Below are 121,896 nucleotides of genomic sequence, written 5' to 3' on the forward strand. Positions count from 1 at the left end.
GCATGTCACCATGGCGATGTCCGTAACAGATCAATTTATTGTTAACAATCACTGTTTTGGTATAGCGTACTTCAGCAAATGGAGTAAAGAAAACACAGATTAAAATAAGGTCTAGCTAACAATTGCAATAAAAAGAAATAAATAGAAAATAATCCAATTAAGGTCTAGTAATTCCATGTTCATATGAATACATAACATCTACAGTATAAGTTAATAAATTGAAGCTACTGTATAAATACATCACCAGCATGCACAATATTGTATTATGGAGAATATTGGAGCAGTTATCATCTTACACTGAAGAAACAGTATAATAGGCAAGTGCATTTTCTTGACCAAGAAACTGAAGACAAAGTAAATTCACAAACCTCAAATCTGCTTTTACAGCTTCCACTTTAACATTGCATGTGCTCTGTCCACAAATTAGAATCAGGTCTGTGGTTCCAGGTGCCGTTTTAAGAGATCTTACCGATTTGTGATGAAGGTGGCGTTAGCTGGAGAATAAGGGTGGACTCGATTTCAATCACCACATCTTTAGAATTTCATTTTATTTTTGGATCAAATTGTTTCCCACAACCAATAGAAGTTGTTACAGTAACGACAATACTGACAATAAGAATTAGGTGTCCAAAAACAGTTAATTTATTTAATAAAGCACATCAGCACATGAGAGGGACAAGCTGCACTAAGTTTACTTGATGACTTTGTATTTTTAGTTACAGTATGACTGTGTGACTGAGCTGGACACATACCTGACACAAAGCAAACAAAAACATGTTTTTTTTTTTCCCATGTTATCTTCAATAACAGAGACAACCTGCTTTTCACTCGACGATCATGGGCGCGGTGCAACTAAAGATGTCGGCACATGTGAAGTTTTTACGCGATGAAGTTCGACAGCTCTAAAAGCCCGTCTTCATCTCCGCAACCCGTCTGCTCTCTCACTCACTCTCTCTCTCTCTCTCTCTCTCTCTCTCTCTGTCGGTTGGTCTGTCTCTCTCTCTCTCTCTCTCTCTAAGGCCATGACATTCAAGGTTACTCTAATATTCTTGCTGCTCAAGCATTGAAACTGAATTTCTGAATGCTCCACCCCTCACCGAATACAATAAGACAGCTCAGCTTCATTTGCGCGATAAGACCAGTCTCTGCCAGTGTGAAGGTATCGTTACCCAATAGTCACACTGCGATGAATGACATACCTCTTGCTTCTAAAGTGGTATTTTGGCAAATGCTGCGGAGGCTATCAAGGAGGGCTTTCATTCTGTTGTTTATGTTTTTTAATCGTAGGTTATTTCTCAAACTAAAATCTTCCCTCCTACTTTTTTTTCACTTTTAATTTGTGGAAAAATAAAGAACAGCAGCCGATGCGGCCATCGACTAAATTGGCCGCCGATGTTCCACCGCCCCCATCCCACCCTCCCTTTTTTTTTTGTATTTCTAAGAACTTTTGAACTATTATTGTTATTTTGTCATCATTTGTGAGCGCGCGTATTGTGTTGTTTTGGCAGAATGAGGTTTGACTCTTTAGTTGTTGCCCTCTCCTCCCTCGTCGTCCTGCTGGTCGCTCGTCCACAGCGTCAAGTTGTCTCGTAGCAGCTGCATGATGAGAGTGGAGTCTTTGTAGGAGTCCTCGTTGAGGGTGTCCAGCTCGGCGATGGCATCGTCAAACGCGGTCTTGGCCAGGTGGCACGCCTGCTCCGGGGCATTCTGGATCTCGTAGTAGAAGACGGAGTAGTTGAGAGCCAGGCCCAGGCGGATGGGGTGGGTGGGCTGCATGTGCTCCTTGCTGATCTCGTGGGCCTCGCTGTAGGACTTCTCGGAGGACTCCACCACCGAGGCTCTCTTCTCCCCCGTGGCCACCTCGGCCAGGTAGCGGTAGTAGTCGCCCTTCATCTTCAGGTAGAACACCTTGCTCTCGTGCTGCGTTTCGTTGCAGTTCTTGATCAGGAAGTTGTCGAGGAGGTTGAGCACGTCCTGGCAGACGGTCTCTAGCTCCTTCTCGATCTTTTCCCGGTAGGCCCTCACCATCTCGATCTTCTTCTCGTTACCGTCGGCCGACGTCTTCTGCTCAATGCTGGAGATGACGCGCCAGGATGAACGCCTCGCCCCAACCACGTTCTTATAGGCCACCGAGAGGAGGTTCCTCTCCTCGTTGGATAGCGCCTCATTGAGCTCTGTGACCTACAAAAAACCGGGAAAGAAAGAATTTGCAGGCATTAGTCTTATCTCACTTCAGATTAAATATGTGAAGATACGTCTCACTAACTTTCACCAGCTGACATTTATAAGTTATAAAACACGCTATAAAGTATAATTATACACAAAAGAAAATGACTGAATTATCCGTGCACGTCAAACAAAATGCTGGAGAACATGAACAAAGAAACAAAAACCAGCTCAAATGCAGCTCCGGACGAACTCAACCAGACCCAAGACAACAGTCACTGCATCCAGCAGAGCAAGCCACACCTCCGGCCCGCTGACATCATCCTCTGAGCTGAATGCCGATTGGCCGTCCACAGCTCTGAAAGCAGGTTTTGTTTTGTTTTGACAGGCCTGTGTCTGGCTGGAGGATTTAATCCTTTATACCCCACTGGGACTGTGCAGCAGAGGCATCTTTACAGACCTTTTCTGAGTATAAAGCCTGTTGTTACTTTCTTTTTCAGCACACAGTTCAGTTCCATGAGCAAAGCAAAGCAGGGGGCCCCAGCCAATCACGTGGAACAGCTCTTCACAATGCCTTTACTGAAGGCTATACTGGTCAACATAAAATAATACATTAAAACTAAGGTGATTGGGAGGAATTCCTCATATGTATACATATATTTATGTGTGAAGCACTTGAATTACCTTGTTGTTGAAATGTGCTATACAAATAAACTTGCCTATATTTAGGAAAACTAAAGCTGCTTTTTACTTTATATCTCTGAAAAACACGAAACTATAAATTGGCTTTTGAAAAAAAAAGTTAGAGAAAGCCCAGATAAGACTTGCTTTAGTTCACAAGACACCTGCAGAGGTCTGATCCATACTGGGAAATTGGTGATACTGGGATAGTACCTTCAGTTAATACCAATAAATTCAGTGACTGTGCTATGACCTAATCTATAACAAAGTGCTTTGCTATTGTAACAACACAACAACTAGCGTCTACAGTAAGCTAGGAGCGCCATAAGTCCATAAGCATAGGAGTGCTAACATGCTAAGAAAGTACGTTAACCATGTTCACAATCTTAGTTTATTGCCATGCTAACATTTGCTAATTACAGTTAAAGCTGATGGGAATGTCAGTAGTTCTGCAGGTACTCGACCATAAAACAAAATATTGCACCAAGTAACATTTTGACCCGCTGATGGCTCAAGATAAAAAAAAATTTGGATCATCAAAGTAATAATTCATCTTAAGTGGAACATGAATGGGTGTACCAAATTTTATGACAATCCATCTTATGGCTTTAGAAACATTTAGCACAAATCCACAGGTCACCCTCATTTTGGTGCTAGAGGAAAAGTCCGAGGGTTCTTAGGATTCATCAACTGGGGACCATGAATGTACACAACTTTTAGATGTTGAAATATATCATAGGTTAAGTGAACACTTAAACCTGCTTGATGAAATGTCAGAGGCTCACCGATGTTAGTTGGATTCATCCTATGGGGACCATGAAAGTCTGTCCCAACTCTTATGGTAATCCATGCAGAAGCACCTATAATACATAATGTAAACCTCATGTTTGTTATAAAGTATGGCTGGGCCATATTTTCATATTGTAAAATGAGACTAGATTTTGGGATATCATAATATTGTGATATGGCACAATTGTTGTCTTTTACAGGTTTTAAAGGCTGTATTACAGAAAAAGTAATGTCATTTCCTGAACTTACTGTACTGTGCCAACTATTTTATTATTAACCTTAACCCAATTACTGATGATTTTTTTTTTTTTTAATCAAAAATCTCATTCCTTTAATATTATGTGAAAGCACCAATAGTCATTTATACATTACTGTCACAATATTGAGGTATTTGGTAAAAAAAAAAGTTATCTTTATATAATTTTCTCCATATCGCCCAGCCCTATGTAAAGGTCAAAGTTCATTCATCAAGCATCAAACAATGTCAACAGGATTCATCCTCTGGGGATCATGACAGTCTGTAGAAAATTGTATGGCAATCCACGCACTAGTGGTCAAGATATTTCTGTCTGAACAAAAGGGGTGAACTGACTCGCGAACAGATCTATGATGCCATCCTTAAAAAAAAAAAAAAAAAGATTTTTCTTTTTTTCTTGTTTCATCACTGGTAAATTTGTTTGATATGTGTCTTCTTCTGACCACCGCAGTGGGGCTGCACACCCCCTGCCAGTGTTAGAAATACACTAATATGTCAGTGTGGAGGATTTTTGATCGCATACTAAGACAACTATTCTCCAGAGGTTGCATCGTCTGATAGTGTACATGCAGCATCCTCAACACATGGTGGAGATTCAGTGTCTTGTTCAAGGACGCAGACACAGTGGGGAGAATAAACCTGTGACCTTCGAGGTGCATCACTGCCAGCCAGCAGCTGTGTCATTCCGCTTTGGTTTGACTGCAGAAACCCACAGTAGCTGCTAATCCCTGTTCCACTTGTTACTACAGTCTGTACTGAAACCAATGTATGACTAATCATGTGTTCATCTGGCATAAACCCTCAAATGCATTCACACCAAATCTTTCACTGTTATTCATTGCACTCAGTACATAAAGTAGCAGTCAGTGCAGGTCATACTTTAACTGTAAAAGGGAGGGAGTGGAGGGCAAAGAGCAATCTGTGATGCAATCTCCAGTTTCCATGGCGACTGCAAAATCTGCTTTGTTTGGGCGAGCCTTTTCTCAGTATCTCAGTCGGAGATACTGGACACAAACTGCTCGTGGTGAGGATGCCGACATGGCTGATGATATGGTCAGAGCTGCAGCATGGTGGGTGGGGATGAGTGAAAACAGAAAAACCACAGGCGACCTTTTCACTTCAATCACTGCCTCGCAAGTAGCATGTACGGTCTGATGATGGTGACTTGGTTGATTTCCCCAGGTTACTGGAACATATTGATGCTGCCCACAGGATTAACCCTGGGCATTTTGAATATTCCATGAGGCTTACTCTTCAACATCAGGTCAAATTAATAATTGCTCAATTTCTTTTTTTTTTTAAAGGCCACAAGATGTTGGATACTGATGTCGTTTTACTGGTCAGTTCATCGATTTGGGCCAAATTTCTCAACAACTGTCGGACGGATTGCCATGAAATTTGGTCCAGACATTTATGGTCCCTGTGCGTGAAGACTTTGCTGATGCGGCCAACAGGTTAACTTATTTGAGTCTCAGTAAAATATGTCCATACATTTTCCATACATTTGGTAGAGACAGTCTATGGTCCCCACAGGATGAATCCCATTGACTGTGGTGATATCCTACCTTTTCCTCTAGTGCCATGTTTGGTTGCGAGTTAAATATATTAACAACTACTGGTTAGACAATTGAGAGATTTTCTACAGATATTCATGGTCCCTGGAAGATAAATTCTTCTGACTTTGGTGATTCCTTAAATATTTATCTCTTGCCATTATAAGGTCAAAATTCCAGTTCATCTGATTCCTGTTTTTTTGGCCAAATCCCTGCAAAACTAATGTCGTTCCCATCAGCCTGAGCTGCACTTTGTTTGTGTGCTAATTAGTGAATGTTACCATGCTTAACTAAGATGGTAAACCTGGTGACCGAGATACTTGAGTGTTTGTCAGCCTGTTTCAGTCATTTCATAGCCATTTTCCTCTGCTGCCATTGCAAGACCAAATCATTAACTTGGTCCAAAAGATATTTAGTGGCCAGATTACCATGAAATTTAAATAGGATTTATGGCTTGTCTGAGCATCACATCGGGTACCATTAACTTTATGAAACCAACAATCCAACATTCACGCTTATTTCACACCATGATTTCACACCTGTGCAGAGGTGAGAGAGGAGTAAGGCCTCTTTAATGCGAACTGACCAACACCTAACTATCAATGTCTTCTTGGAGACATGGTCTGAAAATATGTGCTGTTTTCCCTTTTATGGCTGTCTTTTTACTCGGCCTCCCAGTGTAGCCATTGGCAATGACTGTGAACAGATTTCACACATCTTCAGTAAGAGCTCACAGACTCCATAACTCGGCCCTCCAGTGGATCTCTGGAGAAGGCAGACCTTTAAATTCAGTAATCTCACATCCTGTTCGGACCTAGAGGTAAAGCTTGACCTTTTTTTGACACAGCTACACCATCGGTATCCTTCCTTCCTTACTAATGAACAAGGCAGCCTCTACATGGCCACTAGCAGAGCTTTATAGGTTTAAGCTTGTTCACTAAGGAGTGTTCCTACACAAGATGTTGTAAAAATTACGACTGTCATAAATGAAATGACCTCTGTACTGGAAGAGTTTGAAGACAGGCAAACAATAAAATGACATCCACTAAATTACAAGTCCAGGAGAAAGCCCCCCCCCCCCTCTCTCCCACCAGTCCTTCCCGAAGCACTCAGCAGTCTATGCTTCACCCCATTAAATTACAATTAGTGTAAACGAGTATCTGACCTACAGCAACTGGAACCAGCAAGAGTGGGTCAGCGCTGGAGCAACCGAGTGGTCAGAAAAACAAGGCCCAAAGAACCCATCTGTACAAACATGGCTGCCTTTGTTTCAGAGGGCTGCAGGCTGAGCAGAAAGCCCTGACGGAAGCTGGGTGCGGGGATGACAATAGAGCTCTGTCTACCCATAAAGCTCATCAATCGCGCCTGCTCTCTCGTGACTCATCCTTACACAAGGCAGTCAAACTTCCAAACAACTGAGTGTTAATACAAACAAAGGCCAGGCAGTGCAATCAATAACTTCCTCTTTGACAGCTCTCTGCATGGCCGTTAATATCCCAGCAAGTGTTGCAGGGCTGGGGGACTGTTGGGCCGGAGTACGGGCCGGGTTAGAACTCAATGCCGGCCGCCTTACAGTTCCATTGAAAGGTTACAATCCACATAATGGAGGTTTGCCACGGTCCTTCACTTCCCCCCTTTTTTTTCTTCCTGTTCCACGCTTTCCTTCTGTCTTTCCCTTGCTCATTTGCTCTTGCACCACAGTCTCTCCTAACCTGATGTGACAACCCCCCTGCCGACCCTCTTTGAGGCAGCAGAGCACAAAGACGCTGCGGACTACCTGACGTCACTGCCGCCGTGAATAGGGTTAGCTGGTTTAGCCACAAAGAGCCTGGTGCTAAGAAGTGGGGGTATGTGTGGGTCTCAGAAATGATGGTGGCGAGGGGGCTTCGAGCATCTCTTTGTTGCTATGTTACCACATATTACAGCTGATGATGGTATCCAAACATAAGGCACATAAAGGGTCGGACTGAGAAACCGATTTAGGCTACTGGACTTAAATAGAAAGGCCAAACACTAGTTAATGTCAGCCTGGCATCTCTGTTAGTTCAACAAGTATGAGGTACATACACTGTGACCAAAAGTGACAGTAAACCGTTACTTCTATTACATGCTGTTACGTGTCAGATATTACCGAGTAGGTGGAGGCTTATCAACAAATATAATGGGTGTACAAGTACGAGGTGTTCGGCACACATATTTTCCTGCTTAGCTGTCGGAGGCAGATGTGTTTTGCATCAGAGGTCAAAGGTAAGCTCTGAATTCACTTCTATGACAGCATAAAAAACACAGATCTGACTCATCATGATACTTTTTCGCTGACAGTCCCATCAGGTGAATAAAAACCAATGATGATGTTGGGTTTTCTTTAAACTCCTCATTTCCAGATTACAGTGTGACGTCACTGCAGACTCACGACATGCTGAGTAATAGCATTACTAACAATGACAATTCTGAGACTATTTGGAATTGCGTGACCAGTTCATGGTCATAGACTCCCAGGGACACAGGCTGACGTTTCAGTTATATTTTCCAGGAACCCAGCTCTTGCCAAAACGTTCCCACTTTCCAGGTCTGTAATAAACCTGTAAACTCATTTAGGGGCATGAAATCCCCAACAAATAACCTGCATCAGAGTGCCAAAGCAATAAAGCAAGAACTTCAACAAACATGAAATGTGGTGTGACTGATAATACGTAACACAATAAACACTTCACCAAAATTAAAACAGGGAAGGAATTTGGAAGCATAATTTGGAAGCAAGAACTACCTACAGATGTGGTTTTCAGTAAATCCCAAAAGTCACTCTGAAAAGGTTAAAGCAGGGTCCTGACCGCACCCGTTTTACCTAGAAAACATTACCATGCTTTGGTCATTGTGTCATTGTCACACCGATTAACAAGCAATTGGATGTACATATGAAATCAGTTCCAAAATATTTAACATCTGCAGACACTGGACATGACCAGAAACTGCTGCCACTTCTTTTTCTCTCATTATCTCATACATGGTATGTGTGATGGTGTTATTGGAGGCGTGTCGCTTCAGGTAGAGGTGAGATGATGAAATATGATACTGGTGGTCGTCTAGTCTGTGTAACAGGTTAATATGTATCAAGTCTTATCAGACATAAAGAGGACGGTTTTACAACTCTGGAAAGTCATCACAGAAACAATTGCTTTCTCTATTGTTGAGCAAGGTTGAACTTTCCCCGGATGACCATGCGTTTTACTGCCAGCAGCCCTGTTGGAGCGTTTCTGGAGTGGCCACATTTACAGTTTCACCCAGCAGCTGCATCACCCAAAGGTGACCTGTGGAGTTTTTGACGAGGGTTGGGTTTAAAAAAAAAATCTATTTTCCGATTTAAATCGATCTTCACTTGAATAATCTAATATTGATTCTTAAAATTGCGAGACTGATCTTTTAATATGTGCATTTTACAGTCTGCAGCCTTAAACCGTGGATGCACAAAGCTTTAACCATGTTGATCTTGAGTGACCAGCCGCCTCGTGCAACAAGATCTGAGAGATAACGAAAATGGCGAACGCTGTTCCACCAAATGTACCATCAAGTTTAAATGCTGAATGTTTGGATGCATTTTGAATATAAAAACGCTGAATACAGTAAAGAACAAAAAAAAAAAGCCGTGTGTAATACCCATAACATTCAGACGGCTCGCTGTTGGAGTTTTAACGGCATTACTTGCGACTTACTTGTCTACAGTGCTAAATTCATGTGTATACTCATGAGATGTCTGTGGAAAGCTAAGACTTGTGATTTGAATGGTATAAACCATTTTGAGATACAAATACCCCAGCTAGTACAAAAAAATAGAGCCTGTCGCAACGTTCAGATGCAAAGATATATGCCCTGTTCTTAATGTAAACATTCATATTTTTAATAGTGCACTATGTTAAAGGTTTCCTTGTACAATTTACAGAATCAGTTCTCTGAGATTATGTTTCATATCTAAGTAAAACTGGTTTTGTAACTGAAATATCTTTGACAGAATCGATATGGAGTTGAATCGAATTGGATCGGGACCTTGTGAATCCGAATTGAATTGATTTGGGAAATCAGTGGCAAAACCTAGCCCTATTTTTGGAATACTGCAATTGAACAATATAGTAACAGGTGGCAGTAGTGTAGCAGCAAAGGTAAAGAAAAGGTCTGCTGACAAGTAACCAAAGCATGAGATAAGTTTTTGATTAAATTGAACTTTGCAAATGTGTCATGAGACGGAAAATGTATACACAATATTTGAACATTTTGGTGAATAACACTTTCATGTGTTCACAAGGAAACTCCACTGGCCGTCGTTAATGACATCTTGCCGGTGAGCTGGATTTTAACATGATGTAATAGTATTGCATAGTCACAGCAGGTGCTCCAGAGGTTCCAAGTGAAATGCTCTAAAATATGATGTAAAACCGTAGGTGGGTGGGGTGATACCGGGTCAGTAATTATCTACTCAGGAATGGTATAAGTGTTTTTTTTTTTTTTTTTTCATCAGAGAAAACGGGAACATAGTAAAAGCAGGCTGTTCATTTTAAGGGGATGCTTCACACATGACATTAAAAAGCAGCTCCACGGATACTCTCTACTTACATATTCCTATTTAATCTGAACACTACAAATGCAGGTCTGGGTAGATGTGTCGATGAGATTCTTTGCAGCGCCGCGAGCGTTAATGTCCTTACGCTCAGTGACGGTGTGCAAGATAAGGTGCTGTGGAATGGCCCATAGTGCTGCAGATGTAAGTAAGGCTCTCAGATGCTGTGAAATGAACCTGATTATAGCGTATGGAGGCGGGAACTGTGGGCGTTTTTTGTAGCGACTTTGTGACTCACCACTGAGTCAAAACTCATTTTGGGCCATCCTGAAAACGTCTCGAGATGACAACAGCTGCATTCATAATTGATCTGAGGTTTAGGAGTACCTGCTTACCTTCCCATTCCACCCCCACCCCGGGAAAAAAACTGCAAAAAGAGGAAGAACTGGAAAACAGGAAGTGGTGACAGACAGAAGACGGACATTTTCTGGGGCTATCACCCTGTTTCCTCGTTCAGCACACTGATTGTAGCTGTGAAATGAAGCTTGCCGTAGGTGTCTAAGAAACAAAAGTCTGGATACATTTTGAGACTATGAATCCCATTGGATCGTGACGATAAGAGTATCTGCTGCGAGATGCACCATCCCACTCCCCCGCAGCCTGGTGGAGCTCTCAACCACTCCCACTTACAACAGCTTTTTCTGTTAACAATATATCCTGAAGCAAAATATAAGAAAAGGAATATAAGAAAAGGACAGCACGAGGATTTGAGGACTGATAATGGGGTAAAAAATATAATGGATCAAGTCCCTGCCTGCCAACGTACAATATGTTGTTTCCCATAGCAACAGACGAATCAGCTGCTGGAGTGTCAGTCGTCAGAGTGGCAGTGACTACACATCAGCTTTTGGATGATTTTATCACATTACTGCCATTTGAGTGAACTTTATGTAACCATCTCCATGTTTGGTTTATTTCAGTATGTGGTGCGATCCAGTCATTGCATTTACGCTGTATGGATAGTTTCATAACAACAACCTGTCAAAGCCCACAATGAACGATGCTGACCACTCAGTCCCACTCGCACTACAGGAAGTAGATGCTGCACCCACAACATTTGTGTTGAGTCTGCAGGATCCCTCACTGCAGCTACAGATATAGAATGTATTGCTTACAATATAGCTATGATTAAACGTGAGAAAGCAAATGGTCTAACAAATAAACATCTGTTTTTGCTGCTTTATGGCCTCATTTGGTCTGATAATTAGCTGCTCTATTGCGTAGGCTTTGTTCTAATGATGTGAAACATCATTTTTTTGATTGGACAGTAAAAACCTTTATAAGCGTTACACATTAAACATATATATATATATATACACACACACACACACACACACACACATATACATATATATACATACACATAAGTGTATGGAGCAGTAGATCTGCTAATGCATGAAATGGACTTCCGTGGGAGAATAATGCGTTCACTTCATTAAGTCTGATGGAAGCGTTGGCTCTCTGTGCCATGCACTTCCCAAGACAAAGAAGAAAGCTCTCAAACATGGTGTGTGTGTGTGTGTGTGTGTGTGTGTGTGTGTGTGTGTGTGTGTGTGTGTGTGCGTGTGTGTTCGTGCATTGCATGTGTGTGTGCCCCAAGCACTTAATTCAAACTAATGGATTTAAATCAGCAAATTGTACAGTACTGGCTGTGGTAACTTGGTTAAATGTATGTTTATGAAAGTGGAACAGTTCTACAGACCCTGATTGCACAACACTGGCGAACACATACTGTACGAGAGTTGATCAAAAGGTTCAGAGACTGCTGCTATTGCATGCTAACGGAAAGCAGCACCGTGACGTGCACGAAGCACTAACAGTCACGAGTATGTAATCCAAGTTTCAACACAGGCACCAGAGTTACACGTGTTTTTGTGAGCACTAGTACGTCCGCATTTGCAATTTCACTGTTGACCTGAAACTTGAGCAGAGAGTGTACATCAAACTTTGTGTCAAACTCAGGAAATCGGCAACAGAGAGCTTTGAGATGCTTCAGAACGCCTCTGGAGATGAAGCAATGAGCTGGATGAGGTCTTCTGAGGGGAGTTTGCACTTCAAAAAGGACAAAACTTCACTTTCCAAGACTGAAAGAGGCGCATGTGGTTTACTTTGACATTCGCAGTGTTGTGCACCATGGATTCATCTCGCAGGGTCAGCCCGTCAACACTAAGTTCTACTGTGACGCTCTGAGTATGAGAGAAAACTGTGGCGCGACGGCAGGTCGGTTCTCTAACACGACGACGCCCCTCACACTGTTGGAAAACCACAATTTACTCACCCACAACAACGCAATCGTAGCTCCCGACCACCCCGTACTCACCGGATTTGGCTCCCTGCGATTTTTTTTTTGTTGCCCAAAAATGTGGACACCAAATGAGATGTGCGCTCTTTGCTAAAGTCCGTGGTGAAATCGCAAATATGCACGTACCAGTGGTCACAAACACATGTAACTCAGGTGCTGATGTTCAACAAGCGGTGTAACTGCATGTGCCTCAATGTATTAAAGTGCATCAGATGAACATTTTCAGGACCAAAACTTGAGTTGGACACTTCCCACTTTTGGTGAAATGAATGGAACCTGGTTGGTTGAGAAAAAAAAATTGAAAGTAAAAAGGAGACAGAGACAAAGAGAGTGACTAAAAAAAAAGGAACTGAAAGCTAACCATCGTTGTATAGTTCCTTTATGTAACCTAATTCAGCGTAACTGTGTGGTTTAGCCGTCATTGTATGCAGGTACAGTTGCAGACTGAGGTCTGTGTGAACAGTGACACTCAGGGATTAACCAAGTGAAAGCGGTCCCATACGAATCAGGGCGAACCCAGAGTTGGACACACGTTCGATAAAAAAAACATCATACCCGGGTTTGTCTGACGTTTAGCTTACAAACAGGCTGCGTTTGATTTTGCAGTTTCAAAAGCTTTAAAGAATAACTTGATGGTAGACAGTTGACAAAACGACAAGCTGGGTTTGTCATTATTGACAGAAAGTTCCAAGCTAAGCAACGGAAAGAGGGAAAGAGAGCCTTCAGCTACATGAGAGATGAAAAGAATGATCACTATTAAAGGTCCCAGATTGTACACTTTTCTGGTGTTTTATTTACAGTCTTGATATTCAAAAAAAGTATTGTATCTCAATATAGTTTTACATCTCCTTTCTCAGGAGCGCTACCATGAACAGGCTGTTTTGCGTCTGTGTCTTTAAGGCACATTGAAATCAACGAGCCTCTCTTCTGATTGGCTGCAGCGCGCCCTGGTCAATCACAGGTTTCCTTTGGTCTTGTAGCTTGCTAGCTCCACGACAGAGTGACTGCTCCGTGTTTTCTTCCACATAACAGGTTGGACAGTGGACCATGCTGATGGCAGACATATGACATAAGTGTGAGTTTGTGACATCACAACTCAAAGTCACAGTTGTTGAATACGAGCAGTGCATTTCTCCATATTCTGAGGATTTTGACATATTAACAGCATTTTTATAACACCTAGACCTGCAATTTCATCAAAACAGAAATAAATAGAATTCAGAATTTATACAATATGGGACCTTTAAAACACAAATGTGTCAAATAAGGTCTAATACATTTTATTTCATCTGCTCTGTTAAAACAATATTTCTGTTTTGCCTTTACGCATTGATTTTAATGATGATGAAAGTGAAAAGATCTCGATATTTGTTCATCTCCTCATGACAATGTCCATTAATGTGTATGTGAATAAATTACAACATGCAAATATACTGGGAAGCTCTTTTCAGAGAATCTGGTGAAAAACATTCCTCTGACACTAAAAGCATTTTCTCCATTCAAACTGGTTAGACCCGCCTCTTACGAATGACTACGGAGTGTATCAAAGGGCTGCCGCTCTGCGCCCATGTGGATACTATGATGTAATAGTTTCATTAGATATGCATACTGTAGTACAGAGAGCTTTTATACATGAATATTCGATATGCTGTCAAAACGTCCTCAGCAATGATAAACTTAAATACATACACTTCACTGCAGCCGGTATTACTGCATATCATATTGCTATAATTAACAATATCAGCATGATCATATTGTCTGCAGTTCAGGTCTATATAATACATGATCACCCATGAGGACTAGCACGAGAACTAGAACCCATAACTGGGACTGTACAGTGGTGTCTGGTCCTTTTAGCATTTAGAGAATCGGTGAGTTAAAGAGGGAGTATGTCGATTGTGTGGCAGTTACTAGAACACTTTACCGCTTTACAGGTAGGCTATATTTGGTAGTCGGATGTTTCGATTTTCTGCTATCATCTTAATTCTAATCTTAGAAAGGCGGTGGTGAAAACTGAGCTACCAGCAGGACATCCTTCTTTTTTTGCCGGGCCTGGTTCCTCCCGTCTGAAGCCTCGCTGTCCTCCAGGAGGACGGGTGCAGCGCCACGCTCTGCCATCCTGGTTATTTGGTTTGCGTTGCCACTGGGGCGGTTGCCATGTCTGCAGTGGCAAGGGATTCCCCTCAAATGATGGGCGAGGCAGCAGACACACCCCGCTGCCCAGTGCTGCAGAGACACTGGCTGGGTGAGGGGCAGCTCTCCCTCTCTCTCTCTCTCTCTGACTAGGCATAAATGGGAAGGGGTGGAGCCAGGGCCCCTTCTGCTATTACCACTACAGGCCTGTCTTAGGGAGCAGCCAGCAGGGCCTCCAAACACTGACAGCTTACTTGTTGACTCTTGGGAGCTGAAGCCGACAACGGGGAAGTAACTGCTACTAATCTTGCTTTCTCTACTATTAAAGGGACTGGCCTTGTTAATGAAAGCATAAAGATATTAACCTAAGAACAAGGAAAAGTAGAGAAATATAACCACAAAGCTATACGTCACTTAATATAACAGTAAAACAGAGAGTAAAGGCGACTAGAAATTCTCCTATTTTCACAAAGAAGTCCCTCTCTGAGCCTCTTCAAGGATAGGATGGCCATTCCTTTCAATAAAGTAGCACAGGCCCTGTCGCACAGCGAAGCATCCCCTGACTTCTGCTGTCCATCTGTCCACTCCTCTGTGATCTCACTGTCCGGACAGTCCTGATCCGGAGAGCTGCAGCCTTTGTGAAGCTGTGCTGAAAGGCTGCCTGTGAAATGGTGCACTACGGGTGGGCCTGTGCTGCATCTTGGCAGATGCTGCGGCACGCCTCTGTGTGGGAACCTGCTGGAAGAGGTCGAGGACGCAGGGATGCGGTTTCTACACAGCATTGATTAACACAGTCGCTCCGTCGTGCTCATGGCTGTACAGTCAACACACACACACAAAAAAAAAAAATCACAAAAAAAAAAAAAAAGGCAAACGGAGCATTTGCTGCAATATGACAGCTCCGGAGATGATTCTGGAAAGCTGTCCGTCCACCAACACCCACGTCTGGAAGGTGAACGGCTCGGATTTTGTGCGCTGCTTCTGCGCAAATCGATTGCGAGCAACCTTCAGCCAACATTGCTCCTTTTTCTTCTCCAATGCGCCAAATGTGCAGCGATGAGAGGCAACAGCGCCTGTCTGTTCCTGCACATCACGCTAAAGAAAAGTGGCTTTTCACACTGAATCCATGGCTCATTATTTCGTGCAAACCGGAACACGACCATCAGCAGAGCCTACGATGTCACTCCCATCATCATGGTACCACTTAGAGCTCGTCCTCTGCTCCAACACTATGCGCATCTTTCCGTGGAATCCTTTTTCATCATGTTTCACGGTTAAACTACAATTTGCTCCGCACAGACGATGATTCATCACCTCTTATCGTGATTCTGAGCCTCATTTCCCCTCTCGGTTCTTTTACAACCACAGCAGCCTGGCGGTTTACGAAGGAGCCAGGCGAAAGGCACCGCCCCAAGATCAAACAGTCCGCATTTCACACAGCCACAATCCACCGCAGCAACCCGACGACAAAACCCTCGGATCTACTATAAATCAGTCATCAGAACCGGGCCTCACTAAATCAGCTCCATGTCACCGATACCTCTCATATGTACGGCTGAAATGGGAACATAGGCTGCAGGGGCCTTACAGTCCGGATTCTAAATGATGTAGCCCAAATCTTATCAGAGCAGACCCCGATTACGACCACGGTTGTGTCTTTCTCATAAATGAAGTCTTTAATCATAACTTTCATACACCAATTTTGTGTGTTTTGTCTGCTGGAGTCAAAATGTGCTCGCACACACACACACACACACACACACACACACACACACAGTCCCCAGTCTGCGTATTACCGCCCCAAAGCTAGGTTAACTAGCTGTTACACGTTTCTCACACACATATATACACACATACACGTCGATGAGGCTATTAGTAATAATAAGACACGAGAAGGAAAAGAGAAAGGTCACCACAGGGGAAGCCTACTTACCGACTTCATGGCAGCTGCCATATCATCATACCTCTCCGCCTGCTCGGCCAGCCGGGCTTTCTGCACCAGTTGCTCGCGGTCGACCATTTTCGAAGTCGTGTGTGTGTGTTGCTGTCCTGCGTGTTTCAGGAGCTGAGAATTAGTAATGTGACTGTTTGACTGCAGAGTTACGATACCGGGTCCGGTCGCTGCAGCTGCTGCCTGCTGTCTGTGTGCCTGCCTGCCTGCCTGCCGACGGGACACCCCTCCCCCTCCGAGCACTTTCCATCGGTTGTGTCACCACCCAAAAAGGCGTGTCCTCACCGAGTGATGCAACGAGGCAGGCAGCCCAGGCACACTGACAGTGCAGCCCAATGCCCTCCACTCAGCCTCTCATACAGTGGAGACATTCAGAGCTGTATGGATCCTTCTATCTCTCTGTTCAAGTACATCTGCAGCTCATCCCACATACTGAGCTGCAAACATGCCAACTGCACGGGGGCCAACCCGTGCACCGAGGGCCCCTCTGAAGCACCAGCTGACATGATGAGGGCCGACCTGGTCTTGTGGCTCTTGTATCATAATCTGGTTTATTAGCTTGTTTGGGGAGACAATGCTAAGAAACAGGAAGTGGTGGAAGAAGTATTCAGATCCCTTATAAATGCACCATTACAGCAATGTAAAAGCGCCCCATTACAAGTAAAAGTCCTGTTTGACTATAATGTTAAAGTACAGAAGTATTTGCAGTAAAATGTTGTTGTTTTTTTTTTGCCCCTCTGACTGATACATTAGTACATATGACATCATCCATCATCCACCCCCACTTTATCCTGTACAGTCACAGCGAGCTGCAGCCTATAGTTGACTTCAGCCGAAGGTGCATCACAGGGCAGACACAGAAAGAGACACAACCGTTCACACTCACAGTCACACCTGCAAACAATTTCGTAAACAGTCCATTGCTGTAAAGTGCAGCTTGTGCAAGACAGACCTGTTTTTGTCTTGTAGTCATCATTACAGCCACAGTAAAGTAAAAAAGAATTAAGGTAATAACAACCACCGGATTTACACCTACTGCCAATTTATAATCACTGACTAACCTAACACACTGGACCTGTGGGAGGAAGTAACCAGCTCAGGCACAGGAAGAACATGTAGCCTGCACATAGAAAGGCCCCAGCTGACCAGCTGGTTCAATCCACTAACCCTCCTGCTGCTGACCACTGTACCAACATGCCCTCCTTTACTACAACATGAGATTACTAATACTGAAGCATCAGTGTGTCAGCAGCATGTCACTGGTGTAGCTGCAGCAGGTGTAGCTCGTCTCAACTACTTTATATCCAGTTTTATTAACAGGGATAGCAGATCGTCAGCGGTCGTCGGGTCATTACTGGGAGAAGAAAAAAATTTAAAACAAAAGTTCTGATACATAAATCTGTTTCAGTTTTTCGACTTTTTCTCGAATCTTAAATTTGTAGTAAGATAATGGATCATTTGAACATTTATTGAAATGAAACCATGTGAGAAGTTTCGGGGAAAACATCCCTATTTGACAGCTGAAATCTGTCCGGACGACACACTGCTTTTTGGAAGCGGTCAGGAGCCAAATAGGTTGGAAATCACTGGTTTAATCTTTATGTGTTGTATTTTAAAAGCTTGTTCTATTGTCCGTTGTATCAAATCTTCAACTTTAAAGGAACTAAAGCTGTCAAGTAATGCTGTGGTGAAGAAAGTACAATATTTTCCTCTGAAATGTAATGGAGTGGAAGTATATAGAAGCATCAAATTGAAATACTCAAGCAAAGTACCTCAAAAATGTACTTAGTTACTTCAGTGAATGTACTTAGTTACTCTCCACCACTGGAAACAGGGAAACAAAAAGGGGGTTCAGTTCATGTCTGTGCAGGAGCCTCCTGCTTCTGGTCCCAGTCAACATGGCAACCTCACAAGAAGCCCAACCTGCACTTAAATAAGAACATACAGTATGGCACAGTGTAATGTTCTCATAATATAGACATCTTTCTTCCACAAGTTCCTGTAACTGCATTTTATTTGTTGTTGTTTGTAAAATCTGATACAATAAAAACGCCATCTTTTTTTGTTTGTTTTTATTACATGATTATGATCTCTATAGATACATTATATTTTTACCAATTATAAAAGTTAAATTTACAATTTCTTTCATTCAAATCAGAATACATGCTTTATGTATAATTTTTAGGCAAAGAAAAATATTTACTGTCCTCGGGTCTGATTGGCTGAGTCCCCCTTAAAGCCGGTGTAGCTGATAAAGTAGACCAAAAATAAAACAACGTTGCAGTTATGCATTAGAGCAACATTGTTTTTTTTCTTTGCAACATTGTTGCTTGGCAGAGGAGAATCACAGCAGCAGGACTATTGACATTTACAGGCTAATGATATGCAATTCGTGACATCACTTTTTACTTTTAGTTAAAAATAACAAAACTAAATCATTTTAGAAGTACCTGGTTTGTTTGCATACAGTTATGAACTGTTTATGAGACCCCTTTGATAACTACAGATATGCCATTTCCTAATGTTTCTGCTGATTGCAGTGAATACAAGGCAGGATCATAACAGTGATATGCTGAGTCATTTTATCATGACTCACCGAACACACCCTCCTATCAGGCCATCCTGCTTCCCGGTCTTTTTTTCCCCACTGGATGTTTTTATGAAATCGATCAGACAGCTCAAACTTTGCTCTTGAGCCATCCAGACTGTCACAAGTCATTTAACTTCTGTTTTCATACACAGTGCAGATATTTGTAATTGATGTATGAGTCAACATACCAAACTTAAAACATCCTTTCTCTGATGGTATCTTATTTATGAAAATGTTTGTTTAAGGTGCTGAATGACATCTTCAGTTACAAATACCGACAGTTCAGATCTGACTATTATATTAACGTGAAATATGTGCTAAATATCTTGATTTGAATGAGGCCTAAAATAGCTCAGATGTTTCTACATCTTAATTTGACTGAAATATATGCTTAATTCCAGTTATTTTAAGAGATATTTCTTTATTCTTGATGGCAAAAGTAAAATGGAGGATACTTTTTCCAGTCTGTGTGCATTAACTACTGAGTAAGTCGTGGGTATTTTCAAATCAAACCAGTTTTGGCGTTTTTAAAATGCTTTAAGATGATCCAGATTGTTGTAATTATCAAACTTAAAAATACATATAAGAGAAAAGTTGAATTCTTTAGCAATAAAAAGCACCCTGGCTCATTCAATACACACAGGAGTGTTGCTGCTATACCTGGTCAGTCTGACCGTTAGCTTTATGTGACCAATATTGGCTAACATGAGCAAAAAAATGATATTTCTGTGTGACTGACTTTCTTGAGTTGCTGACTCTATTCGCTACTTTTTCTACTGTTACAGTACTTTTTTACTATTATTTTGTGATTGATAATTGTAGTCACACACATGTCAATATTCTACAAGGTGCAGTCGATGAGCTCAACCCTCTAGTGCAGGACTTTTACTTTCAGTATAAATTCATGTTCCTTACATCCCTTGGCCAGTGAGTTCACACAGTAGTGATTAAACCTTTCAGATTGTTCAGAGTTTTTCTATCTGGTGTGCGGTGGGACTGGATGAATGAATACTGAGGACGCTCTACGGGCACAGCAGATGCACCAGACGTCTACTGGCTGAGCTCGGTTTCACTCCTTTGCTAACTTGAATGAGGATCAAATGTTTCAATCCAGCGGCTCTTCAAGTTTCCAAATGTTATCGAACCTCATGGACCAAATTCTGATTGGGAAATGAATCATTTTGCAATACTAACAACAGCAGTGATGGAGCAGGCTGCAGCCCAGATTATGACATAAGGTGTAAACTGTGTTTTTGTAATTACTCTTTCTGGTGGATGTCAGGAAAAGTTCTGCACTTTAATTTTATTATAAACCGATGAGCTCATTTAATTTTAGAGTTTCATATCAACTAAATGATATTAGTTATATTGTTGTTGTTGTTTTTTTTCCTAGTTGGACTTGACTAAGCTAACATTACACATTATCCGTTAGCTTGTTTGTATTGGCTAAACATGTTAAATATATAATTGGAGGGAAATTGGTCAGCTTGAAAAGTAACAGAAAGCAGAAAAAGCTGCTGTAAATCACATTTCAGTCTGACTCACCCCCGTAAATGCTTTTGTCTCCTTTGAACAAATTCAGATGTTGAAGTCACCATATTTGTATTAAGTATGTGCAATCAAGGAAAAATACAAATCAAACTCGTACACCTGTTTTAGAGAATAACAAATGCAGATTCACTAATGTTAACATCTCTCGTCTTACACCAAAAATATATTATATACAAAAAAATAGGAACATTTATTTCATCACATACAAATGATTATTAGGTAGTTACATTTATTTATATGGGGTTTTACAGAACACAAGGAGCACATCATTTATTTCAGATATTCACAAGATATAACATTAATTCATGACTGTTTCTGTTTCCTTGCATTCTCATGGTTTTCAGTGTACAGTACAATTTTTCCCATTTCTATTTCTATTTGTTTTATCATACATATTTGTAAATTGTGGCACTAAAGTTCTCCTGTTAAAAGATGTTTACTTTCCTCCTCATACTTACTAATTGATGGGCTTCCTCTAGTATATTCCTTATTAATCATCAAAGTATAACATGTACAGTAAATATTTTAACAAAGAAGGAGAGACAGACAGTTACAAGCTTTGTTTTTCTTTGTTTATCAAATAAAAAATGTGTACATTGTATTTTATATCATATATTTATAAAGTGCTTAATAGTCATAGATAGTTATAGTATGTAATCATATATTGACATATTAGTTGTTTTGTATGTTGTTGATGGTGGAATTCAGCAATGTGAAAGCTGTTATTTACAAAATGTATACAAGTCCTAGGCTGGTACACCCACATGGTGGAGGTGGGCATGTGCTTCTGCTGAAATCATGACAGTGAGCAGGTGACGCCAGCATCTTCAGAGTGGTCACAATTGTGCACATTCCAGGATATATGCGAGCACTCCTGCAGGGAGGCCTCCACACCGCTGCACTTGAGATTGTCCAGCAGGATCGTTCCCATGCCGGGCCCGAAGTAAGATTCTGCCCAAGCTATCATGGCATCTCCACAGCCCAGCTGACGACACACGACCTGGGCGTCAGGGAGGTCCCAGGCATCATCGCACACCGTGCCCCATCCAGAATTTGAGTACATCTCCACTCGACCCTCACACCGGTGCTGGCCATCCACCAGTCTCACCATTCCTGCAGAAAAACAGAGTCTTGTAAACTCAGTCTTTGTTATTTCTGAGACCGAACTAGAGGACAATGACATGATCTGACTGTGACCTACCTTCAGAGGGTTCTGTGGTGGTGGTGATCTTTTCTGTTACTCTTAAGTCACGCCCAATTGAAGTGTAGAAGTCCATCGCTAGGGGAAGCAGAGGAAAGCAGAGAAAACAGAGTGAAGCTCCTGCTCAGGAAATATCAGGTCACAAAAGCATTAGCAAGGCTCTCTTCTAATTACTCTATGGATCAATATTGTGAGCCTATTGGCTTCCTTGGTTCCTTTGAGGTAATAATACAAGACTCACACTTAGCAGAAGCAATTTCAACAACTGCAATAATGTGTTTTCATAATGATTTTGATGCTTAAAACCCTCATTTGAATGAATAAACAATGTCCCCTTTTCCTCTTGTAATTACCTACTGAAGGCAGAATTATTCAAGTGATAAAAAAAAAACTGCTGCCTTTAGAAAACAAATGTATAATCTTGTTACCCTATCAATCTCAAAACAAAGATTTTCTGCAGAAGTAGAGGAGAATCTATGTGTGCTTTTGATTTAGCCTTAAAGAAGTCAAATTTAGCCTGCAGGCATGCAGTGACGCTGATGTGCCTTGACTCATTCGCTGTATTTTTTTATGCTCTCTGGACTGTCTCCTCCTCAGAGTACTACAGTCATGCATTGCAACTGGACAGCTCAGCAGGGCAGGCACTGGATAAGTAGGGAGTCTGAGTTTTCAGTGGAACTGCTAGATGTTTATATGACTATAGATACGGACACTCCCGGACACATTCAGTATAATGATATAAATGTATGTGTGCCTACTGTAGCCTGGTTTAGCACCACATGACGCCACATCAGGTCTTACGTGCACAGATGACTCCAGCATCCTCATGGTGGCCACAGTTGTGCTGGCCCCAGCCCAGATGGAAGCACTGGGACAGCGACAGCTCAAAGCCGTTACACTCCACGTTGTCCAGCAAGATCGCACCCGAACCGTAGCCGAAGTACGCCTGGGTTTTGGCCGCAATAGCCGGACCACAGCCGAGCTGTCTACACACCACTTTGGCGTTGGGCATGTCCCAGTCGTCGTCACACACCGTCCCCCACACGTTTTTGTACAGGACCTCTAAACGACCCTGGCAGCTACTGTTACCGTTCATCACACGAATGGCTGGTTTGCCTGCACAGGAATAAACAGACAGGTACATCATTGCAGTCTTAGAATAGAAATGCCTTTTCTTATGTAATCTATATGGCTGATATTTGCATGAAAGGCAACAATATTTCGTGCAGTGTCCAATATTACAACATATTGTATCTGTGTTTACCAAGCAGACATCAGTTCAATATTACCTTTAGTCTGGGAAATGGTGGTAACAGTTGTTGTACTCGGTGAGTCAGTGACTGGAACTTCAGCTGTAGCTGGAGAGAAATTGAACAAACAAAATGATTGAGTGGGTCGAGACCAGACTGCTTGTTTAAACCGATGATGGTGGAGTTAGTCTGGTGAGGACTTTGACCATCATGTTCTGTGGCACTGTGGTGCAGCACATCTTTAAGACAACAGGGGAGAAATGGCTCTCCCTGTTGGTCATCTGGCAAAGGTGCACATTTCATTTCTGCTGTGGCAAAAAATGAAATTCTAGCACAATAAATTGGATGTGCTGGTGCAAAAGAGTAATATTCAGTTTGTGCTTGTTTATAAAAATAGTCTGTGGTGTTTAGTATGTTTTTACCTATAGTGTTCAGGGTTCCAATGAAGCGCCTCTGGTTTTCTGTTGCTGCAGGCGGCAAAGTGGTGGATCCTGAGGTGGTTAGGAAACAGAAATTAATCAATAAATCAAACTTTATTTATATAATATTTTTAATACAGTTTAAAGTGCTTAACAACTGAAATTAATCAATCAATCAAACTTTATGTATATAGCAGTTTTCATACAGTTTGCTGCAGTTCAAAGTGCTTAACAACTCAATAATAAGACAGACACTTGTAGACCAGAACGTTTTTATAATTGAACTAGCTTTTAAATGTACTCCTGATGGTTATTAAGATTGGAATATATACTATATTGTTATGTAGCTCATCAGCAATAATAACTGGCTTTTTGGTTTTGAGAGAGTTTGATAGCTGGTCATGAACAACATGCTCACAATAACAATGTTTGCAAAATAATTAGCATTCAGCTTAGAGCACCACTGTTTTCAACCTGACAGAACTGCTGGCATGGTAGTAGACCTTTAGTCTGTAGTTCCTTGTTTGAATAATAATTTCATCTTTGTGTTAATGTAGATAACATGACTGAGAGCAGCGTACCGGAGCAGGTTACCCCGGCATCCTCGTGGTGGCCACAGTTGTGTTTTCCCCAGCCCAGACTTTTGCACTTGGACAGGTCCTGCTCAGCGCCGTGGCAGTTGACGTTGTCCAGGAGAATCAGGCCGGTGCCGTAGCCGAAGTAGGAGTTGGTGTGTGCGGCGACGGCAACGCCGCAGCCGATCTGTTGGCACACCACCCAGGCATTGTTGAGGTCCCAGTCGTCATCGCACACTGTCCCCCACCTTCCCTGGTAGTAGATCTCCACCCGGCCCTGGCAGGTGTTCTGTCCGCTCACCAGACGGATGGCGCCGTCTCCTGAACCAAGAGGGAGAGGGAAAGATTTGTTGGGACTGATGTTGAACACTCTCTACAAGACATATTTTTAGATCGGTAGGTTTTTATTAGAAACTCTATTCATGTCACATTGGGGGTATCAAAGGAAATGGTAACTGCCAGGATTTGAATCTGTGTGTTGAGGACAGAGGAAATGACACTGATACAGAGAAAGGTGTGGGCAAAACAATACATGCTGAGGGCCCAGAAAAAAAGCTGAGTGAATCCGATATTGCACTAAGCACAGATGTTGTCACCTTGTGCCTTTTCTTAGATAAAAACGCTCAGACAATAGACATTCTCAGGTGTCCGTCATTTCAGAGAGCCATGAATTTGGAAGATTTCCCTGCGTTCCCAGCGGGCACCATGAAGACCACCGGAGAGTCAGCTATATACGTCATTTGTTAACTAAATTGGATTCTGCTTTGGTCTTCTCGTGATCCTCTTGAGAATTAAAGGAAAAAAACAACAGAGCGACCACAACAAAGGCAAAAGCAGCGAACAATAAGGGTGGCCTGGAATTCAAGAGCCCTTCAGGGAGTGTGGTATAGTTGCCTTGAACTAGATAGTTTGCACTGAACAGACAAGTCTTTGATGTTGTCTAAAAGTTGCAAACTGAAATAATATATCTCTTCAATTCAGCATATTTTTTAATTTTTTTTATAAATCTGTTCATCTCATGAGGATTCCTGCATTTTGAACCTCAGACAATGACAAAATAAGCCATCATTCATTATTTAATTAAACCTGCCCTCACACTTTATGGTAACATCTGGCATGCCACCTGTCTGCCAGATTTGTGTATATTTGATTTGGATACTAGAGCATAAAAATCCATCTCATCACACACAGAGAAAAACACTGGCCTGAAGTTTAATTCCTCTCAATGTACAACACATTTTCACATTATCCAGCAGTCTTTATTTTGCCTTGTATTGTAAAATATATCATCCTTAAAATTGGCATTGGAATGGGATGAGCACATGAACAGTCTGATTTATTTATTTAGTGGAGAGACAAAGCAGCTTCTGTCTTTAAAGCTTGATGCAAATCAGCCTGATGGCAGGATTCCAGTTTTGGAGGTGGCCGACTAATTTCATCAGCTGTGTTCACTGAAGGTTAATTCCACGTACAGGTGTGCTTTGTATTTCAAAGTCAGACGCTTTGACAGGCAATATCAGATTAGTTTGGCCACATGAGGGCAGTGGGAACAGGCTTAGAAAAACACTGACATATTCTTGTGGCTAATATGCGAACAAACAGCTACCAATATACATATCCAACACAAACGGAGCGACATTTGCTTTTATTTTGAAAAAAGATGGGTTATATGGGCTGTCTCTTTTACTGCTAACCTGTATGACCCATTTTGAGGGGAAAAAATAAATGGCAGATTTTCTTTGCAATTCAAAAATAAAGTCTAAATGTTGAGAGTAAAGTCAAACTTTTGAGACTAGATCAAACTACCACAGTAACTTTAGCTCATATGCTTTGGATATGCGATTCTTAAAATGGTGTTTCAACTTTATTCTCAAAAAGCAAAGTAAAAAAGTCCCCCTTCTGTTATTTATTTTCCTTAATGTGGCCCTATTATTCAGTTGTAAACCAGTTACTTGCTAACTACAGTATATTATTTGGTGCTGAGCAGCTGTTGTGCAGTGTTTCTTTTTTTAGGTTGCTGTGACCAAACATGGTGACATGAGATGATATCAGTAGTAAGAGTGAACATAAACAGAGTCTCAACAAAGCTTCAAAGAGCTGAGAGAATTTTCTGTTTTGGAGAAGCGGCATCTTCTGCAGCTGAAATATGAAGCTAACGCCAAAGTGTCAAAAACTGCAGTTTCTCAAATGGCCACTTGAGGTTGAATCCCCATCGATTGGTCACATTAAAATGTCCAACTTTGCAGCAGAAAAAAAACATGTTTGCAGCCTGGTACAGAAAAGAGTTTTGGTCTCTACAGCTAATTTTCCCTGTTTATGACAACTTTACCGGAGTAAAGTTTTACCTCGCAGATAGCGACGGGCCGGAGCTTCAAAACCACTTTTCGGGAAACATATGTGTGACATCACAGAGGCTACGTCCATGTTTATATACGGCCTATGGTTTTGAATGTCATTTTTCTCCAGGCTTATCATTACTGTGATACTTGGGGCCAGGGGCTTTATGATTCATTCTTTTATAAGAACATAAATTGGTTCAGCTTTGAATTTGTACAGGAACAAAGTTTCAGAGGTCAAAGTGGAACACGACTAAGTTTATTAAAGGCATACTGTGGTTTTACCGCCTGGGGTTCTTGTTTGCGTGTGTAATGTGTATGTGAATTTTGTCCATTTGCCTTTCTGCCTTTTTTATAAAGACCAAATCATCCCACTCACATTTCAGTTTGGCAGAAAACCAGTCTCATTGTGATCAAAGCAGAGGACACTTACGTAAACCAGCATTCTCCCGGGGTGGTGTGGTGCGATCCTCATAGCCTCTAAACCCCACCAAAGCTGGTTCTGGCAGCCAAATGAAAAGAAAGCAACGATTTTAGTCACTATATTTTTGTATCTGGGGTTATACATGAGAAGCTTAAAAAGTGTATAAAGGCTTTACCTCTGCAGGTAACACCCACATCCTCATAGTGGTAACAGTTGTGGACGCCCCAGCCCAGACTGCGGCACTGGCTGAGGTCAGTTTCACTTCCTCTGCAGTCCACGTTGTCCAACACGATGTGCCCCGTGCCTCTTCCAAACTGGGAGCGGCTTCCCTGAGCCACGGCCACTCCGCATCCCAGCTGCTGACACACCACGTTGGAGTCCACCATGTCCCAGTCGTCGTCACACACCGTGCCCCACGTGTCATTGTAGTGCACCTCCACTCGGCCCTCACACCTGTTACGTCCGTTCACCAGTCGCACTTTGGAGAGACAAGCAGACGATATCTGTGAGGAGTTTCTCTCCGTCACATTCATTTTGTTTGACTGAAGCTCCATCCTCTGTCTCGGAGTGAGTCGGCGACGTTCAAACTATTTGGTTATGATTTTGCCACCTCACTGAAAAATCTGAGACTCATAAAAGCTCCACTCTCTGAGGGACATTTTGACAACATGTGTTTCTGTTTGCAAAAAAAAAAAAAAAAGATATAACAAAGACAGACTCATGTAATGACAGTTAATAGGAAGAAATTCTGGAATAAGTCTAATCCTACCAAGTTAAGGCACACGATAAGCCACATGACTCCTTGGAAGTGAGTGAGGTGGATGCAGGAGGGTGGGAGGTTACATAGCAAATAAGTAGGGATTAGGGAAATGGAGAGCTGGGAAAGTGACCTTGTTTAAAAAGCCCCAGGCACTGTTCTACCTGCTGTGCTCTCTTTCACCGACACACAGCCAGACACTGACAGGTTTTCATGGCGTGACTTGAATGCAGACATGTTTTGAACTGAAGTTGAATGTTTCGTGCGGGTGAGGACGTGGAGGTGTCTGTATATAGTTCACGCTTACCTTGATACTGCGTCTTCTCTGGGCTCTGCACGCCATTGGCTGAAGAAGGAGGGAGGAGGGGACACGGGAGAGAAAGCGAGAGAGTATGGTCAAATTATTTGTTGAAAGGCGGTTCTTGGCCTTCCATAGTTAGTGTACTCTATATCTACTATATCTATTTTCCTGTAACACTAGACCCAGACTGAAACCACAACAGGAGGCCTGTTCAGACTGTACCAGCTTCAACAGAAATATGTTAGCCTGCTGCTTGAATTTGGGTTTTTAGCCATGTTAGCAACATGGAACAAAAGAGAAAGTCAAAAACTACGAGATGGGTTTCCATCCAGTTTTATACAGACAGTCATGGACCTCATTAATTCCACACTTTTCCTCTATAGTGCAGAGGTTCCCCAACTTTTCAAACTGTATATAATCAAACTCACCACTTCCAACTACAGATACCAACAACATTTTATAACAAAATAAAATATGCTGATTTAACTATGCAATATCCCCAGGAGGTAAAAATAATAACAACAATATAAGACTACTGCTTCAAAATTAAAGAATACATATTCTTGCTTTAAAAAAAATAAATTAAAAAAAAAGGCACCACTTGGCGGTTCAACTGATGACTAAACTTCCCCTCAGCTATTAAAGGTTCACTTCAGGTCCAGCGTTCTCCAGGTTGTTGTTTTTTTACCCTGTGACCATTTCAAAGCTCCACTCACTCGCTTGTTAAAATAAGTGACAGAGGAATCAGAACCCAAGCTACCGCTCCAGTTGTGCTATGTGGGACATGACATCACCGTACTAAGCACTGGCAAATTTTTATTTCTAAAATATTTAAAAGAATTAACAACAAATATTTTTCAATTTATATGTAAATGTTATAGCTGTCATCTTAATCAAAATGAAATTAAAAGACAATTTATATGGACTAGGGCCAGTTGGAACACAGGTTTTAGACATGTCAGCAGCCTGTGTGCCCCCAGTGGTACACTGACCACAGTTTGATCATCATTGCTCTAATGACATCATGAGGCAGACATTTGTGGTGAACTTATCTCAAAAGTTACAGGATAGTTTGCCCTTAACTTTGGTTCAAACATTCCTGTCCCCCAGGAGATAAACCGTTTCCTGTACCGTCCACTTCTTTAGTTTATGACCAAAGAGGCTACCAGCAACACAAATGGCATTCCCATGAGCCTCAGCTACACATTGTGTAGTGAAATAACGAATTTACACACTCCACTAAGATGGTGAACATTACTAAACAGGAGTATGCTGGCATTGTCATTGTGAGCCTGTTAGCATATCAATATTAGCATGTAGCTTAAAGCATTACAAGTCTCACAGAGCTGTTAGCATAGTCAGTGACTTAATCTTGTCACGTTGAAGGTGAGAGACGAGTATTATAAACTCTTATCCACGACATCCAATAAAGATTATCTCTCTATCGCAGCAACTTTAATTAATGCTTTAACTTTGACGTGAGCCAAATCAACAGATCAAAACAGTTCAGAGATATTTTTCATAAATAACAGAGAGGGTCGATGTGCAATCCTCAGATGTGATGAGTTTCGATGCAACACGTGTTGTCCTGAGAGTCCCGCTGGAAGATGGAGGGCATTCTAATACCTGAAGCCTAAAATCTCAGATTTCACCACCTCACAAAGACACCAAAGACACTTTTTTTTAACCATTACACCCAATGTGGGTCAATTCACAGGCTTCTCCCATTTGTTTGTGACATTGAAACATGACCAGTATATTCATTAAGACAAAATGCTTGAGCTTCAGGGGCTATTAATAGGCTCCGAGTTATATTGTGGGATGCAGTTCTTATTCTAAGGAGGATCAGAAAAGTAAACTGTGATGAACTTGAGTGTTACTTACTGGATACAGCCCGTCTGTTTATTTTCATGTCTCCTGAAATTAGAATACAAAAAAGAAAGGTCAGTAAAGCACATATTTGGACATCTGTCGTCTCTATGATGCTCTTAAAAAAAAAAAGCAATAAGCTGGTGTCAGCACATTTAAATGAATTGCTCCCTCCATGTGTTCATCCAGTGAGGGGAATTGATCGTGGCTCGCTTTAAGCCAGCCATCACAGGGCAGACGGTAACAGTGGACACAAAAGCACTCATCTACAGGGATGTTCACCCGGTTCTCGATCATTATTAATGCCTCAAACATGTTTTAAAGCACTGACATGCAAGAAATCCTCTCAGGTGTCAAACCCTGTCTCAGTTTTGGCTGTAGCAAAACCTTATAGAGGAACCGCAAAGGGAATTTGGACAAACTGTGAAAGGCTCCTATTTAAAAACTACTGATTGAAATATTTAAGACTTGTTGTTTTGTTTAGTATATAATACAGTAGTTGGTAAAACATCCAGATAAATCTTGGGAATCAGGTTCAGTCTTCATACAACCAAATCGGGTCCATGGCCAGCACATTAAAAGGGCGCATGTTTGAAATTATATACTTTGATAAGTGGTTGCATCTAGCAAATGAGAATGTGAAAGAAGAGCACGAAATTTGTATGTTTCACATTGTTCCCTTTAACAATGATAATGCATGACAAATATCAGTCACAAATTGCCCTTTAATGATACGTTGTGCTATTACTTCATAAGGTCAAATGAAAATACAAATAAAAATAGGAACAAAATGGCTTTTCAGCCTGCCGTTACTTTCTGCTTTCTCAAAAAATTAACACCATTTTTTTTTAATCAATATTCAACATACACCACCGGTCCCCAACACACACACATACACACACACACACACACACACACACACACACACTCACCAAGTCGCAGCAGCAGGCTGAGGGCCACCAAGACGAGGGATCCCAGCAGGGACACCAGGAGCCACACCGCCGGGTTCCAGCACCTGCACTCGCTCTCCACCACACGCTGGCCTCGCATGGCTGCCTGACTGACCATTTGCCTGCAACACACACACATCCACACGCTCTCAGTGTTTCCCGAGCTGGATGTCAAACTGTATGTAACAGAGTGGCGCGTAGTAAACACTTTTCTACCACAGAAACGATCGCTACTTTTTCTGTCCCAGTTCAGAGCAGCCTAATTCTAGTATTGGATTGTTTTCTCTGATGGAGCCTGCAGCTGTTGTTATTGGGCTGTAGTAGAGTATTGATGGTTGTCTGAGGTCAGGCCTGGGTGGGTAGTAACTCCAAAAACAATCGTTTCCAGAGATCACATGATGCCCATGACTCCCTGTGGACATTAGAGAGCTGTAAGGAAGTTCTTATGGCTTAGAAACGGTCACCACAGTTTTCCAGATATGATCAAGTGCCACCAACTACCAATGCTGTCTGCCAATAAAACACCAGGAACAGGGTGTTGAGTTACATTGCTGTTTTGTAAGCACAAAATGGCCGCCGTGCTGGCAGCAGCTTGGGGTGTGTTAGCAGCAGCTGGGGAAGGCTTGAGTTACAGACAGAGGCAGGCACCTGTGTTACTGTTTTCCAGGGGATTTTCCTTCAGACAGAGAGTATTGGGATTCACTGATGATCACTCAGTAATCAGAGTTTGATAGTAATGTGGCCAGTCCCTGAATATCCTGCATTCTTCTGAACTGACAAACTGGGATGAATGACATTTATCTAACACTGAGAGGGGATTGAAATAATTCAGGAAAATGCTCCATGTAAGAGTGTAGTGAGGACGTAATTTAAAAAACATGTTTAAAAAGTGAAATTTTAAACAACACAGTCAAAACAAATGCAATACAGGGAAAAACAATTCCATGCACTGTAAAATTCAATTAAAAAATAGGAGATAAAGGCCTGCCTTAAAATTTGAGGCAAGTCTTTTGACACCACCAAATGTTATCTTGATTGTTTGTTTGGTGGACTTCAACTCGTCTTCATTTTTACTGAACTGCTATTTCAGCTCAATTAAAATAGTCTAATGTATAATAGTTAACCGTGTTTATGTGATTTAAATACATTCATTTATTTAACTTCTTTAGTAGAGTAGGTCATCATGATTATTAGATAGATCATCCTTTTAAAATAATAGCTAATGTGGCCTGAAGTGTAAAGCCTGTTTTCATGAAATTTTTCAGTTTGCAGAGTTGATTCTTCATTCAACAGGAAGAAGTTGCAGCTGCTTAATACCAAATTTCACGTATTCTTTTAAAGCAAACGTCTCAGAGGTGAATTGCGGAGTGTTGTTCGAAGTATGTGCTTGTTTGTCTCTTCGCTCACGCAGAATTCCCCCCTGACCTTACACAGGAATGTGTATTAGGGGATGATGAGGGGAGAATTTGATATTGGCCCCTCGAGATAGTGGACATTCCGGGCCCCGGGGGCACAAAAAGACATTTCTGCTTTCTGTGGTCCCCATCGTCAGGCATAAACGCTGCTTCCTGCAATCTGTCACTAGAACCCTCCAAAACGCTTAGGCACCTGATGACACTGCAGGGGCGCCTCTCGTCTCCTTGGAGAGCCAGAGACAAGGGGAGAAAGGAGGGCAATGTCAAAATGTTAAGCTATTGTACTGTATAGATACAGTAGTCTGCAGCACACAACCTTTGTGGGGCCATTAGTGATGAGAAAACACTTAACAGCAGCCATAGAAACATTCTGGACAGTTTTCATGCGGGTCAAATCCATCTGCATGGTCTCAAAAGGAGCTGTGCGAAGGCCAGAAGCCCACAGAGAAATCTTTGTGCGTCCAATTGGGAGGTGGGTATTTTAACACCAGCACAGAGCTCCAGAACCATGGCTGTCTCATTTGCTGACTGTACCAACAAACCACTCGAAACTCTGGGACAAATGGCTCAGTTATGAGGGATGAAAAATAATCTAGTCCCCAATGTTATGTTTTTCAATACTCCATTCATAGTAGGATGTAGCGCAGATCCGCTGGGGAATAATGTTGCCTTTTGTGTCAGCTCTGCTTCCCCTCCCTTCTCACTTCCCTGCGCTGAGAAATAGCTGAAAGATCTCGGCCCCACAAAAATACTCCTTAATGTCTGAGATAAACCAGAGAATAACGCTGTCAGTCCTTTAAACGGACCGGACTTTGTGCAATTTAAACAGACAATCAATGCATTTGTCAGCCTGTAATCTGACCATAGTCCTTATATTCCTTATATTCTTTTTGTTTTCTGTGATAAAGTATACAAAAGATTGGGAAAGAGATTGGAAATCTTGTTCAATAATAGTGGGAACATTTTAGGTAGAACCAAAAGAAACCTGAACATTATGTAATTTATTTAAATAAATGTGCAGTATAAACATTATACTGCACATTAATTTTCACATCATTATGATTGCAGAATTATAAAGATAACAACTACAGTGACAGAGAGATGATAGATTTTACCATCCATTGATTTGTCATGGAGCCAGGTTCATGTTAGAAATGATCATGATGTCCAAATACTGCACTTAAATAAAGCAAAATAAAATTAGTATTTCATAAAAAATCATACATACCTGTTGTAAAAGTTTAGACCCAAAATAAAAAAATAAATAAAAAATAAATAAGTTTCCTCCCTTCAAAAAAAAAAAACTTTTAAAAATGTCCTCAGAGCTCAAATAGCAGACAGCTTAATTCCACAAGTCGCACAGAAAATACAGAAACTTTGTGCAGAAATGGAGGCAGGAAGCTGCAACGTGTTTTAGGTCTTTCATCTCCTTAACCCTGCATGACTATAAGTACCTGGCATAAGTGACAGCGATTACATAAAGCAATAAATACCGGAGCATTGTATGTTAATATTCTAACGCCCTGTTACCTGTCTATGCTTAAAAGAAGCAGGAGGGGCAAAAAAAAAAAAAAAAAAAAAAAAGGACAAAGACAATGAAAGCTAACCCGTTACTGGTACCCCTGCATCTCCAGTTTCAGGTAGCGCTCTCAGAAGGTGCGGTCCTGCTCATCCCTGCACACACTTGCAGAGAGAGACAAGGCTGTGGCTTAGCTCATCTATGTGTGTGTGTGTGTGCTGGTGTATAGGACTCTCCCACACAGAAGTGCTCTAAAGCAGAGGACAGTGTGATCATGAGAATGATGAATCAGAAAGTCAGACATAGTACACAGTTTTGAATGTTCTCTAAATCTTCCAGTCCTCATTTAGTTCCACAGAAAATTTATGACAGATAGTTAAAACTGGATTAATTGCCTTGACAAGATAAGGCAAAACTAACTTCCACCAACTAGTCAAGTTGCAGGTTACATGCATGTCTGTCCAGACGCACAAAACATATGTAGGGAAGACTTGAAAGAATAAAGCTGATTCTGATAGAACACAAAGCCATGACAGTAGACAGACCTACAAATACGGAGGTTGCTGCAAAAAATATAAAACTTCTGAAACACTGATGTTTCACACACATCTTCAACCCGACAGCAAAGAAGATTTATACGATCAGCACCGTTTCACAGTTCACACCCAGGATTAACGTCATTGATTAGCCTGACTATCTGACCAAATGTGAAATGTCCTCATAATCTTCCCTTCTGTTTCTGAGTTATGGTGTTGGAAAATGACCCACAGTGTTTTTGCACAATGCCACAAAAGAATTGACCTTTGACCCTTTGGATATAAAATGTCATCACTTCATAGTTTTATCCGATTAGACATTTGTGTACGCTTTTGTACGATACTAATAACATACGTACGAATTCTTGAGATGTGACCACAAATGAGTTTTGACGACCAAAATATGATCAGTTCATCCGTGAGCCCAACTTAAAGTTTGTGCCAAATTTTAAGAAATTTCCTCAAGATATGCTGAGATATCATGTTGTTTATAATGGGACAGACGTATAATAAGACAAACAAACAGAAAACATTTAGCCTCCGGCCACGACTGTCACTCGTGGCCCAATTATTGGAGTCAACATGTTGCACTTCCTACAGAACTTCCAAAATCATTTAAAATGGGTTTATATTAACCAGGTTTGTTTGAGGTTTGTTCAAACTTGTTTTGTGATCACCACGTGCTTCCTCTGAAAACATATTCAAACTCCTTCCTCCAGAGATGACTACTTCCACAGTGTCAACTCCAACGTATTCAACTCAGTGGCTCTAAGTGTTGATGTAGTTACATTTCAGACGTACATGATATTTTGTAGCTCTTTCAGCTGTATGACTCCTGACAAGGAGAAGCCCGGGGCCTCTCGGACTCAATTGCTTCCAAACACTAATCCTTCCTGAGCCGTGGAGAAACGTGCAGGCTGTTCATGGCCATTGTCTGCATTTTCAAGAACCAATTCAGGGCTCCTTCTTACGGTGTCACCGAATCAGTGGCTGAGCCAAAATATCGGGATTCTGTTACACTAAACTGATTTTTCTGGACCTCCAGGACAGGATTGCGAAAACACAACACCACACACGCAAAACTAAATATCTACTACTTCAACAGCCTTAAACATTTTGTTTGGAGTGTTTGCACCTTTTCCTTTGGCAAAGAACGAGTCCACAGTAAACAGGTTTAGATTTAGGGTAGGCTAATGTGAATATGAAAATGCACATGTTTTTCAAATAGTTGGAGCAGTGAATAGTGGCTACATCATGAGATGAGCACCCATTAGCATTAGCTAAACACTTTCAGCAACTTCCAAATCTTCAAGCTGGCATTAACTGATTTTTACTTTGCCATTTGAGGGCGGCAGAAACAAGTTATAATGCTTTATCCTCCGTGCCAGCAGTGTTCACAGAGAAAATGGAACGTTTTGACAAAGATTTGGATCATGCAATGAGGCGGGACTGCTCAGTTCTTTACAGCCTTTAAGCCAGTGCTCACCTCCTAATATGCAAATGTTGCACTATAGTCACTGTCAGTTTGACGTGGATTAGCATGTATTTCCAACCTCTTAGATAGCAAGTATTACAAAAGTCTTCCAGCTGGTGGAATTAGCTACACTTCCCTCTCTCCATCCTCTCATGATGTGAAAAAGGGTAAGCTCAGAAAGTTGTGGCAAAAAGTATATCATCTACCATCTTCACCCATTTTTGTGAAATCTTCATCAAATGTTAAGACATAATTTTCTGTCTACAAGCTTTATTCAGCGGTTTAATATGGAATAGCCTAAAATAGTTTTACCTTCGTGCACAGGGGCAGAATAGATGCCTTATTTCCAAACAAAGATCTAAATGTCATTTAGGAAATACATCTCTGGCCACACGTTTGGGTTAGAGTGCACTACAGCAGTAAACCTTAAAACCAAAATAATCAGCTGAGAGATGCTAAAATGCTCTATAGAGTTAAGGGGAACTACAGATCTGGTGATAAGTCTCTAAATAGCCATGTGATTCATTGTTTTTATATATAAAAAAAATAATGATACCTCCTTTAATATAAAATTCACAAAAGAAACAGTAAAACGATAATCTACATAATAATCATATTATCATACAGCATCGTGTAATTTGTAAAGATGTGTAATTTCAAGACACATACACACAATAAATGTAAGACTAACAGCAGAAGTTATACTGCAGACCTATTGTACCTCACCAATTATCTGTCTTCTGTGAAGGAAGAGAAACCAGCCACAAGCCTTATGAACATAAGCAGTGAGGTGAAATGATTCAGCTCACTGTTTTCTGTCCCCAAAGTGCTGATGAATGCAAATACCAAGGATGAAAACATTTTACCCAATGGCTTTCCTTTCTACTGCAATGTAAAAAAATATAAATGGTGTTAATGGTTATAAGACCCACAGTAACCATGGTAATGATATTGATGTTTTAAAAAAACAACCTGTTAAACCTTTATGTTATTTTTACTGCTGGCTGGTATTTCTCATTTTACTTGTGTTTTTCTTTGTACACAAAAGCCACATATGCAGCAGACAATCACAGTTTATCTCCAGGTGACATCCCTCTGCCAAAATGTGTCACAGGGTTCACGTGTTATCTGACACTTCCGAACATGTGTTCCCAGCTAAAACATACAATGATGGCGAGATGGTCTGCAGCGATTACAGCACCGGTACAAGCCGGACCTGGTTGATCTTAAGGCCACAACTGGAAGTTAAAAATCCCCTTGCATTTCAAGCGCTTTGAAAAGAAATCTCTTTGTGATCTAGGTGACAACATTTCCCTGGTACTGGTGTTTCCTCTTCATATTGTCAATACTAGAATCAAGTTTTTTGTTGGATCAGCATTTGTTATCTTCCTGGACTCCCAACAGAATAGCTGAAATTAAAAAGCTCTTCCTGTAGCTCAGTATCCAGTCTGAACTTGATATATTCATTTCCAATAAGCACAATAAGCTCCATGCTACAGTCAACAGAACAAGGGTGAAAAGAGGAAACAAAGCTAGTGCAAACAAAAGGCCTGAAGGGAGAAAAGCCTCAAGAAAGACCGATCTCCCTGTTGAATTTCCAAGTGGACAAACAACAATTGTGAGCCAATGGGCAAATCTCAGTTGGGAATAATCTGGAATACATGCCTTGTTAGCATGTTGATGATTTGGTGAGGTCAGCTATTGTACATGTTCTTGGTGTGTGTTTTAAGTAACTGTAATGGTGCGGACACATGTATGGAGCAGCCAATTCATAGATCACCTGGAGGGTTACATGTGGCATTATCTAAATGCTTTTGTCACCCTGCTATCAAGGTCTTGAGTTCAAACTTGACACAAATAGTACAGCATGACATCCTGACACCTTTGTCTTGGACAACTATTTTAAGTGGGTCATGAAGACAAGTAGAATTCTGTGTCTCACAGGTGGTGAACACTGTGACACGGTTTACCAGCATCAAGCACACATCAAGACTTCAAATTCACTAATTTGTTGCAATTGTAATTCCTAAATTGCTCAATTAAAAAATGTCCCCTTGTGGGATTAATAAAGTAACTATCTATCTATCTATCTTAGAAATGTAGGAAAACAGGAAGCTTTGTCTAAGATATTTAGGCTAAACAACAAACTCAATCTAACAGATTTTGTTAACAAAGCGCTGTCGGTAAATTACATCATTTTTGAGGGTATTACTTTTATCATAACTGGAAAGGAAATGCCAGCTCATTGTTGGGAACCCTATCACCCATACAGACAGTACAACACAGAAACAAAGCATTGCAATCGGAGAATGAGATGGAAACAAAAGACTTGAAGGAAGCTCTCATCTGCTTCTGCTCACTTTGCTTTTGTGAATGAAAACTATTTATGGAGGTTTGACTTGAACTGTTGTTTCACAACAAATTACAGACAGATATACATCATGGAGGTTCAAGGCTGATGTCAAAAATAGATAAATGTCCACAAAGTACATTAAATTAGATGAGATAAAACTACAGATAATTAGACAATAGAAAGGAAAATTGTTAAAGATAATGCAAATCATCACATCATAAGTTTAATTTCAGATATATATTTAAACCTAAAATATGTGCTGGTAAAAGATATACAGAACTGAGTCAGAACACACAAATTGGGGTTGTTAGCATAAACAGATGGTCCTGAGATGTGTCCAAAAATACAGAAGCCATATGTGCAAAAGGAAACTGTATGCGAAAATATATAGGCACAGAAATATGTTCATGTCATATGCACGATGTAGGAAGAGCGCCGATGCAAGAAGGCAGAGGTGTGTTCAGACATATGTACGCATTCAACAAAGACACATACTGAAAACTGTAAATATCACAATCAAGGCAGTTGTACGGTAGAGACACGAGCAGGGATGTGTTGGGGAGTATCATCACTGTGGATGTAAAATACACAGTTAGTAAAAGAGAATTCAAGGAGATGCAGCAGCAGGATTTGGGATTTTTGCCGTTGTTTTTTTCTCCCTCTCTCCCCGTTTGTGCCCAACAGTCTGCCACACGTGAGCAGACAGAGATGGGAATGAGAGAGGGAGCGGCCCAAGGACACCCTGATAACACAGAGTGGTATGCTGAGGCTCTCTCTTTCTGTCTATCTCTGTATCTTTCATCCTCATAATGAACACAAACCATCAGAGATGCTCTCAGCTTCTCCACTTGCATTATTATAAAAGAAGAAGAGAAATACAGAGTAATTCTCTGCATGATTCAAATGCCACCCAGTGGTCATACAGTGTTTGATGGATTTTGGCAACATGATATTGAAAAGGTATGTGCATACCTTGGAGGATTTATACATTTCAATATCACTGCCTTTGCCAAATAATGAAATCTCAGGAAGCATTTTATCAAGGTCCTGCGGGTCATATTAAACAGTGCATTCCTGTTGATTATATCTTCCTGACACTGGGTTAGTTACAATTGTGGGATAATAGTAATAGCAGCAATCACAGAATATTGAGGAACACAGCACAGTGTGCTTTATTTTTATCCAGGCCTGCATTCATGTAATGTCTGTCCTTGGACTCTGTCAAAGTGCACATGTATTATTCTAACTGATGTTTGATAATATATCACCAGAATATAGTTAGTAGGATTTATTTCTGTGTACAATGAGGTATCTGATCAGATAACACGATAAAGTGACTTGGGGCCATGAAAAAGAACAACAAGATGTCCCGTTGATATCTGTCTCCTTTTACCAGCACCTTCACACTTTCTCTCAGGCTGTTTGCGGTGGCACTGTCGCATGCTGCTATCCCCTACCTGTCCACTGGTCACTGCTGTTCAGCGCTCCTTCCCCACCTCTTGATTAGTCACATGCTTACACACCTGTCCCTCGTTTTCCAATGAGTTGTCCCATAGTTTAAGCAATTTCCTGTTTCCTTATTTCCTAAGTCTTGTGTGACTGTCATATCTCAGCTAGCTTGACTTTAAACTTCGATTTAGTAAACTTATTTTCAGCGCTGCCTGCTGTGCCCTGTGTCTGCCTTCCTGCTCTCACAAACACCACAGATATCCTCTTTCATTAAACGCCCTGCTGACAGTCTAAATTGTGAGAAAAAAAATAAAAGTATAGGTCAATATAAATAAAAGGAAATGCTAAGTGTTAATGTTAGATTTCACAGGAAGATTGGATTGCACAGAGTAAGTTTTTGACACGGCAGATACTGTCACTTGTCATCGTAGAGAAAAGCAAGTAAAGGTGTTACCAATATCATTAACCATGACTCATTATATAAAAGTCTCTAATAACACTGAACCAGCATGGGAACTAGCAAGCACAATACCTGGATCCTGAAACTGAAGCAGATCGATGGTATTCATTGCTGAATAATTTCACTATTTACACCCTTCCGCATATCACAGTTTCTATGACAAAGGGATGTTGCACATAGTTCTATACGCAGCTGGACTCACCGGTTATATAAAATAAAATCAGATAATTATTTCTAGTTGTTTTAGAACAATGGGAAGTCTTTTTTTTTTTTTCAAGAGAACATACAGTAGCAGCTGCTTTTCTTCCAGAAGATGTCATAAAATCCAATTGTTCCCTGCAGAGCACAGAATAATAAAGGTTTCATACGGGGACACGTGGTCTAATAAAACACTTATTATTTACGGCCAAAAAAAAAGAAAATAAGGCAGGTTGTGTAGAGCCCTCCACTGACTCGTCCATTAGTTTGTTGTTGATTTCTTAAAGGAGCATTAGGAGAAAACTTTGCATTCGGAGAGTCATTATAATAAATGTCTTGTGATCCAACGCAATGATCTCTGGAATAATGATCATAAAAATATCAAGGCACATTTACAACCCTTAAGCATTAGCAGCATGGAGCCACTAGTGGTCATCCATCTCCCACCACTCGGTTGAACCATCGTGGACTCAATGGTGATGCTGCCTTCGGGGACTGCCGGTGAAACTGCAAATGCATATACAAGTACAAAAAAGCGTGACGGGATCAACACAAACCTACCTTTCTACATTCTCCTTGGAATACAACGGGTTATTTTTGCATTTGTAATGAGAGTCATTTAAATGACTGTCAAGCGCTATGATATGAAGGTATGACGGAAGAAAGCCGAAGCGCACGTGAAGGCAGCACGGGTCCCGGCCGGGCCAGCGGGATGACGCCGGACAGGGACCGAGTGGGACACTGGTGGCTGTCAGATAAACAAACCCCTTCTTCAATGGCTCCGTGGACGTTAAACAACTAACGCTGCCCGCGTCAGTGCTGCTGCAAAGCGAATATCACTGCCGGCGAACGGAGCGCGGTTAAAAGAACACGTGTCCATTGATGGAGAGTTTAATTCAACAGTTGCGTCAGCTGAGAGGTGAGTTTGATGCAAGTTGTGGCTAAGAAACTTAACGGGAAGCTAAGAGTGGCTAACAGGACGTAGCGGCTTGCAGTGGAGGCTTGTTCCGCCGACAATATCCTGCACAGTGTCACTCACGTTATTAAATCGTGCAACACGTTTCAGCGTCACCCGTTCGTCCACATGACAAGGTTTTGCTGAAGCTAAGTCAGGCTAGTTAATTAGTTCGAATCGGCGAAGCCCCCCCCCCTCCCCTCCCCTCCCCTCCCCTCCGCTGGGTAACGTGAGCCAAACCCCGGGGAGCAGATGGGCACCGCTGGGTCGGGCCGCTGGGTCGGGCCGCTGATGGGTGACACTGGTCCCAGTGATGGTCGCTAACGGTGCAGCGCAGTTTGCAGGAAGCTCACCAATTGACTTGTTGCATCCGCAGCTGAGTGGTCGCCTCCTGCTCAGAAACACTCGCGCCACTAATCTTGTACTGACTACGTTGAGAATTGCTTGTTGACGTGTGCATGATGTAAACACGTGGTGATGAAACTAAGCGTAAATAAAACAAATGGAAACCTATCGGGTTTAAACGCAGTTGCAATGTTTCCTTGGACCAAGCACAGCTCAGGAAGGGATCATCTCATAGTTTTGCACCTCCTTGCAGAAATCGACAGGTTTTCTCTCTATTGATTACAAACTTCTCACAACATGTCATTGGTGTGTTCACATCTTACTTTCCTAAAGTTTTTTTCTGAGTCTTCCCTCAAACAGGAGCGAATCCATCCTAAACCATCACCTGTGCTTTCTCGATGCTACACACATTTCCTTTCTTATTACTCCATGAACCTCTAATGTTTGACCATTTGTCCACCTGTCTCACACCCTCCACTGTCTCATCTCTCCAGTGACCTGATGTAATTGCATGCTGCATGTCTGATAACCACCCATCTCCCACCTGCACCTCCTCTCAGTTCTGACGCATGGCCCTTCTTTACGACTGAACACCACTCGCCCTTCCTTGCATGTTGTGCTGTGAATGAGGCATCCATGAGGAAAGACAGGGATAACCCTCTGGCACTGTTGTCCAAGAAACCATGCCGGGACCAGACGGACTATGGACGAGAGCTAGGGAGGCTGCGCGCTGATTTGGAAGCGGAGAAGGAGCGAACACAGCGGGCCCGCGGACAGCTCGGTGTGGAGCTCAGGCGGCTGCGAGAGGAGGCCGAGACGGAACAGCGGAGGGCCGTGAAGGAGCTGACGGCCAGGCGAGGGTGTCAAAAGGACAGGAGCCCTCACAGACACGGGCATGTCCCGGGTAAGGAGGTGAACCTCACAGCCAGCAGAAAACACAATAAGGCTGAGTCCACAGGGGAAAAGGCTTTTTGTGTTTGCAGCAGTCAAACGTCCAGAAAGCTGAAGCGGTTGCTGCTGACGCTGTATGAGAAGATAAATGGTGAACAGGCAGACTATAAATTGCAGCACAGGCAGGAATTTGAGCTAGAAAAGGCCCTCTTCCTCTGCCACCTGCTGGAGGCTCATGGAGGACTGTTGCAGGGGCAGCAGAAAGCGGGACCCCCCAGCCACGCTTTCAGAAGCCTCTCAAGGAAGTCAACTCGGGCAGACAGCGGTAACTCCTGTCAGACGACGTCTCCGCTAACCTGCTCCAGGACCTGGCTGCAGAGATCCCACTCAGCTGAGAGGAAAACCAAACAAGATCGGTGGAAGCAGCCGTCAGACGGGGAGTCGTGTGCATCTAACCCCGGCACCCCTGCTGCAGCCGCCGACACCTGTCAGAGCAGCTTTCTGAAAATTTGTCACCCTCACAACACTCCCCATGCCGGCTGGGACGACCCGCCCTCCTCACACGCCGAGTCCTCCGGGTCTGATGAGCCGTCGCCCTCCAAATGCATGGACAGAAACATGGAGGTGAGCAGCTTCATATCACCACACTTACTGTTTTTGCTGGTTGTTAATTCGGAGAATGTGTGAATATGCAGTTGGTAGAAGGTTTGCTGTATAACCGTGTAGAAGCTCTCACTCTTTGGTGTCCTGCATTGTTTCCATCCATGCTTACCAGCGTGCAGACTTCATCTTTGTCTTTATTTCTTGGCCTGTTGCTGCCACTTGTGGAGTATTAAACAATTGGCAGCACTGTGGGCCATCCTGAACATGCGTGCAGGCGCATCCTCATAGTTGTGCATGAAGGAAACAAAACAACTCACTAGCACTACAAGGGGTCAAAAACAACCAAAGAAATATCATTTGTATTGAAGTGTAGTTTGGTTTGTCCTTGATGTGTAAATTACAGGTTGGAAAGCATTACCTGCAGTACATTCATGTCCTACTAACTCTAAAGAAACACAAAATATAGGTGTTGACCTTTGCTTATAGTTATTTAGCCATAACCTCCTTACCATAGTCATCAAACAGGAAGGTAACATCACAGAAGTTAAACTGCTGATTAGCAACATTATCTTCTAATAAGAAACCTTTACCAGGAAATCTTAAGACCACCGAGCCAACATTAAGATCCTTTTAGGGCAACTTTCTGTCTTCATATTAGGTTTTTCATTTCAAGGTGCCTCAGTCAAGTGAGACGATGTCCTTTTCTATTTCAGCTCAGTGAGAGCGTGGTACTAACCCCTGTGCAGTCTAGTAAAACGGCAGCAGCTGTAAGATGGTGAACACCAACTGGTAATTCTACCACGAAGAGTTTATTCCACCACGAAGAGTTTATTCTACTACAAAGACTTTATTCTACCACGAAGAGTTTATTCTTCTTTTTCTCTTTTTTTTTTTTGCACTACAATCTGTGTCTGTTTGCGGTGGACACAGACGTAATTCTAATACGACCAAACAGAGAACCAAACTAGCTAATGTTGCTGCGTTTGCAGCTGCCAGAATGATGCAGGAGGTGTTAAACAGTTTGGGCACCAAAGGCAGTGCACAGTAAGGGATGCTTTGGCACAGGTCAACGCTCGCAAAGGCTTTTGTAGACAGGCTGCTGGGACCTTTTAGCCTCACACTCTTTTTGCCAGTTGGTTACGATTTAACACAGGGACCCAGATGTTGCTTTGCAGACTTCAGACGCTGACTTTTGTGTTGAGGTGGCCGACACATTTTCCCTCTGATGTCTCTTCCATGCAAATCCTGTTTGTGCACAATCACTCCTCTGTGAGCTCAACCTGCCTGCAGTCCTTTGCAGTCATGTATGTGTCAGCTTTGCCTGATTGAACGACAGATGTGAAGTTTCATCTGAAAGCTTTCTAACTCTTCTTGTCTGGCGTGCCCCCGTTACTTTTGACAGCCATTCCCTAATTATATTATAGTGGAAACTGCAAGTTGGAATCGCTTTGATATTGTTTTATAACCTGTTCCTGCTTTGTTAGGCCTCAGTCAGCTTCATTTTAGATCTCCAACAGTTGCTTAGTGGAGCCCATTGTTGTTGAGTGTTACCACACGGTCTGAAGAGCTTATCAGCTCTGTCATTAAGTCCGACTCTTAATGACATTTATTGACCTGCCATCAAGTAAATACACCAGTCAATTAGCAAGTTAATGAAGTTCTGAGACTTACAAGTACAGGGATGCCCAAACATTTCCACATTTGAGTTCATTACATAATTTTTTTTTAATGTCTTCATTTCCTTACAAAAATCAACAACATACATAATTTGCCCAGACAGTTGTTTGCAGCTGTAATATGACCGGTGTGGCATGTTGTAAAATACATGTGTGTCTGCCAGTGGTGGATTTTGCAGGGTGTGTGCAGAGAGGATGGAGGTGGGCGGATGTGTTTATGTATCCTGTTGGATTGGCAGAAGTGGGTCAGTGTGCATCTGTCTCCTAAATTTTGAATCGAGTTTTCATGGAGAGGAAATTGAATAATTAATCAAAGCTTGAACTGTGTCTAAACAGCTGTGGCCTGGCGCCTGTAACCTCACCGTTGTTTTGTATTTGGTGTGCTGCACCGCTCAGACATCACCGCTGTTATGTGGCGTTTGGGGAGAACTCAATTTTTTTTAAAGGTGATCAAATGTTAATGTGTTTTAAAACAGAAATGGAGTTCCTGTTTGTTTGTATGTAGAAAGGCATCGACTGTGATGTTTTGTATTTGCTTATGCCGATAATTTATTCCACTGGAACCTTTTTGTATTTCTAAATAACCTCAGTGTGTGTGTGCTATAATAATGTTGGATTGTTGAGGTGAAATATAATACTGTGCCTTAAATAATGTGCAAATGCAATCACTAAAATAAACTCGCACAGAAAGCTGATTTAAGGCTTCACAATAATAAACAAAAATGAGTAATTAAAGTCTTACTTTTGTATTTTGGCATTCAGTCAGCTGACTGCTCTTCAACATTTGTTTTTGTTTTTTTGTGCAAGATTCCAAATCATATTTTAGAGGAGCTCATTTCCTTTCCCTCCGTTAAAATTTCATGTGACTTCCACCAGCCGCCTCCTCTTCGGTGTGATGGCAGGCAGACAGGGAGGCTCTGTCTGAATATGTTTGTGTGACAGGATGTCAATATCACTGAGCCATGATGGGCCGAGCTACAGCTCCTCTCTTTACAGACAAGCTTTGGGAAATGCTGACTCGAGTCTTTTCTTTGTTTTATGCTAAGTGAATGTTTTGTACATATACTGTACGCTAATGGGACAAATATACTTGCTGATAGTCGTGGTCATGTGCGCAGCAGAAATCACCCAGCTTTTGTTCAGTGTTGGTTGCTCGGCTGTGAGCAGCGCTGGTACCAGTCAGGGAGTAAATTTAAACTATCAGAGGAGCTGAAGCAGAATAGAAACAGTGTTCAGTGGAGTTCACATCAGGACTGGTTTCAGTCTTCAGGCTACAAAAGCCCTGGTCTTGTAAACTGAGTTTAATAATGGAAGAGAGTGAAGTTTGCTAATGCGGTGTTGGAGCAAAATAAGGAGCTGGTGTGTGCGAGACTCAGCGAGTCTGCACGAACTTAAACGGTCTGCTCTAAGCTTTCTTTTTCTTTCCATGTGTCAAAATCGACCCTGTCCTCCCTTTTTCTGAGTGCATACACACCAGGAAATTAAATCTGTAAGATAAAGAGGAAAAGAAAAAAAATAACTTTCCTGCACGAGCCTTTCTAAATGTGACACATTTTATTATACCAGTAAAAACATTTTTACCTGTATGTTTTTGGGGCTTTTCTAATATTGACCTTTAAGGCAACAGCAGGCCGACTGCCAAACTGTAAAGCGTCAGCAATAAAATACATCTTGACTGCGGCATGATGAGTCAAGAGATTAGAGATGTTTACCGCAGATAGATATCTGCATTTTCCAGAAATATTTCTGGAAAATTCCAGTTTGCTGTTGAAAGGGGACCGGACACAACAAAACAAAAAGAAAACAGAAATGAATGAATATAAATAGTCTAATCTTTGCAGTGAACAGCCAGATCCGATTTGACTGACCTTAACTCAGAGTTGGATACCGCGCTGGTCTGTAGCGATGGTATAAGTTGTTAGTTGCATTCGAGGTAGCTGCCTATTCAACCTACAGAATACCGTCATATTTTGAACAATATATTCTCCCGTCCCGGCCTGTGTTCAAGTTGCTGCTTGTTTAAGGGGATTTATTAGGCTGGCTTGCTCATTTGCTTTTATTCAGGTGGTGGGTACCTGATAGAATCAGAATCACTTTATTGGCCATGTATGTTGACACATGCAAGGAATTTGACTCCGGTTATAGCTTCACTCTCAGCGTCCAAAAACAAAACAAAACAGACAGACAGACATAAATGGACATATAAAACATAAAGAGAGATATTTACAGCATAGGAATGAATTAATATATGATAGGGCCTCTTAAAGCAGGCAGAATGTCAGACATTATATTTGTTCCTCTAGTGCCCAACTGCAGTAAAACACTAGAATCAGTCCTGACTGGACCCACTTGCTCCTCTGCCTGCCTCCCGCAGCCTCCCTCTGTTGCAGTGTCTACTGCCTCTTGAACAATCAATAGGCAGCCAACATCATTCCAGCGTCATCTCCATGGAAACGAGCTCTAGTCGCTGTGATGATTGGGCCCCGACTCAAAGCCTGCCTTTTTGTGATAGGACCAGGGAATCAGTCCTCCCTGCCCCCTCCTCTCAGCGACACTCGCCGTCTTACACACACATTTTTCCCTTCGTCCTCTTTCTTCACCTTTATTACGCTGCAACCGAGATGGGATTAAGTGGCCCCGTCGAGTTCTATCGCATCTGGATGAAATGCTTTTTGACACGGCGGCGTCAATGACGAGAGCGCCTCAGCGGAGGAGTCGACATGCCACGCACATCTCAGCCCTACTGAGAGAATGGGGACTGGAGTGGAGACCTGTTAGTTAAACCGTTCTCGGGTGTTTTTCTCCATCGCTCGTCTCTTCTCGTTTGCTGTTTCGTTTGGGCCTCCGTGGTCTGTTTCGGTGCTTCGTCGGGTAAGAAGTGGACTGTCTTCCTTTTTCTATTCATGACAAACCCTCCTCAGGCGACACAACGGCAAGGCAAGAAGAAACAATCTATGTTAGTGCAGTGAGCAGGACTCTGAATCTCAGTGCCCCACTGTGATAACTACTAATGCTCAACAACAGTACCGTGCCATGACATTCATTGAATTGCCTTCATGAGCCGAGGCCGGAAATATGTGATATCCCTTTGGAGCAGAGTGTCCTCATTTTGGAAAACGTCACTGCGCCGAGAGAAAGGAGGCACTTTACAACTCCTGCTTCACCTGGAACTGCTTTTAATCAACTCCCTGAGCTAGTGCTGTTTTTGTCAGCTCAAAGTGCCACTTTACACAGATTTACACATTTATACGGCTCGTTATTTGGTTCCTGACGAACATGGCAATAACAGTCCTTCGCTTGGTTTCAGACACCTCACCTTAGCTGTGGAAAAAAGCACTCCGGCTTCTGATCCATTGGCGAAAGGAAGGACATCTTTAGCATTTTAAAAGTCAACCTGCAACAGCTGATCAGTGGGATTCTCCTCCAGCAAATGAAAAGCCCGCGATGGCTCGGTCTCGACTGGACACCTCGTTTGTTCATATCGATCCCACCGGCTCTGTTTGACATTGACGGAGAGTGATGTACGACCTGTGCACTCGTCCTGAGCAGCCCGAGCCTGCACACGCAGAGATGGAGAGCCGCGAGGAGGCCGAAGCTCTCGGGCAACAACAGCAGGACCTGACGGGGTCGGGGGACAAGGCTGTCTCGACCTCTGCCAACATCACTTCCACTTCCTTGTTAGGAAAGAGGCACCACTCACTTTACGCAAACCTCAGTGGTTTAGAAGTTGAAGGGATACGAAAGGTAAGTGTGGAAGACTTGATACGTCTCCTAGTTCTGTTCCTGATGACATTTTCTACCCATTCCTCAAACTGTTGTTGTGGTTCTGTGACCTCACATCACAGACTTTAATATGTTGACTGGATCTTTATACTCTGAAGTTTGTAGAGCAGAGGAACTGAAAGTGACAGGATTGGGCATTTAAATGTGTAAATGTGTATTAGATTAAATCATTTTTTATGGATAAAGGCCTTGACACACCAGAGGTGTGACTAATAAACAACATGGAGATACGAAATCCTCACCTGCGAGTATTTCGCATCTGAACTCTTCATGCCAGCAGTGATGATCTTGTTCTGCTTCTCATCTCTTGACAAAAGAGGAGGAGATTTTAAAAACATCCCATTTTACAAGGTAGAGAAAGAGAAGGAGAGTTCAGGAAGCATCAGGTGTGAAATATGTTCTGACAGTATTTCACCTCGCCGGCATTATGACCTCGTGCACCATGGTCTCCCTTCGCTGGTCCACTGTGTGATCAATGTGAATCCTTTTGAACTTACGGAGCTGAACCTGTGCGATGTGATGTCCGATCCATTTTTACACAACCTGACTGGTTAATCCCTTTAGTCACAGTGCAAAAGCCAGAAAAAATGACTTCCATCTGAAAGTTATTTTCTTGACAAGTGATCTGGAAAGCTGCTGAAGTAGAAATGGCGTCGGCAGAAAGTGTGCTGACCTTTAGTGACCTCGTAACTATCATCACACCTTGTTAAGGAACAGATGATCCACTTAATGGTGTCGCCAGCTAAAAAAATCAATAGTGACCCCACGAGATTTTCAGGTACCTACTGGATGCTCATGTACAGGAGCTACAGTGAGAGATGTCACTAAGAAACTGAAACCAACAGACAGAATACATCTTTTAAATTTATCAGAGAGTTATGAAGTAGCCTTTTATATTCAGAGGCATCTGGATTGTAGATACTGTTGTAAGGTTGGAGACAGTTTCTTGGTGCTGCAGGCGAAACCGGTGTCAAAACAGTGTCTCCCTCCTGGACTGTGGAGAGCAACACGTGAGGACAGCTGAACCAACCTGGGCCATGCAGAGCTGCCATTGAGCCATTTGCTTTTTCTTAGTCATGCGTCTGCACTGTCACTCGTCATATTTTGGTAGCAGCTAATTATCTTATTGAATCATTCAGTATTTGTTTTGTGAAGGAATTTCAGCCTTTGGTGATCACTATTTGTGGATCATATCTTTACAGGATTTTTTCACCACCAGTTCTTTCGTTGGTAAACCTCTTCGCCTTTGTTTGATGCTTTGAATGTATCTTTAGTTGTGACAGGATTTCATCATCTGAGCAAGGTAGTAATCTGTGTGCAATATTTCCTGCTGGGTTCCCCACCCCCTCCACTTCATTACCCCGTCACCTCGATCACAGTTTAGCAAAAAAAAAAAAAAAAACCTTAATGAAGTGTCAACACACCACCTGGGAGAAGATCTGTGGCTGCACACGCTGAGAGGGAGCATTAAAGGATGCATTAGAAATGACTATTTGGCCATTTCATAGTGGGGGTCGGCTGTGGTGTTTCTCAGCAGGAGGCGGTCTCTCTTAGATTACTCTTTTATAATTGCTCTATTATTTGCAGTCAGGGTACCACAGTTGTCCTTTTGTTGTCTTATCAACAGTTCCGCCCATAATTGATGACGGTGTCTGAGCCGTGTGTTCGTACGGCGGGACGCGTTTTGATAAGCCAGACGTCGATGGAAGGTTTTGCACGGCAGGCTTTGAGAAACAGAACAGAACAATGATGTGATGTTCAGGAAAGCCTCACGTGCGTTGGCTCGGTTCTAAATGAAGTCAATAGAAAGAAAGCTGGTTTTATTGTGGAGGTTATGTGGTTTACCAGATCTCCATTATCCATGTTGGCTTGAGGAGCAGGAAGTTAGACCAGTTACGTTTGACCTTTTAGACCGTTTCATTCTATGCTGCAAAGAGATATTGTAGTTTTGTTGATGGACAAAAAGACATTTGATTGGAATACGTTTATTTTATCCGTGTTTTTTTTCTTTCACAGCTATTGAACCTTTTAGTCATTATTTGTTAAAATCAGGTTGGTTGTGGGGTAAAGACATGGCGACTAGTGAGTTTTTGTCGTGTGGTGGATGTTTGTTTCACCAGAGCTTATTAGTTTGGAACAAGTTCACATAACGAAGCCAGACTTTGTGGTTGTTTCAGTTGTAGTTTAAGTGGAAGCACACCATCTGTTACTGGTGAACTCTCATTTCTTCCATCCTGCCAAGTGTTGGTTTGTTCGTAGGAGGAAAACAAACTGCACAGTAGAACCTTTTTGCATTGGATTGCCGAAAACCTACAGAATCATGTTACATTTTAAGTAGTCATCTGTTATTTAGGACCGTTATAGAGAATACCTCAATCTTTGAGCTTCCATTTCTGAAGCAGTCGTCGGTGTCAGACTTTCCACTTCATTGAAGAGAGAATTGTGATTCCACTGAAGGCCGACAGCTTTGTTAACTGTGTGGTCCTCTGTGATCCACTCTCTGTAACACCTGTCTTGATACCATATGGCTGCTCTCTGATTGTTGGGTTTACACAGTGTGGGTTCCAAATGGAGTTTCAAATAGATGATATACAAACATAGCTGATTTAATTTATGAAGCCGAGGTCAGGGTGGCACAGTCTGAGACCGTTGGACAGTCGTCCTCTGCTCAGTGGACAATCCAACAGTGGTACTGTAATGATTTATTTACTCTGTTTGTAGTGACTATAAAGTACTTTTGCCACAAACAGTTTAATTGGCTGCTGCTGCACGAACTGCCAAAGAAAACAGTTATTCTGGAGTCCTTAGGAATAACTTGTCTGAATGTAGACGATGTGAAAAGGTTTGCAATCCTGTTTCAGTTGTGACATGTTACCTGTTGCAACTACTCTTTGTTTATATATGGAGTGCTTGTGTTAACACAGGAAATACCTTGACCTCAGTTAGTAGCACCTTATGTGTCACCTGCTGTGGTCCCAAAGCCAGTAACTTTAACCTTTGGGGCCTCGTCAATATGTCGTGTCCACGGTGGATAAATCTGATGCTCATAAAGTTCTGGAGAACTGATTCATACAACTCGCAGCGGCTCAGTTCCGAGGACATACTGATTTTTCAGGGTAAAACGCAGTAATAAAGGCCAGGTTTTCAAGTTGTTCCATCGTTTTCATAGTTATTCTCACCAATTAAAATGAGGTTATTATTATTATTATTAGAATATTTTGTCCATGTAAAGTTTGAATGTTGGTTCTGTCCTTGTTTGGGTGAGTTTCCTCCCACAAATCAAAGACATGTTCAGTTTGAATCTTTAAGAAGCTGCATTTAAAGAAAACAAAATACCGTTTAAAGCTACAGATACATCAGAACACTGATTCACTGGTGATGAGTTCCTGCTCGGCCACCTCTCTTTATGTGTTACAGCCTTTAAAGGGCTATAGATGCTGTTGAATGCAGAGGGTTGGGTGATGGATGCACTGATGTCAGCCCTGCCGGTCACCGCCGACCCAGTTTGTATCCACGGGAGAACTGAAAGTGGAGCGATGCGTCTAAAGGACCTGATTTGACCAAAACTTTGCCTGTAATTTCCCAAAAGGAATGAGAGGGTGGATTCATGCTATCTGGGTGGAATATTTGAATTATGAGTTATCTGCTTTGCTCTTGATGAAGCACACGATGTTGAGCTCACCCTCCACCTTGTTAGACAACACAGTCTGTGGTTAAAACAATTCACTTTTTTGGTCTTCAGTCACATGATCGTCGTGGATATGTTTATATCTTTTCAGATCAATAAACCTTTACATTTTAACAATGCTAAACATTAGCAACTTCAGTCAGACAACTCAGCAGCAGAACATAGTTAGATGTGATTACACAAAGATAACGGGGCGTGATAAGCAAATGTGTTAACCCCCCCGGTGTGGTGTGGTGGAGGGGCTGAAATCAACAGGCAGCAGTACTGGACGCAGGGCAGCGGTGTCGGTGAAAGGTAAAGGAGAGGCTTGAATAGACCAACGTATCAGAAGGGTTTTTATGGTAAATGATGATGAGGCATGTCACATGATGCAGACCGGAGCAGCTGACTGCCTGAACTAGCTCAGGAGCATCGCTCCATTTGTGTATAGCAGGGCTGTACTGCTAGTTATGAGGACAGATGAACTGGATTCATTTGTAAAATAAACATCGTATCTTTTGTAATCTTCTGTCAGGATGAGGTGTTTTTAACACAGATCAGTACGTCATTTATGATGGACGAACATTTGTGTGTTGGGTGAAGGATTTCTCCTCTCTTGCCTCAAGTTCCTTCCATTTTCTTCTTGTAAACATTTTTTGTGGGGTGAGTTTCTCCTTATCCATATTGATGGTACAAAGACAAGGAGTGTTGTATGCTGTGCAGATAGTAAAACCCTTTGAGGCATTTTTGTGATATTGGACTGCAAATAATGATTTTTTTTTTTTTATCTTCAGAAATATGCAGGGCTGCATGATTAGTCATGTTCAAAACGTAATCTCGATTTATGCCTCTACGCAACCTAAATTCTTAATGATAACAATTTTGCTGCCTTTTCATCAGCAACCTCAACAGTATGAAAACAAGCGCTCCTACTCCTTAACAAATGACAAGGTGGCGTCACACCACGTGATGCAGTGGAGTAAAAACTGTCAGTAAGGAAAATAAACCCAGTGGGAGCGAGTGAGAGACGGTGATGAAAAGAAAACAGAGAAAAATACTTGTGTGGAAGAGAGAAAAAGAAACTGAAGTCGATTAATCTTCTGCTCATCAACCAGCTGATTAATTGAGTAATCTTTGCAGGTTACAGTCACAGGATTTGATTTTGTGGACAATTTCATCAAACAATCCAGAAAAGATCAACATCTTTCTTAAATGTGTTTTTGTCACTGGTTTCTGTCAGCCGGTCCAACTATGCGAGTGTGTTTTATTGGCCTGCTACGTTTTGGCTTGTGAATAATTGATGAGGGAGAGTGAGTGTAATCTCCAGAGGACTGGTCTCTCTCCAGATCCCAGCCCAAACATCTCTGTCTGTCTGGCTGCTGTCTGGCTGTGACGAGGAGCAAGAGGCTCCCGGTGAAACAGATCAAGCGTTGTGTCCGCTGTAGTGTGGAGCCTCTGGACTGGGGGTCACTTTATAAACTGCATGTGGGATGTATGAAATATACTGTTGATCAATTCCTGAGACAGTTACTCTGCTGACTGTTGCACTGATTCGACCTGTCAAAAGCTGAAATGTGTAGAAAGCTGCTGAAAATGAAAACAACATCATTTATAGAATATTGGAAACGCTCTTTGGCGCTACAGCTCCCCTTTAGTGTTCATCCTCCATCAACTAAGAACATCACTTACTTATCCATGAAGCTTGGGTACCAAAATATGATACATTTATGGTACAGACTGAATTGCTTCAATATTATCCCCTAAATCTTAAAAAAAAAAAAAATGCCTTGTAGTTTGGGGCCAACTCTTAATGCGTAGGCTACATCCACACAAATACAGTTTAGTTTTGAAACATAAATTTTGTGAAAGATTTGATCAGCGTCAATGAGCTCCATAGGCTCCACCTGGGCGGCCCATTCATGTTGATTAACTCTGTTTCAGTTTAGGTACGTTTTACATTAAAATACCTTATTTCAGTCTCTTCCAATTCATTATTGGCCACATACCTGTTTGCGTTGCATGTGCTTCAGTAACTGGAGGCTTCTCCGTGTGCAGCCAGCGAACTCGAGTTTAAGGAACGTCAGTAAATTGTAGCATCAAGTGATAGCTTGCATGTGAGGCGTTTGAGGGGCATCTGTTAATTGGAGCTACAGAGAACAACCTGGGTTACACTCTCTCCCGCTAAACTGCATGAAAACCTACAATTTGTACCCTAATGTGGTTTCTAATTTTCTTTTTCTTAATGTGGGTTTAATGAAATTGGTATAGAAAAAAGTATCATGAAGGAGCGATCGAAGTTAAAGTATGAAGCACCCACACCCACTTGGGAAAGAAAATATAGCTGCATCTTTACATCTTTATCTGTCACATTGGTTCCTTTACCTTTAATTCGCATTTCACGTCAACATAAATGATAACACCTAATTGATTGTGAGAAAACAGAGCTTGTTTTTAATAGAGTTCGTGTCTTTAGCTTATGTCCCTCAGAGGGCATCTGGCTGTCCGTCCCCCTAGATTTACTGGTCTATATCCAGACTCCTATGTACTTGGCATATTCCAAGAGCTCTTTCCTGTCTGTGACATTTCTGCGTCACTTGGTCTATTCCCCAAACTGCTGGCGAGATTGAACCCATGATCACCTCTGTTCCCTCTCACAATGGGAAATGCTTTTTGCCTGGAGCATGAAAGGGAGACTCATTTTGTTGACTCGCTGTTTGTCAAGAAAGGTCAGCTCAGCCTTTCATTACCGGGGTGCCTCTATCAGATGTGCATTTTTAGACTGGGACTTGTAAAGGTTTGTTGAAGAGCACTAAAATGCTGTTTAAACATTCCAACGTGGTTGTCGGAGACTTGCAGTCTTTTGCGAGACAGTTTTTTTTTGCAATTTTTAAATGGTTCTGTTGTCTGGAAACTCACCTGCGAAACTGATGCTCCCTGGTTTACTGAACGAGCAATGTTGTGTTAACACTCCGTGTCAAGGAGGGTACAATCAATATTTCGTAACATCGCCAACAAAGAGAACAGATAATCGGCAATAACTGACAGTGTTCAGGGATGGCTGCACCTGACCTGTGATAGCAGAATGGGATTTCCCAAATATCAAAATATGTCACTAGAAATGTGTCTCTGGGCTGGAAACATCCCGGGGAATTTTCCAGATCCTCATCAGTGAGCTCTGGGTGATGAGATGCCTGCTGGGGGAAACTGCAGCGATGACAGTGATGGAGTAGGAGGGGTGATTTTTTTTTTTTTTGGCAACTTCAAAAGTGCCGACAAAGGTCGTTGTGGGTCTGGCTTTTTTTTTCAATTAATTTGATGCACTTTCATTTCTTTCCGAGTTCACAGCAGCTTGTGGAGGTCACAGCAATCTGTAGAATGAAACTGAAACGTGGACCCACATTTGTCATTTGCTCACTTTGACTGGTTGCTCAAAGCACCAGTTAACAAAGGCAGTTTAAGCTTTTAGTGGATTATACAGATGTGACCAAATGTAATTCCACCGTGGTGTCTCTTTGATGTTGCTTCTCTAAACAAAACAGGAACCAACCCAAATAATACAGTTTATGTTTTTAGAGGATTACACTCTTCAATAATTAAATATAGAAATGTTGTGCATAAGGAAAGCATAGTTGTGTATAGGAAGATAAGACTACAGTGGGCATGGATATGTCACGAGCTAAATATTGCCTCTTTTCCTTATGATGATTTTAAAAGATCCATTTCTGCAAATTTCCACAAATTAAGTCACTGTTGGTGCGACGGCGGGGGGTCGAGGGGTTTGTATGCATATGCAATTTACACTGACAAGATGAAGGGTTATATTCTTTTGAAGCCTGTGGAGGGTCGGGGGGGAGGGAGGGGAGGAGAAACAAATCATCCGCCCTACTTTCTGTCTCCCTTCTATCCATTTATTGCTGACACTGCACTAAATGAAATCATTCGGTGACCCCCTCCTTCTGTTTATCTTCTGCCTTTTTAAAAGGCCAGATGTTCTCTGCATGTCTGACACCTTATTAAGCCCTTGGAGGCTTGAGGGATTGTGACATTTTTATTTGTGGACTGCGAAATGATGAGGCAGCCGTGCTAATATAGATTTTAATTACTGCGTCGGTGTTGTGATGACTTTGCAAGGAAGAAACTCCAAGACAGAGTACAGACAAGGATTTTCCACCTGCCAAACTGCCAATGTTAAAACACGGTGATCAATGCTTCCTTGTTTTATTTCTTCACTTGAATCAAGCGTGAAATCCCTACTGGCAGATTAATTAGTCCGTTGCTTCATGACAATAGATCTCGACATGTGCTTGCATCAGTCTAATCCGCAAATATAAACTACACAGTTCAAACCATATAAAGGTTTTGTACTGAAATGCATGCACATATTATATCCTCGACATATGGAAGGGAAAAGACACTAACAAGCAATACCAGACAATGCATCTTATTCCTGCACAACCTCACCCAGAGGACATTTGGATGGTAGAGGTAGATGGCTGGATGCCTGAGGGAGGAGGTGGGGGAGGATAGGGGAGCCTTGTGTTGGCTCTTTGTTCTCACCGTATGAGAGACCCCCTAATCTGTCACCGTCAGGTACCCCGGGGAGAGGAGTCATGATAAATACAGGAGGGGATTTGAGAAGACACTTAAGAGGGTTTCTTCATGACTTATATATGAGTGTTGGGAGGGAGATGCTGTTAATAAAACACCTCAGGCCACAAACAGCATTGTGGTTTTTAAAGAGTGGATTCACTGCTGCATTGAGCACTCTCACTTTTTCCTTACCGTTGCAAAGTTTTGTAACGTCACAGATCTGGAATGAGCTGCTGTCGTCGCTGTTTTCTGTCCTACGAATAAGTTATTAAGAACATGTTACTACCTGAATCTGAATTTGAACAAAGCGCAGGCTTGGAAAGGGTGTTTGCAGCTTATAAGGAATACAGACAAACATTTCTGAGCATGCAAGTTGTGAATGTATGTATAGGAGATCAGCCTGATGTCCTCTGAGAATTAACTACAGAACAGTTCATGAAACCTCATTAGAAAACCACTGATCTTATAGGAGACAGACATCAGGAGAGTCATTGATTTGAGTCTAAATTGTACCGCTTCACTGATACTGTGAAGTCCATTAGTATCCACTTCAGTGGAAGGCTGCCATCACCAGTCTATGCTGGATATTGTTTGTCTGTTTCTCCTCTCTGTTGGTCATTAAAACTGTGTTCAGGAGTCCTTTCTGTGACCATGTGGTGTTTGAGGGTCTGTGTGCAGGCTTTTCCCCTTCCAATATTAGTGGGAGGTCACAAGGCCTGGATTAATTAAGGCACATTTCCAGATTCAGCAGACTGACTCCTTTAATGCCAACGAATGACCCTCAGCAGCAGGTGATACAATGTGTGTTTTATAGGAATTAATCTGCAGGTTGAGTCATAAATGAAGAATAATCACGACAGAATCTCTGTTATTTTATTTTAAAAAAGTGAATATAAACTCTTCTTAAATCTCTGAAAGAAGACAGGTCGGATAAAAACAATGATTACCACATTGCAACGATTCCCTTTAATGCTTCAATACTTCAGACTTTAGACTTTATTAATCCCACGGTGGAGTATGTATGCATGTATGTAGGTATGCAGGCAGCAGACCTGATTTACAACTGTGTGCGTGTTGCCCCTGTTTACTCAGTTGCTGCTGTGTGTCATGGTTTTTCCATCCACGACAGTGATTCTGTGGGAAAGGCAGAAAACGCATTGGCAACCAACGACACCAGTGTAATCATAATTAGGATGTAATTTGTGGGGTTTTGATGTATTGCTTCAGCAGTAGACCCTGCGACTGCACTCTCACAGTTGTATGCTGTAGCATGCTGATCACTGATTTGTGCGTCTCTACTGCTCCTCCAACAAAGAGTTAACGATAGCAAAGCGTGCGCGCGCCGACGTACCCGTCTGTGTCTTTGTCTCGTCGTCTCCTCGGAGGCTCATAGTGGGGGATTTCTAGCTGTCAGCTGAAAATGCTGATGTTGCTGTTTCAGTGAAACCAGACATTTCCATATACGCCGCACAAAAAGCTCGCAGTGGATCGCAGACAAAAGAGCAATCTGGTTGTACGACCTTATGAATATGGAAGAATAAATCTCTGAAAATTTAATGATGTTCTAATTTTTATTTCTGAGGTCACTAAAGTCCTCTATTGTCTCAGACGTTTAGCAGAAATGTACCATCTGCTACCTCTTCTGCTTTCCCTGCAGTATGCTCTGTTGGTTTTACATGTAGTGTTAACAGTTCCTGCATTTGTATGTTTTCTACAAAGTCTCAACATTGCATCCTAAAAACAGGTAGAAACTACTCAAATGTTTCATTTTACAGCTTTTTTTATGGGGATACAGGACATAACATAAAATACAGTAGAGATGAACAGAAGAATATGGGAGCTGTTTGAGTGCAAAAACACCTTTTATTACTAGTAGTATTAATAAATAGTGAATAAAAAGGTTTTGCCATAATTTAGTAGCTTCAACATGAGCTCTATTCTGAGTATTTGGATTCCTTTACATTATCATTTTTTTGCATTAAATGTCTCCTTTTCTGACTCTGTCTTAATTTACTTTTTAACCTCTGAGATTTACATTGTTCACATTAGCAGTGAACACTGTCTGAATAAATCCTGTGTCAAATCTAATACTAAGATTTATCATCATAGACGTGTCTGTCTGTCTGTCTGTCAGCCAGCGTTTTGTGTTGCTTCTCCGCTTCAGCGCTTGCAGTAAAATCCCCATCACAGGGATGTATTCCAGAAAATCCAGAGCCCATTTTGATGAGGACCTTAGAGGCATAAAAAACAGCAACTGACCCAGATAATCGGACGGCAATTTAGCCTGCTGTGGTTACAAGCTCGCTGCTGTCAGTGTCAGCTTGATGTCAGTAATAAAAGTAATGCAAGTGGATCATTTATGACGAGCCGCTGGCGAAGCGGCTCTCCTCTGGCTGGGACTCGGGAGGCAGAGTGCTTCGCCCACTCGTCACAGGTCTGATCCCAAACTCCTCCTGTCCACACGTCCACATGTCATGTCACCGTGTCCGTGGGCGAGAAAGCGAACTCCAAATCTGTCCCGGCGATCAGACCTCACATGTTAGTTCGCCTCCAGCTTGTGCGTGATGAGTTAGTACTTTGGTTATTTTGCCGGTGTGTAAATTTAGTTTTTACGTGACTTTGCTGAAGTGTCTCTTGCGTACAAGGTCAGTAACGTATGTTGCTGCTGGAACCAGCAGGGCTGTCAGCAGCATGATGTCAGAGTTTGTCCTTCCCCGGGCGTACCTACAGGTGAGTTCAGGTAAAGTCACTTTCACAACTCTTGGCTGTGTTCGGATGATCTCGTTCAGGTGGCAGGTTTCGTCTTCCTCACACACGGATCCATCACAGTCTGTGTCGGTACTTCTTACGCCATCACCGATCCAGTCATCTGTGTTGTTTCAAGTGTTTCTGTCTGAATGTTTTTTTTTTTTTTATACACACCAGGCGGTATAGCTTCTTTATAAAAACATGAAGAGCCCTTCATCTTGTCCTTAAGTAGAGAGAATCACACGAGAAGTCTGTTGATAAAAAGCTGACAGATGCTGTTTAGGTTTTTTTTCTCAGCATTAAAATATCTCGCACAGCAGCAAGCGCTGAAGGCGTGAAGCTTTCATCCACCCTGCTTTTATCAGCTGCAGTTGCTCAAGAGCTCACGCAGCAAAATCAGTTTAAAAAGGCTGTGATCAGACTGGGTGATTATAACTGGAGTTTGAATGAATTCTGCTTTAATAAGTAACGAATGCAAACAAAATGCTGCGTTTTCCCTCAGTTTGACATTCAAATCTTAGTGAGCCTTTTTGCACTGACTGGTTTTTCATTAGAAACACATACATTGAACATGTTCCTATCGATGGTGCATGAAAGTATTTTACCCGTAGACAGTATGAGTATGGCGAGCAGCTTCAGTGTAATGTTCATGGCGGGCCTCCCCTCAGTTATCTGCCTGTAGCCACAGCTCCTGCAGACAGATTCAAGCAGAGCAGAGGCAGCGGCCTCCGTCGGGCCCGTCTGCCCTGCTGAAGGCTCAAGCTCTCCTGACAGATGTTTGTGTGGAGACCCCTGCCCTCCTGCCACTGAGTTGCATCTGCCCCGCTTTACTGAGCCCGGCCCATGTGAAAACAGCACTGCTGCGAGAGGGAAGGAGCGGCTGAATGCTAATATGTGCACTGGCCTTGGGTAGACCTCACCACCTGCAGTCCTTTTCAGTGGCAGCGAGAGAATCAAGAGCTGGTTGGTTTGTAGTTTGCAAGAAGCCGGCATTACCTCACGCTTAAAGAAAAGCCTCCGGTGTACTCCAGTGTGATTCCCAGAGAACAATTAGACGACATGGACAGAATCCAAGATCATTAGAATCAGAATGGAGGCAGGCGGAGGCTGAGTTCACTCTGGCTGGCCTTTCTCCAGGGTGATTGATTGTGCTTCAGCAGCGTCGTCCTGAGAGGAGGAGCGGGACGCTGGGCCTGGCTGCCTCTCTAACTGATGGCAAAATAACTCTCAAGGACACAAAGGTTCCGCTTTGAGCTCAGGCTAACTCTCAGCCTTTGAAGAATGTTTGCTGTGAACGGCGCAGAGACATTTTATGGGCCACAAAGAATGGTGTTAAGTGTTTTCCAATAACTTCTCCTCAGCTTGAATCTAAAAAAAAATCATTTTTAGTTTCTGCAAGAGATAATTACAGCTTTTCAGCATCGCTGCAGTGACAGGTGGCAGTTTTATTACCCATCGTCTCTCTCATTATAGTCATCTGAGGCATTTTTAAAATGTGTTTTACATTCAGTTTTGTATGGCAACTGTAATTATAAAGCACATCGTAAACACAGACACTGATTTTAGTCAAAGACAAGTATCAGAGCACTCAAGTGATCATTTGTTATCTCGTGCAGATACAGTACTTCTGTTCGTCCTGTGTCACCCAGGGCTTGCGGTCAGTTTCAGTTCTTCATTTCTTCAAACAGATAACAGCCTCACTGTTTTCTGATCCTCGCTCCTTTCTGAACCAGCTGAGGTTCTCAAATGTTCCTGTGTGCAGTAGATGCAATAAAATCCCCTAATTTGACCCCCACTGATTCATTTGCACCTTCTTCCAACAAGACAAACCCTCTTTTTTTTAATCTCTTGTTGTCACAAACCGGCTCAACGCAGAGGAGGAGAGACCAGACGGGTTAAAATGCCAAAGTACAGGTTTATTTAAAATGAACAAAGATACCTATGAAAGAAACGAGGTGTGATGATGAGTAGCATTAGTGCTGAGTGGAATGAATGGACGGATGGGGGGACAAATGTGTTAAAGGTGGAAGGAAAAGGTCAACCAAACCAAACGAGGGGCTGTGGAGCCGAGGCGATAGAAAGATAAATGAAACCCGGCTGGTATTTGTGGCCCCGGTGGAGGCAGACACAGGTGACATAACATCACCTTAACGACCCTCCTTGACCGCGAGCTCATGCAGGAAGAAGCCACTTGAGCCTCAGCAGGAAGAAAGGGAGGGGTCGTAGCACTGTCTGGTTTCCAATCATTCATTCCAGGTGGTTCAATTAGTTTTGACTATTTACTGCTATTGTGTCTCACTGAGCTGACCTGGACTGAGGTTGCTGACTTGGTAAGAGTTCAAAGACTTACTGCTCTCTGCTTGTTTGGGTCCCTAAGTTTTAAATATTGTCAGCAAATCAGTTTAAAATGCTTCAAAAGAGGAAGCAGCAGCGGTCAGTGATCTAAATGAAGCGGTGTCTTTAATTGTACAGTTCTTACTGCAGCTTTGCTGCGTCATACCTTCTGATCAAGGGTCCTTACAGCACAGCAGGTTTCCCAACTTTAAGCAAACTAATTAAAACTTGGGAAGTCATCATTTTTCTGGAGTAAGAGGATTTTTTTTTTTTGTGTCTCATTTGAGTTGGTTGCTTTATGTTCTGCTTTGGTATTCCGGCTCAACCTGCCCTAAAGACCTTTTGCATTTTTCTGATGCTTCAGTGGGATGTCATGCTCTTTCGAAATACATCCATATTCAAACTGGAAACAAGAAATGTCACATTTGATGAGAATTTATATGATATTGTTTCCTTATTCTTAACAGGGCAGCACAAGAGATAAATCAGTGCAGGACAGCTGAAGAAGCAGCGTCCTTGCGTCCCTGGAAAATTCATGTATCATCAGCAAAGCAAATAGTCTGATAATGAAGTGCTGCTCATAGATTTTTATATTACCAGCTAAACTCTTCAGTGTGCAGTTTCTCTATGTGCCTCAATATATCATCTGCAGAGGAGGAGAGAGATTCTCACCCTGTATCACAGGCTGAGCATATTTCCCTGTGAATGTGTTGGCTCTCTGATGACAACCTGACCGCAGTTATTTCCTGCCTTTAGCTTCCCTCTCATGTGACCCTCACCAAAGAGAAAAGTGCAAAGAGCATTAAGAGCCAAGAATAACTTCAGCTGTCTCTCTTACTTTATGCTCTAACAGTTAATTTTTCATTTGTGAAACACGAAGGAAAATATTAACAAAAAAAAGACCACAAATGACCACTGCTCTGTCTGCCATCGTCAGATAGGAGGACGGCGATCCGTTCGCAGAGTAACGAAACAACACGGCTGTAACATGCTGTAAAGTAGAGCCTCATTTTTTGGGTCCACTGATATAAGCGATTAAAAGAATTCATCCACACATCGGCCAATATTCTACTTATACAGTATCCTGTATATACAATATGTTTGCACATGCTTTACAATGATCTTTCAAATGTGGTTAACATGTTTGACATACGTGACAAAGATATTTAATAGAGGCAAGATATGTTACAGTTTATTGTCCACACTGACAGTAAACTTTACTGGGAACATAATGGTTATAAATAACTATAAAAATAACAATATACAAGTGTCTGTGACAGGCTGGCCGGCAGAAAATCCGTCAGGCTCCATTGTAGAGTGAGTGAACAGTGATGCTGATATTTTTTATTTTTTTATTTCACTTTATTAATCCCCGAGGGGAAATTTCTTCACTACAGCAGGGGGGCTCTCAGGGGTGAGCTGCTGCAACAGGCTGCCACTAGCGCGGCGCCAGGTAACCTGACTTGCATGTTTTTGGATGATGAGAGGAAGCCGGAGAACCCGGAGAGAACCCACGCAAGCACAGGGAGAACATGCAAACTCCACACAGAAAGGCCCAGGACCGGATTCGAACCCGGAACCTTTTTGCTGTGAGGCGACAATGCTAACCACTGCACCACCATGCCGCCCTGATATTACAGAAATAAAATTGTACTGGATTACTGGAATGCATAATTCTCCAGTGAGTCCGTCTCCTGCTTCAGCAGGCGATCATAATCCAGTGTTGAAATGGGCAACTCCACCACTCCCAATAAAAACTACCACATAAAGAGAGAATTGGTGAATTGTAAATATGAATGGCTCCTGCAGAAATTCATAAATGGTGTTAAAAACAGGGTTGACTGAAGGATATCACTTTCCTGTGAAGTTGTGTAACAGCTTCAGCACAAACACTTTGTCAAGTGTTTGAGGGCACTCATGCTTGTCCAGAATAATGAGTTGAAACTTTGTCTTACAGTATCTTCTCTTGTGCCAGGATGTGCCAAAAGAGAGCAATCAAGTGTGAGGACAGTGTTCCTGCTGACTCGGTCTTTTGTATTGATTATAAATGTCGTCCATGAAGCATCTTTTTCGCCTACAGTGACAAATACAGATCAAATCTTTGCTTCGGCTGCAAACTCTTCACAACTAATTTAGACGGTATCGGAAATGTACTAAAGCGCTCTTGTAGTGGGGAACAGCAGAGGGACGGCCCATCAACACTCAGTCCAAACATCGTGTCTGCGTGGTCTCACCCTGAACACATACGGTCCTTCTGGCACTAGTTTGTAACGCACTAACAGGATGATCACACCGGATGGCCAGTGTTACCATCACAATAGTCATGAGGGAGTCTCAGCTGCTGCTTCAGTAGACAGCTGCTCATTAGTGTTGACTTCAGTAACAGGTACAGTAGGATTTAAAATCTCTTCAGGGAGCCACCCATCATCTGCAGTTACCAAGACAACATCAAGATGATGATGACAGGATTTTTATACTGTACCGTGTCATGAGTACGTTTAATTGTGTTAGTCTTTATGCTGCTAACGTGTCACTGGCAGAAGGCTTTTTAGGTTATTAATGAGACCCCCGGAGTATCACACCGACATGGAGGTGAACATCTGAACAGGCGTACTGATGTTTCACGTGGCGCTGACACACGTGCTCTATCGCAGCTGAGGCATCAGGCTGTGGGACGTGCAGGCTGATGCCTTAGGTGTCATCTGGCAGCATTGCCTTTCTCAGCAGTTACTAAGTGTGTTTTACTGTGAGAACAAACCCTCCATTTACCTACAGCGTCTCTATTCAGCCTCGGGGCTCATTTCCAGCATCCATAACACCGAGGCGGGGCGGCATCACTTCCATTTAAATGAGTCTGATGTTTCCACCGCTTCCAGACTTCCTGCACGCGGCTGCTAAACACCCACGACAGCCTTGATCACCACATTGACTATCTGGTTCACTGACTGCTGCTTTGTTCAGCTGTCCCCTCACTAAGAGCTCACGAGATAACAACGTCAAGTACAATTTAAACCTCTTTATGTGTATTTATTCCAGTACGTACAACTGACTGCAATCGTAGGTTTGGAGCATCTATCCAGCTTCTATCTATACCAGCTTTATCCTGCAGATGGTCAGTGGTGGGAGGGGAAGGGGGGGGGGGGGCGGGTGGAGCCTGTCCCAGCTGACAGTGGGTGAAGGCGGGGTGCATCTGAACACAACACTAGCACAGAGCCAACACAGAAACACACACAACCGTTCAGGCTCACTTCTACAACCACGGACAATTAGATAGAATATGTTTGAAACACGTCTTTGGGAAATAGTTGGACACCTTTTTGTCACTCGTATCCCAGTTGTTGGTGTACAAGACAGACACAAAGCCCGAGACAGATTCACTATTTCACTAGTTTTTCCTATATGGGTATCTTATGAACATTTTTTTCGTCCAGATGGACATCATTCGGGCCACAGTAAAGTAGAATTAAAGTGAGGTAAAGGCTCATCTTCTTTTTACAATTGTGAACCAAGACAGTACTGAAGCGGCTTTGGGACAATTGACTCAGTGTTCTGGAGAGGGATGGCCAAACCATCAAATCTATTAAAGAGACAAGAAACCCCAGTTAACTGTGTTCTTATTTGGTAGATGGAGCATGTGCAAGAAAGAAGCAAATTAGGTGGAAGAGTGTGTCATCGGGTGGTGCAGTGTGTACATCAAATTTGTGGAATAAAAAATTGAAAGTGTCTGAATACATTAAGTCTCTTTTTTTCTTGACCTCTCGCTCCATCTCTCCATCCCTTTGATACAGTGACAGAGCACAGCTCTCGTCCCTCTTATGCTGAGTCGGTGTCTTATAATAGGTGTCAGCGCCAGTTGCAGACTGAATGAGTTGGTCTCATGAAAAGCCTTTTCAGTGGGCTGCTGTCTGAGCCACCATTAGACGGCTCCATGTAAACACTGGCTGACAACAGAGAGGGTTCTCTACAGCTAGATGAAGCATGAAATAAATACAATCAGTTCCTCTTTCTGTCTTACAAACCAAATACAGTAATACTCAAAAACAAAACAAGGCCGAAATCAGTGAAGTCTACGTCTGATTTTGTCGTGCTTGTTTTTCAGAATGGCACGGACTATACGTTCCTGGTGCGTCAGAACTCTGAACTGCTGCGAGCCCTCGACGAGCTGGAGAAGACGTGCACCACACTGAGGGAGGAAAATGGCCTGCTGGTGAGACTAAAAATAACAGTAATCTTGACTGAAGCCTTCGTAGAAAGTAGGGCAGGTGCACAGACACTCTGAACAAAAAGATGCTGTTATTCCCGCTGTTTTGTTTTCCCATTTATTCAGTTTATGAACTCATAAATATGTATTGCATATCCCCGTATACTGGGAGCACAGGCACAGTATTCCAAACTAGGAAGCCAGCCAGAATCCCTCTTCAAACTATTAATAAGCTATTCTGAACAACAGTCTGTGTGACTTTGTTGTTTGGCACTGCTGTGTTAGCATTTGCTGCGGGCTCTGTCTGATGATGATGATGATGTTTGTTTCCCATGTGTTTAGCGGAAGAGCAGCGCCCCGGAGACCGAGGAGAAGGTCAGGCGGCTGCGGAGGAAGAACACCGAGCTGGCTGTTCTCGCCAAGAGGCTGGAAGAGAGGGCTCGCAAGCTGCAGGAGGCCAACCTCAGAGTGGTACGCCGCACAAATAGAAAACACCTCCGACGCTCTGGCGGCGTGTTGGCACTCGGTCCGAACCCCGCGCTGCGAGTGACTCATTATCGAGCACCGCCGTCCAAATCACCACGTCGTCATGATGTCTGGTAATGAGTTCGGGAAAGAATAGCCGAGCGTGTTGATGAATGGGAGCCTTGTTGTGAAATACCAGCAACCTACTGAATAATTGAATGCATCACCACAATAGCTAAATGAACTCAGGTTTTCACTCCAGGAAGTCCGGTGATATGTAATATATTATTTTATAGAAGAGATGATTGATTATAGAAATCAAATGCAGGAGTCGAGAATAAAATCCTTTAAACAATTACATCCCTAATTACAGTTCTTAAACGCAGTACTTTACACCTTACGATAGTTTTACTTCTTTTTTTTTCCTACTAATGTAGATCTCATCTGTACCTCGACATCAAGAAAGGTTTCTTGAGGAATTCTTTGAGAGATGCATTTCTCATCTCTGTTTCATCTCTTAATCAGTGTGGGGTGTGCAGTTGTAAATACTCTGGTTGAATGTATATGTGTGCAGGACTTTGAGAACTGGGGGAAGGAAACCGTGAGAAGACAAGCAGATCAATACTGTGTACTATTTACTGTACAAGTGGCATACAGAGTATCAAAATCTACAGCTTCAGCTGAATGTATTTCTGTTTTCCTAGCGACTACTTTCTGATGTAGGTTTAGATGTTTATACACAGTCTCTGGTAGAATACAGATGTTTTTCCAGGAAGATCCAGATGTTAATCATCAGACTGATTCATGTCTACTCTCCTAACAAATCATGTCAACACCTAATAAAATCGAATCCATCACAATTATGTCATGAATTATTTCCAGAGCCACTGTAGTTAAATAAGCAGCTGAATTAGCACCGATCTTATTCCTAGCTGCTGTGTGTTCAGTGTGCACCTGTTCACCAGAGCTTTGATACAACCTTCACCCCCTGCTGCTCACTCAGCACTATAAACTACACCAAAAGAGAGTCTCTAACTTCGCTGGCCTCTGACTGTACAGCAGCGACTGCCCTGTTAGATCAGTGAGGTCTGCTCTGCTTTCCACTGCTGATTCTGCAGGTCTACAGCGGCCTGTCCTGCAGACCACATGAGACTTTGTAAGAACTTGGGTCATTTAAAAGTTCAAGGCAGTTTGCCCTCGTGTGTCATTTGTCAGTCAGAGTGTAGTTAAGACTTCTTCTCCTTGTCCTTTCTGATGATGAATACGTTTCCTCTGCAGGTGAATTCCCCATCCCTGATGAGACCCGGGTCGGTGGAGCAGTACAAGAGGGCATTTGCCCGACAGCGAGCCCGAGACCTCGCCCAGCACGCCGATGCACTGCTGTCTAAGGACAAGGAGATTGCAGCCCTGCAGCAGGAGTGCAGAGAGCTGGAGGCTCGGCTGGGCACCGCCAAGGTATTTCTAACACAACTCCTCAGTAACCAGACTCACTGTGTTCACTGATATGGACCGAACTTCATCTTTGAAAGGCTGATTCGTTTTACCCCCTGGATTCATCCAACCGCACTCATCCTCACCGTCAGGCATAATGCCACAAGGTCGCTCTCTGCTGGACAACAAGGGTACTGCTCATCCCAGCCTCCACTTAAACCCGTATTACAAAGGCTGCGTCACCGCTGATGTCTAGATAGATGACAGTGCAGGAACACGCTGCCTCACTGAGTGCCTGTTTTTAATTACCAGTGATTTAAGTCCTGAGTCTCTTGAATGTGAACATCTGTTCGGTTTCAAAATAAAGGGTGTTACGGGATGAGCTGTACATTGATCTAGTGAGACCATCTGAGCTGAATCCCACGTTGGTCTCCAGCTGAAGTGGACCATCAAAACATTGTGTTCAAATCAAATAACTGCTGGACCTCCATGACCCAGAAACAGATTTACTGTGTTTTTGTTTTTAGTTATGTACTGTCAACTTTGACTGTTTAACTTCCTACTAATGACATATTTTAGAGTGTTTTGAAGTCAGCTATACATTTAAAGAACAATACAACGTTTAGTGATGATTACACAGTCTGTCTATTCTTGGAATCTGTTTTGTACTTGGACTGCAGTTGGAAAATTGCAATTAAACCCTGAAATAACAATAATGTGCTGAACTGAAACTGCAGTGATCTTTTAGCTGTCTTTGGTGTGTGTGTGTGTGTGTGTGTGTGTGTGTGTGTGTGTGTGTGTGTGTGTGTGTGTGCGCGTGCGCGTGCGTGCGTGTGTGCGCGCGCAGGGCTCTCCTGTCCCATCCGGCAGAGTGGAATTTGAGAAGCTTCTCAGGGAGTCTCAGAAGGAGGTGCTGCGGCTCCAGAGGCAGCTGTCGGTCACATCATCCCGACAGCAGCACCACCAGAGCCCTGACCACGCAGGCCCGGAGAAGTGTGGGGACACTGTGGAGGAGGAGGAGGAGGAGGAGGAGGAAGAGAAGGTAAAGCCCCCCGCACCCTCCTAATTTAAAAACGCAAGAAAAAGATGCTGACCGCTGTTGGTCTTAATCAGTATGACTAAAGGGAAGTGATTCATATCTTTGCACAATAAAACTGACGAAAAAACACTGCTTTTAGACATTTTTCAGAGATAAGTATGTTTCTACAAATGGACCAGATTATGTACGTACACCTTGAAACATTTATGCTGCATTGGTACTACGGGATACGACTGCTCATCGTTTAGTAATATAAAATATATAAAATGTAGCCGTCGGAGTTGTTCCCAAACCCCGTTTATGTTGGCGTGGAGGCTGTTTTGCAGTGTTATATAATGGCTTGTCGTTGGACTCGATACTAATCTGCCACAAGCCATAATGAGATGATTCCCTGTCTTGAACTTGGGCCTGATCAAAGATACCAAAGTCACACATTCTGATCCTCTTTTACATTTAATGCCGGTCTTCTCTGTATTCAGTTCTTAAAAACAGTTCTTCATCGCAGAGGTGATGCCGTGACACAGTATATCAGTCACATGAATATATGACTCGGTTACATAATAGAGTCTGGGCAGTATTTGTAGATGTAGAATTTAATTTCTCCACATCAGTGAACATCTGTAATAGTGGAAATGTCATTTCTCTGGTGTTATTTTAGGAGATAGATTTTAAAGGCACAGCTTTTGTTTCATTAATATCAGTTTACATCACTTCAAAGGTACACATCTTATTGATGGACTTTTTAGTTAAATTCTCCACAGCCTGTGAAGTAGAGTAAATTCTCTGCCTGTGAAGCTCAAATGAGAATGCCGATTGTGGTAATCTCTCATTTGTGGGACGCACACACGCACTGCCAGTGGCACGCGCACACCCAGAAAGGGGCCATGTTGTGTGAATTCTAATCCCCTCTAACAACAGAATGGTACAGTCCAGTAATCCGCTCTCTGTTGCTGTGGCAGCGGTGAGAGGGTTTTGGGTGGTAGGTAAGACTCCAGCCGCACTAAAGACTTTTCTATCTCGCCCTGCTCTGGATAACTAGCAGGCCAAGGGAAGCCTTGACATTGCCACAGATCACACGAAAGGGGTAGGTTGTCTTGTGAGTTGTGTCGTCTCTGTGTTCAGGTCCATTGTAACCGCTTCTACTTGGCTAAACTCATATTTGTCTGCTTAGTGTGGAGCCCAAGCCGTGCAGGATCTCAAAGTTAAGACTTAACATTGGAAACGAGTCAGTGTCCTGACAAACTGGGAGTGTGAGAGAACTGGCTGAAGGCAGCGGGTGTTGCATTTGTGCTGGATGTTAAAATCAGCAGCTTATTCTGAAAGGTTATTAGTATGTTACATGCCCCATCTTAGTACAACAATATGACTCACAGCTAAGGGGATTCTTCTTTTAGGTCGTGTAGCTGTTGTTTTTTGTAATATTCATTTCAGTAAATCCTGCAATAAATCCCACCCCGGGCTGTGATGGAGTGCCACTTTCTTACAAACGGGACAAGCATGAGGCCTAGTCAAGGACATCCTGTCAGAAACACGGTTTTGTAACGGTCGTATTTTGGAGCTTCCAGATGTAGAATTTAGACGGAGCGACTTAGTGACAGGGTGGGTAGAGTGTTTGATGGGTGAACATCGATATGTTCCGTATTAAAAAGAAAATCAACGGCCAGGCCAATCCATTAAGGTGCTTTTAAAAGAAGTGATCCAGTTACCCGTTTCAGTAGTCTGCAGGGATTACACCAATGTGCTTATGGCATTCTGGGCCTGCTGAATGGGATCTGACCCTGCTTTAGTACGCATGGGCCCAGAGTGTACTTGATCCTTTAGTATACATGGACCACATCAGTGTGAAGTCTGCGCACTGGCACCTCACTGTGTGTCAGTAAACATGAGCCTCTAAATTGGGACCTCGTCTGACAAAAATACGTTCGAAGACACACCGCGGACATGGCTGACCCTTCACCAGCTCATTTACTAATAGCTGGTAAATACGACTGTTCACACATCCTGCAGGATATTTACTTAACTTTGAATTCACTTTCATTTCTGTCCTTACGTGTGCGTTGCTCTGTTTTTAGTTCAGTTTGTGAATATCCCCTCAGTCAAAGACACATACAGAAGATAATGACTTCTTCGTGTCTTATTGAACGTGCATTTTTCAAAGAGCACTAAGCAGCCTAAACATTTACTCTTTTATAATTAATGGTTCACTTTTTGGCTAAGTCAGAAGATTACCAAAAGAGTTTGAGATGTACTTGAGAGCTGAAAAAGGACAAGAATGCTTTGATTTATGATGTTTACTGTTCACCTCAACAGTAAACAAAACTCAACATGCGAGTCTACAGAGTTTGAACTAACTACAAGTCATAAGATCCCGCCGAGCTCTGCATGCTGAGAGGACAGAAGCAGTTTTGAGTTGCAGCTGAACTGATGTTCACAACCTGCAGATCCAACCTGAAAATGAGATCAGATGGAACTGAATTCATTCACAGAAATGTTTGTGCTGAAGCTGCTCAGTCTGCACATCAAAAGTAAAAATTTACTCAGCAGCAAATGTTGATTAAATATGTATTTAAATGTTGAAACAACAGCAGCCTCCTGATTGATTTGGCTCTCCATATTTTACAATAATACAGAAGTGAATGTTGATCTGCTTTGCTTATTGATCTGAACTTGAATTGAAATTTAAACTGGGAGAGTCTGACCCCTGAAATGGTTTGAACACGATCGTGTTTTAGCAGAGCGGACGTCTGCTGGAGCTGTCGGAGCAGCTCTCTGGTTCTACAGCTGTGTGACAGAATGACACTTTGTTTACCACGTAAACAACAAAGCAGTGTTTTGATGAAGTCTGTTTGCCCGCTGGCTCGCAGAGGGACTCAAACCCGACAACCGCAAACCTTTTCATCTCGGCATATCTTCAGGTTGAATCGTTTTATTAACAGCTGATATGACCTGCTGTTTGTCCTTTTAAAGAGAAACAATGACAACCAGCACGTTAACATTAACGTTAAGCATCTTTTGTCCTCCGAGCTTTATCTGCTTCATGTTTCAATTGATCACTTGATGTGTAATGATACCATCCTACGTGCAGTAAAACCACCTCAGCGTGAAATAGTATCATTGCAATAATCATTCTATGTGCTATAGTATTATTTGATGTCCAATATTCTCGTGCAATCTCCTCATGTTATACTTGTGTATTTATTTCTATATTTATTCTATTTTGTTCACTTATATCTATTTATAATGCACCAAGTTGAACTTGCACTCCTAATTTTGTTGTTTTTCTCACAACACAATGACAACAAAGGCTTTATAATCTATTTTATTCTATTTAATGAGACTCCAGTGCCATCTGGAGTAAGGTGTGTTTGTGTTGAGCAGAACACATTGTGGTACAGTATTAGTACAGACGTCTCAGTGTGTAGAATTCATTCCACTCTGAAGCTGGCGGTGTTAAACTGCATGAAGCTGATTCTTTAAATTAGACCATTTGCTTGACCAGAAATTCATCACCAGGACATTGACTTGTTGGCTGTTAATACATATTTAATGAAAGGCTGAGACGACCACAATACATCAGCAAATCAATATACACAATCACTTTGATGTCAGACTTTTAAATATCAGTCTCCTCCAACTAAAGACTCACTTCATAAAGTTCCATAAAACGAATCCGCGTTCTTCAAAATATCAATAAAATGCTGAAAAACAAACCTGCTATCTCTATCAAATCCTTAAACCATGCTACCTTACAGCTGTACAGCTTTATAGTGTTGTTGTTTTTTCTGCTGAATGACAGAGGCTTGATCTCAATACTCTATTTCTTACATTATTTTTGCTAATTGTAATTTATGCAAAAACACTTATTGACTGTTTGTGACCACTTTAGACCAAAGCAAGCACCAAATTCTTGTCAATATACTGGATGATGTATCTGCCTAGATCATAAATTAACCATTTTGTTCATGTTAAGTTAAACCAACGTTTACACCTCCTGCTGTAATCGTGCTCTGACGTGATTCACCCTTTTTTTTATCTTCATTAAAATATCAGAAATATTCTTGAGCCGATAAAAGTCACTGAAGAGAGTTGAGGTTTCTTCTGTTTAACTGATCAGATTGAAACGTGGAGATTTCTTCCTTCACTGGTTCAAGTGAGTGTGATGCCCAGAAGGATGATTTTGTCCTTTTTTGCTGGGTAAATTTAGATTTGTATCTTTTTAAATAAGACTCACTGCAGCTCAGTTTAATGGTTAATTGAACATTTTTGCAGAATTCATTGAAAATAAAATCCCAAATAAAACTATCTGAACATTTATTTATTTATATTCTTTTCAAATACTCACTTAAACGGGGACTGTAGTACTTTCCAGGCAGGACTTGAATGTAGGAACTGTAAAGGGGGGACAGGAACTCCACGTGCACGCAGAATTAATGACAGATGAGGGTTTTTCTTCGTTTCACTTCCCTCAACATTGCAGCTCATTTATTGTAGACTATGCAATAACTCAAAAAAACTTTGTTTTTGTTTTACATATTTTGTTGTGTTTTTCTGTTGTATGTGGGACACACTCTTAAGCTATTTGAATTTGTCGTTTTCTCTTCATGGTCCATATGAGACTGAAACTGTGCACCGTATCTGAAACATGCTCAGCCTGTGAGGTCACAGTGAGTTGCTGTTAGGTTAGTGTGTTGGCACATAAACCTTTGAAATGATTCATAATAGCCTAAGCTTCGGTCTAATGCTCTGTGTGACGGCCCCTTTATTCATACCAACATTGTATAAATGAGACATTATGTAATATTCCTCCCCCTCTGTGCCCATTCGTCAAAATCATGTCAGAATTATATCACATGTCGCCTGAACCCTGATTATGTTTGCTTTGAACTCATTGTGAGCTGTCACATTCGCCTTACAGAGGATTGCTCTTTTTAAAGAATTTGACCTGTATATTCATAGCAATACGTTACATTATTGGGTGTCTGTGACGGTATGACCAGGTCAGACGTGCTTAATGCAAAGAAGGAGTTCAGAAAATTAAAGAGAAGCGGAATGATAATAAAAAGATTGGGTTTGTTTAAATTTGTGTAGGGACCTTACCTCTAAGGCTAATGTGTTTTCTTCTACCTGAGCGCATGGCTGCCAGATCGTAGCAGCAAACTCTACTCACCTTAAGCCAGCCCACTCAATGGATATGCAGTTCTGTAGGCTAATTAAGAATTACAAGAAGACTGACTGCTTGAACTACGACTGACCAAATGCAAGCGTTGGAGTTTTGCCAGGATGCCGAGCTCGCCTGGTGCGTCTGCACTTGCGATGGATCTTTACTGACCATCATTTAGACTCAGGAGCAGAAAGCTCACCCGTTTAAAGCCCTCATTCCTGTGCACTGTTGTTGTCCAGGGGCCAAAGGAATTAGTGCCTCCTGCTGGCCTTTCGTCACCACTACTAACACCATCTGGTCTCGTATCCAAAAGATAAACCGGGGATAGCCTTGCTTAACTTCACAGACATGCCTCCGACGGGTTGCTGAGCAGTCACATCAAATTTCCAGCCCTGTATTGAAGTCTCCTGCGTGTACCGTGGTGACTGAACGTACATCCTAGAAAACAGCAAAACTTCCTGACTGATCAAAGTTGCTTCACGTGTGAAAGGAAGGCTGGCTGCATTTAGCACCTGTGTGTAGCTGCATTTAAAACAGTGTGGTGCCAGAAAACCTTCACATGATGTTCATCTTGCATGTAGTACAGATAGTGGGAAATGAGCATCTTGGTATCATAGAGCATTATATCAAACAGATTCAGCTACTTTGTCGGAACTTTATAAAGAGCTGTCATTCACTTCATGAAAGCCGTTTTACCTGTTATTGGCAGGTTGTTTTTAGTGTCAGCTCAGTGTTTTCTAAAAAATAATAATGACTGCACACATCAGCCAGAAGAAACTCCTCCTCTTCTTCTTCTTCATCTTGTCATAAATCAAATTTCTTACTGAACCTGAAACGGCACCACAGCTCCCTCTGAACATGCAGTCTTTTCATCATCGATGATTCTGAGGATGAACCTGGTTTCAGGTGTTCCACCGTGATTGCAGAGACGAATGCTTCATATCACCTGCAGCTGCTGTTTGAAGGAACAACCTTCACATTAAATAGATACAAAAAAGGTCAAACGTGTCTTAAAGAAGGGAGTCTGTGGTCCCAGGGCAGCTTTTGTATATATTGTCTTTCTTGACAATATCATCACACTGAAAATCCGTTTCAACAGAATCTGTTCATTTTTTTAATTGTCAGCAGATCATAATACAATGTAATTGGTTTTGTTACATTTGCTGTCTTGTTTTTATTTATTATTTAAACCTTGGATGTTAACATCTTATCCAAACTTAGCATGGATTAGAGGAAACAAATGAGACTTCTATCTGTGGACGGCCCCCTTTGCTCTGCAACGGTTGGTTTGAGTGGGCGTGTTTTAGAGTGGATTCTCATCGCAGCTAACGAATTTCTCCATCAGTGATATGTCTCTCGGTGTAAAAAGAAAGGAGAGTGTAAGGAAGAGAGCCCCTTTGCAGCACATGGCATAGCGCCTTTGATCCTGTTATTGGGTCATGGCCTTGGCTGCACTACCACAGTTCTACTCTGAACATAAGTAGGCTTGCTCTAAAATTAGATACTGATTCCCGACTCTTAACAATTAACCAGTGTCTGCCTGCCCCACCCCTCCCCCCACCTGGGTCTCAGTTAGAGGACTCGTACAGTGTATAAAGATGAATGTGTGTAACAGTAATTGGTTCAGAAAATCGGCTACTGTGAAACATCAAGTCACCTCGCACAGCCTAATTAGAAAGGACGGCCTCTCTGCTAATGTGTCCCACTCATGTTGGAGCCCAGAGGGATTCCCCCTGGATTATTCATAGTTGTAGGTGGACCACTGGGAAGGAGGCTTGCTGCTAATCCTTCTCTCACAGTGGGGGGCGGGGGGGCAGCACAACGGGTTAATGTACAGTGTTCATCCTATTTGATCAGGATCTTTTCTAGATCACCTGCGTGAATGTAAAGTGACCGAACCGTCCTTCCTGTCCCTGTCAGGTTGCAGGAGAGACCCCGTGTGTGGCATTAGATGAAGCTCCATCCAGGTGTGAGGAGACTCCCGGAGAGGAGGAGGAGTCGGGGCTGCGAGTGACGCCCCCGCCGGGCCTCAGCCCGACCCCCTCCCGTGAGGAGGAGCACACAGAGGAGCAGCGCCTACAGTTTCTGGTGAGAGCATCCACTGTTACGCTCAGCTAACACTGGAAAATGGCCCTGTTGTTTAGGGGAACCTTCAGACCACCAGCATGCAGGGTTTTTTCTACTGCACATATCACATGCTGCTCAGCCAAACACTTCCTTAAAGTTCCTTTAGAAACAATGTGATCCAATGCTTTGCAGGAATTAGAGCTGTTGCTTGCCCTTGATTTAAAGGGTTAGTAATGCAGAAGGTTAGTGAATGTCACCGGCTTTACGCCAGGCCTCTCCTCTCGCCAGTCGTTCATACACACTCACTCAGCAGTATCTGCATGTTGTGCCTAATTGCAAGGATCTAGCTTTGCCTTCCACTTTGCATTTTCGTGTGGAGCTAAAGCTTGAATATCAGTAGTGTGACTGAGCCGACTGCCACTGAAGGAAAAACTACGGTCAGATTTGTTATGTAATGCTGGGATTATTTTGATCTTGTCCCTTGGAAACAGAAGAGTTGCACATCACCCTCGCTGATTCTACAAGTAGGTTTGGTGGTTTAAATAGACCGCACTGCCTCTCAGCTCTGTGTTCACATTCTTTACCAGGATGGGAAATGGGAATTTCAGACAATAACAAAAGTGCTGACATTTTATACCACACCGGCTAAAAATACATTTAAATATAGGAAGAAGTGATTACAAGGCACAGTGCAGAAGCACAGTATCTGTCTGTCAGGCTGCACAGTCTGCATGCTGTTATTGTTTGGTACTTAGTTTTTTTTGACTTTTTTTTGTCCTTCAGGATCATGTCTAAACTGCACTCATTGCTCGCACAGAAGACACACAAAGCTGCACTTTTCTGTCAGTTTTGAGAGGTGATGTGCAGCTTTTAAACGCCGCAGTGTCTAGTGCAGAACATGGTGAAGCTTTGGTTTGTTGAAAGGATTATTTTTAATCTTACCTCATAGACTTTCATAGAGCATGACTTGGTCATGGAAGTAAAGTTGGATCATACAGCAGAATACATGAGTTACATGACATCAGCTGAGTAAACACTGAGCTCCCCAGAAACTATGTTTACCCAGAAAACATGCAGCGGATATTTTTAGCTACATCAGGGACAACCGTCAGTCCAGCGCTTTGGTCCAGACTGAAATATCTCAACAGCTATTTATGGATAGCTGTGGTATTTGGTGCAGGCAGTAATCACGTCCACAGGGTGATGTGTATGTTCATTTTCTTCTAGCGCCATCATTTGGTCAAATTTAGAAAATGATAAATTCTTTGTCATGAAGAACCTTCAGATTTACCATCTAATTTACCTTCTCAGCGAGACTTCAACAGTAATACAATATAAATACATGTAGATATAAGATTTAACCAATGATATCAAAACATCAACACACAAAAAAAGAGCATTATATTCCAAGCAGAGCATAAAAATTCACCATTCATAGATTATAGAAAGTATTAATGTCAGTAATAGCACGAAGTACAGAAGTTATAAAACGTAGTTATAGAGGTGTTATTATGGATATGTGCAGCTGACCCGATCATAACAGGATATGGCCCGTGTGAAATGGTAATATGGATTTAATAATTACAGGTAGATTATTCCAATCAGAACTTTAAACATGAAAGCTTTCTTAGATATTGACTTGGATACTGCTGTGAAATATAATAAGAGCTTTATAGAATGTTACAATCGATAATTAGAGTCACTTATTATAAACTATCTTAAATAGTGATGATACATTTAAAAATAAACTGCAGCCAATGTTGCTGTCCTCTTGTGATGGGAGAAAAGAAGAGTTTTATATATTGTGCAATGATAAATTAAGAAAGGACAGCCCAGAACAAATCAGTATAATCTATTATAAACTATATTGATATGAAAAAGATTAGTTTTAGATGCAGCCTGATATAAAACATGAGCATAATTCAATATTGGTAAATTGAGTTGAAATGCAAGTTTCTTTTTAACAGTAAATGAAAAGCAGTTTCTGGAAAATTAAAGAAAACCTAAAGGATTCATTTTCTTGGTAGTATTATTAATATGGTATTTAAATTGGAGTTCAGAGTTCAGCCATGGATCAAAGTATTTGGTGTGTTCAACTCTTTGCTGGGGCGTACCATCAAGACGGGCAATAACACACAAATACGCTTTAGGTTTTGATGAGATTACGGTGAGTTCAAAAAATCATTGTGTGAAATTAAGTTTTATTGGGTTATAAATTCATAGCAGCAAGCCAGCGCTGTAGGGTATTAAAATTAGACTGCATTAGTTTTAGATGTGTATATTACTGTATTGTCAATATAGAGACTAACACAGTATTCAGAACAAGTCAACGGTAGGTCATTAATAAAAAAAGAGGACCAAGATTTTGAGCCTTGAGGCACATCAATGTTCCCTTATGTCTTATGTACGTGGATTGAACCAAAGTAAAACATGAAATTACCCCGATACTTTGGTTTATGACGAAATACGTACAAAACTAATGACCGTACCATCAGCCTCAGCGGGACTTTGTGTTCAGTGCTAATCAGCAAATAGCACGCTAACACACTAAATTAATGTTAAATAAATGAATATGGTCAACATGGTAAACATTTATACCAAAACAAACCATCCATGCTAAACATTAGCGTACTAGCAGTGCCGTTTTGTGCATTATGGCGCGCTGATGTTCGCTCAGTGCGCAGCTGTGTGCAACTGCAGCCTCAGATCTGCTGGCATGGCTGTAATTATTTTTAATCCAAGGAATTCAGAGAATCACCTGCACGCTCATATAACCTGTTTGACTTTGGCCTATTTGACAACGGCTCCGTCTATTGTTCAGGTTATAATACAGAAAAGAGTCAGAGAAAAAAAACAAGCTGTCAGTAACTGTGGTAGTCTCCTCCATCCTCCGGCCAGCATGGCGATTTAGTTCATAGAGAACAGGTCGCTCCAAATTGGAAGAAGAAATATGGAGTCACGATGAGTGAAGACTTCAGTGAGAAATGTCGCAGCTGACAGGACATTTAAGTCCTAATGAGTGCAACTAGAAGTAGTACTTTACCTTCACATACACTTTATTGTGGCCTGCGGAGCTGCGGCTGATCCACAACCGAGCAAATCAGACCACAGATTGCAGTTTAATTATCGTTATTGTCTTGCTGTGTCATCACTGGTACAGTATCTCTTCCAGTCAGCTGCTGGTGGTCTGCAATTAGCATGTCTGTTGTGTAGCATTCCCCCTCACAGTCCCAGAGGTAATACTTGAAATAGGTCCTGTGGCCGTGCTGAAATAAGCTGATTTCTCTGATGCTGCTGCTGCATGTAAGCTGCATTTAGAATAATTAAAGGATGCTAAGCTTTGTAATACCTCATTGCCGTTGTGTCAGAGGTCAATATGGAAACCAAAGCCAATGTATTCTGTTTTGAAAAATGTACATGTAAATCATCTTTCATTGTATTAAACATGGTTTTAAATGGTTTTGATGGAAACAGTATATAGACAGCTTTAGAGATTAAAGTGAAGAACTAGATTTAGTTTTCAGAGTAAGGATTCATTATAACTATCTGTGTCATCGCTGTCGATTCAGGAAAGTGAGCTGAGCAAGAAGAGAAAAGAATGTGAAAACCTTGAGCATGAAGTAAAGAAGCGACAGAAGAGATGTCTGGATTTGGTAAGCAGATCTTCTCGCCTCGGTATTTCTTTCTCTCGTGCTCTCTGGCAGCCCACCAGTCTGGTTTAATCATCGCTGTGGTGGACAGACTGACCACCGGGGGAACGTGGAGCTCACCTTTATCTGAACGTTGTGTTTTTCTAACAGGAGAGCCAGCTTGAGGATGAGCAAGGCAAAAATGAGCAACTAAAGGAGGAGGCAGATCTCCTCAGGAGGAAGGCACAGCTGCTCGACCAGGTCAGTGTTTCTCCGCCCGGTTGAGCCTCTTCGAGGAAGAGGATGGAGCTCTTTTTTTTTTATCCATAAAATGGGTATCAGTTTCATAGTTGTGGTCGTCATTGTGGTCAGTTGTACTAATCGTTTACTCACCAACTAAATGCTGAAAGTCTGGGGATGCAGTGACATCACCAGAAAGGCTCCTGGGTGATCCAGTCAGTTAACCCGCTGTTGTTCCTCAGACTCGGGCTGAGAATGAGGAGCTGAGGGAAGATCTCTCTGAAGTGACCGCTCAACACAATTCAGTTCTCGAGGAGAACCAGAGACTCCGTGCCAAACTGGAGAACCTAGAGCAGGTCCTAAAGGTACTTCTAGAGGCTTCCTCTGTCTGTGTGTGTGTGTGTGTGTGTGTGTGTGTGTGTGTGTGTGTGTGTGTGTGTGTGTGTGTGTGTGTGTGTGTGTGTGTGTGTGTGTGTGTGTGTGTGTGTGTAACTCCTCTCTGTGCCATACCTCTCCTGCATTGTTCTCTTTGTAAACAGCATATGCGAGAGGTCGCCGAGCGAAGGCAGCAGCTGGAATTGGAACATGAGCAGGCACTGGCTATCCTTAAGTTCAAACAGGATGAGATCAAACGGTTACAGCGGGTAAGAGACACACCCTCTAAAACCCTTCACGTATTTGAAAAGCATTTTTTCTTGCTAAAATCACACCCCTGTGGTCTTTAGGCTGCTTTCAGTGGGATTGAGGCAAATGGGGCGCTGCTTTGTCCAGCAGGAGGCAACCTTTGGGCGCCTATAAAACATCAAGTTTTGTCAGCAGAGCTCGCTGTGCCGGGAATTCGACTTTTATGAGCAAACAGCCAATGTTACAATGATTTTAATGTCTTTCTAATCATCAGGCTCAGTTATTCGCCAAGAGGGAGCATGAAGGAGTGGTTCAGATGCTGGAGGTGAGTTCATATTACCCCACTGTGACTGCTCAGCAGAGTAGAAGAGCAAAGAAATGATTTTTATACCCCGTCATATTTTTATTACCACACTGTGAAGCCCTGAGGTAGGCATAAATGCATATGCGTAAAATTCAAAGCTACCAGTGTTTAGTAAAAACAGACTGTGTGGGGAGATGAGATCACATTTATTTCTAAAAACATTTTTATCTCCCAAACACCAAGCAAAAAGAGTGTCATTTTAAATTCTCTCCCAACACACGTCCGACTGCCCCTGAAGGAGCAGAGAAGTACAGTTCAGTGGGCTCTCGTCTTTTATCTAAACACCTGGCTGAGGAGCTGTCGCACAAAAAAAAATCCCTGTATTTTTGCAGCACTTGTCGGGGCTGAAAACGGTTTGAACAGATGGCTTCTCCGCTGCTTTGTGTTGGTTTCTGCTCGCTCTGTGAGCACCACACACTTTGAATTCAAAATGAATCCAGACAGCCGATGACGGTTGAAATCCCCGTCTGTCTGATTGGCTCCTGAATTTGAATGGTGAAAAAAAAAGAAAAAAGATCAAAAACACTGCAGCACTGGCTGCAGCAAAAACTACCAAATTTCATCACCCACAGTTGATGACTGCACATGTTGTCCGTGCTCCTTATTTCACACGCTGCATTTTGTTATGAGAGTTTGTTCCTTAAAGAAGTGTGTATTTTATTTTAGGAGTTGACTCAGCTTGTGTTGCAGAGGGAGCTGGTAGAGTATAGCTGCTCCTGTATTTTTTTTTTTAAACGACTCGCTTCCTTCCTCCTGGCTTCGTTTCTCTCACTTTCTGTCTCTCTATTTAAACCCAGAGCATCACAGGAGAAAGTCTCTTTCCCTCCCGAGAGCCCGAGCTTTGTTGCCAAGTCAACACACAGCCTGTCACAATCTGTTCTAGACCTGTTCTTGGAGGATTATAATGAATTGCGAGGGTTCACTGGAAAGGCAGGTGTAGGCTGCCGAGGGCCAAGAGACATTCTAGTGATTCTGGCTTCTGACAGGATTTTCTTGCCGACTTGGACTCAGACTGCCGTGTTTCTACTTTAATACGTTTTGTCTTTCCCAGATTCATTGTTTCACAAGCATGTGTTTGTTTTTGTATGCCCTTTTTTGTCTTCTCTTTTTGCTAACCAGAGTACACTGGATTGCATGCAGGTACTGCTTGACCACCTGGGCCAAATAATGTATCTTCCTGCCCCCCTTCCCCCCCACCACCCCCACCCCCACCCCCACCTCATCCTGTAGATAGAACCACCAAACCCCGGTCACCTTTTTTTAACTCCTTCAACTTGACAGTGTTTATTGAGTGTTTTGTGTTTTATACATGTGGGTGAATTAGAAGCAGAGTACAACAGTCCTTCAGCAGGAGCTCATTTGATGCTGAGGTTTTTTATTTAGGTTAACAACGTGTGTGTAAATCAGGTCATTCACATGAGGCCAGGTAACTGTTACAGCTGCAGTGAGAACACTTAGCACGTTTATCATGTTTGATCTTACGCCATATACACAGCTCATTACTGAGTCAGATTATTGTTTGTAGGTTTAAAAGTGATTTCCTCTCCAGTGTTTTAGCGCTCGTTACCACTTCAGCACAGTGCTGCTAGATAATGACCGACTGCCGAGTCGGCTTTGCGTAGGTGAGAGCTGACAGGAAATGTTGTTCACAGTTTCGTGCAGAGGCTTTTCTCAGATCTGCCTGCCAGGAAACTCCCACCGCAGCCGGAAGTGAAATCAGCTGCATATAGAAACACAGTAGGGCTGAGATAAAACCTCTGTAGTGTTCTGGCAAATAACTCCTGCTGTCTTGTTGACGTGAACGTAAGACAGAAGCAACATGAATGTCTCATAAAGTGCGCTACCTGACCAACTCCTGTTTCTTTTCCACTCAACCTGTAACGCTTTGTGTTTGCAGCTCATAACAAATGTTTCAGCCAAAATTGTCTGTCGTGCAGAAACCATTTTGTCATAATGCATTAATGTACATTTCCCGTAGTGTGTTGTTCCATTTGTCAGTTTACCAAAACAATCAAAAAGTCTGGAAAATCACATGACATTCGATGTGTCAAACGTGCGGACAGTAATGATAAAAAAAAAAAAGGTTTCCATAGTTACCAAGGAAATGGCTGTAAAGGCACAAAAAGTTTCTGCATGACACTGACAGTTTACTAAGAAAGTTACTTTAACTTTGTCTTACTCTGTTAGATCTTTGATGAAAGGAGAAATCCACCTTAAAACACATCCCTGCATTCAGTCACTGTTTCACTCACTCAGGCAAAAACAACATCAACTGTTTGTCTTTAAATTAAAGTTTGTTCAGAAGAAACATTAGTTAAAGAACCACATGAAACTGTTACCACTGAAATATCTAGATTATCACAAACTGATGATGTCTCACCTAACAGCGTTAAAAGGTGGATTTCTCCTGTTGAAAGTCTGCATCACTGTTCTTACTGTTATATTGTGTTTGTTACGTCGTGTGTAGTCAAAGGTCCGAGAGCTGGAGGAGAAATGCCGCAGCCAGAGCGAACAGTTTGGCTTGCTGTCCCAGGAGTTGGAGAAGTTTCGACTGCAGGCCTCGAAGGTGGACCTGGCCAGCTCAAGCCTCCTCAACAATCCCAGCCTCTCGGTTCTGACCAACGGGGTGGGCCTGACGACAGAGCGAGGTAAGCTGTCCATGACTTTTACTCACGATAGAGTCTTCACTGCAGGTAGTTTTCCAACAGAGGATTTTGAGTGTTTTTTTCTGTTTTATTGAGTATTAAACAAACAGGTGAAAAAAATGGACCACTTTGGTTCATTTACTTTTATCAAAACTGTATATTAATTTTGGTAAAATTTGAAATTAACAGTGTAACTATGTAGTAACATCTTCTTGTGGTTGATGACTCTCAGAACAGAGAAATAGAATCTGCTCTTTCTGTCATGTTTTAAGACAATCTGCTAGTGGACTCGGTGCCGAACCATAATTTGCCTCTCGTTGTATAAAATCTTGGATTCTTTCAAAATAAATCCGCTCATTCAAAAAGGGCTTCTGGAACAAATCAAAACCAAGAGCATTGAAAAATGCCTTCAAAAGCATCCAAATCCATTTTTAAACCGTCCCAGCAGGGAAGCGTCCTCTCAAGGCTTTTTATTATTCACTCTGCAGTAGGAACACGAAATGATGCCTAATATAATTTTAATACCAGTGTATCGCTAATCAATCAATAATGGCAATTCAACTGTGTGTGTGTATGTGTGTGTGTGTGTGTGTGTGTGTGTGTGTGTGTGTGTGTGTGTGTGTGTCTAATATAACCATTATAAAGAAACCCCAGCCACAACTACCTGAAATGTAACAGCAGCGCAAGTCTGGTCCAAATCTCTCGTCCTCTGTGTATCAAACCTCTTTCTCCTACACTGTTCGTGTGTTTTAGACTGCACTGGTGGCTCATGGGACATGGTGTCTCTGGGTGAAATAGCCTTCTGGAGTCTCGAGGGAGGTGACACTCTCTCCTGCCCCGAGGGTAATGACCCGCTTGGTACGCTCTCCGCCTCTCATGATTTGTGTTGGGCACTGTCTCAAAAGCACGGCATGTTCCGCCCCGTCATCCCACCTGCACCGCCACCGTAACGGTCCGACACCGGGACCGAGCTTGTCTGTATCTCTCACCATCCCCTGAGGGTCAGGGCTCGTGGGCTCAAGTGCGAAATGTCTTTGCAGCTAGAAACCAGTTAAGCCCCTTAACAGCGCTGGTGTGACACACGTTGGCACAAGGTAGCGTGACCTCTGACCTCAGACAGATGGACACAGGATTTTTTTTTTCCCTCCACTGTTTAATCAGCCACGTTCATCCTTGAGCTTCCTGCATGTCAACCAGGGACCTCACCCATCTTGCAGCTCACGGATTCAACCAGGTTAACCAGTGAGATGGCCCGGCCGTTTGTCCACTCATGTCACGGATTATCCTCCTCCTCCTCTCTCTCCTGCTAGATGTGGCCGCGGCTCTGCGCATGGGGGCCACGCCGCACGCTGCAGGGCTGTCCAGGGTGGAGCGCTCGCCCATCACCAAGCACCGAGAGCTGCCCACCATCAGCTTCAGCAAGTCAGGCTCTTCTTCCAGCAAGTCGGAGACCGCACACCTCACGCCCAAGTCTGAAACCCACCTCAGTCCGCACAAATCCAGCCCAACACACGAGGTACCCGCAGTGACCATGTGTTTCAGTGTTGCTCTTGTCATAATGAGTACTTTTTCATTACTTCCCTTATTATTCATAACATCAGGGGCAACACGAGTGTTTTTTGTTTGTTTTCTTAAACATTTTATTTGTATTTTTAGGTTAATAAACTAGGTTGGCAGCCGTGTCGATCACATGTAGCATTCATGGACAGCTCCTCAAGCACCGTCTTAAATTCATTATATTTAGACAGAAATATGTCAGCTGTGGACCCTGAGCAGCTTCGTGTTACACATTAAAAGAAGCAAAACATAGAACAGATTTTTTGTTTTTAAATTGACCTTTTTTTGTCTTTGTTTTTTCTTCCCTGGGAGCAGATATTGTCAGCGTAGTATTACTCAGTGAAATTATAATTGTTATGGTTATTATAATAATTTTGTGGCAATGCATGAATAATGTTTTATTGGTACTATATTAATATTTAGTGTTATACAACCAAAATCAGTCCCCTCTCACACCGTAGCACAGTTTGTACACATGACTTGATCCAATATATTTACTGCATTTGAAAACTGCGAGGCGCTTTTAATATCTGCGAAGCTATTTGACAGATAGATGAGGATTAAATCAAAGCCCTGGTTGTAGTTGAATAAAAACGGCCTCCGGGGCTCTTCATGTTCATCCAGGTTGTGTCATTGAGCAGTTTGGCTGCAGCTCTTCTTCCTCCTTTGTTTCCACATAGACAGGCAGATCGCTCATCAAGATTACCAAGACGTCTGAGCGCGATCACATTGTTTGTGTGGATTTAATGGATTAAAAAGCCCTCCTTAACCTCCCTGTCTCACGCGAGTACACCTGATAGCTGAGTATGCTCGAGCTTCTCCCGCTCACACACATGACAGGATCGTTTTGGATTTGCTGGCAGTATATTGTGTTTTTGTTCAGCCACATCTCCAAAGAGTCGGTGTCTGGCCCTGCCTGGCAGACGGGTCGGTGGTCTTTTCATCCCGTCACTCGTCTGCCCTCAGTTCAATAAAGCTCATATTTAGTGAGATAATCCACTCGCCACTGTGGATTATGAAGGTTATACAGTAGTAGTTGTAGGTGATTATACTTAAAAAGGTTTTCCCTGGCAACCTATAAATACACAAGCTCTCTTATTGCATTGTGTGTAGCTGTTATGAATGAAAATCAAACTCTACATGAGCTATGAAGGTGAACAATAGTTGACCCTTTCATATTCATCACTTAAAACAAAACAATACAAAATTTAGTAAGTAGGGGATAAATAGTATTTGGCCAGACTGCAACAACAGGACCAGCCCTATAAACACGAATGTCTGACTGAGGAATTTGTTGACCAAATGCTGCAACTTCCCGTATCCGTTTCAAATTAAAAACCCTCTAGCGTGACAAAAATGATCCCGCCAAGTTTTGATTCAGTCTTGTTTTCATATTTACCGTCTTTGCAAATAGAAAATAAAAGTGCAAATAATTAATTTTCTTTACAGTCATCGTCTTTCAAGATAATGTGCGTAAATCACATCATATGTGTAAAAATGTACACAAAAAGTAATAGTATTCTCTGCTAGAAGAAAGTTTTAATGTTGACAGAATCTTTATGGGTTGCTCTATAGAAATTCACTTTTTTGGGGGGGTTATGTATAGGTGTAACCGGTGTGGACAAAATATTAGTAACAGCCTCCAAAAATGATCATGCTGTTGAATCCACACTTCTCTGAAACACAATGTTAACATGATAACGTTCATAAAGGAAGGATTTACTCCATGACTGTTCTATCAGACTACATTAGTTTACGCTCGGTGTATTTTATGTAATTTGGTCCTTAGTTGTTCAAAGTATGATGTTTGTTCATTCAGGTCATTTGTCAATAATCGATCCACGTTTCATAGCAAAACCTTTCCTAGCAAATCTGTATTCTCATCACTGCTTTAAAGACAATCGATTTACTGGGTTGGAAGAATAAAAGCCATATTTATTTCCTTTTACGTCCCCTTTTCTCAGACATTAATACCAGCAGTATCAGGACTTCCTAAATATCCTCTCACCATCTGTTCATGCTGTCCTCAGGTGGACACTGCCAGTGAAGTAGAGGAGTTGGACATTGACGTCGCCCCGGCACCTTACACAGCCAGCAGAGGAGCAGCAAAGCTTCAGGTTTTTATCGCAAGATACAGGTAAGTATTAAACTACCTCCAGCAACGGTTTGTTAATATGTGATGATAATAACTTCATGACAAATACACTCTCTACAGCTATAATCCTTATGATGGCCCCAATGACAACCCTGAAGTGGAGCTCCCGCTCACTGCCGGAGAATACATCTATGTATACGGAGACATGGATGACGATGGCTTCTATGAAGGTAAGTGGAGTATAATGATATTTTCTGTCTCTACAGCTTCATGTCGCTGTCTGTACATGATGCTCACAATGTTATTGTGGCTCCTTGCAGGTGAGTTGATGGATGGACGGAGAGGGCTGGTCCCCTCCAACTTTGTGGAACGCGTATCGGATGACGATGTGATGAGCACTCACCATCCAGAGACTGGGGACGTGTCCCATAACTCCCTGCTAGACAGCAGCCTGCACAGTGCCAGCCACCAGCATCACCTCCACATGGGCGTCAGCGCCTCAGAAAGGACAGAGGCCTCTGCCGCCTCTGGCCCTGCCTCAGCCCCCGCAGATTCAGCATCGGCCTTGGCTGTCCCAGCCCCCCTCACCAACGGCCTGGACTTGGACTTGGAGGAAGTGGGAGTGGACGTTGTGCCTTACCCACGTAAGCTCACCCTCATCAAGCAGCTTGCCAAGAGTATCATCATCGGCTGGGACCCTCCGTTGGTGCCGGCTGGGTGGGGCAATGTGTGGAGCTACAATGTGTATGTGGACCAGGAGCTGCGGCTCAATGTGCCCTTCGGTTCCCAGACCAAAGCGGTGCTGGAGCGGCTGGACATAAACCTCAAGGCCTACCGGGTGTCAGTGCAGAGCCTGACAGAGAAGGGTCTCTCGGACCAGCTCCGCTGCAGCATGCTGGTCGGTCGGGACGTTTGTGTGGCGCCCACGCAGCTGCGTGTGGAGAGGGTCACCGCCACCTCTGCCAATCTGACCTGGCTGCCCAGCAACAGTAACTATGTGCACATTGTGTCCTTGAACGAGGAGGAGTGTGAGCTGGTGAAGGCTGGCTGCTACTCGCTGTGCCTCAATAACCTCTTGCCCAGCCTGCAGTACTCAGTCAAAGTGGAGGCACGGCCGCACCGCACGCCATGGGAGATACCTGTGGAGCGACGTGAACACAGAAGCGCTACCATCACCTTCACTACACTGATGGCAGGTCAGGATTTAGTGTTTTATCTATCAGATATCCTCAGAAGGTGCTATGCTAACTTCGCTACACAGTCTTTGGGTCCTGAATCAGTAACACCAGTTTTTCTCCGATGTGTGAAGTTTAAATGTTTGATTCAGACGAATGCTTTTGGTTATTCAGGCTTTTTGAGGACTCTGTGTGCTTGCAAACATGTAATATATTTAGAAAAGATCAGCGACATCCCAGTTACATTACTTTGTTCGAACTTGTACCATCAACTAAAAAAAGTCACAATATCTTTGCGTGTAATCTCTGGTATTTGTATGACAAATCCTATTCAGAAGCTTAAAGCTTTGTATTGATATCATCGTCAGCAATTTCCATGAAAGGCTTTTAACTGTAACTCAGGCTGGGAGGTCGGAGACTGACATTATATAGACGGTAGCCCTGCTGCTGTGTGCCACAGTGGAGATTGCTGAGGCGGCTTCAACCACCGTTAATGTCAGGGACTTTTCTTTTAGGTGACCTCTCCGATAGACAAACAGTTTCTCCGGTGTACCGCTGGTTCTGTGCAGCTCTTCACGTAATATCACTGAACTGTGAGGCAGCAGTTCTCTTTGAATTAGAGCATTACACTCACCAGAGCTCGAGCAACCCAGATTAAGATGCCTTATATGCAGTACTGTTGACTCTGTGCCTCCTACACAGTGACATTAGTTATCAGCTGTGAGATGCTCTGACTTGTATTTCCTTTATTAAACAGCCAGAGTACCTCAGCACAGGTTGCATTCCTATGAAGGGACTGATCATAGACAGATGCCATCCTCTACTGCACCTACTGATCAAGTATTTCCACTGATGACATTATTCAGGCAGAGGAAGGGTTGGTTTATTAATAAGTTTCCTGATCTTTGAGTACCCTTTGCACATTTGTTTATTATTTTTCTTCCCTGCTGAAAAGCATTGCATAAGAGTATTCTATAAAGGGAGACTGAAAAATTCTAAATCTCGTGTAAATAAGTGAGGTCAGCAGCTGCTTCTTTGTCCTTTTAATCCTCCACTTCATTTGATGTCAGTTTGTGATACCATTTTGCCATTCTGCACCTCCCAGTCAACAATCACTTATTTTTCATCGATAAGCCTGTAACATGCATCGTTGTAACCAGTGTGATATAAGATTTGAGTTGTATTTCACTAAAATGACCGTTCAAATTTGCTTAAGTTTCATGCCCACAGTCGGGGAATCAAGGTACATGGTTTCTAAATTTCTTAATGTCCCTTTAGAGTGGTAGATGGCAGCATTCTTGGTAGAACCATGTGATCATTATTTCTCCTCCCAAACATGTAGTTTAACTATGAGAATTTCACTTGATACTAAGTTAACATTAAAATGTTTTATTTCCATTTTGCTCTCCACCGGCTGTGGTGTGATGCTTGTAATCCCTGCAGGCCCCCCTGATGCTCCTCTGGATGTACAGCTGGAGCACGGTCCCTCTCCGGGGATCGCTCTCATCAGCTGGCTGCCGGTGACTATAGATGCTGCCGGGACCTCCAACGGAGTTCGTGTCACTGGATACACGATATATGCCGACAAGAAAAAGGCAACTACTTGAACCTTAAAATGTCTTTAAGTAAAGTAGATAATAGCATGTATTTGTGTGTCTATGGCGTCACTGAAAGCTGGTATTGAGTTGTAATGTACCTGTGACATCACGTTTCTCCCCTCCAAGGTGCTGGAGGTGTCTTCCCCTACAGCTGGCAGTGCCCTGCTGGGCCCCTCTCAGATCCAGTCCCTGCAGGCTGCTCAGGACCTCACTGTCCGCACCATGTCTGCCCACGGGGAGTCCTGTGACTCTCTGCCAGTAAACGTGCCCTCCAAGCTGACCGCCATCATGGCTGGCCCGGCCACCACCGCCCCACTCGTGCCACCCCTGCCCTACACCCCAGTAGGTCCCAGTAACCTGCCCGCACCGCCATCGTACGGAAACTCTGCTGCCAAAGGCTCCATGCTGCCCAGCACTTTGCCATCCGACTCGCATGTCGCCGGCCTCACAGTGGAGGTTGCTGCCAACCTGCCTCACGCTCTCCACTCACATGGTCTGCTCTCGTCTGCCTCGTACGTGAAGGCCTGGGCCAACCCCTCGTCTGCTGCTGCCTTGGCTGTGTGTGAGGCCACATTACCAGTCGCCTCCACCATCACTCCAGTGGTAATCCTCAGTTTGCCATCTTCATGTATATAATTCAATTCAATTCAGTTTTATTTATATAGCGCCAAATCACAACGCAGGTTATTTCAAGGTACTTAACTCAGTAAAGTCCTTTACAACAGAACTTTGCAACATTAATCAAAGGAAACCAACAAAAAGGGAGAAAAACGTCAGAGCGAGGGGAACCGTATGAACGAGGGGAACCGTATGAACGAGTGGAACCGTATGAACGAGTGGAACCGTATGAACGAGGGGAACCGTATGAACGAGGGGAACCGTATGAACGAGTGGAACTGTATGAACGAGGGGAACCGTATGAACGAGGAGAACCGTATGAACGAGGAGAACTTTATGGCCACATGATGTTAATTTTTGTCTAGATTGAGGAGAGTTGAAGAGGAGGCACAGAGGGAGAGACGAGAGGCAAAAATACTGTGAGATGAAAGTGATAGGTGCATGCTGGTGTTCTAAAGACAGCTATCAGGTAGTTACTGTAATTCAGACGCCTGCTGTAACCTGGTTATCAATCAACAGCCAACAGCATGAGCTGCTGTAGCGACCGGACATACAGTCACAGAAAACGGTGCTACTAAAATTGTAAAAAGGAAATGCTGGCAGCTAATTCGGCATCGTTTTGATGGAGCCAATTTGCCAAAACGAAAATAATTATTGGCAAAAAAAACGAGTCTCAAGTTGTTGCCTACAACTAACTAACTGACTCCATGGCAACATGGGTGGGGGATGTTGTGGCTGCATATTTGTCCCAGTTTTGTCTGATATTCAGACTTTGAACATCTTTGCTCTCGAGTAATAAAGTTAATTGAATATCATTGTGTTGACTGTTTTCTCCTCTTCAGATTAATGTGACCTCCCCCACCACCCCGACACCTCCGCCATCATCGGTGGCAGCACCAGCAGCTGCACTAGTAATGGCAGCAGCGGCCGTGTTTGAGCAGCGCAGAGACACCGACAGCCCTGAATCCATACGTCCCTTCCCGTCCATCGCAGAGTTCATCGAGGACCCCGGTGCCAATCTCGGAACCCCTGAGCGCAGCCTGACCCCGCCCAAAGCCCCGATCACAGACCTCCTCTACCCTCAGAACACCAACCTCCACCGACCCCAGAGCTCTTCCCCGCTGGAGTCAGAGGTGGAGGAGGAGCACGAGAATACCCGCCTGGTGTCCATGGAGGAATTCTTGAGGCAGGACCAGGAGCCGGAGTATTGTAGGAGGCAGCAGGTCAGCCCCAACTTACTGTCAAACCCATGCAATGTCTTTAGAGCTGCAACTATTTTAATTATTTCATATACAACCTGCTGAGATGTAGGTTTACTGTATATCAAATAGATGCACTCTACATATACAGTTGCTGATGTCTTTTAGAGCCTTAAAGAGTTTGTCCTAAACTTAATCAATCTCTGTGATGTTCCCATTACCCAGCATGCAACATCAAAGTTTCAACAGCTCAGTTAGATATTCTGGTGTGTTACGCTCGTAGCTGCTGATGTAGCCTCGAGCCTGAAGCAGAGATGAGGTCTGGTAAGGTCACATCTGTCTAACTCAACACCCCCAGACTTCAAATGTTCTAACTTGTAGTCTTGAGACCACATCAACAGCGACTTATCAGATTGTCCCCACCTCTCTCTCTGGTTTAACACAACTTGTTTCACATCGGCAGACTTTGATGTGTAAAACTGAGACTTTCCCTTCAGATCATTCTTTCTGATGAACTCAGTTATGTGTGATGGGAGGTTCTCAGCATGTATTGCATCTAATTTCAGACAAGTGAGCTCCTAATGAAGCTGTCTCTCATACGTTAATGTTTGGGGCCAAGGCCAAAACCGAGTCATGCAGAAGTAATAACTGCAGCATTTTTCAGTGTATATTGGAATCTTGCACGTGCTTTTATTGAACAGGTTTATGGTTTTATTCGATGTCCAATTAATGACAAATAACAATTTAACATTAAGAAATTCTCATTGGATAATGTGATTCAGAGTGATGTTGTATTGTCTCACAGAGTTACAGTCGAGTGGAGCCTTCCAGTGACTACAATGCAGACAATAGCCGCTCAGACCTGTCTGACATCCTGGAGGAGGAGGAGGAGGACCTGTACTCTGACCACCATGGAGAAGGACAGGCCAGGGGATACACAGTTGCAGCTAACAGGGTAAAGAAATAACTGCATACTAACATTTGTTGCGACTATGCATGTCCATTTTTTTCACAGACACTTTGCAAGTTTGGCTTTTTGGGAATGAAATGTGCTTTTTTTTTCTTTTGCAGTTTTGTTTCTTCTGCTGTATTTTCATAAATGTGATTCCTGTTTGTTTCTTCTTCTTTCTTTTGTCTTCCCTTTGCATGGCCGGGTTGTCATCCGTATGTCTGCACTTCCTTTGTTTTCACTGAATCCATCTCGCCTTCACCGACCCATTCTTACTTGCGTTGAACTGTGGCCCTCGCAGTCTCGCAAGTTGGAGCCGCCCGACAGCGATGAGGAAGTTCTTGAAAGGATCCTTAAGTTGCCTCCTCAGGTCTGTCAGAGCAAGCAGCTGTTCAGCATTCCCGAGCTGACGGAAGAGGAAGACAGCAGTCAAGACGAGCCTTTAACCCACCGCAGGCGGCCTCGGCCAATGCACAAACACCTTCACCCCAGAGACACTGAACATCTCCATCATGCCTCACAGCACCACCCACATCATCCCAACCCACACCCACACATCCCTCCTCACCATCACCATTTCAACAGGGATCCTAGATCCCTAACCAAAGAGCCTTTACCCAGACACGGACCCTTGCAGGTCAAGCCTAGGACACAGCACAGGGTGCACTATGCAGACACGTTGGACACCATGAGTTACCTCGAAGAAGACGACATGAGTCTGTACGAGGGTCCCACCAGCAGGCGGGTGTCCGACCACTGTCCTCCCCAGCTGAACCCCAACAGCAAAGACAGATCACTGCTCAGAGGGCTAGGGGACCGCCTTAGGAGGGAGGCCATGCTCAGGTGTCAGATGACTGTCGCCACGGAGGCCAACGCCGGCCATGGCCTTACCACGCCAAGACCCTACCCGGTCAGCACAATGGCACAGACTGTGAGGTCACCTATTGGTCGCGGGGGGGAGATCGATGTGGAGTACGGTACAGACGAGGAGCCCGTGGAGTACAGTCCCAGGGAGGTGGTGATGGAGCAGATGAGCTCTGAGTGGTGGGTGGAGGAGGGCCAAGTGGAGCAATGCAGACCTCCTCACCGCCGAGGGCCAGAGGCCGACATGCTGGTAAACGTCAGCTGATGCAATGCGTGTCCCCCGTCCCCATACCCCGTCCCTCCCAGTCCTTTAGTGGGTAACACGTAACTCCACCACCCAGTAGGTATCACTGTCGTGTAGTCAGCATATTATGCTAAATACGGTTTATTATTTAGTAGCGGCGTGTTGGTTGAGTTGCCAAGATGTGGCCGGAAAGTGGCGACAGAATATTTAAATCAGCTCATCACTTTTTGTGTCAGACCTGCTGAATCTTCTCCTTCTGCCTGACCGCACCTGTTCCTGTTGCTTTCAAATTCTCCTCCAACACTGAAAACCACCTACCTTGTCTTAAACTAGTCAGCCCTGTCTTGTCCTATATTAGTTCACAGCTGACATACTTTGATGTGTGTGTGTGTGTGTGTGTGTGTGTGTGTGTGTGTGTGTGTGTGTGTGTGTGTGTGTGTGTGTGTGTGTGTGTGTGTATGTGTGTGTGTGAGACACCAATAACCACCGTCTCAGTGCAAAAACGGAACCTGTTGATGTTGAAACGGCGGTGTTGAAGGGAAACTTTGAGTTTGTGGCATTTCATGAGGTTTTCATCTCCATCCATTTATCTATTGCATTAATATTAATTATTGCAACAGTTCAAACATGAGCACACGTAATTACCTTTTGTTTAAACATGCATTCACTGTTCATTTTTCCTCTGGTCTCGAGAAGCAATCTTGATTCAGTGTTAAAAGGTTTTCCTCAATGTTTTATTTCTGTTTCTGTGTTTTGAGCAGGACTCCAGCCAAATCCCTCCAGCAGAAGCAGGTCCATCTCGGGGAGGACACACACAGCTTCCTTGTAAACCAGCGTGCTTGCAGGCCAGGCAACTTAAAGGTCAGAGGCTTCTTCCCTCTTTCCTCGGTTTCCTCTCTTTGTCGTTGCCTAGGAACTCAAAGCTGCGTCGGACCTGTGTGACGCCATGCTGACACACCTGTGGTTTCTGTTGGCAAGCCTCGCCCTCTCTCACATGAAGCTAGCCAGATTAGCACCTTGTGTAGGAAAGGAGGGAGGGCCTGGGAGGGGGAGGGGGAGAGAGAGGCGGCGGCAGGGAGAAGGAGGTGCTGTAGCTGCAGTGGAGAAGTGGGAGAGAGCCTGCTAAGCTGAGAACCGGCTTAACCTAAAGTGGCTTGTCATGACAGGAGGAAGTGACAGACATTAAAATAGTAACCTCGATTAGCCAGCAAAGAAACAGCCTGCAGGTCGGACGTACAGGCCCCTTTCTTCCTCTTCCTCCCTGCACATCTTCACTCACTCTCTTCTTCTTCATTTCATTTACGTCTTTTAAAGAAACAGACTCTTCTGGTACATGTGTAGATGCACAGTTGACTACACACAGAAATGTGTAAGTGCACGTGCTCAAGATAGAGGAAGAGACCAGGCAGAAGTTCTGTCCTATCTAGTTGAAAATCAGTGAGGATGTGAAAGTGTGCAAGTCGTCTGCCCGTGACTCTTGCCACAGATGGGCTGATTCTCCCTAATAAGATAGAGAACACGCCTTTCAGTGCAGTTTAAAGTCTCACTAGAGCTCTTCAAATGTGTCCCTCGCTGTCAAACAGGCTGGAGCCGACATGCTGACGTCTCCCTTCACGTCTGCTGGAGCTGTGCACGGGGCTACAGGCCAAATCCACAGGCTGCTTTTGTGATCTGTGACGTGCAGGGTGTGAAAACCACCTTTTTTTTTTTTTCTTTTAATGTCAGGTCGGGGCTGTGATGTGAATAAACGCCCTCAGATTTAGATCAGAGAGTGGGTCAAACACTGTTTCCCCCCGTTGCTCGGCTGCAGATCATGAACGAGTGCACGTTTGTCAAACGGCTCACACAGCTTAGGATCAGTGGTTTAGCTTGATTACCTCTTTTAAGGACGTGCCTGTGCTGGGCGAACACTCTTCACAGCAGCACTGCAGTCGGTGGGAGGTGGGGGAGGTGCAGGCTGGCTGCACTGTTTGCAGAATTCACTGCAAGCTGAATGTGGTTTCTCTGCAAACTGTTGTCTTGAAATTAATGTTATTGAATAATAAAATGTATTCAAATCACATATCATTAATTGCATTTAAACAAAAGCTTTTGCAAAATCATAAAACAAACATTATGTGAGATTTTTACATTCCTGTTTGTTTTCATTAGCAGGGTGAACAGATCACATCAAACCAAATGTATATTTTTGTGGTACAATGTGGGACACGCAGCAATGATGAGAGGATAAATAGACGATGCAGGTTACAGATTAGGCCTTCAGGAAGTAAAAGACTTTCATTTCAACCCAACTTTCCAAACACCCACAATAAGTGAACACAGTAAGCATGAAAAGAAGCTGAAGATTCACAGTGAATAGTTTAACGTGGTGCTAGCTCACTACCACAGTCTGCTGACCTGTATGAGTGAGACTGAGCACAGTCAGGTAAACAAGAGTTATTTCAGCTTCTGTCTGACGGTCATCTTTAGGTTTTAGTAGGAAAGTCTTTGCTGTAGCTGGAGAGAGCCAATTAAAATGTAGGACATCTTCTCAATATGTGGGACACGGGACAAAGGATAAGAATGCTGTGCAGTCGCACAGGAAGTGGGACACCTGGTCGCCTTAAACATATTAGAGTTGGAGCAATACTCTCAAGAAAAGGACAGATATGAAGTCAGCTGAGCATCTTTTAATCTTATCAGTCCTGTTCTGCATGCTCGTCAGTACGGGGGATCCGTGTAGTATTCTGACTGTGTGTGTGTGTGTGTGTGTGTGTGTGTGTGCGTGTGTGTGCGTGCGTGTGTGTGTGTCGACAGCAGGTGTTGAGTCCACAAAGATGAAAGGAGAAAGCGACATCCGCATCTTTGTGGCCCTGTTTCCGTACGATCCCGCCAGCATGTCGCCCAACCCCGATGCTGCTGAGGAGGAGCTGCCCTTCACCGAAGGACAGATCATCAAAGTACGTCCACACAGCTCGCACACGGACATGTTTCCAACTTAAACCGTTCCCGATTAGTCCTCTGTCAGACCTGCAGTTGACCCTCTGCTGGCAGCTCTGCATGTCGGTGTCGTGTTTCCACTGTACTCAGAACAGCTCAAAGGCTGCAGCACGCACGAGGGTACATATGCATATTAGCGTGAGGGGTATTATATTCATGTCGCAGAACCCTCAGTAACACTTAACGGTAAAGGTACATGAATTATCATACATTGATAATAAACAATATTTCTGTTTTGAACAAAGCAAAGTAGGTGCAAAACAATGCGAATTCTGTACTGTTCTATTGTTTTGCAATACTATAGTTGTTGTTTGGACGTGTGGGGTAACACGTACATGAGTAATATAAAGCTATAATTTATACTACAGAAAGGAGCAGAAACAATTATATATTTATCACGTGGATAAAAGAGATCATACCGAGGTCAGACTAGTGAAACTAAAAGACTTAATTGAGTTACAGATATTATTAGTTATGTAACGGGCAAAAAGCAGAATGTCACCAGAAAACTTACAAAAATGGTTTGTTTTAGTTCAGAGGATGAAGACCATAGAAGGATATTTCATTTTAAGCACCCGTTTGCACGGACTACTTTAAAGCAGATGTGTGTTTCAGTGTCTGGTATCAAATTGTGGAATTCTCATAAGAATGATTTAAAGGGCTGTAAATATTTCTTTCAGTTCAAGAAATTGTATTCTCACATTAGTGTAAGTACTCTTGTCAGTAGCTGTAGTTGAATGGACCATCTATCTTTTCTGTTGTTAACATTGTGAGTAAGTAAACAAGATGTTTCTTCTCCCTGCTCCTTTTTCGGTCATGGAATTTATAAATAAGAGTTGTGTTTTGATTATAAATCGCTTTTCTAGAGACATCTATGCACTAAAATGAGCGGAATAAATACGAATGAAATGAAATTAATTCATGCGTCACTTTCAGTATTACTTCATGCATTAATACCTCAGGAATCGTCAGGAAGTAACATGAGTCTTTCATTCGTGACCTCATGCATTGAATACACATTATTTATTGCTTTAACTAAGTTGAGTACTTCATCAATGGTTATGATTTAATTAGAATGATCAGGATGAATTCTTAGCAAAAAAAATGTTGGGCCAATTTTGGTGTGTGTGTCCATTTACCTGCAGGTTACAATAAATAAGACACGAACATAAGAACTCAAACATCATAATAATTGAAAAATATTTGCTCTCACATTAATTGTTCTCGCACTTACTCCAGTTTTACCCAGAATGGATATTAAAGATCAAATGTTCGCCGCTTACACTTCAGGGTTCACGTCCCTCCGTCATTTGATCGAGTAGAAGAAGCTAGTGTTGTACAGATGTTTTATTTTCTCGCTTCATTCCTCTTCACCCGATTGATTTCCACCTTCCTCCCCTCAGGTTTACGGAGATAAAGACGCAGACGGGTTCTACCGAGGGGAGTCGGCTGGTCGTCTGGGCTTCGTGCCGTGTAACATGGTGTCTGAGATCCAGGTGGAGGACGAGGAGACGCGGCAGCAGCTCCTGCAGCAGGGCTTCTTGTCCACGGCGGCCTCCATGGAGAAGATAGGTACGAGACTCTGTCAGTCACAGGTGTAGCCAACACACACGTGCCTAATTCTGCGCTAATTGAAAAGAAGTACATTTGGACTGTGCTTTTACTTTACTTGACTTTACTACTCTTCTACTGCCGGTGTAAATTGTGTAGGTTGTTTTCCCCATAAAAATCACCGCTGTTCATGTTTAAGTGGGAAGTGAAAATAGCAGCACAAGTGTTGTGAATTCTGGACCAAACATTATTCATTAAAATTGTTTCATGGACACACATTGGCACGCTGTTGTCCACATTTCATTGGAAGAAATCCGTCAAATTGATGAGAATAAAAGAAGCTCTGGTTTGTCTCCGGCCTCTCGGAGCTCTCAGCAGATCGACCTCGACTTCAGTCGAACTTTATTCTTGTGCACTATTGTTGCTATTAAGGAGATCATAACCATCTGCGTATGTTTTCATGCAGGTGTCTAAAAGATCATTTTAAGTCAAAGTGTTTGTCTGTGGCAGCAAGCCGCCCGGCAAAATGCAGCTTTGCTTCCGTTTCCTGCTTTTCTACCCGGAGCGGTCTCTGCAGATGGTTTAACCTCTTCACTGCCACTCGTTCTCCCTGCAGTGTCTGCTGCTCACCGGTTGTCTTTTTTTCTTTTTTTTTTAATTGCTCTTCGCTGGCTTTTCATTGTCTACTTTGTCTGGTCTGCTTCTCTCCAAAAAAATCACACCTGTGTTTCTTTTTGGTTTCATTTTTTTATTTTTTTATTTGGTTTTCCTTCCTAAAACTCCATTAAGGCACTCGCACACACGCACAGCTTCCACGTCGCCCCGTTCCACCGCCGAAACCGAGACGATCCAAGAAAGGTGTGTCTCGCTGCAGCCCTGCGGCCTCCCACCTCTCTCCTTTCTGCTCCTCTCTGGTTTGCTTCTCCGTCTGTCTCTTTCACTTTAGATTTGGCTCTTTCAGTTGCTGCTTCACACTCAACGACCGGGGTGGGATTTTTAATGTAATCTAATCAGACAGTGGGCAAATATTATGAAGAGGTCCTCCGGAGTAGTTTCATATTCTATGAGTAAAGGCCTGTGCTGTGTTCCAGATGTTGTACTTGTGTACTAACACTCACTTTATTGAGTGCATAAGTGCGTTCACACTGTAAAGTACAGAAACGTGCAGTGAACTACAGGTACCAGGATGATGCACTCAAAACGCCCCAAAAAAGAAGTGACACGTTGGACACTTTCCACGCTAAACGGTCGCCACCTTGGCTACGTAGAGGAATCAATGTGTTTATTGACTGTGTTAAACAGAGGGCACGAAAACACGTTGAATTCTGAGTAAAACAATTAAAGCTGCAGATATTTTGGCAGGTGATGTGTTCACACACCGAGGCTATTTCCAGCCAGTGCAGAGTGGACGTGTGAGATTTAAAACAACACTACACAAGAGTCATGTCTAGTAAGAGTAGTATTTGTTAGTGTACTGAGGGAAGTGTGTCATCTGGAACGCAGCACAAGTGTCAAACTCTTTTCCTTCAGTGCTAAAAGGCTGTTCAGACTTGCATCTTTCAACAAGTTGTAGGATTCTGATTTTGTCAGCAACACGTCACAAATGTTAAAATACATCAGAATCAGGTTTTATTACCAAATAGGTTTTCACATACAATACGTTTCTCTTCATTTGTCTACATGAGCCTCTGAGTCCTGTCATTGGATCCTCATGTAATGCATTGCAGCCATAGCAGCGGGATGTTGCAGCCTGTTGCTAAGCGACTGATGAACTCCTCCTCCAGCGTCCTGCTGCTATGTCGCTGATGGATTACATGACCTCCTGGGGGTCAAACATCCATCCCCTCCGATCTCCACGCGTGACTTTGCGGTGTGATGACTGTGACTCGCTCTCAGCCGGAGTCTCGCCTCATTCTGTGATTGTGCTCGTGCTCTTCTTCTCTTCCAGTGGAGTCGGCAGCAGTGTGGGAGGAGAGCGTAGACTCCTCCGGTCCAGGTTTGTAGTTGGTCCTTTGAAGCTCTCCCTCTCTGTTTGCACCTGCATGATCAGACGACCGCCTCCGTGTGCACTGGAGGACAGCCTGCTGTTTGTTGCATTAATTACCATCATCCTGCATCTTGTTTTTTTTGTGTTTTTTTTTTAACTGTTGTAAACCTGAGGACTGAATGATAGCTGCTGATATCACCAGGAATCACCTTCATCCATCCTTATCAGGGACTGTTTGATTATTTGGGGGTAAAATGAAGAATCGGGACCCTTTTAAAAAGGGCAGGATGTTTGAAATATGCATCTTCAAAGGGTTGAAAATGAAATAAAATAAGGGAAAACAAACGGCTTCATATTTTATGTTGTTGAATTCTTCATTAACCCTCATTATAAATGTCAAGCAGTCCCTTTTTCTAACTCCTTCTTCCATTTCACAGTTCAAACAACATCATTAAGTCATCTAATGATTTCTGTTTGTCTCCATTTTTACTAACAGTTTTACAAACAGTTACATTCTTCATCTTGTGATGAACGTCCATGTGTCTGATGTTTAAAACAGCAGCCCATCTCAGGGCCGCTGGGACTTTTCCATTGTTATCAAACTGTTAACTCTCCCTGCTGTTGCTTTTATTTGGATCATCGCCGTGTTTGGCTGCACTGCTGTGACTTTCCGTCAGCTCAGCATGACGCTGAGTGAGTCGGACATGCAGACGCGATGAGCTGCATGCTGGAACTGTAGAGACGTCTCGCTCCTTTAAGATTCAGGACATCTGACTTAACACTTCTCCTGCTCTTTGTTTGACCCACAGATCTCAGCCGGGCTGCTGCTGCTGCTGCTGCTGCTGCTCTTCCTCCTCCTCCTCCTCCTGCCGCCGTCGCACCCGTCTCCAACCCAGCTCCAGGAGCTCGCAGGATGGTCGCCATCTTTGATTACGATCCGCGAGAGAGCTCCCCGAACACCGACATAGAAGTCAGACTCACACGTGCATTTGTTCTTTCCTGCTGCATGTGCAGCCGCTGTTCGCTCATCATCTGCCCTGTTTGTTCTGACTGTTCAGGCTGAGCTGACCTTCAGCGCTGGAGACGTCATACATGTGTTCGGTGACATGGACGAGGATGGTTTCTTCTACGTAAGTTAAAGGAAGCGGTCGGTGTGTTAGTCACGCTTCAGTGAGGAACATTTCGACTTTCCGTCTCTTATTTTATACAAACACGAAATGCTGCCGACTCGCATGCCAGAGCAACACGAGAGGCTGTGTGGCAAGAAATTGTTTGTGAATTGACTATGAATAACTTAATAATATCATTTTTTTGTACTGCTAGAAAGTAGATGATGAGTTTTATGACTTTATGACAGCGTAGTTCTGTCTGCCTGCGTCTGATCTACGGAGAATGATGGTCTTCTCTCTCACGCTGATGCTCATGTGCTGTTAGTGTGTCTTACGTCAAACTTTGGGATGCCAGTCAAGATGAGAGATCGAGGCAGTGGCACACTGACCAGAAATGATTGTTTTAAAAGTTGGCTAGACGACTGTTTTTCACAATAATTTCTTGCAAAATAATAAAATTCCTATCAGGTATATTAAACATTAGTGTTTTAATTATTCTCGCATTTCATTTTAGATTGAAAATGAGAATTTTCTGTAAAACATTTCACATTTTTATAAAAATTGAATTTCGCATAACATGAAAATGAACTTTTGGCCCTTCACGGGAAAGAATTTGGGCCCCTGAGTTATAAGCGAATGCACTTCATCCCATTGTTGTATCTTCCAGGGAGACTTGAATGGCCAGAGAGGCTTGGTGCCCTCCAACTTCCTGCAGGCCGTACCGGACGACGCTCCTGCAGATCTGGTCTGTGCTCAGCCGGTACCAGAACCCAAGAAAGAACTCCAGGTAGCTCCGCATGCACCACCGTACTCGGAGTCGCGAATGACCTCCTGACCTGCACTTTCATACACGGCGTGTCATTTCTTACACATCACTGATGTCACTTGTCTGTATTTCCAGCGTCTGGTCGCTGTGTTTGTTCCTGTTCTGTCTCTTTAATTCTGTCCTGTTGCGTTTCTTCTGTCCCGCCGTGTCCTGCATGGCCTTTTTGCAGAAGCACAAACGAACTGTACACTTTGAGACTTGATCGTAAGTGTTTTTAGATGATCAAACCCGTGTGTGTCCCCGCTCACTTCCTGTTTGTAGCTACACCCTCCTGTCGCTGTAGTTCTACACTGTTCCTTTGGGAAGAATCCAGCACCTACTCCTGGTTTTAGTGTGTTGAACCACAGGATAAGTTGACATCTGTCTTCCTTTGTATCCTCCAATCATCGTTTCCCGTTTTATTAGTTCTACTACAGTAAATACTGAGAACATACAGACTGTAGAACCCAGTGAGCCTGTATTAGATACTGTTAGAGTTCAGTATGTGTGTCGGGCTCGTTCTCAAACTGGTGTTTCCTTCCTCCAGGACACTTGGACGTCTTCTACACATCCAGGAACACAAGAAGAGATTTCCCTCCCCGACCCGGAACCTCCTCGCCCCGACGCCACCGAGCACACGGACCTCCGACCCCCGCCGGCACCCGCTGCTCGCCCCCCCTCAGACCTGGACCCCGCTCCGGGTCCGGCGGCCGTGGATGGCTCCTGCCCCCCTCCCGCGCCCCCTCCCGCAGACAGCCCCCCACACACAGACTGCTCCGTGCAAGGAAAGAAGAAGAAAGGCTTTTTCTCCAAAGGCAAGAAGCTGTTCAAAAAACTGGGATCCAGCAAGAAAGAATGAGTCGGGACGCCCGACTCTGAATACTCGCGTCACATTGAAAGCACTTTTTCTGTCTCCTGTTAGTCTCAGTTGGTAGTTGTTGCGGTTGTCAGATCTAAAACCTGATGCTTTAACCGTTGGTAATAAAACATTTGCCTTAGAGCACTGCTAGACCAGCTGTTAAATATAGATCAGCTCACAGCGTCACAGAGCATGTAAGCGTGCATGTTGAAGTGAGCAAACTCACTCGTATATTCTCTCAATACTTCCTGATTATCTCAGCATTTGCAAGTGTTCAACTCGTTCGAGGCTTTAATGCTTAAAAACACTCAGTTATCTCCCAACAGATTGAATTTATTACAACGATCTGATGATACTGAGCAGCAGCGCGGACTTCATCCCAGCTCAGAGACGGCTACTTAGATATTAGCTTTAGCGCTTGTGTACTGGTGCCACTTTATTTCTTTGAAGCAAACAAGCGTAAGCGGCAGTCGATCTCTTCCTCTGCGCGACTATAACGAATGCACTATCCATCCCGGATGGATTTGAAATAGTTCTGCTTCCCTCACGTGTGTTTCTTGTCTTTAAGAGTATTTATTCGGTACTTTGTACAGAAGCGGTTATTTATTTGTGTCAGACTCTCGTCCTGATCATCATCACGGCGGGAGGAGTGTCCTGTGTAGTTTAGAGTTCAAGTTAAGTGGAAAGAATGTGAAGGGTGTGTGTGTGCGTGTGTGTGTGTGTGTGTGTGTGTGTGTGTGTGTGTGTGTGTGTGTGTGTGTGGCACTAATTAGTAGTACGTGGAGATCAGCAGGCTGCAACTAGTGTTTATCATTGTTGATTAATCGGTTCATCCTGTGGTTTATAAAACATAAAATGTCTGTTATAGTTTCCTACATTGATACCAAACGTATTCAACTGACTAAAATTCTCCTAAGAAAAGGAAAAAAAGCAAATTCTCACATTTAGGGTCTAAATTCCATCAAATATTTGGTGTTTTTACTGAAATTATTGAATATCTAAATCTTTGAATTCATTTTCTGGGTTGGTGAAATGGAGGCGACCGTGTCGTCCTCAAACCTCCATCCTGCCATTTAAACCATCCGAGTCCACAGGACGGATATCTGTACGTGAACGGAGAGAAGAACGTCTCGTATATACGAATCAAGTGAATGAAATATTCGGAGCTTTGCTGCTGAGAGACGTGAAGATTTGACTCCAGGACCATTTTAACTGTATTTTAACAAACTGGCACCATTAAAAGTTCTGAAGAATTATCTTCAGCACTTCCTGTCTGCAGTAAATGAACAGACATCTTTCACTTAGATAACAACTGGAGAAACTTCAGACTGTTGTTCTCGGGTGAATTCTGGACTTCATTTTCCAGTGATTTCCACGTGGACTTTTGGTTTCTTTGTAGAGGACACTGGACACCGGGTGTTTCTAAACACCTCGATGAGTCCGATCCACCACATCGACTTCAGTATCTCAGCCTCACAACTCTCCTTTCAATCCTTCAACCCTTCAGCCTTTCAACCCTTCAATTCTTCAACCTTTCAACTCTTCAACCCTTCAATTCTTCAACCCTTCAACTCTTCAAACCTTCAACCTTTCAACCCTTCAACCCTTCAATTCTTCAACCTTTCAATTCTTCAACCTTTCAACTCTTCAACCTTTCAACTCTTCAACCCTTCAACTCTTCAAACCTTCAACCTTTCAACTCCTCAACCCTTCAATTCTTCAACCTTTCAACTCTTCAACCCTTCAATTCTTCAACCCTTCAACTCTTCAAACCTTCAACCTTTCAACTCTTCAACCCTTCAATTCTTCAACCTTTCAATTCTTCAACCTTTCAACTCTTCAACCCTTCAACTCTTCAAACCTTCAACCTTTCAACTCCTCAACCCTTCAATTCTTCAACCTTTCAACCCTTCAACCCTTCAACTCTTCAACTCCTCAACCTTTCAACCCTTCAATTCTTCAATCCTTCAACCTTTCAATTCTTCAACTCTTCAATCCTTTAACTCTTCAACCCTTCAACCTTTCAACCCTTCAACCTTTCAACCCTTCAGCCCTTCAACTCTTCAACCCTTCAATCCTTCAACCTTTCAACCCTTCAATTCTTCAACCTTTCAACCCTTCAACCCTTCAACTCTTCAACTCCTCAACCTTTCAATCCTTCAATCCTTCAATCCTTCAATCCTCAGGTAAACTTCAGGATGAACTGATTAATCCACTCACTGTTGCAGCTTTAGCTCGATACTGAACATAATGTAGTTTGTGTGAATATGTCGGTGAGAGTGAAACACAGTCGGTCGTTTTGACTTGAACGCAGCATGTTTTTTTTTTCTGGTGGTTTGTGGCACTGCTGCACGGTGATCCACTCGCTGTGTATCTTTTAGTTTTGCCTCGACGAGTGTGGTGAAGTTGTGGCGCGTGAACGTTGGCTCCGCCAGACTGACCGGTGTTACGACGACATCATCAGGGTCGTGGTGGTTCGTCTTTTCGTGCACACGTTTGCATCACAGCTCTGATGGTGACACGTTAGTGAGAACAGAAGCTCGCCGTGATCTCTCGGCGGATTGTGAGAGCTCTGCTCGGTGAAGATGCGTTCGGTCTGAATGTGTGACGGCCTTCGCTCGTCCGTTTCGTGAAGCAGCGATTGTTCCCTCGGTCTGATTGGATGTTGTATCTGTTAGGTCACTTCTCAGGTTTTCACTCGTAGTCTCTTTAGCCACATGTCGACTCTGGCTGTCAAACAGCAGCAGAATATGCCAAAATGTCCGGTGCTTCGCCTGTTACCATAGCTACGAGAGGCCGAGCATCCCGAGCAGCGTGGGGCCACTCGGTGGACTCGTCGTGGGCTGGAAGCCCGCCGGTTTGTTTTCAGGATCGCGCCTGATTCCCCACGAGTAAACGGAGTGGACGCTCGCATTTAGAGGCGTTTATTTATTTTATTTCGCGTCATGAATGTTTTAATTTGTCAGTGTTACACATAAAGGGAGCATGATGATGCCAAGAACAAAAGGATTGTCAAAGACACTTTAGATGTAAAGTAGGCGGGACAGAAGCAAGGCTGAGGCTGTACTGTAAGTTTTCTTTTATTTATGGGGTTTCTTTTTTTTAAGTAAATAAATAAGGGGTGGATGCTCAAAAGTTGCCGAAATGTACAGCGACTATTTGTACTGATCTTGTATTTGACGGCCTTCAATGCACAAGTATTCCTCGACCTGCTGTGTAGTGACGTAGGCGGCTCCGCTGTAGACCGAACAGGACCTGGACCCACGTAGTGTGTTAGCTCAGCTCATCATATTTAGCCTTACATGAAGACCTTGTTTAGTCTTAATATGTTGTTTACAGGATGTTTATTGACTGCATGCATACATACCAATGTTCTACCCATGTTCGGCCTTATTTCCGTTTGCTGTCACGTTTCTGTTTGTGTCGGCGGACTCGTCTACACCGTTGGACTCGTAGATCGTGGATGCAGCGGGAGAGAAGCTGTAGAGCGGTCTGTACATAATGAACAGTGTTGGGACTCGTGGTATATTTTCATACAGTGCGGGGAACTTTTTTTTTCTCTCTCTCTCTCTCTCTCTCTCTCTCTCTCTCTCTCTCTCTCTCTCTCTCTCTCTCTCTCGCTCCTGACCTGCATTCATTGTTTGAAACCAGTGTAAGATTGACCTTTTTATATTATATATTAATGTTTTTATTACCCTTTTTGGAAGCTCATCTGTAAATATTTTTGTTAATATTGTTTTTCAGTTTTATTTTATTTTATTTCTTTTTTTTTTTCTTTTTGCATGTCCAGGCAGTGTTCGATGGAGGAACAGTATTTAAAGACGTAGTAGGCAGAGGACTCGACTTGAAATTGTGATGGTTTCTTTCAATATGGATCTTTTTACAGGAATAAAGTATGTATATTTTCACAGAAAACAGTGTGTGCGATGCATGTGACGTTTTACTCCCGGAAATAAGGTGCAAAACAAGACACTTTTCTTTTTCTTTTTTTGGTATCTTTATTGCATATCATACAGATCACACATTATGTAGTAATGATCCTTCTTTAATCAGGACAGGTGACACAGATGGATTAAAAATGTTGAAAGAGTTGGAAGCTTTGCTCGCTGCCACGCTCCACCCATGTGAATGCTGCTGCAACACTCTGGGTAACGCGTGGCCTTGCGAGACAAAGCAGCTTCCTCTTTTTGTGACTTCCTGCGCGCCGGTCCACTTTGCTCTCCCTGAAGCCAACAGTACACTCATCCATAAAGTAGGAAACACTACACTGTGGTGAGGAGTTTAGTAGTGCTTTCTACTTTATGGATGACTGCACTGTACATCCATCGATCCTCTTCCGTCTTCTCGCTTCTCCCACTTCTCTCTTCTTCCGCACCTGCAGCCGTGTCTGCAGCTGCGCGCGCACACACACACATGAACACACACACACACACACACACACACCCTTCCCCTTCCCCCACCCAGACGTACACCAACCCGAAACCACCCAGCTCAAACTGCCTTCAGTTATGTTGCCCCACAAAATGCACACTTCCTGATTTGTCTTGAAACATGTGCATGCCTAGTTTTAACAAATCCAAGCGAGGCCTGCTGACATTTCTGAACAACGACAGAAAAGTTGTGGGACAAAAATCAGCCGGAGGACCCCGCCTGTCTTTTCTTAAAACTCCACTTTGGTACAGTTTTTGAGGCAGACGTCAGAAGCAAACCACCAGCGGAAGTGCTATCTTGAGGAAGCCATTTTGGCAGGCATGAGTAAGCTTTTCTGTCAGAGCAGCATGCACAAGTTGTTTAAATACATTCAAGAAGAACTGCAGACATCCAGTTATCAGTACAGATGGAAATTGGAAAACATACATTAAGTATTTCTATAATAATAGTAATAATACAATTTCAGAACTTTTTAAATGCATAAATACATTGTTTTTTTAATCCAAAATTCAAATGGTCTTCTAAATAGAGGTCAATTAACCAGAAATTAGATCACAGAAATGTAACGTTAATGAAGTCAAAGCAATAAAATTGGTTTCTCTTTCAACATATGACACATAAAACGCATCTTTATCATTTCATCACAAATAATTCCAGCATTAAATAAACAATATCGCCCATCATACTTTACCTCGACCTTCTATTTTATGTTGCCTCTGTTCTAAGCGACGATTGTCCGGCGGCCTCACAGGTGTCTTCTGTCGATCCGAAAGGAGAGGATGAAGAAGAGGAAGAAGCAGTCGTCTCCTTTTGAACCCTCCACAACCACGTGATGTAACCACAGGAAGAGGTCTAACAGTCATAGCCGCTCTCTTTCTCCTTCCGTCTTCAAGTTTTATGCCTTCTGCAGACGCCTTCTTCTTCAAAAAAAAAAAAAGACTGACAGCAGCTTAGAAGATTTGATGACACACAACAACGTCCCATATTTTCTCTTATCAACCTCAAATTCAATTTCTTTTAAAGCGCATTTTTTTTCACGCGTGTTCAGGCATGTTGCGCTGCTGCAGACACGTAATGATGTCATTCAAAATGAAGTGGAAAGAGATTACAACACTCGGCGAGCATATCCGTCATGTCTTTACACTGTAGCTCATTCACATTTATGTATGTTCGATAGCGTGTATGTTTGTGAGCACGTACATGCTGTGTATTCATTCTGAGGTCATGTTGAGGGTCCTGAGCGTGGCGGTTCAGATGTCGACACATATTCGAGATGCAGGAAGGTTTGGCGGATCGTTTCCTGTGAGAACTCGGTTTTTAACTTTCCTGTACTAGAACAGCACTCCGGCAGTCCGTACGATAGGAAGACCTGAAAGACCAAATCTATCCGTAAAGGACAGGTTGGCAATTCTTCACGTGTACTTTGATACGATACTCGCCTGCTTCTGTGTACACTGGGAGGATTTTTAGTTGCTTTAATTCTTTCCTGTTCCACACAGGCTGCAGAGACACATCTTCATAAAGCCATTTAAATAGAAATGATGGGTGATAAAAGCCACAGTCCTCATTTAGATATAAAACGAGGGCTGCAGCTTCAGTCCCTCATCAGTTACACTGAAGTTGGTGTGTGTGTGTGTGTGTGTGTGTGTGCTTTTAAGGTGGATAAAGAATCACCTGAGTTAGATGGTTTAAAAAGGGGACTCGTTTGCATGTGCAGCGCCATGTTTGTCGCTACGACTACTTTCACCTTTGTGTTGTTTGTTTCTAAAGTTAAAGGCCCCCGGTTTCTATTCCCCATAAATATAAATGTCCAACTGTCACCGTGTGGTTTCTGGTAACGAGGGCTCCGGAGGGGAGACGGGTGAGACGGGTGAGTCCCCCAGCCGCTCTACAGACGGCTGGATGACAGATTAAAGCCGCCCTGGTGACATTTAGTGAAGTGGAAAGATCAGCATGTGAGTTTCACTAAGAGAGCCTTGAAATGTGGTGGAAAGAAACTCAGTACATTTATTTAACTACTTTAGGAGTATTTTGAGCTATTTGTACTTTATGCTTTTACTCCACATGTCAAAAGGAAACATTTTACTGCTGCGTATGTATTTGACAGTTACTTCACATATTCATATTTTACATACAAAACCTGAGGAATCCTTCAAAATAAGATGCAAATGTATAAATAAATATCAAATTAACAATTTAACACCAATAAAAGGCTCCCTGCATTTTGATGCAACACAAATGAAAATCACACAATAGTAGAATATTCATGCAGAAAACTTCCCACATATTTACATTTTATACTTCTATTACTTACAGTGCATACTTTTACATTTAACGTCGTATTTTATTGTGGTCTTGACACTTTTCTTTAACTTTCAGATGTGAGTGCTTCTTCCAGCAGTGAATTTTAATTTAACATCTGACAAAATAGAGAAGCGGCTCTTGTCTGTCGAAGCGATGATGAGTTCCTTTTTGGCTCCTCAGTTTCTCCTTTGGTAGTTCAAAGGTCAATAAAAAAAACTTGGTTCCTAAGAAGCAGAGTCGTAAAAGCTGCCTTTATTTTCTCATTAACAGCATTAATGTGACTACACTGTCACTGCTTGTTTGGTCGATTAAGCAGTAAATAGATTTAATAAGTATACTTTATTAATTCATTATGTAAACTTATAATTTCAATTTTGAGAACAGCTCATAAACACAGAAGATAATATTGCAGAAGCTAAAAAAAAAAAATGGGGCCCATTGTCCTTCCCTGTGCCTCATTTTCAGTTCTCATGCTAACTCTTTCATATGTGTGTTATTCTTCCCATTACAGCCGTATGAAATCTGAAACAATTAATGTGCGTAAACAGACCGATGTCTGGAGCCCATGAAGTAGTTAACGTGGGTTGTGTTGGTATGTTGGTGGAAAAGGTACTCGCATCTTTCATTTAAGTAAGAGTACCAATGAAATACTTCAAGTCCTGCAGACAAAGTCTCAGTAAAAATATCTACGACAGCAGCATCATGCCTGATTAAATCACAGTGTTAATAGTAACACATTAATCTGTACGCAGCACATCACTGCTGGTGCTGGTTGACGTGGAGCCACTTTTAACTGCTTTATGTACAGTTAGATTGGTCCTGTGGTTTCCAACCTAAGGGGCGAGCCCCTCCAAAAGGTCACGGGAGGGTTGGTAGAACGACTCGAGGGAAGAAAAATAATTATTTTCGTTTTTTCACCTTTGGACAGAATTTTTTTGTCTTGTTTTGTGAAACACTGGATCGTCTGAGCAGTTCAAATGAAGTTTACATTTTTGGAGGGAGAACTGCCGGATATCTGAAATTATAAATCCTGCACAATTCAACAAAAAAAACTTTAAAAAAAGGCAAGATGTTGCATATTTTTGTTTATGAAGAATATTAAACTGAAATACTGTGTGCTGCGGACTTAAAAGTAAAATATCACCTTCTCATGTTTAACTACAAAACACACTAATGTTAAACTGCCTCAAAAAAGACAGTACTTGAGTAATTGTGAGTTACTTTCCATCCCTGTTTCTATGTAAAGTATGTGCATGTTTCAGATGCGTTCTCACACGCTTCCCCAGTGACACACGTAAACAACATGCGTGCGTGTAGAGAAGCCGTTGACACAGTTCGGTGGACTATAACTTCATTCCCATGACATCTGCTCCAGTTGAGAGAAAAAGGGCCGACGTCACTGTGGCGTGAAAACACCTTTGAGGGCAGTGGATGTGGGAAACGAACCTTTTCAAACCTTCAGCAGGGAAACATGTCGAGTTCACAACGAAGGCTTCAGATAAAACACGACACAAGATTCATAAAAGGTGCCGTCGGGAAAGCGTTTGTTCGGCCTCGCTGTGAAACACGTTCAAACAACAGAAGCAACTATGCAGCTGCATGTTTGAGTTATGACCTGAATCTTGCCTCGCCATTAAAAAATACGAGAGACATGGTGTAAAGAGCCGCCTGAAAAAGAATTTTCTAGAACCAAGAAAACCAAGCTGAAGCTAATTTGAATTTGTCACCGTTTCCTGTTTTTAGATGTGTCTAACACCTTAAACATCAAAGTTGTTTTCTCAAATGAATGTTAAAGCATAAATTAAAACAATAAATGTTAAAACATAGTGGAGAAAAAAGTGACATGAGATATAGAGGCTCCTGCTAAACCTTTGGCTTATGCGAAATGACTGTAATTTCTCTCTGTTGAAATATGAATTATTAAGCCAACTCATCAAATGGACAAAAACTCTGAAAAAGAACGAGGGGGTACATTTTGTTTGTAGAGCCTTTAATTACCGAGCTAACATTTGTTTATTTTTAGGTTTGATGTAAATGTCTGTGGCAAAAAAGGTTTTACCTTTATTCTCTCTCGGGCACTATGAGGCTTCTGGGTATTCATATGAAATGCATAAATCACTCCTGATGCTCCAGCTGAACATCAAACACGTCGATTAGAGTGAATATGGTGAGAAAATATGTCACATTTTTGGTATCTTTCAAAGCCACACGCATCTTTTATTTTAGCCTTTAACCCTCCAATCTCCTGACCCCTGGCCTGCATTTGAATCCCTGCCTCCTTCAACCTACTGAGTCACTGAGGGGAGACTCCGCCAGCCGTCTTCCGGCTTCGCTCATCTGCGCATGTGTCAGCGATGAAGGGATCCTAACTCCCCGTGTGAGGAGCAGACCGTCGCTGTGGCCTTCCCTGAGCCCCCGCTGGCTCTCGCGATAGACCTTATCTGGGCCGGCAGCCATTTCCCCTCCCTGCCTGCGCTCTGCGAGCTCCCTCCTGGACCTCGACGCCACCGAGCCGCCCAGACCCCTAACACACCCGCCGGCTCCACGCAGGCCTGAGCAGCTCCAGAAACTGGCTGCTGCAGAGCACCGGCGGTAAGAGCAGTTCTGTTACAGCTCCACTCCACTTACCTTTCAGAAGGAAACACTTGCACTACGTTTGACTTGTTGCCCCCTCCAAAATAAATGGAACAGGAACTTCTCTCATGGTGTCGTTTTATCCACTATTTCCATTCATTTTCTGTCCTTGTTGAGCACCACAATCATAGTGTCCTTCTTGTCAATTTAAAATAAGCCTGCCTGAAAATACCTAAAAAAAGAGAAAGATGTCTGTAAAAATGTAAAAGTCTTCAGTGATAATCACTTGGAATAGTTGGACAGCAACACGTCAACATAATAGAAATATGCTTTTATTATTTATACACTGAAATATAGCAGAAAAATGCAAAAAACTAAAACTACAATTCAGTATATTTACATGTAAAGGGATTTATTCTCTTTTAGAGCACTTTTAATTGAAAGCATTTTTTTCCTTCAAAATAGTGTCTTAGCTTATACAAGATATATGAATAAAGTTATGTCACTAGATATAAAACACTCTCAGCGTATAAATGTAATGAATAAATGGGCTATTATTAATTAATAATCATCTCACAACCCCTCAGATTCATCAGGTGACTTTTTGGAGGGGCCCCAACCCCTATGTTTGAAACCGCTGGATACAACTACCAGCTCTGTACCTGAAGTACATTTTGCTGATGACACGTTTTGAGTTGGATAGTAGCATGGTTACATGTGAGTATATTAACATTGAATGAATCTAACATAGAAAGACAAAGTGAGCTGAGGGCCTGTGTGTGTGTGTGTGTGTGTGTGTGTGTGTGTGTGTGTGTGTGTGTGTGTGTGTGTGTGTGTGTGTGTGTGTGTGTGTGTGTGTGTGTGTCCGCTGAAGATGCCTTCACTTGTAAAAGGAATTGAAATGTGACGAGCTGCTCTCGCTTCTGTCGCTGTCGGCTCGTCTGCCGGAGAGAAGTTTTGTCAGCCTTATGAAACACACACACACACACACACACACACACACACACACACACACACACACACACACACACACAGCCGTTTGAGTCCGTGTGGCTGTCTGTCGATAACGTCCATCCCCCATGTAAATCCATCCCCTCACTTCCCTTTTTCCACATCATCCCTGTCAGACGGCGCATTTCCAGTCTGAGGAGGAGAAACTTCCACTTGGTTCCTGATCAGAGGTCACCGAGCAGCCAGCACCTCATCTGATACTTTCACCGTAGCTCACAGCCGTGATACATCCAAATAAGGGCAAAAGCCACAGTTGTGAGCACCAATGAGGCCTCATTAGTGTGTGTGTGTGTGTGTGTGTGTGTGTGTGTGTGTGTGTGTGTGTGTGTGTGTGTGTGTGTGTGTGTGTGTGTGTGTGTGTGTGCGTGAGAGAGAATGAGAGGTCTTGATGTGTGAAAGACGGCACATGGGTGGAGCGGAGATTCTTCCTTACAACGCCTGCGGTGGTGGAAGCCTTGGTCTCGGTTTTGTTTTTAGTTTGCAGCTTTGGTGAAATGAAATGACTCGTTGAAAACATGCAGTTTGAGGAGGACACAGACTCACATGGGAAAAAAAAAAAAAAAAAAAAAAAAGTCACAGAAGCTGAACTCCAGTTTGGACCTGTTGTGCGTCACGCAAGCAGGAAAGGGGACATGAGTGAACAGTAGAATAAGGTTGCGCCCATCGAGGTGGTTTATTTTTTATTTGGTTATCAACCGTCTCCAAACCGCCGCAGAGAGACCGGCTGCTCCTCACTGTCTCTGTTCCGCTTGTGATGGAACGATCTAATCACTCATTCGGTGCACTTGAAAAACACTGAGATTTCATTTGTATGTTTTTCAGTTCCGTTTTATCAGGAAGAGAAATATCAGAAAAGTGGTTGTGTGAAGACATGTTTTGTTTTTTTTTTTTTGCTAGTGTTACCAAAGCTTTGGATCTGTTTTTTTTAGAGTTGATATGGCTGCACATGGAGGACATGATTAAATACATGACCTCCTGCTCAGACTCAGAGGTGTGAAGATGTTCCAGAACAACTACTCTTTTGAGAAACTGTATTAAGAAAGTCCACCCAAGCAAACAATGGGCGAGCGTTACTATGGAAACCCAGTATTAATCTTAATTTTGATATTGGAGTTCTAAAAACACCAATTACTTTTCTATGTGGTCTTTTTTTTGGGGGGGGGGGCTTTTACATGGCGGCATGAAAACTGAAAATGTGAGCTCGGACATGAAAAGGCGACAACAAAGAAATGTGAAGAGATTTCGAGATGGAGCGAAGCTTACAACAAAAAAAAAACAGCTGATTAAAAGTCGAAAACGGGGACAGTAAGAAGAATAAAAGATTCTGCAGGCGTCCCGACACGGAAGAACCAGCAGCTCCTCTGCTGCTGCAGGTTGAGCCTGACCTCTGACCTCTGACCTAAATGTGACACCAGAAGAAAAGAATAATGTCACTGCAATCTGGCTAGCTAGTTTTATAATAATCATCCATCAACAGTGCGTGTCAGTTATCTGCACTGTATACTGGGACTCTGTTTTAAACTCCTCGACACACACACACACACACACACACACACACACACACACACACACACACACACACACACACACACACACACACACACACATATTGACCTCCTTATTTCTCCATTCATTTATCAGTTATATTTAGTCATTACTTTTTAGGCTAAACTTTGCCATACAGAACACACAGTTTATCACTGTATAAAATAAAAAAATAAATCAAACTACCCATTAGTATGAAGAGTCTCTCCATAATGCAGATTTTTACTTTCGTTGTTTTAAATATATTTCGCTGCTACTATTTCTATACTTTTACTTTACTAAGTGAAAATACTGAATGCAGGACTTTCACTAAAGGGAAGGAGGCGTGCAGGTGGAGGATGTGAAGTGAGGCTTTGTTGCATTTATAGCCTCGTATGTTTCTTCAATTGCAGTTTGACTTGTGACCAACTTGCAGTATATTACATTACATTACATTACATTACATTTCATTTCATTCAGCTGACGCTTTTATCCAAAGCGACTTACAATAAGTGCATTTCAACCATGAGGGTACAAAACCCAGAACAACAGGAATCAAGGAAATACAAGTATATTTGCATCTTTCCTTGAAGACAGATTAAATCATTATTCAGGTAGGATGCGGAAACATTCTTCAAAACAGAGGTGTCCATGACAGTAAAAAAAAAAAAGAAAAGAAGAAGTGTTTCATTAATTTAGGTCGTGACATATGTCGCACGTCATTTCTTTTCTTCCTCCCATGTTTCCATCCAGGAGCCATTGTAGTCTGCCCGGAGAAGCAAAGTGAGAAATGTTGCTGAGGACAGAAACTGGGACGGCTCTGCTGGATATTATATCAGGGTCACATTACTCTTTTTTATGCAGTTTCAATGTTCTCTTACTGAATTTTAAAGTGCCTGCTAGCAATAAATCCTAAATTTTGACACTCATTTTGTCCCTGAGTGCCGTCAGCCGTGACCCGGTAGAATGACATCATTAAAGTATAACTGCAGCACCAATGGCAGGAGATCACTGTGTGCCTGACCCCGGTCCTTCAGGTCAGTGAAATGAGACAATGCACGAACCCCCAGGCATTAAATGGTGTCTAATACAATCCAACAATAAGAGTGCTGCACCTGAAACGACCCATAAACCTGAGATGTTATTCCGTCCAGGCTTTTGTACAGTGAAACTGTAACCGCAGCAGTTATTGGAACAGGAAAAAGCTTTAAGTTCAACTGGAGACTTTAGTGAGGTGAGAATGAGAGGTGAGGTGAGCAGGTGAGAATGCAGCCAGATTTGCGCACCAATCGTCTGCGTCGTGGCGCCCCCTAGCGGCCGCGTTTGCGGCTGCACGTCATTCAGGTCGTCGGTAAAAAGCACCATCTTGTGGCCCAGTTAGAGAAACGCAGGGATGTTTCTTTATCTGTCCGACCAAATACACCCAACAAAAACATTAACACAACACTTTTGTTTTTGCTCCAGTTTCTCGTGAGTTGAAGTGTAAGATTTAAAAATGCTTTTGAGACGCACAAAAGGTTTATTTCTCTCAAATGTTGTTCACAAATGTGCTAAAATCCGTGGATTATTGCAAAGATTTGCTTCGACTGGTCACAATAAAAGACGTTGACGCTTTTGAATCGGAGCCCCTAGTGGCCATCAGTGGTACTGCACTTTCACACACTAAACTGGCTTCACTTTTCAGACCTGGAGAATATGTCCGGTTTTATTAACAGTCTTCATACAGAACTTATAAACATGATTTGTGACTTGAAGTGTTTTAACTTGAAATGATGAGTTGAATGAATGTACTGCTGAGAGTTCATCAGAGATTCTGGAACTACATTTCATTTCCATTCAGTCTATAGTTCTGACTGAGCAGCACTGACACATTTCTTATGCTGCTTGTGAATTACATAAGATGGGATCTTTTCCATCACTCCACTGTTTTGGTTCCGAAGTGTAACAGTGTTGAGGTCGAGTCAATTTTCTCGCTCAGGAACTCGGATTGTTGTAAAAACACCCAAAATATACTTAAAAAAATAAAATAAAATGACAATGACTCCCGTGTCTTATAAAACAGACCTTTATTTTTTTTTCTCAATTACTCAAAGAAATAGAAAATACCCACTTTTTCTCCCCACGCTAATCTTTCCAATCACAACAACAACAACAACAACAACAAGTGTAAAAGCAAAAAAAACATGTCGAGCAGCTGCATAAGAAATCCCAGACGTGGTTCGGTTCGGTGGAAACCGTCTTGAGTTACGTCTTCGTTGCCGTGTCTCTGGATTTGTAGATCACTCCTCTGCTTTTCAGCTCTCTCACAACGCCTTCACAAAAGGAGAAAATAAAAAAAGGAGCTTAAACAGCAGGTAAGTAACGCAAACAAAACACTTTGCAAAGGAGGAAGCAGACGGACGTCGACTTCCTGAGCGTGTGTGTGTTGATATATCTGAGTGTACCTGGAGGCAGTCGGCCAGTCACCGACACCGCGTACACACCCGGCTTGAAGTTGGCTGTCGGATCGAGACACAAAATATATTCGCAGGTTTTGTTATTCACAGAATAATTCAAATTGAAAATGACTTGAACCATTTTTTAAAAATTATTTTGTATAAAGCTTGTGAATGAAGGCGTTACTATGGAAACTGTTGTGAACAACATCGGTGGTTTAACCTCACCTACTCGCTGCCATTTGGCCACCCAGCTGTCTTCGGGACTCATCATGGCCAGCACGCTGTCCACGTGAAGCAAAAACAAATGTCAGCAGGAGGGAAAACAAAACACGAAACACGAGTTCATAGAGTTCATACAGAGTTCATAGAGTTCATACACAGTTCATAGAGTTCATACACAGTTCATAGAGTTCATACAGAGTTCATATAGAGTTCATAGAGGTCATATAGAGTTCATAGAGGTCATATAGAGTTCATAGAGGTCATATAGAGTTCATAGAGGTCATATAGAGTTCATACCCGTCAAACGAGGAGCTGGTGCACTCGTAGACCATCTCCCGGTTCCCCTTCATCTGGAGGTACGACTCGCAGTTATCACAGCCGTCGTATTCAAACTGGTCGATGGTCTGAAACAGACCGGAAGGAGGTGGAGGTCGGATGAATATTAGATCAATATTAAAGCTCCTTCACGCACGAGACACAAACTGTTTCCGAGACCGTGGTTTTTTTTACTTCAAAAGAGTAAAAAAAATAACTCCAATAATAACGTAACCTTTGTGTAAAATGTGGTTAATGTAGTCTAGTTCTTGTGGTGTGCTATTCTGACTAAAAAAAAAAAGCACCTTGACATCATTAATTTTACGTTTTAGTTCACGCGTGAGAAACAAAACAGTGCGCAGGCAGCGGCTACACGTTAGCACGGAAGCTAGCCTCCGCCTGTCTTTGTCGAAGCTTCAGGTTTTACCTTCACCAGCGAGCACAGGAGACACGCTCGCAGATGGCGCAGGTCTTTGGGGACAGTTTCCAGCGCCATTGTGTTCGGCTTCCGGAGGAAAAACTAAAGAAATACGAAACGATCAGAACAATTCATGTGTTGACAATGTCCCGAGTCGCTGGGAAATGACGTCACTCACTGAGGACCGAGTAAAGGACCCGCATAACGACAAGCCCTGTTGGCGCCTGATTACAAATCTCCATCATGTAACACATTTATCTCGGGTTACAGCATGCTACTAAACGTCAGTATTAGTTAGGTTGCATTTTAAGATCCCGTACTTGTTTATTTTCATGGACTGTTTGTTGATGATGCTGCAAAACCCCCCAAGTCTTTAGTTGCTCTTTGGGTCAGAAGCTGTCATCACGAGCCTGTTCGTACTCAACCATTTCATTATAAACACTCACAAGATGGCACATTTATTTATTTGTTCTTCTTTTTTTCAGTCATTCTGGTTTTAATATATAATTGTAGCTCTGATATTTCCTACTTTTAAAGTGCAGCAAAGGAAACTGAAGAGAAATGACCAGTTCATAAAACCGCAGTGAATTTCTGCTGTTCTTCGCTTCATTCATGCTTTTATCTCAAAGAAAATGTTGGATTGAGACTGTTTGTACACAACTCAGCAATCTTTTCCAAATATGTGTGAAATTAAACATTGTTCAAGTAAAAGTTTACAGTCTACTTCAGTACATTTGAAAGGGTTGAAGACTAGTTTCAGCTCCGGTGGAGGATGAAGAAGTCCTCCAACGGAAACATTTGTTTCCTCCTTCATTGATTGATTTGATTGATTTTCTGTTCATTGATTGATTTGATTGATTTTCTGTTCATTGATTGATTTGATTGATTTTCTGTTCATTGATTGATTTGATTGATTTTCTGTTCGACTCTTCTGATTTCTTCTTCACACATAAACAACAAACACTTTTACTCCCAAATAGATTCGATGTATTTCTTACTCTCGACTCGTAAACGCAACACTTTCGGACCGGAGGTTTTTCTGAAGGGTCATCAGGTGGAGAAGGTCGTCAGGTGGAGGTCACCAGGTGGAGGAGGTCATCAGGTGGAGAAGGTCGTCAGGTGGAGGTCACCAGGTGGAGGAGGTCGTCAGGTGGAGGTCGTCAGGTGGAGAAGGTCGTCAGGTGGAGGTCACCAGGTGGAGGAGGTCATCAGGTGGAGAAGGTCGTCAGGTGGAGGTCACCAGGTGGAGGAGGTCGTCAGGTGGAGGTCGTCAGGTGGAGGAGGTCGTCAGGTGGAGGTCACCAAGTGGAGGAGGTCGTCAGGTGGAGGTCATCAGGTGGAGGAGGTCGTCAGGTGGAGGAGGTCGTCAGGTGGAGGTCACCAGGTGGAGGAGGTCGTCAGGTGGAGAAGGTCGTCAGGTGGAGGTCACCAGGTGGAGGAGGTCATCAGGTGGAGGTCACCAGGTGGAGGAGGTCGTCAGGTGGAGGTCACCAAGTGGAGGAGGTCGTCAGGTGGAGGTCATCAGGTGGAGGAGGTCGTCAGGTGGAGGTCACCAGGTGGAGGAGGTCGTCAGGTGGAGGTCACCAGGTGGAGGAGGTCGTCAGGTGGAGGTCACCAGGTGGAGGAGGTCATCAGGTGGAGGTCGTCAGGTAGAGGAGGTCATCAGGTGGAGGTCGTCAGGTGGAGGTCGTCAGGTAGAGGAGGTCATCAGGTGGAGGAGGTCGTCAGGTGGAGGAGGTCATCAGGTGGAGGAGGTCGTCAGGTGGAGGAGGTCATCAGGTGGAGGTCGTCAGGTGGAGGTCATCAGGTGGAGGTCATCAGGTGGAGGAGGTCATCAGGTGGAGGAGGTCGTCAGGTGGAGGTCGTCAGGTGGAGGAGGTCATCAGGTAGAGGAGGTCGTCAGGTGGAGGAGGTCGTCAGGTGGAGGTCGTCAGGTGGAGGAGGTCATCAGGTGGAGGAGGTCGTCAGGTGGAGGTCGTCAGGTGGAGGTCGTCAGGTGGAGGAGGTTGTCAGGTGGAGGTCATCAGGTGGAGGTCATCAGGTGGAGGAGGTCATCAAGTGGAGGAGGTCATCAGGTGGAGGAGGTCATCAGGTGGAGGAGGTCAGGTGGAGGAGGTCGTCAGGTGGAGGAGGTCAAGTGGAGGTCATCAGGTGGAGGTCATCAGGTGGAGGAGGTCATCAGGTGGAGGAGTTCGTCAGGTGGAGGAGGTCGTCAGGTGGAGGAGGTCAGGTGGAGGAGGTCATCAGGTGGAGGTCATCAGGTAGAGGAGGTCATCAGGTGGAGGAGGTCGTCAGGTGGAGGAGGTCATCAGGTGGAGGAGGTCGTCAGGTGGAGGAGGTCATCATGTGGAGGTCGTCAGGTGGAGGTCATCAGGTGGAGGTCATCAGGTGGAGGAGGTCGTCAGGTGGAGGTCGTCAGGTGGAGGAGGTCATCAGGTAGAGGAGGTCGTCAGGTGGAGGAGGTCGTCAGGTGGAGGTCGTCAGGTGGAGGAGGTCATCAGGTGGAGGAGGTCGTCAGGTGGAGGTCGTCAGGTGGAGGAGGTTGTCAGGTGGAGGTCATCAGGTGGAGGTCATCAGGTGGAGGTCATCAGGTGGAGGAGGTCATCAGGTGGAGGAGGTCGTCAGGTGGAGGTCATCAGGTGGAGGAGGTCAGGCGGAGGAGGTCGTCAGGTGGAGGAGGTCAGGTGGAGGTCGTCAGGTGGAGGAGGTCAGGTGGAGGTCGTCAGGTGGAGGTCATCAGGTGGAGGAGGTCATCAGGTGGAGGAGGTCATCAGGTGGAGGAGGTCGTCAGGTGGAGGTCGTCAGGTGGAGGTCGTCAGGTGGAGGTCCGCTGCTGTCAGAAGAAGCAGGTCCTGATCAACCGTCTCCTGCTGGATAACGTGACCGAACCTCGACAGTTGGATCAACGGTCATGTCGGACCGAGACGTTACGTCACCAACAGCTCCAACGGTTCTTGTGACGGTTCTGATACCAGGAGAACTTCTACAACGACCCAGGTGCGGTTATTATGCTTCTTCTTCTTCTTTTTTTTTTTTAAGTACGGCTTGCTTGACTCGAAATATACAAATATCTAAATCATTTTTTTCGACCTTAATTAAAGTTTTCTATGAAAAAAAAAAAATCAATCCTTTGATGTTTTTTGGCGAACATACGTCCAATGCTAATGTTAGCTCATGCTAGCTGAGCAGCAGTTAAGTTAAAAGGGCATTTTCCGCTTTTGGACTTGAGAACAGTTAACAGTTTTTAAGTTAAAATTATTATTTGGTAGTGTTCAAAGTTTTAAGAATGGCGTTTTCTGCTTCTTTTAATTGTTCAATAATAATATTAACTTAAATATTCTAAAAATATATTACTTGACAGCTGCAGTGGAGGCGTTATGATGGCAACCTTAGCTAACTGATGACGTAGTTGATGACGTAGTGAGGTGAAGCAGCGGTATGTTTAAAGGCGTCTCTGCTGTTTGTAGTTTCACAGACAGAAAGCATGGACTCTGGTGAAGGGATGCTCCCTGCCAGCATCAACCCCTATAACTTCCCAGCCAAAC

At 43.0% G+C, this 121,896-nt stretch overlaps 4 protein-coding genes across 4 annotated transcripts; 1 reads left to right on the forward strand and 3 right to left on the reverse strand.

The window, feature by feature from the left end:
* Positions 1-17: 17 nt before the first annotated feature.
* Positions 18-16,687, reverse strand: ywhag1 (3-monooxygenase/tryptophan 5-monooxygenase activation protein, gamma polypeptide 1). The gene is made up of 2 exons (XM_069147013.1): positions 16,423-16,687; positions 18-2,181 (listed from the first exon to the last, which is right to left on the reverse strand). The coding sequence occupies exons 1-2, from the start codon at positions 16,507-16,509 to the stop codon at positions 1,525-1,527; spliced, it is 744 nt and encodes a 247-aa protein (XP_069003114.1). The 5' UTR covers positions 16,510-16,687; the 3' UTR covers positions 18-1,524.
* Positions 16,688-21,229: 4,542 nt separating this feature from the next.
* On the reverse strand, positions 21,230-30,781 carry LOC138195969 (scavenger receptor cysteine-rich domain-containing group B protein). Its single transcript, XM_069145623.1, has 11 exons — positions 30,646-30,781; positions 29,729-29,761; positions 27,851-27,889; positions 26,962-27,264; positions 26,796-26,864; positions 24,033-24,347; positions 23,455-23,523; positions 23,072-23,140; positions 22,584-22,898; positions 21,783-21,860; positions 21,230-21,694 (listed from the first exon to the last, which is right to left on the reverse strand). The coding sequence occupies exons 1-11, from the start codon at positions 30,779-30,781 to the stop codon at positions 21,378-21,380; spliced, it is 1,743 nt and encodes a 580-aa protein (XP_069001724.1). The 3' UTR covers positions 21,230-21,377.
* Positions 30,782-40,785: 10,004 nt separating this feature from the next.
* LOC138196701 (peripheral-type benzodiazepine receptor-associated protein 1) lies at positions 40,786-103,716 on the forward strand. The gene is made up of 34 exons (XM_069147017.1): positions 40,786-40,986; positions 41,862-42,882; positions 65,759-65,866; positions 66,203-66,331; positions 67,604-67,780; positions 68,604-68,798; positions 75,877-76,044; positions 79,593-79,676; positions 79,824-79,913; positions 80,135-80,257; positions 80,432-80,536; positions 80,791-80,841; positions 82,000-82,020; positions 83,348-83,528; positions 84,279-84,383; positions 84,836-85,041; positions 87,113-87,219; positions 87,298-87,407; positions 87,498-88,373; positions 89,569-89,595; positions 89,796-89,947; positions 90,077-90,553; positions 91,411-91,791; positions 92,573-92,722; positions 93,018-93,830; positions 94,586-94,685; positions 96,621-96,763; positions 98,207-98,375; positions 99,144-99,212; positions 100,303-100,350; positions 101,151-101,311; positions 101,400-101,471; positions 102,118-102,237; positions 102,803-103,716. The coding sequence occupies exons 2-34, from the start codon at positions 42,004-42,006 to the stop codon at positions 103,112-103,114; spliced, it is 6,909 nt and encodes a 2,302-aa protein (XP_069003118.1). The 5' UTR covers positions 40,786-40,986; positions 41,862-42,003; the 3' UTR covers positions 103,115-103,716.
* A 13,291-nt stretch (positions 103,717-117,007) lies between these two features.
* Positions 117,008-118,533, reverse strand: supt4h1 (SPT4 homolog, DSIF elongation factor subunit). Its single transcript, XM_069145625.1, has 5 exons — positions 118,361-118,533; positions 117,916-118,022; positions 117,622-117,677; positions 117,403-117,456; positions 117,008-117,270 (listed from the first exon to the last, which is right to left on the reverse strand). The coding sequence occupies exons 1-5, from the start codon at positions 118,427-118,429 to the stop codon at positions 117,203-117,205; spliced, it is 354 nt and encodes a 117-aa protein (XP_069001726.1). The 5' UTR covers positions 118,430-118,533; the 3' UTR covers positions 117,008-117,202.
* Between the last annotated feature and the right edge of the window lie 3,363 nt (positions 118,534-121,896).

Source organism: Embiotoca jacksoni, unplaced genomic scaffold (assembly GCF_022577435.1).
Source record: "Embiotoca jacksoni isolate LCO1_2020_lvr unplaced genomic scaffold, fEmbJac1.0.p SCAF_13, whole genome shotgun sequence".
In the NCBI taxonomy this organism is placed as follows: domain Eukaryota; kingdom Metazoa; phylum Chordata; class Actinopteri; family Embiotocidae; genus Embiotoca; species Embiotoca jacksoni.

Bases quoted from the DNA above. Each gene is read 5' to 3' on its own strand.
- ywhag1 (XM_069147013.1), bottom strand. From the start codon at position 16,509: ATGGTCGACCGCGAGCAACTGGTGCAGAAAGCCCGGCTGGCCGAGCAG. The intron at 2,182-16,422 runs GTAAGTAGGCTT...GGTTTTTTGTAG, and splicing joins TGGCAGCTGCCATGAAGTCG to GTCACAGAGCTCAATGAGGC.
- LOC138195969 (XM_069145623.1), bottom strand. From the start codon at position 30,781: ATGGTCAGTCAGGCAGCCATGCGAGGCCAGCGTGTGGTGGAGAGCGAG. The intron at 24,348-26,795 runs GTAAGTGTCCTC...CTCTTGGTTCAG, and splicing joins CCGGGAGAATGCTGGTTTAC to GAGACGGCGCCATCCGTCTG. The intron at 21,861-22,583 runs GTAAGACCTGAT...TGCTTCCCCTAG, and splicing joins TGCTGGAGTCATCTGTGCAC to CGATGGACTTCTACACTTCA.
- LOC138196701 (XM_069147017.1), top strand. From the start codon at position 42,004: ATGAGGAAAGACAGGGATAACCCTCTGGCACTGTTGTCCAAGAAACCA. The intron at 76,045-79,592 runs GTGAGAGCATCC...CTGTCGATTCAG, and splicing joins AGCAGCGCCTACAGTTTCTG to GAAAGTGAGCTGAGCAAGAA. The intron at 91,792-92,572 runs GTCAGCCCCAAC...ATTGTCTCACAG, and splicing joins AGTATTGTAGGAGGCAGCAG to AGTTACAGTCGAGTGGAGCC.
- supt4h1 (XM_069145625.1), bottom strand. From the start codon at position 118,429: ATGGCGCTGGAAACTGTCCCCAAAGACCTGCGCCATCTGCGAGCGTGT. The intron at 117,678-117,915 runs GTATGAACTCTA...TCACGTGGACAG, and splicing joins ACCAGCTCCTCGTTTGACGG to CGTGCTGGCCATGATGAGTC. The intron at 117,457-117,621 runs GTGAGGTTAAAC...TCGATCCGACAG, and splicing joins GGCCAAATGGCAGCGAGTAG to CCAACTTCAAGCCGGGTGTG.